The sequence below is a fragment of the Jaculus jaculus genome, chromosome 5 (assembly GCF_020740685.1).
Source record: "Jaculus jaculus isolate mJacJac1 chromosome 5, mJacJac1.mat.Y.cur, whole genome shotgun sequence".
NCBI classification, from domain to species: Eukaryota; Metazoa; Chordata; class Mammalia; order Rodentia; family Dipodidae; genus Jaculus; species Jaculus jaculus.
This window is the reverse complement of record NC_059106.1, coordinates 51,864,975-52,006,334: the sequence shown is the minus strand read 5'-3', so window position 1 is coordinate 52,006,334 and position 141,360 is coordinate 51,864,975. Positions and strand designations below refer to the sequence as shown.

The following is a 141,360-nucleotide window of genomic DNA, read 5'->3' as shown; positions in this document are numbered from 1 at the left end:
AAGTGGTCATGGCAAGTAGGTAGTTAGATCTATGAGTGTGGGGTTCAGGGGTCAGCCAGAGCTGAAGATAGGCATCTGGGTCCTCAATATGTGTGTGGAATTTCAGGACACAAAACAGGGTAGGAGCAGGGACCCCTAGCGGGTTAGTAGCACAAGATGACATGGAGGTTGAGCAGCGTAATTTGGCAGGGGAGAGGATTTTGGCTGATCACTTACTATGCAGCATAAGGCTTAGCGCATAATAGGTGCTTAATAAATGCTTATGGAAAGAACACATGAAGGAATGAAGAAGAAATTGAGGGGATGGAGAGATGGCTCAGAGGTTCAAGGCACTTGCTTGGGAAGCTTGTTGGCCCAGGGTTCAATTCTTCAGCCACTCATGTAAAGCCAGACCCCCCAAAGTGGGGCAAGAATCTAGTGTTCGTTTGCAGTGGCAAAAGACCCTGGTGTACATGCATACACACATGCACGCAAATAAATAAATAATTAAATTAAACAATTAAAGGCTGGAAACATGGCTTAATGGTTAAGGCACTTGTCTATGGAAGCCTAAGGACCCAGGTTCGACTCCTCAGAACCCACATAAGCCAGATGCACAAGGTGGTGCATACATCTGGAGTTTGCAGTGGCTAGAGGCCCTGGAGTACCCATTCCCCCCTCACACTCTCTCTCAAATAAATAAATGAAATATATAAAGAAATAAAAATTTTAAAAAAGAAGAAGAAACTAAGATTAAGTGGTCTATGAGCTGGGGACTGAGGAGGGAAATAAGGTGTCACAGAAGCCACGGTCAGGATTTCAGGAGTGTAGAACTGTCTATCATTTGTGCTGAATGTTACTAACCAAGAAGATATACAAGACAAGGACAGAGAAGTGATGGTGGGGTTTGGCAGTACAGAAGTTGTGGTCTAACAAGAGCAGTGGAACCTTGAAAGATGGGGAGTCGGCAAGGGTGAGGAGGAGGGGTGAGACAGGGGTGGGGCGCAGAAGCAGTATGTGGAGGAGATGGATGACAAGATGTTGGGGCTGGCTTGTACCTTTCCACTTGTCCCAGAGCCAGAGTGTCAGAGCCGGACCGTGACTCCAAGAAGAGGCTGTTGTTTAGGGGGCGGGAGGGGCGGGTTGGAGGGCAGGTGGGTTTCCAGGCAGAAAATAAAAGACAGGAGAAAGGCCAGTTACTTGAGGAGCTCATGAGAGTGGATCAGCAGCCTGGTGGCTTTGGAGTGTGGTCCCACAAGCTTAGGTACTAAAATCACCAAGTTGATCTCGGAGTTATTCATGATTCTGGGAGTCAGGGTTACAATTTAAAGCTAGATGCTTGCAGGAAATCCCAAGACCTGTGAGGTGCAGAGAGAAGGATGAGGAGTTTGAGGTCAACCCCGGTGAGTAGTGTGTTTAAGCCCAGCACGATTCCGGCTCAAAAGCAAAGCAAAACAAACAAATCGACAACGAGAACAAACGACTTGAGACTTCAGGAGAATGAGAATGGCTTACACACGTAACTAAAAGTCAGGGATGGCTGTTCGTTCCAAACGCAAGCCTCGGGCTCACACCCACTCTTGGTGCGCCCCTTCGCTGTGTTAGCTTCCTGGCCCCACAGCCTGTTGACAGGACGGTGGTCCACAGGCCTGGGGCTCCACCCTACTTCCTAAACAAAATGGGTGCAAAAGCCAGACTCGGGGTTGGGGAGAGGGCTCAACAAGCTTCAGCTGCTTGCTTGCAGAGCCTGCAGGACTGGCTTCAGTTCCCCAGGACCAATGTGGCTCATGTACCTGGAGCTTGCTGGCAGCAGCAAGAGGCCTCTGAGCGCCCATACTCGCTCTTTCTCTTATCTCTCTTCACCTGACAAGTAAATAAATATTTTTTTTAGACTGCACTCACCTCCAGATTTGCAACCAGAGTCTCATTGGCTCTGCCTGGAGTTCATATGACATGCCTGAGCCAATCACAGAGATCCAAGGAGGATGGTCTGCTGTGATTGGCCAGGTGTGGGTCACATGGCTGTCCATGCTGATACAAGTCTCTCTACAAGGTGACTTTGCTTTGGAAAAGCGAGGTGTCGGCAGTAAGGGGTGAGGGGCGTGATGTCAGAAAGATAAGCTCAAGGAATCCAAAGACTAATCATAGAGTTGTAGAATATTTAAAGAAAGAAGCACTTCCTCGTAGAAATAGAATGTGAACTCATATGTAGCCATTACAATATTTTTTCCAGTATTCACATTGTACACAAAACAAGAGAGAGGCTGGGGAGGTGGCCTAGCAGTTAAAGACACATCCCACCACATTGATTTTTGTTTGTTTGTCTTTTTCAAGGTAGGGTCTCCCTCTAGTCCAGGCTGACCTGGAATTCACTATGTAGTCTCAGGCTGGCCTCAAACTCACAGAGATCCTCCTACCTTTGTAAGTGCTGGGCTTAAAGGTGTGTGACACCACACTCAGCTTAAAGGCACTTGCTTGCAAAGCCTGCTGGCCCAGGGTTCAATTCTCCAGTGGCCATGCAAAGCCAGATGCACAAAATAGCACATGTGTTTGGGGTTCGTTTGTAGTGGCATGAAGCCCTGGAATGCCCATACTGTCTCTCAAGTAAATAAAAAAAAAATTAAAAATGGGAACAGGTGAAATTAATAGTGTAGCTCATTGAACACATTAGTTCCAAAATATTATCTCAATATGTAACCAATATAAAAAGTATTATTTGGAAAGTATCACGTTCTTGTTCCTATTTAGTCTTTGAAATCTGCATTTTATACTTACAGCACAACTCAGTCCTGTTGCCAAATTTTGCTTAGAAATGCTTGATTTGTGTTCGGATTTCATAAAGTTTCCAAGTAAAAACATTGTGTTCCCACGTGAAAGTTATTCCAAACATATTTAAAAATCCTCCTGTGACCTGGGGCTAAGAGTATCTCGCAGTGGTAGAACATTTGCATGCTATGTGTGAGTCCCTGTGTTTGACCTCCAGCATGTCAAACTATAAAATGAAACTAAAGAAAACAAGTGGCCGGAGACATGGCTCAGTGGATAAAGTGCTGGCTGGCCCACTCTGAGGACCTGAGTTTGGATCCCCACATCCCAGGTAAAAGCTGGAAGCTGTGCTGGGCTTCTGTAATCCCAGTGTGCCTATAGTATAGTATAGTATAGTGAAAAGGGAGGTGGAGATAGGAGAATTTCCCAGAAGCTTGTCAATGGAGCCTGAACAATGAGAGATCCTGCCTCAAATGAGCTGGAAGGCCAGGAGGTTCCCAGTGTTGTCCTCTGACAGCCACACGTGCATTGTGGTGCATGTTCTCTCGCTCTCTGCTCTCTCACACACATGCATACACACAAACATGCACATACACACACATAGTAAATTTAAAAAAAAAATTGAAAGCCAGGCATGGTGGCTCACTCCTTTAATCCCAGCACTTGGTAGGCAGAGGTAGGAGGATCGCTATGAGTTTGAGGCCACCCTGAGACTGCGTGGTGAATTTCAGGTCTGTCTATGCTAGAGTGAGACCCTACCTTGAAAAAATAAAATAAAACTAAACTAAACAATAGTGACTGACTTGTATAATTTTAAAATTTTAACTAAGCCGGGCATGGTGACACACACCTTTAATCCCAGCACTCAAGAGGCAGAGGTAGGAGGATCCTCGTGAGTTCAAGGCCAGCCTGAGACTATGTAGTGAATTCTAGGTCAGCCTGGGCTAGCATGAGACCCTACCTTAAAAAAAAGAGGATTAAAATTTTAACCACTTAATAATGAGTAAGGGAGGGCTGGAGAGATGGCTCAATGGTAAAGCACTTGACTGCAAAGCCTCACAACCTGAGTTCAATTCCCCAGGACCCACATAAAGCCAGATGTACAAAATAGCGCAGGCATTTGGAGCTCACTTGCAATGGCTGGAGGCCCTGGTACACCCATATTCATTCTCTCTCTCGCTTCTCTATCTTCCTCTGCTTGCAAATAAATAAATAAAACATTTTTAAAAAATAAGAAAGGTTTCAGCTGGGCATGATGGCACACACCTTTAATCCTAGCACTCAGGAGGCAGAGTTAGGAGGATCACTATGTGTTCAAGGTAACCCTAAGATGACATAGTGAATTCCAGGTCATCCTGAGCAGAGTGAAACCCTAACTCGAAAAAAGGTCTCAACTTCAGTTTCTCAACCCCACGGACCATATTTGAGGTGAATGTCTCCTGTTTGGTGGCACAGCTGGGATCCAACACGACTTCCCGACCCAGCTGGTGTCAATGTCCAGGGGCGCTGATCTCAGTCAAGCTGGAGCAGGGCAGGCCTGCTGACTCCACTGGCCACTCTTCCCTTCACTGCCTGTCCCACTTCTGGCAGGAAGAATGCCAGCCTGACAACTGGGAAGTAGGAGGAGAGAACGTGTCTCCCACTGTCTTTTTGTTGTTGTTGTTTGTTTGTTTGTTTGTTTTTTATTTGAGAGCAACAGACAGAGAGAGAAAGAGGCAGACAGAGCGAGAGAGAGAATGGGTGCGCCAGGGCCTCCAGCCACTGCAAACGACCTCCAGACGCGTGCGCCCCCTTGTGCATCTGGCTAACGTGGGTCCTGGGGAATTGAGCCTCGAACCGGGGTCCTTAGGCGTCACAGGCAAGCGCTTAACCACTAAGCCATCTCTCCAGCCCTCCCACTGTTTTGAAGCACAGGAACCAGAGCTCCAATCTGCAGGCTTGACCTAACGTGAGAAGAGCTCCTGACTTGTTGAGGCTCGGATTCTTTTGAGAATTTAGACTTAGCATGGCTTTATTTATTTGTTTTTACTTATTAATTTGTTTTATTTTTTGAGGTAGTGTCTTGCTCAAGCCCAGGCTGACCTGGAATTCACTATGTAGTCTCAGCATGGCCTGAACTCTCAGCCATCCTCCTAGTTCAGATCCTAAGTGCTGGGATAAAAGGCACGTGCCACCATACCGGCCTACTTATTTGTTTTTAATTTTTCTTATTTATTTGTATGCGTGCATGTCTTTGTGTGTGACTGCAGTGTATGTGTGTCACAGTGTGCATGTGGAGGTCAGAGGACAACTTTCAGGTCTGTCCTTCCTGGTCCACCTCACTTGAAGCAGGATTTCTCTTGATCTCATGCTACTGTCTTTCTTTTTGTTGCACACACACACACACACACACACACACACACACACGCATGCACACACACACACACACACACACACACAGAGACAGAGAGAGAATGAACATGGGCACACCAGGGCCTCTAGACACTGCAAACAAACTCCAGATGCATGCGCAACTCTGCATCTGGCTTTATGTGGACCCTGGGGAACTAAACCTGGGTCATTAGGCTTGCAGCCAAGTGTCTTAAACTGCCAAGCCATCTCCCCAGTCCATCTACTGGGTTTTTTTTTGTTGTTGTTGTTGTTTGTTTGTTTGTTTTGTTTTTGTGCTCATGAGAGCTTCCAAGAAATTCTCCTGTCTCTGTCTCCCATCTCACTATCAGAGTGAGAGTCCTGGCTTTTTACATAGGATCTGAGGTTTGAACTCAGGTACTCAGTTTTGATCCACTGAGCCATCTCCTCCTCAACCCTGCATTCCTTTATTTTATGTTATTCTTTTTTTTTTTTTTTTTTCGAGGTAGGGTCTCACTGCAGCTCGGCTGACCTGGAATTCACTCTGTAGTCTCAGGGTGGCCTTGAACTCACAGTGATCCTCCTATCTCTGCCTCCTGAGTGATGGGATTAAAGGAGTGCGCCGCCACCCCTGGCTTTATGTCATTCATGTCTGTGGTCTATCTCCACCACCAGGTAATAAATGTCTTTGGAAAATGTCCCTCAGAGGTTTTGGGGAGCATTTATTGAGCCTTACCTCCTCCTCAACTTGGCACCTGGCCTTTGGAACACATCGGTGAAGGCAGCCCAGCTCCTGACCTCCAGGAGCTCACCTCTGCCCAAGTAAACGAAACACACCATCTAGGCCATGCACAGAGCAGAAAGCACCGTGGGAGTGAGCAGATCACGTGCCCGGCTCATGGAAACCACCAGCAGACAGCCTCCCAGGCTCTTAAGAGCTGGATGAGACCTTGGGAAAATTGTAGGGAGCCCACGCCTAGCATTGTTGGGTGTGAAGCCATGGCCTGTGGGTATGGGGGTGTCTGGGTAACTAGCCCAAAAGCTAGGAGGGGTTGTTTGTGCTGTTGATGTTTGGAACTGAGAGGCGCTATTGTTGGGCAAAGTCTCAGCTTGTGGTGTTTAGGATTGGTTCAGGACCGCGGGGGCGGAGACTGGCTGGGCGTTAATACTTAGTTAATATTCCTTATAACAGCACTATTCTTTCTCACACACACAGCCAGCTGTATCATGTAGTTTTCAGAGGCCAGTGCAAAATATAAACAGGGGGCTGAAGACATGGCTCAGTGGGTGAGAGGGCTTGCTGTAAACATGAAGGCCTTAGAGGGCCTGAGACCACCTGAGTTCGATTCCCTAGCACCCATGTAAACAGCTAGACATGGTCATACACCTCTATAACCCTAGTCTTGTGGAGAGCAGAGAATTGCTGGGGCTCATGAAAACTCCAGCTCCACATTGGGAGGAAAGATGTGGGTAAGTTACATGAATGAGTGATAAGGTAAGGACATCCAGTGTTCTCTGATCTCTGGGCGCCTGTAAGAGCATCTGCATATACACGTGCATGCATCACACACACACACACACACACACACACACACACACACACACACACACAAATATAAATACAGCATCCCTTGTTCAAAAGTTCATTTCAAGGTGGTGAATGCAGAATGCGGGCAAGCCCAAGAGACGGATGATTGTGAGTCCTATGGCTTTCCTGGCCACAGGCCCAGGATGTGCGCATGTGTGTGTGCACACAACACGCACACACACATAAAGACATGAGGCCCCTTCTGTCTGCACGGGCCTGTCTTCTCCCATGTGAGGAAGGCGAAATCTGTAACTAGTGCCAAGGGATTTCCAGATTTATCTCAGGTTATCTCTCCACATCCGGATGTGAGTGCTGGCTGCCAGGCCTACTTTGCATACGAAGAAATAAATCTGAGGGGGAGATCTGGAACTCAAACCCACATCATCCCTGAGTGCAAAGCCGGGGCTCAACATTTATACCCCCTTTTCCTAAGAGAAACCACCTTGTTCTTTGGCATTCGCTCTGGGTTCTTCTCCCCAACATTCATTTCCTCTGGAGTTCGTGATTGGGTTGCTCAGTGGCATTTCCAAATGTCTGGCTAGAGCTTTGCATAGGGGCTGGTGGCATCTCCACTGGGGCTCTTGGGCACCCATGTTTGTATTTTCCAAGTTGCCTCAGCAGCTTTTGTGTGCCCCCACCCCATCCTTGTCCTTTATCTCCTCACTGTATAACCCATGCCAGCAGCACAGAGTCTCTTGAGATGCTTGGTCACAAGGAGAGCAGCCAACAGTTTGAAGGGGACATTTTCAGCTATTTCCAGGCCACTGCTCACCTCCCCTCCACCGACCCCTCTGGATGAATCCATTGAATCCTCTTTCCAATGTTGATGGATTTCCTTACCGTTCTACACGTTCCTACTATGCTTTTTTTGTTTTTGGATGTGTGTGGTTATCTGCACATGTGCATGTGCATACAGAGCCCAGAGGAAGAACTCAGAAGTCCTCCTCCACTGCTCTTCTGCTTTATGGCCCTGAAACAAAGTCTCTCACGAAACCTGGAGCTCCGTTTTTGGTTAGACTCACAGAGAGCCACAGTGATCCTCCTGTCTCAGTTCCCCTCAGTGATGGGTTTTAAAGCATGTGTGGCCATGCTCAGGTTTGTGTGTGTGTGTGTGTGTGTGTGTTTGTTTTTTCTTTTTCGGTTTTACGAGGAATGGTCTCATTCTAGTCTAGGTTGACCTAGAGTTCACTATGGAGTCTCAGGGTGGCCTTGAACTCACAGCGATCCTACTACCTCTGCCTCCCGAGTGCTGGGATTAAAGGCGTGCGCCACCACGCCCGGCTTTATGCTCAGTTTTTCATGCAGGTATTGGAGGTTGAACTCGGGTCCTCATATTTGTGCCACGAGCACTCCTACCCACTGAGCAATCTCCCCAGCTCCTCTGTTATCTTTTCTCCTCAGTTCACAGGCTGCCTTTCTTCATTCATGCATCTGTGCAACCATCTATCCACTTATAGATCCATCCACCTATCTCTCCATCCATCCATGCTCACTGGGCATCTAGGATGTACCAGGTGCAGGGTTTGTTACTGGGCATACACATAACAGTTTGGAAACCCCTACTCCTGAGGGCTGCAAGGCTTGGGGAAGACAGATGAGAAACAACACATATCTTTGTTCTGCTAAGTTGTATGTTGTATGAAGGCAAAGAATAGTAAATCAGCTGGGCATGGTGGTGCATGCCTTTAATCCCAGCACTTGGGAGGCAGAGGTAGGAGGATCACTGTGAGTTCAAGGCCACCCTGAGAATACAGAGTGAAGTCTAGGTCAGTCTGAGTTGGAGTGAGACCCTACCTCAAAAAAATAAAATAAAATAATAGGAAATCATAATAAGGGCTGCAGAGATGGCTTAGTGGTTAATGTGCTTGCCTATGAAGTCAACAGATCTAGGTTTGATTCCCCAGCACCCACAAAAGGCAGATACACAAGGTGCTGCATGTGTGCATGTGCCTGGCCTTCATTTGCAGTGGCTAGATGCCCTGGCATGTCCATTCTCTCTCTCTCTCACACACACACATAAATAAATATTAAAAAATAAATCATAACAAGAGGGGAAGACTCATCCTAGACAGCATCTAATCCAAGCCCTGAAGGATGCATGAGGCCAGCATGGGTAGAGGAAGATCTTCAATAAATCGACCACCATGAGAAGCTGGAGTAACTGTGTGTAACTAAGGGGACCCCAGGGTGCCTGGGCTAGGGGTCCAGAGGGAGAGTACAGCAGATGTAGTCTGAGAGGGGATGGGATCTGGTGGCACAGGCTTGTGGCCACAGGTAGAATCCAGGGTGAACTCCCCAGCCCGACAGGAAGCTTGGGAGCCAGAACCTGACAGCTTGTGTCTTGGATTATGCTTCAGGAAAGATCTCTCTGCTGTTGAGTATAGAATGGTCTGAGGGGACAGTAATGGAAGTGGGGCTGGTCACAGGCAGCTTCAGCATTCATGCATTGGATAAGGATAGCAGAGTCTTCCATGGTGGTGATGGAAACATAAAACTGAAGGAGTTAACATTTCTTCTGGAGACGGGACCATCAATGTGATGACATCTATGGTGACCTCACCAGGCCTCCTTGCCAGCCTTCACCTATGTCAGTACTAGGCACTGGACCCAACATTGGCCTCCTGGTGATCTGTGGTGGACAGGGAAGGCTGCTGGGCAAAAAAGCTTCAAAGTTTGATGATATCATGAATTGGCAAGGAATTGGTGAAACAGCTATCTTAAGTACTGTTAGTGGGAAAATCGATAGGCAAATCTTACTTTTGGAGAGTAATTGAAGTTACTTATTTAAATTTAAAATGTGCATGACCTTAGACACATCTTTTAGAATCAATCTCCTTAGAGAAATGAGTGTGTACTTTATACATGTTGCAGTCTGGTTCACATTGCTGGTAGAAATCACCCAACCAAGAGAAGCTTCTGGGGAAAAAGAGGTTTATTTTGGCTTACAGGCTTGAAGGGGAAGCTCCACAATGGCAGGGAAAACAATGGCATGAGCATAGAGTGGACATTACCCCCGGGCCAACATAAGGTGTACAGTAGCAACAGGAGAGTGTGCCAAACACTGGCATGGGGAAACTGGCTATAACACCCATAAGCCCACCCCCAACAATACACTGCCTCCAGGAAGCATTAATTCTCAAATCTCCATCAGCCAGTAACCTAGCATTCAGAACACCTAAGTTTATGGGGGATACCACATTGCGTATGGGTGAGGGATTGTCACCAAACCAGAGTTTGTAGAAACTGTACACTGTAGCCTGAAGTCCCATCAGTGGGCATGGGTGAGATAAACTGTGCTTACTGATTTATTACTTATTTGCATGTTTGCATGAGGGGGCATGCAAGGGCTGCTGCAAACAAACACCCAGATGCTTGCACCATTTTTTTTTTTTTTTTGCAGCCAGCTTTACTGGGTAGCTGAGGAACTAAACTCAGACCAGTAGGCTTTGCAAACAAGTGACTAACTGCTGAGCAATCTCCCCAGCTCCAACCCATGATCCATACATACAGTGGATGCCAGAAGGACTTAACATGATTGTCAACATGAATGGTCCCTCTATGTGTAAAAGGAAGAGTGAGAGTGACTTGCCAATATAGCTCAGATGTTAAGATATGAATTATGTGAGAAATTGACCCTAATGAGTGCTGCATACTGCTAAACACACATGTACAGCCATGCCAAAGGAGGAGGGGGAGGAGAAGGGGAGGAGGAAGAGATGATTAAGAGGACTCGGGGTAAAAATATGTAAGCTCATAACAGTTGTCACCTGTAGCAGTCAGCTTCTTGTTGCTGAGTCAAAACATTGGCCCAATATATCCAAAGGACTCATCTCATTTCCTTAGAAGTACATGCTCAACCATGTTTATAGCTGCTCAATTTATAATAGCTGGGAAATGGAACCAGCCTAGATGTCCCTCAACAGATGAGCGGATAATGAAGATGTGGTACATTTATACAATGGAGTTCTACTCAGTGGTAAAGAAAAATGAAGTTATGAAATTTGCAGAAAAATGGATGGACCTGGAAAGTATTATACTAAGTGAGGTAACCCAGGCCCAGAAAGCCAAGCACCACATGTTCTCTCTCATATGTGGATCCTAGCTACAGATGACTGGGCTTCTGTGTGAGAATGAAAATACTTAGTAGCAGAGGCCAGTAAGTTGAAAAGGAGACATAAAGGGTGGAGAAAGGAAGGGAGGAGGATACTTAATAGGTTGATATTGTATATATGTAATTACAATGATTGTAATGGGGAGGTAATATAATGGAGAATGGAATTTCAAATGGGAAAGTGTGGGGGTGGGGAGGGAGGGAATTACCATGGGATATATTTTATAATCATGGAAAATGTTAATAAAAATTAAAAAAAAAAAAACCACAAAAACAAAAACAAAAAAAAAAACATTGGCCCAGAGGAAGCTCATGGGAGAATAGGAGTTATTTCAGCTTACAGTTTAAAGGGGAAGTTTCATCATAGCAAGAAAATCTTGGCAGACCTGAACAGAAAGCATGGGTCACATCTCCACATTAGCAGAAAGGTAGTAGTCTTGGCACTGGGCTTGGAACTGAGCTACATTACTCCCAAACCACCCCTAGCAACTCATCTCCTCCAGCAAGTTTCCACATCCCAAAGGCCCCACAACTTTCCCAATTTCCCACCAGCTGGGGACCAAGTATTCAAAGAACATGAACCAATGGGATACATTTCATTCAAGCTACCACATCACTCATGGGAGGGGTCAGGCATTGGTAGATGGTGGACTTTTAAGTTTTGTATTAGTACTTTACCACAAAGCTGTCTTTGTCCATTACTTGTATAACTTAAAAACTGGTGGGGTGTGATGGCACATGACTTTAATCCCAGCACTCAAGAGGCAGAGGTAGGAGGATTACTGGGAGTTTGAGGCCAGCCTGGGCTAGAGTGATACCCTACCTCGAAAAAAAGAATTAAAGGGCTGAGGATGTGTCTCAGTGATACAGCTCCTGCCCAGCATGCGTGAGGCTCTGGATTCCATCACTTGCACCATACTCACACAAAAGTTAAAACTAAAACACATACATACATCATATATAATAACTGCATACAACTAACGTATAACATATTCATTGTAACTCCTTTGAAAATACAATTAGCTGGGCGTGGTGGTGCCCAGCTTTAATCCCAACATTTGGGAGGCAGAGGTAGGAGGATGGCCGTGAGTTTGAGACCACTCTGAGATGACATAGTGAATTCCAGAGTGAGACCCTACCTCGAATAAAAGAGAAAGAAAGAAAAGGAAAGGAAAGAAAGAAAATACAATTATGTACAACGAAGGTGGGGAAAACACAATACTACCCCCTAGGATGCAAGAACCTCTTGCTGCTGCAAATGAACAACAGACACTTGTGCCACTTTGTATCCAGCTTTGCATGGGTGCTGGGGAATTGAACCTGGGCCAGTGGGCTTTGCAAGCAAGTGCCTTTGACCACTGAGCCATCTGCCTAGCCCAAGATGACCATTGTTTAAAGTCTTACTACATGTATTTCCAAAATTTTTATGCTTAAGATGCAAAAGTGTGACAATATTAAATGTATTGTGTTGTGACCTGCTTTTGTTACACTTTCTTATGGCTCTCTTTCCATGTCATTAAGTCCTTTTCCAAGCCATGTGTTCTCTTAATGAGTATATTATATTATTTTGCTTGGATTCACTACTAAATTCCTTGAGGTTGACACATAGATTGTATCTGATTTTCCCTTATGACACAACCCTGTAAGTGCATCTTCCCACAACGTCCTGCTCTTTCTGCAGGAATCCACTGGGCTCAAGAGAGTTGGTAGCTGTGGATGCCGCAGGTGCAGTTGACTTGCACAAATGAGAAGCTCTTCACAGAATGAATAGGCAGAACATCCCCACTCCCTCCTTTGCCTTAGGCTTTTCAGGAGAACCTCTATCTATCTACCGAGAGGAACCATTCCCAAGAGCATCCATGGCACCTCCCTCATGGGAGAACCTCAGGGAAAGAGACAAAAATCTGCTAGTGGGTGTGGTGGTGCACACGTCATCTGAGTGCTCCAGGGGGCTGAGCCAGGAGGATTGTGAGTTCAAAGCCAGCCTGAGCAACATAGTCCAGACCAGCCTGGGCAGTTAGTGAGACCCTGTGTCAAAGGAAGAGTTTAGCAGGGCTGGCAGCATGGCTCACTAGAAGACGGCTTCCCAGAATGCTCAAAAGCCTGGGTCCAGCTGGGCATGGTGGTGCACACCTTTAATCCCAGCATTCTGGAGACAGAGGTAGGAAGGTGACTGTGAGTTCGAGGACAGCCTGGGACTACAGAGTGAGTTTCAGGTCAGCCTGGGCTAGAGTGAGACCCTACTTTGAAACAAACAAAGAAAAAAAGAAAAACCCAAAAGCCTGGATCTAGTCCTCATGGGTAGGAAAATAGTCTTCATAGGTCTTTGGAAACATCCCCAGCCCTCCAGATGATGTGAGAAAGAGAGAGAGAGACTATGTGGGTGTGTACATTCTAGAGGACAATCATGGGTGTTGTTCCTCAAAGGCTGTCCACTTCTTTGGGGTGACAGGGTCTCTCAATGTCTTGGAACTCATCAATTAGGCTAGACTGGCTGGCCACTGAGCCTGAACCCCAGGGGTTTTCCTGTCTCTGTTTCCCTAGCACTGGGATTACACAATGCCTGTTGTCTTTAAATTTTTAAATTTTTATTTATTTATGAGAGAAAGAGAGAGAGAGAGAAAGAGAATGGGCACACCAGAGCCTCTAGCTACTGCAAACAAACTCCAGATGCATGCACCATCGTGTGTATCTGGCTTACGTGGCTTCTGGGGAATTGAACCTGGGTCCTTAGGCTTTACAGGCAAGCTCCTTAACCACTAAGCAATCTCTTTAGCCCTTTTATTATTGTTTTTTTTTTTATCAGAGAGAGAGAGAGAGAGAGAGAGAGAGAGAGGGAGAAAGAGAGAAAGAGAGCTTTCTCTTTATAAAAAATTGTGTATTTTGGGCTGGAGAGATGGCTTAGCGGTTAAGCGCTGGCCTGTGAAGCCTAAGGACCCTGGTTCAAGGCTCGGTTCCCCAGGTCCCACGTTAGCCAGATGCACAAGGGGGCGCACGCGTCTGGAGTTCGTTTGCAGTGGCTGGAAGCCCTGACGCGCCCATTCTCTCTCTCTCCCTCTATCTGTCTTTCTCTCTGTGTCTGACGCTCTCAAATAAATAAATAAATAAAAATTTAAAAAAAATGTGTATTTATTTATTGACAACTTCTATAATTATAGACAATAGACCATGGTAATTCCCTCTCCCCTGCAACCCGAATCAGTCTCTCTTTTATTTTGCTGCCATCATCTTTTCCTCCTATTATGATGGTCTTGTGAAGGTAATGACAGGAATTTCCAGGTCATGGATATCCAGGCCATTTTGTGTTTGGAGGAGTGCATTGTAAGCAGTTCTACCCTTCCTTTGGCTCTTACATCTTTTCTGCTACCTCTTCTGCAATGGATCCTGAGCCTTGGAAGAGTTGATAGAGATGTTTCAGCACTGAGCACTCCTCTGTCACTTCTTCTCAGCACCATGGTGCCTTCTGAGTCATCCCAAGGTCACTGGCATCTGAAAAGAGAAGCTCTCTAACCAAAAGTGAGAGTATCATTAATATATGAGTATGAACATTAAGAGAAGTTTAAAGAAGTTTAATAGGAAGTTTGGTGAGCATAATATATGCATTTAGCCAGATACCAGCAGACATTACACCCCTAGAGCTCATGACTTCACCTGTCATAAGTTTTCAGGCATGTATTCCCTCCCATGGAGCGGGCCTCCAGTCCAATAAGAGAACTGTTGGTTTCCCCCATAACAGACATGCCACTATTGCACCCATTGGCTCATTTGGCTTGGCTGCTCAAATTTAAGGCTTGCAGTATCCACTGTTGTTTATTACCACTGATGATTTTTCTCCCTCCCATGGAACTGCATGCATTGTAGCTTTTTCCAGCTTTCTGGCAGCTGGTCTACATGGAGGAGGTTATCAGCTCAGTTCCAGCAAGATTTCTCAGTGGCCTTGAAGACCAAGTATGTGGCGTCTTCAGCAATAGGGTCTTACCATCTATTCCTGGTGAGAAACCAAGGACCTCAGCAATGATCTGTAATGTTTTGGGGACATCAAGGACCAACCTGGCCAACAACTCACTGGAAGGTATCCCATCCCCAGCACTGAAAATTTTCTATTAATAATATATGGCTTCTGGGTGCACCCTTGTCCAAAAAAGTAGGTTTCCAGTGACATATTCATACTCTCTTAGATTTTTATTAAACCCCCCCCACACACACTCACCTTTCTTTTACTCCCAATCACTTCCCCTGAAGGTTTTTGTTGTTTTTTTTATATAAACATGGATTCTGAGGATTGAATTCAGTCCCTCATTTTTATAAGACAAACACAACCAGCCTTTGCTATGAAAAAAAGATGACACCTGTCCAGAAGCAGAAAAAAAATTCTTTCCCCTCAATCTTCCAAATGTTGAGAGTTTTGAGCTTCCTGAAGAGCCTTGGATTGCACACTTCCCTTGAGTGGAACGCCTCTTTTGTGGTCTTGGAAGAGGAGAGAGGATTTGGAAAAGCTGCTGCATTGGACCCTCGTCCCCTTGGAGAGGCCGCCTCCTGCGTGGGAGTCTAACCTTTAGCAGGCTCCTTCAAGTGTCCTGTCTACCCTGATGTGAAATGGCTACCTGCTTGCTATGAAATGGGGATCTAGATGTCTTTTTATTCTTCTTTTTTTCTACCTCAAGAAAAAGAGAAAGGGAGAGAATATGGACATGCCAGGGCCTCTTGCCACTGTAAATGAACTCCAGCACCTGGCTTTACATGGATGCTGGGGAACTGAACCCAGACCAGCAAGATTTGCAAGCAAGTGCCCTTAGCCACTGAGCCATCTCCTCACCTTGAATGTGTCTTTAAAGATATTTTAGAGGGAATTACCATGGGATATTTTTTTATAATCATGGAAAATGTTAATAAAAATTTTAAAAAAGAAAAAAAAGATATTTTATTTATTGTTATTATTATTATTTTTGTTTTTGAGAGGTAGGGTCTCACTCTAGTCTAGGCTGACCTGGAGCTCACTATGTAGTCTCAGGGTGGTCTTGAACTCATGGCGATCCACCTACCTCTGCCGCCCAAGTGCTGGGATTAAAGGCCATCACGCCTGGCTCAAAAATTTTTATTTATTTATTTATTGGAGAGAGAGAGAGGAAAAAAAAAAAAAAAGGACAGGAAGGGTCTCCAGCCACTGCACATGAACTCCAGATGCATGCACCACTTTGTACATCTGGCTTATGTGGGTCCTGGGGAATTGAACCTGGGTCTTTAGGCTTCACAGGCAAACACCTTAACTGCCAAGCCATCTCTCCAGCCCATGAATGTGTCTTTTTAAATAGTACATATATAATATACCATATCATATATAATATCTCACTCTAGCTCAAGCTGTCCTAGAACTCACTCTGTAGTCTCAGGGCGGCCTCAAACTCATAGCAATCTTCCTCTACCTCTGCATTCCCAGTGCTGGGATTAAAGGCATGCACTACCACACCCAGCTCTTTTTTAATAGCATTTTTTAAAAAGATATTTTATTAATTAATTAATTTGAAATTGAGAGAGAGATGTGGCAGATTGAGAGAGAAGGAGAATGGGTGTGCCAGGGCCTCCAGCCACTGCCAATGAACTCCAAACTCATACCCTGTCTTAGGTATCTGGCTCATGTGGGTACTGGAGACTCAAACCTGGGTCCTTACACTTCACAAACAAGTTCCTTAACCACTAATCAATCTCTCCAGCCCTTAAAATGTGCCTAAGTGATAACAGGAATAAATTCATGTACCCGCCATCCAATTTAGGAAAGTTCCTGAAGCTCCCCCGTGCCTCCTCTTCAGCTCTTGTCTCTCCCTTCCACCCAAAGGCAATGGATACCCTGAATTATATACATTTATTGTTCTTTGTTAAAATTTAAAATCTTTTTTGTTTTATTTATTTGAGAGAGAGAAAAAGGCAGATACAGAAATAATGGCACACCAGGGCCTTCAGCCACTGCAAACAAACTCCAGACTCCTGTGCCACCTTGTGCATCTGGCTTATGTGGGTCCTGGGGAGTTGACCATGGGTCCATTGGCTTTGCAGGCAAGTTCCTTAACCTCTAATCCATCTCTCCAGCCCCATTTATTGTTCTTTTGCCCCTTGAAATATTGTTCCCTCACTGATGAATGCAGTCCTGAAAAATGTGATGTCTACTTCTATGTGCCTTTGAACATTCAAGAAATATTGTTACATCCCCATTGTGTCCTCCACAGCCAATGTACTTTCATTGCATGTTATTTTTGGAAGAGTTACCTGTGTGATTCAACATAGCTGTCATTCTTTCCTTTCCTTTCGCTGCCACAGAGAACTGTAAATAAACCATAGGTTATCAGTCCATTCTCCTTGAGTGGACAGAGAATGGCTGCCATCAATATACCATGCTGGCCATGGTGGCTCACACTTTTAACCTTAGCACTTGGGAAGCCAAGGAAGGATGATCATTGTGAGTTCGAGGTCAGCCTGAGACTCCATAGTGAAATTCAGATTAGCCTGGGTTAGAGTGAGATCCTACCTCGAAAAACCAAAAGAGAGAGGAAAAAGATTCATTACACCTTGCTTTTAATCCCAGCAATCAGGAGGCAGAGGTAGGAGGATCACTGTGAGTTCAAGGATAGCCTGAGACTACATAGTGAATTCCAAGTCAGCCAGGACTAGAGTGAGACACTACCTCAAAAAAAAAAAAAAAAAAAAAAAAGGGCTGGAGAGATGGCTTAGTGGTTAAGGTGCTTGCCTGCGAAGCCTAAGGACCCACTTTCTACTTTCCATGTCCCTCCTTAGCCAGATGCACAAAGGTGAGGCAAGTGCAAGGCTGCACATGCCTACTAGGTTGCGCAAGCGTCTGGAATTCGATTTCAATGGCTGAGGCCCTGGCGTGCCAATTCTCTCTCTAAAAAGACAAAAAGATTAAAGATCCATTACATCTCTTGGGCTGGGGATGTGGCTCAGTTAGTAGAGTGCTTACCTAGCATGCATGAGGCCCCGATTCAGTCCCCAGCATCACATAAACCAAGTGTGGTGGTACATGCGTGTCATCCCTGCATTCTGGAGGTGGAGACAAAAGGATCAGGAGTTCTTAGTCAGCCTCAGCTATGTAAGGCCAATCTGGGCTACACAAGACCCTGTCTTACAAAAACAAACAATGACAGCACCACAAATATGCGGCGATGTCTCAGCAGTTAAGAGCACTTATTGCTTAAACACAAGAGCTTCTTGGGCCAGAGACTGCCATGTTCAACTCCCCAGAACCCATGTAAAAAGCTGAGGCTCGGCCACACACCTCTGGAACCCCAGTCCACGGGTGGGGGAGGGTGTGAGGAGAGGTGGAAACCAGAGCATCACTGAGGCTTGCTGACAGACAGAAGCTCCAGGATGAGACCCCCTCTCAAGGAAGTAACCACACGCGTGATCACAGAACGACACCCAACATTCTCCTTCCACCTCCACATGTGCCCACGGAGTGCACACATCTGCAGTCATACATGCACACACACAAACACTCATGCCCCCCCCCCAAAAAAAAGATTCATCACATCTCTTGGCCTGGGAATACAGCGCAGTGGTGGGAACACTTGCCCAGAATGTGAGAAGCCCTAGGTTCAGTCACGACAAAAGGTGTCGGGGGAGGGGAATCCATTGTCCCTGTTATTGTAAGGGTGCCTGAACGAGGTACACAGGAACAGAAGTGCTGAGGGGTACGTGCATCTGAACCTCAGTAGACAATGCTAAGTTGGTTCCAAAGTGGATGTATGCTTTTACACTCCCATGGGGGGCTGTGTAAGCGCTTGTACTGTCCCACAGCCATGAGCACACTTGGTGTTCCCAGATTAACTGTTTCCCCACCTGGTGGGGAATGGCATCTTATGAAGGTTTACAATTGTGTTTTCCTAACTCTGAGGAGGTTTGGGCATCTCTTCGCGTATATTGACTGTGCTTGGTTACTTGTCTGTACAGGGCTTCTTTGAATTCTTTATTGTCTTTCCTTTAAAAAATTTTTTTTTAATGGTATTTATTTATTTGAGAGTGCAAGACAGAGAGAGAATGGGAGCATCAGGGCTGGCAGCCGCTGCAAACAAACTCCAGATGCATGGGTCACCTTGTGCATCTGGCTTATGTGGGTCCTGGGGAATCGAACCTGGATCTTTTGGCTTTGCAGGCAAGTGCTTTAACCACTAGTCATCTCTCCAGCTGTATCTTTCCTTTAAAAAAAAAGACAAAAACATTATGTGTATGATGTTTGTGCCACTGCCCATGGGGGAGGTCTGAAAACAGCCTGGGGTGTTCGGCCTCACTTTCTACCTTCCTTTTGAATATACATTTATTTTTAAAGCTATTTTTATGTTTCTTTATTTATGATAGGCAGAGAGAGAGAAAGAGGCAGCCCCACCTTTTCTTTTATAAACATTATTTATTTATTTGAGAGAGAGGGGCAGATAGAGAGAATGGGCACTCCAGGGCCTTCAGGTGCTGTGAACAAACTCCAGATGCTTGTGCCACCTTGGGCATCTGGCTTACGTAGGTCACAGGAATTGAACCTGGGCCCTTAGGCTTCACAGGCAAGTGCCTTAATTGCTGAGCCATCTCTCCAGCCCCATCCTTCTACCTTCTTTTTGCGACAGGGTCTCTTGTTTTGCCGCTGTGTGCACCTGTCTGGCAGTCCTGTGAATTTCCAGATTCTCCTGACTCTACCCCTCCCCCATTGCCACAGGTGCCTTGGGATCGCAGACGCCTGGGAGTTGAACTCAGGCCGGCAGTAAAGGACTTTAGCCACTGAGCCACCTCCTCGGGCCCCTTCTTGATTCTTTAGCACACTTTCACTCCTAAGTCCTTTATGTTTCATGTGTCATTTCCCCATTGAGTTTGTCTTTTCATGTTCTTCATATGTGTGTTTGTGAACAAAAATACATTTTGTGTGCGTGTATATGTGTGAGTGTGTGTACTCCTATTTGCATATGTGTGGGTGCTCATGTGTGTGCATGTCTGTGGGGGGTCAGAGGCTGATGTCAGGTGTCTTTGCAAATCATTCACCACCTTATTTACGGAGACAGGGTCTCTTACTTGAAGCCAGAGCTCACTCATTCGGCTAGTCTACCTAGCCAGCTGCCCCAAAGATCCTTTATCTCAGCCTACTTTCTGAGTGTTGGGTTGATCGCCCGCCACGCCCAGCAGACATTTGCCTAGGGGCTGGGATCTGAACCCAGGTCCGCCCACTAGCATGGTTAATGCTGTACCAACTGAGCCATCTCCTCAGCACCAGAAGTTTTTTTTAATTAATTAATTTATTTGAGAGCGACAGACAGAGAAAGAAGGAGGAAGATAGGAGAGAGAGAGAATGGGCGCGCCAGGGCCTCCAGCCACTGCAAACGAACTCCAGACATGTGCAACCCCTTGTGCATCTGGCTAATGTGGGTCCTGGGGAATTGAGCCTCGAACTGGGGTCCTTAGGCTTCACAGTTAAGTGCTTAACCTCTAAGCATCTCTCCAGCCCTGTTTTTTGTTTCTGGGTTTTTTTTTTTTTTTTGAGGTAGGGTTTCACTCTAGCTCAGGCTAACCTGGAATTCACTATGTAGTCTCAGGGTGGCCTCAAACTCATGGTGATCCTCCTACCTCTGCCTCCCGAGTGCTGGGATTAAAGGTATGTCACCATGCCCAGCCTGTTTTTTTTTAAACATATATATATATATATATATATATATATATATATATATATATATATATATATATATATATATATTTTTTTTTTTTTTTTTTGAGAGAGAGAGAGAGAGAAAATGGGTAGGCCAGGGTCTCTGGCTACTGCAAATGAACTCCAGAAGCATGTTCCACCTTGTGCATGTGGGTCCTGACGAATCAAACCCAGGTCCTTTGGCTTTGTAGGCAAATGCCTTAACTGCTAAGTCATCTCTTCAGCCCCAAAGTTTTTATTTAATTTTTATTATATTTTATTTTCAGTACCATGGATGGGATATCTTCCAGTGAGTTGATGGCCAGGGAGATCCCTGATTCCCCCAAAACATTATAGGCCATTGCCGAGGCCCTTGGTTTCCCACCAGGAATAGATGGTAAGACCCTATTGCTGAAGACTCCATATACTTGGGCTGCAAGGCCACTGAGAAATCCTGCTGGATCTGAGCTGATAACCTCCTCCATGTAGACCAGCTGACAGAAAGCTGGAAGAAGCCATTCTACATGCAGTTCAATGGGAGAAAGAGATACCACCAGTGAAGATACTCAACAGTGGACACTGCAAGCCTTATAATTGGCCAACCAGGCCAAATGAGCCAAAAGGTGCAATAGTGGCACATCTGTCATGGTGGAAACCAACTGCTCTCTAATTGGACTGGAGGCCCGCTGCATGGGAAGGGAATACATCCCTGATACTGAAAACTTAAAACAGAGGTAGTCATAAGCCCTAGGGGTGTAACGTCTGCTGTTGTCTGGCCAAATGTACATACTATGCTTATCAAACTGTCCAGTAAGCACTTCTGTTAATGTTCACACCATTATATTAATGCTACTTTCACTTTTGGTTGAGAATCTTCTCTTTCAGATGGCAGTGACCTTGGGATGACTCAGAAGGTATCATGGTGATGGAAAGAAATGATCACAGTGCTCAGTATTGCAATACCTGTATCACACCTTCCAAGGCTCAGGGTCTAATGCGGAAGAGGTGGCAGAAAGAATGTAAGAGCCAAAGGAAGGGCAGGGCTCCATACAACATGCTCCTTCCAGACACAAAATGGCCTGGATGTCCATGGCCTCACAGTGCCTGATACTACCTGCATAAGACCATCATAAGAGGAGGAAAAGATCAAGACATCAAAAGTAAAAGAGAAACTGATTGAGATGGGGAGAGGGTATGATGGAGAGTGGAGTTTCAAAGGGGTAAGTGGGGGGAGGGAGGGTATCATCATGGGGTATATTTTATAATCATGGAAGTTGTTAATAAAAAAATTAAAAATTTTTTTAAAGATTTTATTTTCATTTATTTATTTATTTTAGAGAGAGAGAGAATGGGCATGCCAGGGCCTCTGGCCACTGAAAATGAACTCCAGATGCATATGGTGGCATGGTGGCATGTGCATCTGGCTTACGTGGGATCTGGAGAATCAAACCTGGGTCCTTAGGCTTTGCAGGCATGAGCCTTAACCACTAAGCAATCTCTCCAGCCCAAAGTTGTTTATTTTATTTTATTTATTTTATTTTTTTGTTTTTCAAGGTAGGGTTTCACTCTGGCCCAGCCTGACCTGGAATTCACTATGTAGTCTCAGGGTGGCCTCGAACACACAGTGTTCCTCCTACCTCTGCCCCCTGAGTGTTGGGATTAAAGGCGTGTGCCACCATGCCCAGCTTGAAGATTTAATTTTTGATAGTAATGTTGATTGATGTTTTCCTTTGTGGTTTGTGCTTTTCCTGTCTTTTTAAAGAAATCCCTCTCTTAGCCAGGTGTGGTGGTGCATGCCTTTAATCCCAGCACTCGGGAGGCAGAGGTAGGAGGATCGCCACGAGTTCGAGGCCACCCTGAGACTCCATAGTGAATTCCGGGTCAGCCTCCCCCATCCACGCTGCCACCACAAAAAAAATCCCTCTTTCCTGCGATCATAAAAATAGTCTCCTAGACTTTCTTCTGAAAGCTCCACCATGTATATTTATTCATTCCGGTTTTTAATTTCCCTGGAATTGATTTTATAGATGAAGATCCAGTTTCAGTTTTTTTCCATCTGGGTAAGCAACTACCCTAGGTCTATTTATTGAATAGCTCATCTTCTGTGTTGTTTTGCAAACCATGATGTCTACAGATCAGATTCCCATTTTTGCTAGAGCCTGTTTCTGGACTCTAGTCTGGTATAACTCTGAGCTGATCAATGTCTCACTATTTCAATTGCTGATTCTCTAAAACGAGTCTTATTCACCACTTTGGGGTGTGTATTGATACTTGGTCAACCAAGCTCCTCCCCTCCTCCTCCTCATGTTGGGACAGGGTCTCCTGTAGCCCAGGCTGGTCTAAGACTCACTGGGTAGGCAAGGATGCTATTGAACTTCTGATCCCCCTGCGTCCACCTGCCCAGCGGTTGGATTACAAGTGTGTGTCACTACATCTGGTTTCATGGAGTACTGAGGTTCAAACCCGGGACTGTGAATGCTAGGGAGTGCTCTACCAACTGAGCTGTGTCTGATCAATTTTTTCATTTATTTGCAAGGAGAGAAAGAGAGAAGAGAGGCAGACAGAGAGAGAATGGGCGCGCCAGGGCCTCCAGCCACTGCAAACGAACTCCGGATGCGTGTGCCCCTTGTGCATCTGGCTAACGTGGGTCCTGGAGAATCAAACCTGGGTTCTTTGGCTTTGCAGGCAAATGCCTTAACCACTAAGCCCTCTCTGATCATTTTTTTTATCATTTTTTATCATTCTTCTTTAAGAGTGTTTGGCTCTTGCCAGGCATGGTGACGCACGCCTTTAATCCCAGCACTGGGGAGGCAGAGATAGGAGGATTGCTGTGAGTTCAAGGCCACCCTGAGACTACCTAATGAATTCCAGGTCAGCCTGGGCTAGAGTGAGACTCTACCTCAAAAATAAAACAAAACAAAAGAGTATTTGGCTCTTGTTATGGTTTAGATGTTAATTATCTCCCCCCCACAAAAAGACTCATGTGTTGGGGGCTTGGTCCCCACATGGTGGCACTATTTTAAGAGGTTCTTAGAACTTTAGGAAGGGGGACCTAGCTGGTGGATATACGTCACTAGGAATGGGCCCTTGGATTATTGTCCCTGGGCCATTCTCTCCTCCCCCCCTCTCCTTCCTGCTCACAGCAAGGTGAAGAAACTTCTCCTCCATACACTCCTGCCACCACGATGCTCTGCCCAAACCCACAGGACGAATCAACCAGGGACTGAACCCTTTGAAACCATGAACCAAAATTGCCCTTCCTCCTCTAAGGTGTTTATGACAGAGGTTTTGGTCACAGGTAACTAACCCAGCTCTTTTTAGCCCCTTAGTTTTCATTATAACTTATAGAAACAGATCATCATAGGCTGTGGGCATCTTTATGGAACTTAATTTAGAACTGCATATTTCTGGGCATAGTGCACACCTGTAACCCCAGCACTCAGGAGGGAGAAGCAGGAGGATCAGGGGTTCAAGCTCATCTTCAGCTATATAGTGAGTTTAAGGCCAACCTGGGTTACTTTGAATTTAAAACAAAAATAAAGTGGGCATGGTGGTGCATGCCTTTGATCTCAGAATTCAGGAGGCAGAGGTAGGAGGATTGCTATGAGATTGAGGTCACCCGGAGACTACATGGTGAATCTCAGGTCAGCCTGCACTAAAATGAGACTCTACCTCAAAAAGCAAACAAAAAAATCACATCAAATTGAGCAATAAATTAACACTTTTTTATGTGGGTACAGGGGGTTCACTCAGGTGGCTCTGGTGTCCTCAGGCCCACATCTTGAATGGGAAGCACTCTTACCCATTGAGCCATCTCTCTAGTCCCTCACTGATTGAATTTCTTAAAGTGAATATGCCAAGAAAAATGTACCACTCTTGTGACATCTTACTGTGAAAATGATAAGAAAAATGAGCAGTAACCAGAAGCAGATGGAGACTTGGGAAGAAAATACCTTGAGAGCAGGGCGTGGTGGCACAGGACTTTAGACCCAGGCTGAGGTAGGAGGCTCTGAATGGGCTTAGGACCAGCCTGGGGCTACGAATTGAGCTCTGATCAGCTTGGGCTAGACCCTGCCTTGAAAATAAATAAGGGCTGGAGAGATGGCTTAGTGGTTAAGGCATTTGCCTGCGAAGCCAAAGGACCCAAGTTTGATTCCCCAGGACCCACGTTAGCCAGATGCCCAAGGGGGTGCATGCATCTGGAGTACATTTGCAGTTGCTGGAGGCCCTGGTGCACCCATTCACTCTCTCTCTCTCTCTCTCTCTCCCCCTCTCTCTGTCTCTAATAAATAAATAAATAATTTAAAAAATAAAATTATTAGAAAATGGATAGATGGATAGATAAATCCCAACCAACCAAACAAAAAAATACCTTGAGGTGTTTAAGGTCGAAGTGTGCATGGTGATTGGATCTACCTGCATGCATAGGCCACCTGATGGAGTCCCTCCTCACAGAAGGCATGCAGCGCCGGTGGGGTGGGGCAGAGAGTGGCCTTGGGTGAGAGCGGAGTCTGCTCATAGCAATGGGGGCATGGCAGAGTACAGTCACATACAGTGTGGCTGGCCTGGGCCTAGGACTGAGAAGACGGATGGGTGTGGGCATATATTCTGGGTGCTTCTGACACGCGGTGTCCCCAGTGTCCTGCACCAAGAAAATGCTGAGACCATGTCTTCTGAGAGGACTGACTACTGGCTTCTAGAGAGCTGGGTCAGGCCAGTGGGGTGTGACCCAGCAGGCCAATTGTGGAGTCACTGGCCTGTGAGAAGAGACAAGAACAGAAGGCGGGAAGCCAGCCAAAGCTTGAGGTCAGGAGAAAGCAGGCCATGCTCCCACGGGAGAACGAAGAAGAGAAAGTGAGTGAGAGGAGGCCCGAGCAGCTGGAGGACACTGTGGGGTGGTGAGCCCAGTACAGAACTGCATGCTTGGGGACTGTCAGCATCTCTCAGTGTGACCCTGGGCTATGAGCTGAGCCTTTGAGCTGGGGGTCGAGGGAAGGGGGCTGCAAAGCACTTTTCTCAAGGAATTCTTTGAGAATCCTAGTCTGTTTTGTTTGGTTGGTTTTTACTCTGTAGTCTCAAGGTGGCCTCAATCTCACAGCAATCCTCCTACCTCAGCCTCTCAAGTGCTGGGATTGTTTGTTTAGAAGCAGGATCTCACTGTAGCCTAGGATGGCCTTGAATTCATGGTGATCTTCCTCTCACAGTCCCCCAAATACTGGGATTAAAGATGTGAGCCACCCTGCCAGGTTCCTGACCTTCTAAAAACAGATCATGGGTAGTCTTCAGCCTCTGTTTCAAAAAAAAAAAAAAAAAAACAACAGACAGGCCTCAAGGGATGCTCGGGGCGACTGGGGAGAATCTGGATTGATGCCTGTCCAGGGCAGGGGGTCCAGCTGCCTGGGCCCACGGGCTGCGGTGCTGTGGACAAGCTATTCAGTCTCCCTGAGCTTTAGTCACTCAACCTGTAAAAGGGAGGTGACCAAGAAGGATCGTTATACAATTAGCAACAGGCCTAGAATCTTATTTATTTACTTAATTCAGTACTGGCAATTGAGCCCAGGGCTTCCTGTACTCTCTGGGCAAGCATTCTACTACTGTGCCACATTCTCAATTCTCTCTTGGTCTTTCTTTTCCTTCCTTGCATTTTTTTTTTCTTCTTTCCTTTGCATTTGTTCATGTGTGTGTGTAGTATGTGTGCTGTGTTGTGTGTGTCTGTGTGCATGTGTGTGTGATTTACGCATGTGTATCTGCATGTGGCCAGAAGAGAATGGGGCCTTTAGGTTCTTGTAGCCCAGTTTGTAATCCTGACCCTACCACAAGCTGGCTGAATCACTTGAGCTGTCCAGCTTTAGTGTTTTAATCTGTGAAATGGGTGCATGAGCACTTTCCTGTGATGGCAAGGTGGTGGCCATAGGAGTGAGGCCTTCTGAGTGCCGGGATTAAAGACATGAGCCACCACACCTGGCTTCCTCCTCCTTCTTATTTTATTATTGTTGTTATTGTGGTGTTGAGGATCAAACCCATGGCTATAGACGTGCTACACAAATATTCTACCACTGAGCGACAGCCCCAGACTTCGTTATTATTATTGACTCAGAAAACATATAAAGTAAAAAATCAACATAAAATCTACCAATAAAAAATAAAATTAAGAGCCGGGTGTGGTGGCACATGCCTTTAATCCCAGCACTCGGGAGGCAGAGGTAGGAGGATTGCCATGAGTTCAAGACCACCCTGAGACTACATAGTGAATTCCAGGTCAGCCTGGGCCAGGGTGAGACCCTACCTCGAAAAACCAAGAAATTAAATTAAGAGATTTGGGACATTGCTCAGTGGTTAAAGGTGCTTACTTGCAAAGCCTGCTGAGCTGAGTTAGATTCTCCATGTAAATGTGGACACAAGGTGCCCCTGACACTGGGAGGCTGAGCCAGCAGAATCTGAAGGTCATGGGCCAGCTAGACTGGCATTCATTTGCAGCAGCGAGTAACTGTGTCTAAAGAAGGAGGAAGAGGGAGGCCCTTGATGCCCCCAAAACATTAGAGGCCATTGCTGAGGCCCTTGGTTTCCCACTAGGAATAGATGGTAAGACCCTATTGCTGAAGACTCCACATACTTGGGCTGCAAGTTCACTGAGAAACCCTGCTGGAGCTGAGCTGAAAACCTCCTCCATGTAGACCAGCTGACAGAAAGCTGGAAAAAGCCATGCTGCATGCAGTTCAATGGGAGAGAGAGAAATTACCAGTGAAGATACCCAACAGTGGATACTGCAAGCCTTATATTTGGCCAGCCAAGCCAAATGAGCCAACGGGTGCAATAGTAGCATGTCTGTTATGGGGGAAGCCAACCACCCTCTAATTTGACTGGAGGCTCGCTCCATGGGAGGGAATACATCCCTGATACTGAAAACCTACAACAGGGGTAGTCATGAGCCCCAGGGGTATAATGTCTGCTGATGTCTGGCTAAATGTAAATACTATTCTCACCAAACTGCCCAGTAAGCACTTCTCTTAATGTTTATACCCTTATATTAATGCTGCTCTCACTTTTGGTTAAAGAAGCTTTCCTTTTCTCTTAATGTTTATACCCTTATATTAATGCTGCTCTCACTTTTGGTTAGAGAAGCTTCCCTTTTCAGATGGCAGTGACTTTGGGATGACTCAGAAGGCACCATGGTGCTGAGAAGAAGTGACACAAGAGTGCTCAGCACTGAAATATCTCTGCCACACCTTCCAAGGCTTGAGGTCCATTGCAGAAGAGGTGGCAGAAAGAATCTAAGAGCCAAAGGAAGGGTAGGACTCCTTACAATGTGCTCCTCCAGACAGAAAATGGCCTGGATATCCATGACCTCACAGTGCCTGACACTACCTACACAAGACCCTCATAATAGGAGGAAAAGATCAAAATAAAAGGGAGACTGAAAGGGGGAGGGGATGTGATGGAGAGTAAAGTTTCGAATAGGAAAGTGGGGGTACAGAGGGAACTATCATGGGATATTGTCTACAATTATGGAAGTCGTCAATAAAAATAAAAAATAACAAAAGAAGGAGGTCTGGAGAGATGGCTTACCGGTTAAGGCACTTGCCTGCAAAGCCAAAGGACCCAGGTTCGACTCCCAGGACCCATGTAAGCCAGATGCACAAGGGGACACACACATTTGGAGTCCATTTGCAGTGGCTGGAGGCCCTGGCATTCCCATTCTTTCTTCCCTCCCTCTCTCTCTCCCCTGCCTATTGCTGTATCTCTCTTTCTCAAATAAATAAATAAAAAAAAATTTTTTTAAAAACGGAGAAAGCCAGCCGAGATGACACACGCCTTTAATCCCAGCACTTGGGAGGCAGAGGTAGGAGGATCAGTGTGAGTTCAAGGCCACCCTGAGACTACATAGTGAATTCCAGGTCAGCCTGGGCTAGTGTAGTTGTCCTGTGACTTCCACATGGGCTCCATGCCCACATACACACAAAGAAATAATTTAAAAAATTAAAGTAAAAATCATTGGCTGAGGGAGATGCACAGCACAGAGCTGGCTGGAGGCAGTATGGCTGTGCAGTGGGAACGCTCTTCGTTCTGGTGGGTCTGGACCGTTCGGGAAGACCACGCAGGGCTGTAAGCTGGTGGCCACGCTATGTGTCTTGGGCCACCATCGTGCCTAGCTGCTGCGCGAAATTTCCTGAGAGATCAACAGAAATTGGCAAACTTCTGAATTCCTACTTAGAAAAGAAGAGTGAACTGGAGGATCACTCGGTCCACCTGCTTTTAAAAAGTGACCCCCTGCCCATGCCCCTGGCATTTTCCTGTGGCTCTGGCAGTTCTCGATTTTGAATTACGCTTGAGGGCAGAAGGCAGGAAGTGCCTCAAAGGCTGTTAATTAAGGAGAAGTTGAGCCAGGGTGTGACGCCTGTTGTGGACAGATATGCTTTTTCTGGTGTTGCCCTCACCATCACCAAGGAGAATTTTTCCTTGGATTGGTATTAAGCAGCCACACGTGGGCCTTCCCAAACCTGACCTGATTGTGTTCCTTCAGTTACAGTTGGTGGATGCTGCAGCCCGGGGACAGTTTGGTTGTGAGCGCTATGAGAATGGCACGTACCAGGAGCGGGCACTGCAGTGTTTCCGCCAGCTCATGCGAGTCACAGCTTTGAACCGGAAGGTGGTTGATGCTTCCAAAAGCATTGAGGATGTCCACAAAGAAATCCGTGTACCCTCTGAAGACATTATTCATAGCTCTGAGCAGAGGCCACTGGGAGAGCTTTGGAAATAAATCAGGGATCCCACTGCAAATGCCACTCTCCGCAGTCCTTCAAGAGACTTGTAGAAGGGCTCACCTGCTCGTAATGCTCTTTGGATCCTCCAACTTCAGGAGCTCTTTCCTGGCAGCAGAGACCTTCAGGCCTCCACTTATCAAATGGAACCTTGTTGGTGTGGATGCTAAGTAGTGCGGTCTTCCTCTGCCCATTCTGTCATCCTGAAGTCATTAATATGTTCCAGTTTTTTTTTTTCTTATGGAACTTTAATAACTGTGCCATTCCATTAAGGTCATTAGAAATGGCAATTATTTGGGATTCTCTTGAATTTCTTGTAGGAAATAATAAAGTTTACCTAAAAATGTAAAAAAAAAAAATCACTGGCTGACCTTTTGGGACGTTCTTGATTTTCTTATATATATCCATTTGGCAACTCCACAGTCATGAAAGAAACATACTTTAATAAAATGGATCATGGGCTGGAGAGATGGCTCAACAGGTAAGGTACTTACCTGCAAAACCCAGTGACCTGGGTTCAGTTTCCCAGTAGCCTTGTAAAGCCAGATGCACAAAGTGGCACATCCGTCTGGAGTTTGTTTGCAGTGGCAGGATGCCCTGGTTTCTGAGGTGCTGGGATGGAACCCAGGGCCACGTGCCTGCCAGGCAGATGTCTGCCACTAAGCTGCACTCTGAGCCCCGCTCTGTTCTGTCCTGTGCCTTTTTGCCTCCAGGATATTCAGAGGGTCTCTTTGCCCACTAATTCTCTCTCTCTTTCTGCGTGAAAATAAATAAAATACTTATAAAAATGGGTGGTTTTTTAATGAGAGAGAGAGAGAATATTGACATGCCAGGGCCTCCAGCCACTGCAATTGAACTCCAGATGCATTGCCACCTTGTGTCTCTTGTGCTTACAAAGGATCTGGGGAGTCAAACAGGGTCCTTAGCCTTGTAGGCAAGTGTCTTGACCACTAAGCCATCTCTTCAGCTCCTTGCTTAGCTTTCTGAGGTGCTGGTATGGAACCCAGGGCCATGAGCCTGCCAGGCAGATGTCTGCCACCAAGCTGCACCCTGAGCCCCGCTCTGTTCTGTCCTGTGCCTTTTTGCCTCCAGGATATTCAGAGGCTCTCTCTCCACAGCTGCAGTATCGACGGTGATCCTTCTGCATTGCCCGAACGTTACAGCTCACGCATGTGTGCCTAGACTTATTTAGCCAGTCTTCTGTCGCGGTCCACTTCACGGCGCCTCTGATCTGTTTTGAGTCTGGCAGGCAAGTGAGGGCAGGTGTGGATGGAGGCAACCTTTGAGAGGCCATCAGGCAGACGCGGTCACTTCCTGGTGCTGAGTGATTTCCAAGTTGCGCTGAGGGCAACGAGGGAGACGTTCTGCCTGTGGGACCTGGCCGAGCTCACAGCATCTTCCTGGTGTGAACAGGGCCACACACAGGGCTTCCAGCTCACCCTCTGTGTTAGTTCCTTTCTCATTTCCGCGACAAATGCCTTACAAGAGCAACATAAGGAAGGTGGGGTTTGTTTTGGCTCACTCTTTGAGAGTACAGTCCATCGTGATGGGAAAGGCAAGGTGACAGGAATGTGAAACAGCTGGTCACACGGCATCCACAGCGAGGACGCTGAGAAACCATGAATGCTGACGCTCAGCCCCTCTCTCCTTTCCATTCAGTCTGGGACCTCAGCCCATGGAAGGGTGCTGCTGACAGTTAGGGTGGGACTTCCCACTTCAGTCAACCTAATCTAAAACTCCCTGCACAGGGCTGGGGAGCTGGCTCAGTAGTTAAAGACACTTGCTTGCAAGGCCTGCCAGTCTGCATTTGATTCTCCAGGAACCGTGTAAAGCCAGCTGCACAGAGTGGTGCATGTGTCTAGTTTGTTTGCAGCCTTGGTATTTCTCTCTCTGTGTGTCTTAAATAAATAAATTATGCACACACACACACACACACACACACACACACACACACGTATAAAATATTTTTTAAAAAGGACTGGAGAGGTTCAATTCCACAAGGACCCATATAAGCCAGATGCACAAAGTGGCATGGTTCATTTGCAGTGGCTGGAGGCCCTGGTGTGCCCATTCTCTCCTTCTCTCAAATAAATACATAACATATTTAAAAAAAAAACCTCTGCCTGACAAACATGCCAAAAGATTTATCTCCTCAGTGATTCTAAGTCCAATCAAGTTGACAACAGAGATGAGCCATCACTCCCTCTCGTACCTCCTCCAGGAGATGCCCCTGTAGCCCTGTAGCTGGGACCTTTGTTGTAGCAGAAGCAGGAAGGACTAGGAGGCTGCGAGAATGGCGTGGCTCTTTGAGGGTTTTCCCTATTCCCTGAGGCATAACAAAACCATCTGCAGTCCAAAGTCCAGAGAGAACCTAACTGCCTTCTCATGGGGAGCAGCCAGCCTGCGGAGAATGCCGAGAATGCTGGGGGGTGGGAGCTCAGAATGAGGACATCCTGGCTTCCCGCCTTGTGGTCCCAGGACCCCCTAGGATCTCCCTGGCAACAAACCACTCACTGCACTCCTTCAGGGCACTGCCCCCGAGTACTCTGCCCTGATGTTGTGGGGGAATTGCGACGTTCAGGACCTATTTGAAGACTTAGCTCTCTTTTTCTTCAGCCTATTTTATTTTAGATCTTTGCTTTCCAGGGTCTGCAATGATCTCCAACCTACCTTCTCCTAGCCTTGGTTTCTCCAAATGAACATGAGACTTCTTCCTTCAACTTGATTAGGAGAGAACGAGATGACCAATTGGCAGATGCTGAGTGCTCCAAACCCATCGCTGTTAAGACTGATATGAACAGGGCAGGTGGGATAAATGAGATGCTGTGTGTACAATAGAGAGACGTGCTTGGAGCCCACCTCCTCCAGAGTCGCACGGCACCATCTCTTTGGACAGTGACATCCTTGGGCTCCCCTGCCCCCCCCACCCCCGCCCCACCGAGGTAAGGTCTCGCTCTAGCCCAGGCTGACCTGGAATTCACTATGTAGTCTCAGGGTGGCCTTGAACTCTCAGCCATCTTCCTACCTCTGCCTCCCAAATGCTGGGATTAAAGGTGCGCGCCTCTAAGCCCAGCTCCTTGGGCTTTTTATAAAGCTTTCAGACAATGATAACATTGAAGCAGGAGAGGTCGTCGCCCTTCCTGCTGGCTGAGGGCTTTGGAGGGACCTCGTGTGGCAGCCCCCTCTGTTGCCTCCTTCCAAGAACAAGGACACAGCATGGGAGTTGGCACTCAGCCCAACCCTATGCGGCAAGGGCAACATTCTTACTTTACCAATGGGGAAATTGAGGCTGGGAGAGGCCCAGTATGAAGAGCGAACTCGTTAAACACGGCTTCCAACAAATTAGGGCCCAGCAAAGAGTGGGGCTGTGTCCACAGGACAGAACTTCCGGCTATGTTGGGGAGGGTTTGGAAGAACACTGGTGGCTTCTTCCCCTGGGAGTGGCCGGCAGTCAGGTGGAGGTGGGAGCGAGGACAACGGACTGGCAGACACACTGTAGAGATCAGGCTGCGCTGGAGAAGCACCATGTGTGTGCCTTAGGGAGCTAGCCACAGGTTTCCAGAAGAAACACTGTCCTCCTGTCCACTGGGTCTAAATATGAGGGAGGTGAGCAGTCCTGTCTCTGGAGCTGTACCTGAGAGGGCTGAGGGCTGAATGTCATTAAGAATGTCTATGAGCAGGGCTAGAGAGATGGCTTAGCAGTTAAGCACTTGCCTGTGAAGCCTAAGGACCCCGGTTCGAGGCTCGGTTCCCCAGGTCCCACGTTAGCCAGATGCATAAGGGGGCGCACACATCTGGAGTTCGTTTGCAGAGGCTGGAAGCCCTGGCGTGCCCATTCTCTCTCTCTCCCTCTGTCTTTCTCTCTGTGTCTGTTGCTCTCAAATAAATAAATAAAAAATTAAAAAAAAAAAAGAATGTCTATGAGCAAACGAATTCCTGATGCACGTGCCCCCTTGTGCATCTGGCTTAACATGGGTCCTGGGGAATCGAACTGAGGTCTTTTGGCTTTGCAGGCAAACGCCTTAACCACTAAGCTATCCTCCAGCCCAGGAGGGTCTTTGTTTTTGAGCCTAACACTAGTCTGTGATTAGCTCTCAGCTGCTCTAGGTGTGTGGTGGGAGTTTGTGGTGTGCACACGCTCAGGTACCTCAGGCACTTGCTGGTGAGGGCCTCCAACGCCCAAGAGTACTCCGCTAGAGAAAGTCAACATGTGGATGTGGCTACCTGCAGCAGTATCTCCAGCAGCTTCCAAAGCATGCTGGGGTCTGGGCTTGACATCTACCATATACCCTTTCAGCGAGAGAGGCCAAGAGACTGGGATTTTCATGGAAATGTAGTAGCTGCTTCTTTCTCTAGTGAGGCATAGACACAACACTTTTAGAATCATTCTATATCCTGTTTGTGCTAGCGATTACAAAAAAATATACATTACAGTGCTCAGAACTGTGATGTAAAATAGGTGATTTCTGTTGTGTGTAAACTAAACTAAAGAAAGAATAAAGAAGTTTTCTTAAAAAAAAAAAAAAAAGAAGAATGTCTATGAGGAGCCAGGTGTGGTGGCTCACTCCTTTAATCCCAGAATTTGGGAGGCAGAGGTAGGAGGATCACCGTGAGTTCGAGGCCACCCTGAGACTACATAGTGAATTCCAGGTCAGCCTGGGATAGAGTGAGACCCTACCTCAGAAACCCCCCCCCCCCACACACACACAAAAGGCTATGAGGGCTGGAGAGATGGCTTAGTGGTTAAGGCTTGCCTGTGAAGCCTAAGGACCCAGGTTTGATTCCCTGGTATCCATATAAAGCCAGATGCATAAGGTGGCACATGCATCTGTAGTTCATTTGCAGTGAGTGGTTAGAGGCCCTGGCGTACCCATTCTCTCTCCATCTGCCTCTTTCTTCCTCTCTCTCTCTCTCAAATAAATAGATAAGTAAAATATTTAAAAATAAAGAGTGTCTATGGGAACCTATGTCTATGAGGAAGCTGGGTGTGGTAACACACGCCTTTATCCCAGCACTTGGGAGGCAGAGGTGGGAGGATCACTGTGAGTCTGAGGCCAGTCTGAGACTATGAAGTGAATTCGAGATTAGGCACAGCAAGACCCTACCTTGAAAAGCCAAAAGTAAGTAAATAAATAATGTCTATGAGAAAGCATAGCAGTTACCTTCCCGTTGCTGGAACAAAGTACCTATCCAAAGGCAGTTTATTGAAGGAAAGGGTTTATTCTGGTCTACAGTTTCAAGAAGTTTCATCATGGCTGGGGTGGTGGTGGAGTGGTGGTGGTGGGGAAGCATGGCAGAGCAAACAACTGAGCCTCACATCTTGTCACAGCAGCTGGGAGGGAGCAGCAAGAGCGAGTGAGCTAGCTATTGCTGCCAAGCTGAGCTAATAAACTTCAAGGTCCTCCAACAAGTGACACGCCTCCTCCAGCAGGGCCCCTTCTCCCAAAGGTCCTGCCCACTGGGGACTGCGCATGAGGCTTCGTCACAAACACCACAGAAGCCCTGCAGCAGCTTTGCCCTAACAGCCTCAGACTAAGGAACAATCCAGATGTCCACCTGCAGCAGAATGGGCTGAATCCACCTTGACCTGTTCAGATCGTGCAGGCCAACACAACAGAACACCCGTGGCACACAGCACGTGGGAGGATCTTATGTACACGGGGCTGAGCAAAAGAAGCCAAGAACACTGTGCAGGAGAACATGACGTTCTAGAAAGGGCTGGAAAGGAATTCAGGATGAGAATCCACATATCTCCTGGAGTCTAGCCATCAAAAATAAGCACAGGGGAGCTTTCCTGTGTGTGGGAAATGTCTGGTGAGACAGCAGGAGTGCATGTAGGGAAGCTCCTTGAGATGCACACTTAACATTTGTGCATTTACCAAATGTAAGTTCTTCTTCCAGATAGGGTCAAAGCAACAGGGAAGAAGGGCTTTTGAAATATCTGATGTAGAGAAATAAGGGTCAACCAGCCGAGAGGACAAAGGACAGTGCTCTGGAGGAGGGCCAGCATGTGCAAAGATCTAGAGGCATAATGGCATAGTATTGCTTCACACATGGGCTCTGAGTTCATTGGATAGTGTACCCACCTCTGTTTTTCTATTTTCATTATTGTACTATTTAAAAAATATTTTTAAAAGTATATTTTATTTATTTATTTGAGAGAGAAAGAGGTAAAGAGTGAGAGAGACAATGGGTATGCCAGGGCCTCCACCTACTGCAAACAAACTCCAGATGCATGTGTCCCCTTGTGTATCTGGCTTACGCGGGTCTTGGAGAATCGAACCAGGATCCTTTGACTTTGCAGGCAAGCACCTTAACCACTAAGCCATCTCTCCAGCTCCATTATTGTAGTTTTTAATATTTCACTTGTTTGTTTGTTTATTTAAGAGAAAGAGAGAGAAAATGAGTGTGGGCATGTCATGGTCTCTTGCCACCATAAACTAACTCCAAACTCATGCACTGCTTTGTGTATCTGGCTTTTTATGGGTACTAGGGAATCAAACCCAGGCCATCAGGCTTTGTAAGCAAGTGTCTTTAGCCACTGAGCAATCTCTCCGCTTTTTTTTGTTTTGTTTTTTCAAAGTAGGGTCTTGCTCTAACGCAGGCCCACCTGAAATTCATTATGTCATCTCAGGGTGGTCTCGAACATGGCAATCCTCCTACCTCTGCCTCCCCAGTGCTGGGGTTTTTCTCTAGCCCAGACTAACCTGAAATTCACTATGTAGTTGCAGGGTGGCCTCAAACTCACAGCGATCCTCCTACCTCTGCCTCCCGAGTGCTGGGATTTAAGGTGTGCACCACCATGCCCAGCTGTGTTTTTCTATTTTATAAAAAAATATTTTTAGCCCATTGTGATGACACATGCTTTTAATCCCAGCACTCAGGAGGCAGAGGTAGGAGGATTGCTGTGAGTTCAAGGCCAGCCTGGGACTGCAGAATGAGTTCCAGGTCAACCTGGACTGGAGTAAGACTCTACCTCGAAAAAACCAACGTGTGTGTGTGTGTGTGTGTGTGTGTGTACTTGCAAGCAGAGACAGACATACAAATAGACACAGACAGACTAAATGGGCACATCAGGGCCTCAAACCACTGCAAATGAACTCCAGATGTATGTGCCACTTTGTGCATCTGGATTTACTTGGGTACTGGGGAATCTAACTCAGACCAGCAGGCTTTGCAAGCAAGTGTCTATCTGCTGAGCCTTCTCCCCAGCCCCCCCATTTCTGTTTCTCTACCCCTCTTTCTTCTCATTGGAAGTCCTGCAAACATCATGGAGCAGGCTGTCACAAGTCACTTCCGCTCATCCCTCTACCCCTCTTTGAGGTGTCATGGGGGAGGCTTCAGCCAGAGCAGGAGAGGCTTAGGTAGGAGGTCCATTCTGGAGTAAAGCTGCACAGTACTGTGAATTGTGTGTCCCCAGATAAACTCGTGAGCCGCAGTTCCTCCATCTATATGAACTGTCTTTGCTATGCGGAACGTGAGAGCGGGGAAGGGTGAGCGAGGCAGGGGGTCATGGAGTAGGGCTGATGACAAGGCCCTCCAGACCTGTGGCTCCTCCTGGGGTGATCCGTGTGCCCGTCTCCCTTCAGTCTCCCTGGCTACCTATCACGTGGAGCTCATGGCCACCCAGGATGGTGCCTGGCATGGACTAGGGCTGGAAGAAATGCCAGCTCTTGACAACGGGCACATTGCACATGTGGACTTGTTTAGTCTTCACAGCAACCCTAGGAACTTCTAGCATCTCACTTTACAGAAGGGGAAACTGAGGCACTGGGCGGTTGAGTAACTTGCCCAAATGAACATGGCTCATAATGATTGGAGCCTAGCTCTCGATCCTCTGCTCCCAGCAATGCTGCACAGAGCAGAGGGTACTGCCCAGGCCAGCATCCTCAGCTGGGGAGGCCTGGAAACCACCAGCACTTCCTCAGGATTGCTGATCAAGACCAGTCCCATCAGAGCACCCAAAGGGACATTCTGGCGCCCTGACTGGTGAGATCCACACCCTTTTCCAGGAAGGTGAATCCACCCAGAACTATCATGGAGCCAATAAACAGTTGAAGCCAAGTGTAGCCTGAAGGTCCCGGGAGGGATGCAGCTTTGCAACGTGCCACTGAGGTGAGTGAACGGCCCTTTCTGCCAAGGTGGCTTTTTAGTTTTCTTGGCTGCTGTTGTCGTTATTGTTTCTTAGGGGAGGAGCAATGGGACACCTCAAGAACTGGCCTGTGCTACTTAAAGGATTAATGTCCACCTGTAGCCAGGTGAAGACTTGCAGCCACTCCCTCCCCTTGGTGCCTTCATGGTTTACTGCACTCTTTCATTTTACCGCAGGATGGGAATGTTCTAGAACTGCAGCCCGGGGTGGGGGAAGGGAGGAGCTGTTTATTCTTCCTGGCAGCAGGACTGGGCTTAGACTGTAGAGGGGCTGCCGGGCACGCCTGTCGAGTTGCTTCTTTGTGCATTGATGGGCTTTCCCTCGTGCTGTTTGTTTTGTTTTGGTTTTCGAGGTAGGGTCTCCCTCTAGCCCAGGTTGACCTGGAATTTACTATGTAGTCTCAGGGTGGCCTCACAGCAGCAATCCTCATACCAATCTGCCTCCCGAGTGCTGGGATCTTTTTATTTACTTGCAAGCAGAGAAATAGAGAGAAGAGAGACAGAGAGAATGGGTGCGCCAGGGCCTCTGCCAAGAAACTTCAGATGCATGCCTTTTTTTTTTTTTTTCCCATGAGTCTTTTTGTGCATCTGGTTTTACTTGGGCACTGGAGAATCGAACCTGGGTTGTTAGGCCTTGCAGGCAAGTGCCTTAATGGCTGATCCATCTCTCCAGCCCTTCTCTGGTTTTTACAATAGATTTTTATTTATTTGCAAAGAGAGAGTGTGCATGGGCACGCCAGGTTCTCTTGCCACTGCAAACAAACTCCAGATGCATGTGCTACTTTGGGCATCTGGCTTTATGTGGGTACTGGGAAATTGAACCTAGGCTGGCAGGCTTCGCAAGCAAGTGCTTTTAACTGCTTAACAATATATGCAGTCAGGATTTCCCTTGTTGAAGCAAAACCAAAAAAACAGTGATGAGCCACTGACATTGGTAAACAGGACTTTTGGCCTCAGAAATGTCCATCTCTATCTGGAATGGAAGATGAGGCAACTCATCTTAGGTGTTGGCACTAAAAGTCCTACATCAAGGGAAACCCCTCAGTTCCAGGGAAACGGAGGCAGTTGGTCCCCTAGCTGGTGGGCTGTTTGGTTAGTTTCTCTCTTTCTCACTTACGCACACAGAACAAGGCACTCAGCACGGTACTTTACTGGTTGTGGTTGCAAATCTACCTTTTGCACCATCTTGTTTGTGCATATCATGGCTGTAGGGCTCCATGAAAATGCTTCAAGCTCAGGTACCACTTCCATGGCCTCTTTCAGACCCAGCCTCCGCTCAGCCATCTCCCCTGTTCACCCTGTTGTGACTCAGGATGGTCTTGGTGTCTCCAGCATCTCCCCGCCAGCACCCTTCTCAACCTCCAGGGTAGGACAGATGCCCATGAAGGAGTCCAACCCAGGATCACTGAACGTCTGAGTCCCTCAGTACCCAGGACAGGGTTGCTGTCCCCAAAACAGCTTCACACCCCAACTGAAGGGCAACTTGGTAGGACAATGCCTTCCTTTTTAAAATTTTTTTTTGTTTATTTTTTATTTGAGGGTGACAGAGAGGGAGGGAGAGAATGGGCGCACCAGGGCCTCCAGCCACTGCAAACGAACTCATGATGTGTGCGCCCCCTTGTGCATCTGGCTAACTTGGGTCCTGGGGAAGAGAGCCTCAAACCTGGGTACTTAGGCTTCATAGGTAGGTGTTAACCCCTAAGCCATCTCTCCAGCCCTTTTAAATTTTTTGTTTGTTTGTTTGTTTAGACAATGCCTTCTTGAAAGAAGTTGCAGGGAGCCACTCCCTAGGTGTGGCTTCTTAACTATTTCTGTGCCATGGGCCCCTTGGGCATCTGGTGAAACCTAAAGACCCTGCTCCAAATGATTTATTCAAATGTTTATGGCATATTCTGAATGCGTGCAACAAAACAATTTAAGATGCAGACATCTAAGTTTTCAGAAAGCAAATTTGCACCATAGTAACATGTGCTTAATGGTATATTAAATATGAGACTTAGGGCTGGAGATGTGGCTCCGTGGTAGAACACTTGCCTAGCATGTGGGAGGCCTGATGCTGTCTCCAGTACCCACCCCACAAATTACACACACACACACACACACACACACACACACACACACGATTTCAGAGTTCAAAGATGAGTCCATTTCTACAGGGAGCAAGGAGCTAGGGTTGAGGGGAAGAAAATATGGGGCACAAATGCTCTGTGATCAAATCAAAAACAGGGACGGCACCACCCCAGAGCAAGCCTGTGTCTCCTTTGTCAACAATACTAAGACCTTGTTCCTGTAGGACAGGGTACCTGCCCACAAGCTTATTAAATGGCAATGCAAAAAGAAAAATAAAAAATGGCAGGAAGAATCTGAAATGTGCCAGCCATACATCTGCTTGGTGCCTGCATACAGTACCGTGCAAGGCACAGGCATTCAAAGGTGGGGATTGCTGCCCCTCTGAGGTTTGTGGCCAGTACCAAAGGCAGACATGAACTCTGGTTACAGCATGCGTTGAGATGATTGTGGATGCTCAGGTCTCAGTGCCCTTGCTTATAAAACTGGGATAATAGCTAAGTAAGGCTCCTGATATATACTAATGTTTACAAATGAGTTCAGGAGATATTCTGAAACTACAAGAGACAGAAAACTTGAAACTTTGGTTGGTGGGCGTGAAGACATTGAATGAATATCCCTTCCGCAAGGGCTGCTTCCCCATGCTGCCCAAGGTGGTTGGATTGAAAGATGGACCACCCGTAGCTCTGGCCTCAGCTGCATCTCTGTAGCATGTCAGTGGTGAGGCAGCTCAGGCCGTGCATTCTGGGGGACCTTTGTATATTCTTCCCCGGGGGTGGGGGGTGAGTGGGTCTCGCGGCCCTGTGCCTCCTTGGGCAAGCGGTGAGGAGCCTCGATCGGCAGCGTGGGGTACGCAAGGGCGGAAGGGCTGCTTTATCCCATGACAGGCAATCTAGGGCACCCCAGGCCAGAGAGGGGGGGTCCGGTATCCGTGCACCTTCGAATGCCGTGGCTCCCTAAACCTTGTGAGCAGTGGTCACCTGCATCCATAGGAATCTGGGACAAGAGGGGACAGATTAGTGGGGCCCGCTGGGCAGACAAGGTGGAGGAGGGGCTCCCTAAAGGGAAAAGCGACCGTAACCGAGGGTGCCTGCTCCTTTAAGAGGCCAGGCTGGCCCTGCGACTGTCCCCAGTTTAACCGGACCCTGGTGCAGTTCTGCAGACCGCGCTCTAGGGTAGAGAATCCCCAGCCCAGGAAGGAGCAGCCCAGGATGCAGGGGAGGGCGTGACCCAGCCGGTTGCTGGGCGGAGCCAGAGCTGCAGCAGCCAATCCACGGCGCGGAGGCAGCCGACGAGCCCGCCAGTGGGAGGAGCCACAGGCCCGTGGGCGTGGCTCGGCGCTGCGGGTCCTGGGGGCGGGTCCTCGGGCTTCGGGGAACGCCGCAGAGGGAGGAGGAGGGGGCGGGTCCCCGGAGGGGGCGGGGCCAGTGTCTGCAGAGGGCGGGGCCCGCCGCAGAGTGGGCAGTGCCGCCCGAGAGTCCTCTGCGTGCGCCTGCCGCGGCCCTTCCACAGTAGCTCTGACAGCCGGGGCGGAGGGACCCTGGACCCTCGCTGTCCTTGCGCAGCCCTCCGCGGCCTCCACCGCATCCCATCCATCCATCCGTCCGTCCGTCCGTCCGTCCGACCATCCCTTGCTTCCGCGGCCCCCCCCACCCCACATCCGGCCGCAGTCTGGGCCGCTGTCTCTGCGGAGGCCGCATCTGGCGCGCATCTGGAACTGCCTGCTAGCTCGCCGGCCGCTCTGGAGCCCGCGCCCGCCCTGGCCCGGCCGCGCCGGGAGCCCTGCACCGAGCTGGAGCCGCATCTGGAACCGCGGGCCCGGGGCCCTGAGCCTCGCAGCCGGCGCATGGTGAACTCGCTGCTGTTCGGAGAGATGGCCTTGGCCTTCGGCTGCCCGCCGGGTGGTGGAGGCGGGGGCTGCCCGGGCGGTGGCGGTGGTGGTGGCGGCGGGGCCGGGCCGGGACCGTCTCCTGTGACGGCGGCGTTGAGGGACGATCTGGGTTCCAACATCCACCTCCTGAAGGGGCTCAACGTGCGCTTCCGCTGCTTCCTGGCCAAGGTGCACGAGCTGGAGCGGCGCAACCGGCTGCTGGAGAAGCAGCTGGAGCAGCAGCAGAGCGAGCGCGAGAGGCGTCTGCGCTACAAGACCTTCTCCCGAGAGCAGGCCGTGCAGACCGGGCCCGAGCTGCTGCGGCCACCCGGTCCCGGCGGAGGACTGGCCGGCAGCGCGGCGGCCGGCACCAACGCCAACACCATCGCCCTGGGCGGCCTGCCACCCGGCGGGGGCTCGCATCCGCAACACTACGGCCGACTGCCCGGGACCATCTGGAGTTACACGCAGGTACGGCGCACGGGAGGCGGCGGCGTGGAGACCGTGCAGGGCCCCGGCGTGTCGTGGGTCCATCCCGACGGCGTGGGCGTGCAGATCGACACCATCACGCCGGAGATCCGCGCGCTCTACAACGTGCTGGCCAAGGTGAAACGCGAGCGGGACGAGTATAAGCGGAGGTGAGTGCGCCCGCCGCTCCCCTCCCCTCTCCTCCCCCTGCGCCGCACCCACCCGGGAGGGGCGTCGGGGACCGGCAGCCGCGGAATGCGGGGCGCCTGGTGGGGTGGAGGGGGGGGTTCCGGGGAGGGCAGCTGGCCCCGGCAGGTGGGCTGGGAGCTGCTGCCCGTGTGCGCCTGCCGAGCGCCCCACGCGTGCTGAGAAGACTCGGGGATCCAGATCATAGGAGGCGAGCGTGCACTCACCTAGGTGGGGGATACTTGCAGCTTCGTGTGGTCCCCGGGGCCCAGGCATGTTGTTTCCGAGGGACGTGATGACCAGCGGTGTTGTGGTGATCTCATTTCGTCCTTATGACAATGCAGTGAGGCAGCCTTACTCCCATGCTGCACTTGAGGAAACAAGAGGTAGAGGTACCAAGTGACTCGCTTAAGGCAGCTTGGCTAATCTTAGGTGGTGAAAGTCAGGATTTGATCTATTGACTTCACTTCTGACTCGTGTGTCTCCCAGCCTAGGTATTTCCCCAGAGATGTAGGCGACAGACAACCCTTCCTTAAGTGGGTGTGAAGAAAAACTCTTAACCAGTTCACTATCTTCTTATTCCTTGAATTTAATGAGATCACATGTGTGAAAATGGATGGATCTGTCTTTAAGGATCCAGGGCTTGTCGTCTTGCTTTAGCTCTGTAAGGTCCAATTCCTTGGGCTGCACAACCTGAACTGACCACAAGCCTTAAAAAAAATTATTTTAAAGAATCTCTCTCTTCTCCACCTTCCCTGAGCCTCATAGTTTTGAGGTCCCATGAATTCAGCCCAAAAAGCCTCCAAGGAGGTGGTAAACTTGGAGTGGCAAACTGGACATGGGATAGACCCAGATCTCAGGCTCTAGCTGGAGGTGGGGGGTGGGTGGGTGCAGACTGGCCTGCAGGATTGGCCGGTGTGTTCCTTGTGTAGTCTGGATTCCTTGGCTGCAAAACCGACATCCCTTCCTGCCTGCCTGCAGCCTGGCTGGCAATACTGTCTGCTCAGCTTTCTTACACAAGGAGAGGGGTCTGTGTGTTGGCCTTGAGTCTTTGTTGGGGAGGGGCCCCTTGACCCTGGGCTGCTGCCTCAGGCCTGGGCGACCCAGCATTTGGAACCCCAGCTTTGAATAGGTCCGGATCATTTCTTCCATTCCTTATTGTCTGCCCCAGGAGCTGGGTCTGAGTGTAGTCTTCCTTATCTTCTCACTGAGCTAGCTAGCCACCAACTGGGAAGAATTCAGACACTAGCTTCCTTTCCTTGCAGGGGAGATGGTCGGGCCCCCCTGGGCAGCCTGTTGGCTCTTCATCATCTGGGAAAGGGGAGTAGTAAACTCCAGCCACCAGTGCCTTTTTGTGAGGTGTACGTACAGTCCTCAGTGGATGTTATTACTCAGGATAGGCAGATAGGCACTGTCAAGCTAGCAAGAACAGAAAGGCTTCGAGTCACCCATCTCCTATGTAGGACCTGGATTGCTGGGGGGCTGCTTCTTCATGGGGGTACCTTTCTCTCTGTAAGATTTCAGAATAGTCTGGTGGCCCATTATAAAGAGGCCACTATCTGCCCTTGGTGGCCAGCCTTGGCAGGGCGGGACAGAGAAAGAAGCACTTCTCTCTCGATGGTGAAACTCTAGAAGGAGGAGGAATGGGTCGGGCCCTCCTGTCTGCCACCCTTGACCAGGCAGTCACGCCACAGGCTTGCGTTGTGTTTGTTTAATTGTGTGTGTGCTTTTTGGACCTGGCTACTAAGGTGATGGAAAGACCGTGCCCAAGCTCAGAGGGAGATGGGTTGGCATTGAGCAATGAGCTGTTCAGGTTGCACCCAGGGCGTGGGGTGTGATGTCAGCTTCTGGCAGTGTCCTGGAATGAGCCGGTGCTGCTGAGACAGGTGGGGTGTGGGAGTCTCTTCCCGCCTTCCTGTGCATACCTTCCCTTGCTCCATTGTTTTGTGAATTGGAAAGATCCACCTTTCCTAAGTTGATTCAAGGCTCACATTGGCTTTTTCCAAAATGAGTGTGCTTCTCTCCCCGGGCCTCGTTTTTTTATCCCCCCCCCCCCCCGCAGGGTGGTGACTGTGCTCTTTGAAGTCCTAGGCTTCCTTGGTGATGCTTTAGGAAAGCTTAGGGATTCCTTGGATATTTCAAAAAGTTATTTAACATCTGAGGGCTGGAGAGATGGCTAAATGGTTAAGGTGCTTGCCTGCAAATCCAAAGGATCCAGGTTCCATTCCCCAGGTTCCAGTCCCTAGTACTTACATAAAGCCAGATGCACAACGTAGAGCATGCATCTGGAGTTTGTTCGCAGTGGCTGGAAGCCCTGATGTGCCCGTTCTCTCTATATATCTGCCCCTCTCTATTTCTCTCTCAAATAAGTAAATATTTTAAAATATTAAAAAAAATAGATCAATGGGCTAGGAAGATGGCTCAGTCAACTAAAGTGCTTGCCATGCAAGCGTGAGGACCTGAGTTTGAATCCCTAGCATCTGCATAAAGGCCAGACATGAAGTATGCTCTTGTGATTCCTGTACTGGGAAGTCAGAGATAGGAGGACCCTCAAGACTTGCTGGATAGCTAGTTTAGCCACATCCTCGAGCTCTGGGTTCAGTGAAAAACACGTCTCAAAAAATGTGTGGAGGAGCCGGGCGTGGTGGCACACGCCTTTAATCCCAGCACTCGGGGGGCAGAGGTAGGAGGGTTGCTGTGGGATAGAGGCCACCCTGAGACTCCATAGTGAATTCCAGGTCAGCCTGGGCTAGAGTGAGACCAAGATCCTGCCTCGAAAAACCAAAAAAAAAAAAAGAAAAAAAAAGTGTAGAGGGCTGGAGAGATGGCTTAGCAGTTAAGCGCATGCCTGTGAAGCCTAAAGACCCCGGTTCAAGGCTCGATTCCCCAGGATCCACGTTAGCCAGATGCACAAGGCGGCTCATGCATGTGTGCATGTGGAGTTTGTCTGCAGTGACTAGAGGCGCTGGCACACTCATTTTCTCTCTATATATATCTGCCTCTTTCTCTCTCTGTCTCTCAAATAAATAAAAATAAAATAAAATAAAATGTGTGGGGAGCTGGGCATAGTGGCGCATGCCTTTAATCCCAGCATTTGGGAGGCAGAACTGGAAGGATTGCTATGAGTTCAAGGCCAACCTGAGACTACATAGTGAATTCCAGGTCAGCCTAGAGACCCTACTTTGGAAAAACAACAACAATAACAACAACCAAAAATGTGTAGAGAGTGACTGACAAAGATATCTGATGCCAGCCTCTGTCTTTTACACACATGTGCACCTACATGCAGTTGCCTGTACATAACCACATATGTACACATACCATACACACAATACATAATATTTTAATACATGAAAATGTTCTCACTCAAATTTACACTCCTCATTTTAAAAATATTTTTATTAATTTGAGAGAGAGAAAGAGTGAGTACAGGGCTGGAGAGATGGCTTAGCGGTGAAGGCGCTTGCCTGCGAAGCCTAAGGACCCAGATTCAATTCTCCAGGTCCCGTGTAAGCCAGATGCACATGGTGGTGCATAGGTCTGGAGTTTGTTTGCAGAGGCTAGAGGCCCTGGTATGCCCATTCTCCCTCTATCTCTCTCTCTCTGTGTCTCTAGTAAATAAATAAATACAATTTAAAAAATAAAGAGTTAGTATAGGCACAACCAGGGCCTCTTGACATTGCAGACAAACTCCAGATGGATGCACCATTTTGTGTCTGGCTTGCATAGGTACTAGGGAATTGAACACTGGATTGCAAGCTTTGTAAGCAAGCATCTTTAACTGCTGAGCCATCTTCCCAGCCTGCATTTACATTCTTAATGTTGACTGACCGGGATTTCACTAGCATGCTAATTTCTTAATTGTTAGCTTAAAGTTAAAGCCTCTCTCTTCTGGGAAAGTATGCCCTGATTACCAGACAAGCTGGTTTAAAACAGTTCCTGGTCATAGCTACTTGCTTAAGTGTGACAGGATTTTCTTTGTGCTCTGCAGCTAAAACTGGAGATAGAATTAAACCGATGTGCAGTAGCCATCCACAATCCCCTCCATAGAGAGTTTCATTCATTGACTCTAGAATAGATAACTGTTAGGTATTTGAGCCTACAGCACAAATCTAGACATCTGACATTTTTTTTTTAATTTAAAATTTTTTTGTTTGTTTATTTTCTTGAGATAGGGTCTCGCTCTAGCCCAGACTGACCTTGGCCTTGAACTCACAGCAATCCTCTTACCTCTGCCTCCCGAGTGCTGGGATTAAAGGCATGCACCACGATGTCCAGCTATTTTAAATATTTTTATTTTTTTGTGAAGAGAGAGGGAGGGAGGGAGGGAAGGAGGAATGGCATGCCAGGGCCACTTGTTGCTACAAACAAACTCCAGACACATGGACTACTTTGTGCGTCTGGCTTTATGTGTGTGTTGGGGAATCAAACCTGGGCCAACAGGCTTCCGAAACAAGTGCCTTTAACCACTGCCATCTTCCCAGCCCCTAACATTCAGTTTTTATTTGCTGGCATATTAGGGCTTCTCATAAGAATTTTCTTTTTGGAAAGGAGGGCTGGAGAGATGGCCTAGCAGCTAAGGTGCTTGCCAGAGAAGCCTAAGGAGCCAGGTTCCATTCCCCAAGACTCATGTATGTCAGATATACAAGGTGGCGTGTACGTCTGAAGTTTGTTTGCAGCAGCTGAAGACCCTGGTGCACCCATTCTCTCTATAGGTTCTATAGGTATTTATCTGCCTCTTTCTCTTTCTCTCAAATAAGTAAAATACAATAAAATAAAACTTTTAAAATGTTTAAAAAAATAACTGGGCCTCGGAGCTGGGGGGATAGTTCTATGATTAAAGTCATTTGCTGGCCCTGTTCAGTTACCCAGCTACCACATAAAGCTGGACAGTTGTTGGCAATGACAAAAGACCATGGCATGTCTGTACGCATGCACATGCACACATGCATGCACGCACACACATACATACAAATAAATAAATAAATACCCCTCCTCCCAACCATTGGGCCTCATGATCTCAAAGGGTCTTCCCAGGCTTGACAATATGTAAATCTGAGTTCAGGTGAGGGTTGAAGCCACCTGGGTATATTTGCCTACTTTGCAGAATGTTCTGGATGCCAGCCCCGTCACTACCAAAAAAATTTTTAAAAATAAGTAAATTGGAGCTCTCAGCCCACCTCTGGGAGATAAGACCAAGGTATTTGCTGTCTGTTGGCCACTGAGGGCTTTAGGTCTTCCCATGTTCTAGCATGGGAAGGTTCTAGCATGGGACCCCATCAGTGAACAGCAGAAGGGATCTAGCCAGGGAAAGGGATGCTCAGAGGTTTCCTGGGGTCCACCTGGGGGACCTTGAGGGCCCCTGCTTAGTTCCCCAAAGAGCAGCCTGGTATGCATAGCTCAGTACTCTTCAAACTCAAGGCTTTTGGTGTTCCAATTTTATGGTATGTTTTCTTCCCTTGTAATACATCTGAACTGTCCCTTGTGTGAAATATTTCCTAAGGGGCTGGAGAGATGGCTCAGCAGTTAAGGTGTTTGATTGCAAAGCCTGACAGCCCAGGTTCAATTCCCCATTACCCACATAAAGCCAGATACACAAGGTGGCACATGAATCTAGAGTTTGTTTGCAGTGGCTAGAGACCGTGGCATGCCCATTCTTTCTCTTCTCTCCCTCTCTTTTTCTCTCAAATAAATAGATAAAAAGGTTGAAGAGATAGTTTAGCTGTTAAGGCGTTTGCCAGCAAAGCCAAAGGCTCCCAGTTCGATTCTCTAGGACCTACGTAAGCCAGATGCATAAGAGGGGCCCATGCATCTGGAGTTCATTTGCAGTGGCTGGAGGCCCTGGTATGCACGTTCTGTCTCTCTCCCGCTTTGTCTCTCAAATAAATAAATAAATAAATATTTTATAAAAAATAAAAAAAGAAAGAAAAGAAAGAAAGAACAAAGAAAGGACAGAAATAATTCCTGAGCCTGATTGAGGCATGGTTGGTATATCTGAAAAGCTACAAGTATATCAGTGATTTCTTTTCTTTTCTTTCTTTCTTTCTTTTTTTTTTTTTTTTTTTTTTTTTTTTTTTTTTGAGGTAGGGTCTCACTCTAGCCCAGGCTGACCTAGAAGTCACTATGTAGTCTCAGGGTGGTGGCCTTGAACTCACAGTGATTCTCCTACCTCTGCCTCCCGAGTGCTGGGATTAAAAGCGTATGCCACCATGTCCAGCTATATCAGTGATATTTTAGAAAATTCGGAGTTGTGCAGCTACCTTTGGGATTTGGTTTTAGAACACTTGCCACCCCGCCCCCCTGCAAAGAGCTCTTCTGTCCATTTCGAGATAGTTGCCCTCCACACCTCAGTCAGGTAATTACCTACCTGCCGTGTCTTTGCCAATTTGGCCTTTCTGGACATCTCACAGAAATGGGATCGTGTAATACGTAGTCTTCCATGTCTGGCTGGTTTCACTTAGACATTGTTTTAGAGGCTTATCATGTTGTAGCATGCATTCGTAGAATGTTCCTTTTTACTGCCGAATTACATCCACTGGGTGGATAGACCACGCACCACTTATTCACTCACAAATTCACTGTATCCCAAACTTCAAAAGTCAAGCCAGGCATGGTGGAGCACACCTTTAATCCCAGCAGCACTCGGTGTTAGGAGGATTGCCATGGGTTTCAGGTCAGCCTGGACTACAGAGTGGCTCCCAGGTCAGCCTGAGCTAGTGTGAGACCCTGCTTCAAAGACAAGCTAAACAGGGCGGAGAGATGGTTTAGCGGTTAAGCCCTTGCCTGTGAAGCCTAAGGACCCGGTTTGAGGCTCGACTCCCCAGGACCCACGTTAGCCAGATGCACAAGGGGGCGCACGCGTCTGGAGTTCGTTTGCAGTGGCTGGATGCCCTGGCGCACCTGTCCTCTCTCCCTCTCTCTATCTGCCTCTTTCTGTCCCTGTCAAATAAATAAAAATAACAACAACAACAACAAACTAAACAAAATGAAGTCACCTGCATGCCACCGACCCTGTTTGCTGTCCATCAGTGGTACGCACACATCTGTCCAAGCCAGAGCCTCTGGGCTGGGCCCCCGCCCCGTGCCACTCACTGCACTCTGGTTTCTCCTGAACCCAGCCCGCTCTCTTACCACATGAGAAATGTGGTCACCGAGACTGTACAGAGGGCAAGGTTGTCAAGCGTTGACTTGGAAACCAAAACAAACACTCCTTCCTGTCACCACCCAGTGACACCAAGATCTCCTGTTTTAAGCTTGCAGGTTGGGGGTTTTTCCCTAGGAGAGTCCTGCCGAAGTTATCCCCCACTTTAAATATGTGAGGAGCTCTGTGAACTGGCACCCAGGAGACTAACTCAGGGCTCCAGCAGCACTGACTCTAGATGCGATGTGACCACCGTCCAGTTGCTGCCCTCTTTGGTCCTCAAACCCTCCACTTTGAGACCTTGAGATGAGGAGCTTGCTGTATTCATCCGGTCTGTGAGTCTCGGGGGCCATACCTCATGGCCGATCCTCCTGAGGTGACAACATGTTCATTGTGCCTTCTCTGTTCTGGGCATCCCGTCCCTCTCCTGTGTGATTTGGATGAGGAGGGTCCAAGGCTTGTGATGTGGGAAGCACTGCCCAGCCTATGAGCAGGCTGAGCTGTTTTGAGGGTTTCCTCACTTGTCATCGGTTGGAGAAGGAAGCCGGATCTCTGAGGTTGTCAAGAAAAAGTTCCATTTAGCTTTATGGTGGAGGAAGGTGTCGGGCTGATGGAAGAAGTGGCCAATGCTGACTGGTGGAGCTGGCCTGACTGCCCACAGGGCAGGGTGATGTTTAGGGTGCTCTGGTGCCCCTGGTGTGAAGCCTTATAATGCTGCAGGCCCAGTGTGATTAGGGGCTAGCTTTGTGTGTCCTGCGGAGCCCAGGCACCCCTGCCTGGGTTGGTTCCTGTGCCTTGGGTGAATGGAGGGCCATTGGAGGACCTCTGTGGGGATTTGTCCTCATAGTTCTCAAGTGGTGGACAGTTTAAAGCCCTAGACTGCCTAGCAGGGCACCTTGACGTGATTCTAGAGACAGTGGGAGGCTGAATCCCTGGGATTTGGCCTATGCCGCCCCCACTCCCCTTTCTGACCAGCCTGTGAAAGATTCAATTCGAAAACAGGGTTCTGCACTTAGGAAAGAAAAGAAATTGCTGATTCAGCCATGTGCCTTCATCCTATAGGTGAGGAAACTGAGGCTCATAGGAGCTGCCGAACACAGCCGGGCTGGGCAGCCCTTCACCCACTATCCAGAGTTCTTACCCACCCTCTGATATCACTTGCTTCCACCCAGGGCTGCACAGAGGTCTTCCACCTCTTCATGTGGCTGTTTTCAGCATTTTTTTTTAAAGCCCCTTCCTAAGATGGGAGGGACTTTTGTCACAGCTATTTCTGACTGTGAGCAGGAAGGGGCTGGGCTGTCAGACAGAATGGAGAGCTCCAAAAAGGAATGGTGGACAGGCCAGCTGGAGTGTCCCTGTATTTCCCATCTTGCCCCAGGAGAGGCCCCTCAGCAGGTGGGTGCTGGCCCCTGAATTCCTGAACTGCCTCAGAAGGTTGATCCAGGGCCGCACTCTCTGCAACTAGGGCAGGCCCTTTAATTATTTCTGAAGTGCCCACTCGTGAGAGTTCTTTTTCAAAAATTATTATTTTTTTATTTGAGAGAGAGAGAGGGAGAGGAGAGAAGAGAATAGGTGTGCCAGGGCCTCTGTCCACTGAAAACAAACTCCTGATGCATGTACTTGTATATCTGGCCTTACATGGGTATTGGGGAATAGAACTTAGGTCTTTAGGCTTTGCAGGCAAGTGCCTTAACTGTTGAGCCATCTCTCCAGCCCATTATGGGCGCTATTGATTCCGATTTCCCAGCCAGGCAGCCTGGGATGACGGAAAAGGGGTTCAAGTCCTGGCTCTGCCATTCTTTGTGACTGTGAGCAAGTCACTTTACCTCTCTACTCTAACTCCCTGTATAGAAGGGATACCTTCTATACAGGACTGAGAAGGATAAATGAGTTCTTGTGTTAAGGCCCCTGGAGGCTTGAGACTCCTGTGAAGTCATCCGCTTTAGCCCACAAAGTCAGTTCACTTAATTTATGAGGTCTTCTTTGCACAGCCCTGGGCTGCCCAACACATCCATTTCAGGACACACCGCCTCTCCGTGTCCCGTGGAAGGCGCCAGAGCTGGTGCTGGGGGTGGAGGGGAGCCTGACGCCTCTTTGTCCTACAGTCTCCAGAGGGCATTCTGTTGGGCCACTCTGAGCAGTGATTTGTGCCTCCGGAAATCTCGCCTCCCCCAGCCCTTTGTCTTAACTTTTAAAGGAGCCCCCCGCCCCCAGTCCATCATCTAGGTCCTTGGTTCACTGGAGAACGGGGTTACTGAGTCTCTCGGCTGAGCTGGCGTCTCTCTGGGGACAGATTTGGGAAGGATTCTAAGCCTCAAGCTAAGGGAGGGAGTGGGAGGAAGGTCCCAGAAAAGAAAAGGAAATAGGAGACAGCTGACTCGGAAGATTCCCTCCTGCCCAGAGGAATGCAGGCGCGGCCTTTGCCTCGGCCCACTGGCCCGCCAGATGCACGCCTTGACCCTCCCCCCCCACGCACATGTGCACACGTGCACGCACGCACACACACACACACACACACACACATCTAGACTCTCTTCCAGTCTGTGTCCTATCCTGTCTTTCTCGGTTTAAAGGACGTGCATGTGCCCTTTGCTGCAATCAGATGCCTAACTTCCCGCAGCATTGATCCAGACCCTGCTGGCTATGAGGTCCTGGAGCCTTGGACTTGGCAGTTCAGGCTTTTCATGGCATCAGGAGGTGAGGACGGTCTGGTATTCTGTGTCTTCTCAGCGTCATGGTGGCAGGACTGCGAGAGGGCAGGCAGCCATCCCCTGTGTCCCTGTGCTCAAGACTTAGGGGTGTGAGTCTCTTCCCTGGCACTCTGCCATGGTGTCCCCGAGAGCCCTCCTGCACCGCAGCCCCCACGCTCGGAATCCTAACTGCTTAGAAAGTGCCCGCACTAGCTGGGCTGTGTGGAAGCGGCTCCCGTCTTTCTTCTTGCGCTCACAGACCCCGGGCAGGCCGGTCAGAGTCCACGCTGAGTAAATATTTGTGCAGTATGGACAGACTGCATGCTTCTAGACACCCCAGACACAAGGGGTCAGGTGAGGCAGACTCGAGGCATCCAGGGTGTGCAGAGAGGGAAGGGTCTACCCTTGGAGACAGCAGAGCTGCCTTTAGCCCCAACACTGCAGCTCAGCAAGTTCGAATGAACATCCCGTGCCTGGTGTCAGATGCCCAGGGCCAGCACGGGAGTGAAAAGCCATGTGAAACGGGGCATGGTGGCACACACCTTTAATCCCAGCACTCAGGAGGCAGAGGTAGGAGGATCACCGTGACTTTGAGGCCACCCTGAGACTACATAGTTAATTCCAGGTCAGCCTGGGCCAGAGTGAAACCCTACCTCGCAAAACAAAAAGCAAAAAACAAACAAACAAAAATCCATGTGACTCTGGGCTAGGCTAAGTGCCTCTCCTAGCCTGTCTCCTCATCTGTAAAATGGGAATGCTGCCGTGTGTGGTGGCTTGTGCCTGTCATGTAGCACTTGGGAGGTAGGAGGATCTCAGTGAATTTGAGGCCAGCCTGGGATACACAGGGAGGTTAAGGCTAGCTTGGACTACATAGTAAGTTCCAGACCAGCCAGGGATCACAGTGTGAGAAACTCTGTCTCAAAACAAAAACAAAAACAGGGCTGGAGAGATGGCTTAGCAGTTAAAACACTTGCTTGTAAAGCCTAAGGACCCAGGTTCAATTCCCCAGTACTCACGTAAGACAGCTGGACATGGTGGAGCACGTGTCTGAAGTTCATTTGTAGTGGCTGGAGGCCCTAGTGTGCATATTCTCTCTATCTGCCTCTCTCTCTGTCTCTCAAATAAATTATGTTTTTAAGTAAAAAAAAACAAATCGGGGGCTGTGGACATGGCTCAGTGGGTAAAGCGCTTTAAGCGTAAAGACCTGAGGTTGGCTCTGAGAACCTGTGTCGAGTGCCATGCGTAGTGGCATGGGCTGGCAATCCCAGCTCTGGGGAAGCAGACAGGGAACTCTTAATCAGGGCTTGGTGAGAGACCTTGTCTTAATAAGTAAGGTGAATGGGACTGGGGAGATGGCCCAGCAGTTAAAGGCATTTGCTTCTAAAGGCACTTGTCTCCAAAGCCTGCTGATCCAGCTTCAGCTCCTCAGACACCCAAGCCTGATGCAAAAGTGCCACAAGTGTTTGCAGTGGCAAGTGACCCTGATATGCACACATACATGCACTCCCATGTGCAAATAAAAATAAAAATATATAAGGTGGAGAGGAATAAAGGGAGATACCTGAAGTCTACCGCTGAATTCCACACACATGCGTGTACCCTCTGCCCATGCAGGGCACGGGCTTTTGCCTCCTGGGAAGGATGTGGTTTCTCATCTAGCTCCTGGCACAGGAGAGGGGAGCTCTCACCCAGCAAGTGACTCTGGTCCTCTGGAGGTCGGTGGCATGGCCGAGTCCCCTAGATGATGGCGTGGGGCTGCTAGAGCTCTTTGGAGCCCAGTTCTTGCCCAGACTTACCACAGGGTGGTAGGGATTTTGCTCTGCTCACCAGAGAACGGGGACCATGGGGAGGTAGGTTTACCCAGTGCCTGTGAATTGCGTGTTCTCTCTTTGGCTTTACTGGAGGGTCTGGGTTCTGCGAGGGTTATCTCATCTCTCATATCTCAACTTATCACTCTACCAATACCCGGGAACCTGAGGCAGGAGGATTGCTGTGAGTTTGAGGCAAGCCTGGGCTTTGTAGTGAGTTCAAAGCCAGTCTCGGGTATGTGGTGAAACCTTGTCTCAAAAAGTGAAAAAAAAAAAAAAAAAAAAAAAAACCAGAAAAAAAAGTCAGTGTGGTGGGGTACTCTCAGGAGGCAGAGGTAGGGGATCCCTGTGAGTTCAAGCCCAGCCTGGGATTACAGAATGAGTTCCAGGTCAGTTTGGGCTAGAGTGAGACTCTACCTCAGGGAGAAAACAAAACAAAACAAAGCAAACCCAATTATCCCAATTATGTAGGGGTTAGATCTCCTACTGAATTCCACTTCCCAAATTTTAGATAAAAACCCATTGAGGGGCCGAGGCGATGGCTCAGTGGTTAAAAGTGCTTGCATGCAAAAACTAGTTGGCCCAGGTTCAATTCCCCAGTACCTACGTGAGGCCAGATGCACAAAGTGGCATATCCATCTGGAGTTCGCAGACAAGAGTCTCTCTGCTCATAAATAAATAAATAACATTTAGAAAGAACTCCATTGATATGATGCAGCGAGAAGACGCTGAGGACATGGGATTTGAGATGAACCATACTGACAGCCACCGTGACAGGGCACTGGTGACTTTTTGAAGTGATAATCATCAGAGCGACCCCAAGAGGTAGCAGTTGGCTATGTTTTGGCTACAAGGCAGGGTTTCGGAGAGGTAGAGAAATCCGTTGTAGGTCTCCCCAGAGACCCCAAGCTCCTCCTCTGCTGTGGCCTCACCCCATGCTACCTGGAAGCTGGCCCAGGATGACCCAGGGTGAGGAGGCAGCCAGGAACGGGGTCTCCCAGTGCCCTGTCACAATATTGCCAAGGCGGGTGGCAGATCAGGAGGTGGAGGCTGCTCCGGGAAGACTTCCTGCTGTCAACCTTGCAGTAATTATTTCTTGAGAAGCAAATGAATCATGGGCAGAGGCAGGCAGCTGAGGCTCATGAGCTACTGGCCGTCCGGCCGGCCCCGGCTCTTCGGAAAGGATCCTAGCGGGGGAGGAAGGTGGCTCCTGGCGGCCGCGCTGTTTGTGAGCGAGATGCTTGCCCCGTGCTCCCACTGCATGTGTGTGTGTGTGCGTGTGTGCATGCACTGAGTGCGGGATGTGCCCAGCCACCTGACACTTCCTTCGTGGTCTGATGTCAGCCTGGGGGCAACAGTGAGGGATGCAAATAGCTGTGTCCCCTGCCCTCCTGAGTACCCTGTGAAGCCAGGCTGTAGGGCGTGGTTTGAATGAAAGTCCCCCATAGGTGTGTTTTAAGTACTTGGTCCTCCTCCACTGGTGGCAGTTTGGGAGGAGGAGTCTTGCTGGAGGAGGTGTATCGTGGCAGAGCTTGAAGTTTATTAGTCCAGCCTTACTGGGTATGTACTAGCAAACTTTCTTTTTTAAAAAGATATTTTATTTTTATTTATTTGAGAGAGACACAGTCAGACAAAGGGAGAGAGAGAAAGAGAGAGAGTGCATCAGGGCCTTCAGCCATTGCAGATGAACTCCAGACGCATGTGCCATCTTGTGCATCTGATTTACGTGGGTCCTGGAGAATCAAACCTGGGTCCTTTAGCTTTGCAACCAAGTGCCTTAACCGCTAAGCCATCTCTCCAGACTGACTAGCAAGCTTTCTGAGACTACTTCCTTTCTCCCCTCTGCTGTGACAAGATGTGACTCAGTTGTCTTCTCTGCCATGCTCCCTCCCCACCCCCCAAAAAAAAAACCCTGATGAAACTTCAGCCTGAAATAAACCCTTTCTTCACACAAGATGCTTCTGGTCAGGTGTTTTATCCCTGCAACGAGAAGGTACTTGCTATTCTGTGTGTCCCAGGCTTTCAGTGAATGCCAGAGTTCTATGGTCATCATGACAGTGGCTGGGTACCCACCACGTGCCTGGCCCCATGTAGGGCACCAGGAAGAAGCAGGCAGCCTCTGCCTCTGGGGCTTGGAGTCTGGGAACACAGACCAATATATCATGCTGTGTGACAGTGTCATGTGACAGTGCCACGTGACCAGTGCTTGTGCGTAAGAGCCCAAGAAATGTTTCTTAATTTCCTAAATAGTCTTTGCTGTACTCCATTCAGGGTAGTTTATATGTGTCTAATTCGTGGAGCTTAACCCTGCGAGTTGGGTGATATTCTCCGCTCATTTTTGAGGTGCTGAAACCGGGCTGCAGAGTCATTGGAGGAATAGGATGAGACACAGCTCCGAAGTGGCTGGTCGAGATTGGACCCAGAGACCCAGCCTCTGGCTCTCCAACCTTTTTGTTTTGTTTTCTTTTCAAGGTAGAGTCTCTCTGTAGCCCAGGCCGCCCTAGAACTCACTCTGTAGTCCCAGTCTGGCCTCAAACTCACAGCGATCCTCTTACCTCCACCTCCCAAGTGCTGGAATTAAAGGAATTTGACACCATACCCAACCTGCTCCAACCTTTATCCTTCGCTGTGCTCCGAGTGGGACGCCCACTGCTCCCAGCTCTTCTCTGCTGCCCGTTCTGTAAAGGAGTGTGAGCAGTCCAACCTCATGACGATTGACTGCAGTGCTGTCTTGGAATGTGCTTTATAAATCTGCAAAAGCGTGTCTGCGTTGCCAGAGCACCAGACCCTGCCACCTACATGGCTGTTCCCTCTAGCCTTCCATGCAACCCGTGCTACTCAAAGCTCCATGGAGTGCTTGTCCTCCTCTTGCCTTTGCAGCCATGTCTCCCCCGGACCCTGAGACCAGCAGACATAGGCTGTTGCACAGGAAGCTGATAATGAGGTGGCCTGGAGCAGAGCGTGTGTGCAGAACTCACCCTGGGGAGAGAGTGAACCACAGGGTGTTCGTGTCACACGCTTACTGGCTACGAGACCTTGGGAGAGTCCTTTGCCTCTGTTTTTCCAAGGTACTGCATGGACCACGTGAGAAGCAATGAGATGATAGCGCCCAGGCTCTGGCTGTGGCTTCTGGAGGAGAAGCAGGGTGGACACAAAATGGCCTTCAGGCTTTGTCCCCCACGTGGCTTTGCTGCACTGGGGTATCTCAGAGCTGCCCAAGGTGCGTGCTCAGCGCCCCTCACTGTGTGGGTGCGTGCTCCAACTTTGGCATGTGTAGGTTCACATGGCCCCTGCCCTGCCCACCCGCTGCTGCTGCCTGGTGGGGAGAGACCCCTGCTGTGGACACGATGTCTTTCGCCTTCTTCATGGGCCATTTTTATTACTCAGGTTATTTAAAACAGCCCTTGGAGTGCTATCAACTGTTGGCTGTCTTGGGAGAAGGAAGAGCCGCTGGTCTGAGCGGACATTGGGAAATTCCTTGGCATTCAGGCTCCTCTCTCGGCAGGGTCAGCACATTTCCCAGGGCCTCTTGGGGACCCTCCCTCCTTCTGCCCTGGCCCACTGTGATAATGGGCAGAAGAGCATCCTTCCAGGATTGGAGCCAGCAGAAGCTTTGCAAACTCAGGAGCAGGGATAGTCCTACAGCTCTGGCTAGGACATTGGTGACACCCTAGGGTGTCCCAAACCCTGGGATTCCCCCAAGAGCATCCTGAGCTACTGGAGGGCCAGTCAAGGAAGGCTTCCTGGAGGAGGCATCCCTTGGTTACATTTTGAAGGTCCATTGTGAGTAGCATTGGAGGAGGAAGGGGACTCCAGGTGAGGAGAACAGTGTGTGCATGGACCTAGAAGGGAGAGTACTTTTGGGGACACAGGTGCTGCTGTGCCTTGTCCAGGCATGAGTGTGGACCTGGCCAGCACCTGTCCTGGTGCGTGCTGTCTTCTTCAAGTCCCTTCTCCCCCTTCTTCCTACCTAGTAGTCTTCTGGGCCTCCATGTCTATTTTTTTTTTTTTTTTTTTTTGGTTGGTCGAGTTAGGGTCTCACTCTAGTTCAAACTGACCTGGAATTCACTCTGTAGTCTCAGGGTGGCCTCAAACTCATGGTGATCCTCCTACCTTTGCCTCCCAAGTGCTGAGATTAAAGGTGTGCGCCACCATGCCCGGCTTCCTTTTCTGTTCTCATCTCTCACCTACTCTTCCTGATTCTTCTCTCTCTCTGCCTCTTTCCCCCTTTGAGGTGAGGTCTCTCTCTAGCCCAGGTTGGTCTCTAACTCATGGTGATCCTCCTAGCTCAGCTTCCTGAGTGCTGGAATTACAGGAGTGAGCCTTTCTTGTTCTGGTCTTTCCTCTGTTTCATTTTTTGGTTTTTCAAGGTAGGGTCTCACTCTAGTCTAGGCTGACCTGGAATTCACTTTGTATTCTCAGGGTGGCCTTGAACTCACGGCAGTCCTCCTACCTCTGCCTCCCGAGTGCTGGGAGTAAAGGCGTGCGCCACCACGGCCGGCAGTGGTCTTCCCTCTTTATGGCTGGCTCATCCATCCGCAGCCGAAGCTAGCGAGGGGCTCTGACTGCTGGGGCCTTGAGAGCGTAAGTGCACTCATGCGCACGCCTAGAACCTTTGTTTACACTCTGGGCCCTCGAGGTCATGACCTACCCCTCACTCCCAGGCCCCTGAGCAGTGGGCTGGGGTCGTCACGTCAAGGAGGGGGGAGCAGAAGAGGCTGGCTGCCAGATTTTGGAGGTCGCTACTGGCCTTTGGGGAGCTCTGGCCTAAGACTTGGGAGCAGGCACAGGTGGAGAGTGGGGCCTGGACTGCTCACCTCACTCTGTGGCCTGACAGTCTGCATCGCTCCCTCACCCTGTGGCCTTGCGGGCTTGGGCACTCTCCAAGGTCATTTCCCCCATCTCCTGCTTCCAGCAAGGCCATCAAAGCTAGAGGCTGGTGTGTGTGTGTGTGTGTGTGTGTGTGTGTGTGTGTGTGTGCGCGCGCGCGCATGCATGTGTGATGTACGTGTGCATGTGTGCATGTATATGTGTTACGTGTACACGTATGTGCGCTGTGCGTTTATGTGTATGCATATGTGTATATGTGTGTATGTGTCCATGCATGTGTATGTCTGCATGTGCATGTGTGTATGTATATGTGCATGTGTGTGTGTATATGTATGCATGTGTTTCCGTGTGTGCATGTATGAGTGTATGCATGTGTGCGCACGTGTGTGCGTGTGTAAAGAAGCCTCACCAGAGGCATTCCTTGGCAACTGTGTGGGAAGCAGTCCTCAGGGCCTGCTTCCACCCTCACCAGACATCACGTGCCTGATGCAGGAGACAGGGCTCCCTGTCTATAAAGCAGACACCCAAGGTCACCCATGGGGTTCATGTGCTATGACCAAGGACACAACCCAGTTCCAGCCTGGCTTTGGGGTCTTGAGATAGTGACTGCCTCACCATTCTGATCTGCTGGCCATATGCTTGGTGGCATCATTTCTCTGTGACTCAGTTTCCCCTGGAATGGAGTGAGGTGGACAGCCCAGCGGGGCTATAGACTGGGCTGCGACGACTGGGCCTCTGTCCTTTGCTCTGGGCAGACCCCAGAGCTGTCGCCTGGAACATTGAGTGAACCACGGTCCCCACAGGTACCACTTTTCCAGAGCCTCTGCCCAGAGCTGTGTCTGACAGGCAGCACTTTTGGGGTACATGCCTTTGCATGCAATGTTTCACTGTTGCACAGCAGTGGGTTTATACATGCCCCTAAGGGACAAACCAACATTGAAAGTGCCAGGGCTTACCTGGCTGCAGCGCCTGAGGGCTGAGCTCAGCAGGCTGACTGGCATTCACCTGGTGCCAAGTTCAAGGACCTCCAACTTGCAGATTATTCCTTCCTAAGCCTTAAGGAATAGTTAAATTTGGGGGAGGATGGTCTTAAAAAGAGATTGCTCTGTTCTCCCCCCCCCCCCACCCCAGAGCTGGGCTTTTGTGTGAGTCCTGGGCCTGGGCTACAGGGATTCACATATCTGTGTCATCGGCCTTGGTTTTCCTGTCTGTAAACTGGAGATGATGCCCTTAGCCATAGTGTGTGCCCCATGCTGAGAATGGTCCTGGCCCTTAGCTGTAAGTGTCCTGTCTTTGGTCCTCCCATCCCCCACACAGTGAGAATAGCCTACTTCCTCCTCCTTCTTGAAGCCAGTGGCCTTTTGTGTCCTGACGCTTCCTCTCCTCAATGCAGCCACCTCCTCCTGGTCAGCAAGGAGGTTCACACCTCCGCTCCTCCCGCAGACTGTTAGTGCTGGGTGACTGGGAGGCCATGGCTGGCTGGCATTCTGCTTCCAGGCCTCCCTGCGGATCCCTGAATGTCAAGGCCTCTTTTCTGTGTGGCTGTGGACGCAGCCTTGGGGTCCTGCTCCTGTCCCGGGGCCCCCCTGTGAGCCAGGGGAGGGTCCTCATTGTCAGGACTGCTCAGCTTACTCTGCCAGGCTGAGACATGGGCTCACGGCCCTGGACCTCTTCCCAGGGCCAATAGCAGCAGTTGAAAGATAGGAATTCCCACCTTCCTTCTAGGCTTCTAGGGAGCAGGCAGGTGGCCTCCTAGGACCTCACGGATGGTTCCTTCAGGCCTTGGCAGAGGGGTGACATTGAAGGCTGGTTTGGTGTTGTTTTCTGGGTTGACGTCAGGGTGGTGGTTTAGGGTTTCCTCTGGGACAAAGCCTGCTTTGTGTGTTCTGCAGGGCCTGAGCCCGGGTTCCCATTCCAGGTGGGTGCCAGGTGGAAGGGAGGCAGGGCTGGGCAGATAAGCCCCGAGAGGCCCTCAGCTCCCTGCCTTAGTGGGAGACAGGACCTGCTCGCCCTGTCCCTCCAGCTCATGGCTTCCCAGAGGCAGCCATGTGCCTGTTCGGCACTCTTGGCAGTGTGGATACAACCTCTCCACCATCACTGTGCTCCAGGGGGTTGGCTGGTGTTTTGCCCATTGTACAGATGGGAAAACTGAGTTCTGGAAGTGGAACGATTGGGTACTGGCCATAGCCAGACAGAAGTAGAAGCTGGCACGTGGGCTTGGCTCCCTGGCTTTAAGGACCAACACCCCCCACCAAGCTGCAGCTCTGCTTCATCTTGGAGAAGCTTTGGGCCTGGGGCTGTAGCTAAGTTGGTAGAATGCTTGACTGGCATGTACAAAGCCCTGGCTTTGATGCCAGCACTGCACAGACAGGGCATGCCTGAAATGCTGGCATTCTGGGGGGGTCACAGCAGGAAGATCAGAAGTTCAAGGCCATCCTCAGGTATATAGCAAGTTCTAGGCCAGTCAGGACAATGTTACCCCTTAGCAAACAAACAAATGAACAAACAGTGGAGGAAGTCGGGGGAAAGGATATAGCGGGCAGATCTCGTGGCTTTGGGGAAGGCGCAGCCCTGACTCCCTTCTCAGGGTTCCGAGTTGAGTCACAGTCTTGCAGTACGTGTTTGTCTGTACATGTAGGTATATGTACATGTGTGTACATGTTAGAGAAGAGGGATGGATGCTGGAGAGTCTGTAGTCATTGGAAAGTGATTTCAGGGAGGTTTTGCAGGCAGGGAGTACCTAGGAACTTCTGTTCTCCTTCTTTTTCTTTTTCTTCTTCTTTTCATTTATTTTTTGAGGTGGGTCTCTCTCTAGCCCAGGCTGACCTGGAATTCACTATGTATTCTCTGGGTGGCCTCAAACTCACAGCGATCTTCCTACCTCTGCCTCCCAAGTGCTGGGATTAAAGGCGTGTACCACCATGCCCAGACATCTGTTCTTCTTTTTCAGGATCACCCCCACTGGGCCAGCCATCCATCTGTCCACCCACCCATACATCCATCTACCCCTCCATCAATTCACTTACCTACCATCCATTCCTTCATCCATCCACACACCCATTCATCCACCCTTTTCTGGGGTCCTTGTGCTCAGACCCCACGCTTGAACTTTGGGGAGACAACCTGAGGATTAGGATCTTGCGGGTTCTTACGGAGCTTTACAAATGACTTTCAGATCATAGCAAGATGAAGCCTTGGGTTTGTTTAGTCCCCCCGCACTTTTCTCCCCCAAAGAGCGGTTAGTGGCTTGTCTGAGTTACCCAGCAAGTTGAGGGCACAGCCACATTTAAGTCAGCCCTGTATTCTTCAAATTCTCAGCTGTGCCCGCTGGTGGCTGCCACCACTGGCTGCCAAACGTCTAAAGCTGCCCTCCTCGCTCTACTCTTTTTTAAAAAACTATTTTTATTTTATTTCTTTATTTGAGAGAAAGAGGCAGAGACAGGAAGAGAGAGAGAGAGGGAGGGAGAAAGAGACAGAGAGAGAGAGAGAATGGGCACTCCAGGGCATCAAGCCACTGCAAACAAACTCCAGACATATGTGCCACCTTGTAAATCTGGCTTACATGGGTCCTGGGGAATTGAACCTGGATCCTTTGGCTTTGCAGGCAAACACCTCAGCTGCTAATCCATCTCTCCAGCTGCGCGCCACTCTTTAGACATGTGACTGAGTTTATCTGGCCTCTGCTCTGAGACACATCCAGAGACTCCAGCAGGCTGCCCTGGGCTGGAGACCAGCTTAGTCTTGCCACCCTAAGAGCCACACTTAGCCACCTGGAAATCATGCTGGCTGACCCCCTGAGGGCTGACTGTCCTCACTTGGTTGCTGTCACTAGAGGGTCTCGCGAGGTCATGTGACTCTTCCCATCTTGGGCTCTTGGGTTCGTGCTGCTTGGGGCCTGCTCCTCAGTTCAGCCTTCTTTTTTTTAACTGGGAAGTTGGGCTGGAGAGATGGCTTAGCAGTTAAGCACTTGCCTGTGAAGGCTAAGGACCTTGGTTCGAGGCTCGATTCTCCAGGACCCTTGTTAGCCAGATGCACAAGGTGACGCATGCATCTGGAGTTCGTTTGCAGTGGCTGGAGGCCCTGGCATGCTCATTCTCTCTCTTTTTCTGCCTGTTTATCTCTCTGTAACTCTCAGGTAAATAAATAAAAATAAACAATTTTTTTTTTTTTTGGATTTTCGAGGTAGGGTCTCACTCTAGCTCATGCTGACCTGGAATTCACTATGGAGTCTCAGGGTGGCCTCGAACTCATGGCAATCCTCCTACCTCTGCCTCCCGAGTGCTGGGATTAAAGGCGTGCACCACCACGCCTGGCTTTTAAACAAATTTTTTTAAAATTTTTATTTTTTATTTATTTATTTGAGAGCGACAGACACAGAGAGATAGACAGATAGAGGGAGAGAGAGAGAATGGGTGTGCCAGGGCTTCCAGCCTCTGCAAACGAACTCCAGATGCGTGCGCCTCCTTGTGCATCTGGCTAATGTGGGACCTGAGGAACTGAGCCTCGAACCGGGGTCCTTAGGCTTCATAGGCAAACGCTTAACCGCTAAGCCATCTCTCCAGCCCACAAATTTTTTTTTAATTGGGAGGTTCTTCTTAGGCCCTAGCCATCATCCTACATGCTTCATTTCCCCTTGGTTTTCCACAGAGCACGGGGAGGGGTCCTGTGAACGAGCATCACTGCCTGGAGTCCTCAGGCTGTGTAACACCCACTCCGGCTAGGACTCTCTTTCCTCCTAAACCTTTCCTGTGCCCTCCTAGGGCTTCGTCTTGACTGAGACACAAGCTGGGACATGTTTTGTAGGATGTGCCTGGTCACTCAGAATCCCACCAGGTCCTGGGGCAGAGGCACCTTCCTTCCCCTGAACTCATACAGCCTCCAAACAGGAAGAGGCATGGCACTCAGGCCCAGGCCTTCTTTCCTGGTGGGGAAATTGAGGCCGAGAGAAGCTGAGCTACATGGCCACAGCACCTCAGCCAGCCTGGCCGAGTTGAGTGCCTGCCTTTGCCAGCCATGGGCCATTTTCCTCTGTTTGGGTGGAGCCTGGGTTTGCCAGCTTGAGAGCGGTGACTGGGGTCCCCATCCCTGACAGGAATCCCAGAAGCAAAGCAGCCAATGTCTAGCAGTTCCATGGGGGCTCCGGTCAGTGTACTCCTCTGTGGCCCCTGGGTTGGCAGATCCCTGGCACTTTAGAAATGTCCTTCAAGAAGCCAGGCGTGGTGACGCACGTCTTTAGTCCCAGCACTTGGAAGGCAGAGGTAGGAGGATCGCCATGAGTTTGAGGCCACCCTGAGACTACATAGTGACTTCCAGGTCAGCCTGGACTAGAATGAGACCCTACCTCGAAAAACCAATAAATAAAAATTAAAAACCAGAAAAGAAAAGAAACGTCATCCAAGATATGCCATGGGCGCCTTTTCTGTCTGCCTAGCATCCCAAAGCTCCGTCCTATACCCCCCCCACCAGGGAATCCTCTCACCTCCAGAGGATGAATCCAGGAGGCCTGAGTGGGCACAGGGGTAGTGGGTAGCCAGGGGACCCTCTCTGTAGTTGGGGCAGGAAGGGGTTAAGCAGTTCTGCCTGCCAGGGCTGGGCTCCCAGCTGGTGTCCTGGCCCCTCAGGCCAGCCAGGCCATCTGGCCCAACAGATGCTACACTGTGTCCCATCTGTCCCAAGGCAAAGTCACCAGAAGGAGACCTGCCTGCTGCCTTTGTGGGCCTTTGGGGCGGGTGTGGTCCCTGTTGTCTGTCCCTGCAAGTCCAGGCCACTTGGGATGGGCCCATCTCAGGTAGGCTGGCCTCTGCCGCTCTCCCTGTTGCCCCGGGTAGCTGTGCATGGTGATCCCATGGTGAGGGAGTCTGAGCTACCTGCGAAGATGGGCTCAGATCGGGAGGCAGAGGTGGGAGGATCACTGTGACTTCGAGGCTACCCTGAGACTTTATAGTGACTTCCAGGTCCAGGCTAGAGTGAGACCCTACCTTGAAAAGCAAAACCAAAAACCAAAAACAACAACAACAACAACAACAACAAAAACCAACAACGATGGGCTCAGAGAGGGGCAGGGACAAGGCCCAGGCTTGCACAGCGAGGTCGCGCAGGCAGGGTGGGTCTCACACCAGGGCCAGGCTTGTAGCTCTGCCCTGTGGCTCCAGCTCATAAGCTTGTCTACTCAGCAAGCACTAGTTGAAGGCCTACTGGGTGTTGGGCAGTTGGAAGCTGAGGGTAACAGTACCCCAGTGCCAGTGTGGAGAGGGACCTGTGAGGAGAAAGCCTCAAAGGCAGGAAGGGCACATTGCTATGACAGCCCTCCACGCTGCCGGAGACTGGGCCTGATCATCAGGAGGAGCAAGCACTAGAGAATTGTTGCTTGCTGTCTCGTCACATTTTCACAATCCACTGTCATTACACATGAGGCAACTGAGGTTCAGAAAAGTAAAGTCACTTGTACCAGATTACCAGCTGAGGAGTGACTTGAGTTGGGCCACCATTTTAAAAGTCTGTCAGATGTCAAAGTATTTGGCGATAGAGGCAGGGGACAGGTCCTCATGACCTCGCCCCTGTCCCCAGGCTGGCTTCTTGACATTCCTCTGACTTGGAGCCTCTCCTCGTGGGGTTCTATAGTCCAGGCTTAGATGTGAGGCTGAAGAAACAGATCTCGGGGGGCAGGGAACGCCTACTGATGGAGACGAGGAGCCACTGGTGGTGGCCTCTGGTGTAGTGGGGTTGGTGGCCCGCTGCCTTGCCCTGGGGAGCACATAGGGGACTTTTTGTGCTGTGATGGGAGCCACACACAGGGACCATGTTGGCCTGGCGGTCCAGGGAGGGGCCCTCTGTACTTAAGAGTTTTGGAGGGCTGGAGAGATGGCTTAGCAGTTAAGGCGTTTGCCTGTGAAGCCTAAGGACCCAGGTTCAATTCCACAGGACCCATGTAAGCCAGATGCACAAGGTGGCGCGTGTGTCTGGAGTTCATTTGCAGTGGCTAGAGCCCTGCTATGCCTGTTCTTCTCCCACCCTGCCAACAAATAAATAAATAAAAATAAAAATAGTTTTGGATGTAAAGCAATTGGGTGTTGGTTTTCGTCCCAGGGAGACCGAGACACACACCTTCCTTCTACTTTGTGGCCACCTGGCCCAGAGCAAAAATCCAGGCTCTGCAATCCAAGAGACTCAGGTTCAAATCCAGCGTCTGTCTCATCATAAGGCAAGCAGAGGAAGAGGTTTTCTGGTCATGAACTTGGTTTACAGAGCCTGACAGAATCCTAAGTTTGGCTCTACTACTTCCAAGCTCTGTGACCTTGGGTAGAAATTCCACTTCCCAGGCCTCAACTTCCTTACAATTAGGTTAGGCACAATAGTAACTCCTACTAGCTCAGCCAAATGCAGATGAGGATATTTGGGGCTCCCCAAGGATGCTCCCCTATTTACAGATGAGAAGCCTGAGGCGTGGGCAAGTGGCCTGGCTCGGGGCTACAGAGCCTTGCTGTACACTAGTGTGTTAAGTGACCCAACTCCTGTCTGGTGGGCTCCACTTGGCTGTGGACCCCTCCTCCATCCAGGTTGTAGATGATGATGAAAAAAGACCCTGGTGACATGGCTGTGTGGGGGGAGGTCACCTTAGCTGTCCGGCTCAGTGCTCACCTGCCGTAGCTCTGCCACTTGGAATAAACAATGCAGAGACCCCAAGGTGCACATTAACTTTCCAAAATAGCCCTGGGAGTTACTGTTTTTCTCAAGACTGGTAAACACATCTCTGGGTGGGGCCCACACCCTGCTGGGCACAAGCCACCCCCTGCCCCGGGGGGCCTCCTCTTTCTGGGTCTGGGTGACCAGAGATGTGATACTCAGATTTGGGTGACAATAGGAGAGGGAAGACCTCTTAATTGGTGGGGAGTTGGGGGAGGGAACTTGACCAGACCCAGGCAACAAGACTAGAGATGTGGCTTCAATCTTCCCAGGCCCTGGTAGGTCCCTGTTTTGAGGTGAAAGGAGAGACTGGGGTAGGACGTCTGTAGAAACTCAGTCTGGGGGAGGCCACGCTCAGGGCCATAAGGAGTCAGAGCCTTAATTAAATTTCCAGGGAGGGCTCTGGAAGCAGCACTTGATGGGTGTTTTAAAAAAGTTATTTGCATGTCTGTATGTTTGTGTGTTTGGTATGTCAGGGTCTCTTGCCTTTGCAAATGAATGCCCATGGCTTTATGTGGGTACCTGAAGAATTGAACTCACTCAGGGTGGCAGGTTTTGCAAACAAGTGCCTTTAACCATTTACCCAGCTCCTTGATGGTTGTTTTTCATTCAGTGAACATTTTTTTTTGTGGTGCCTGCGTGTGTATATCAGGCTCTGTGCCGGGCACTGGAGTTGCAGCCATGCCCCCATGATGGGTCTGATCCTGCAAAAGCTGCATGAAGTGGGAGAGACTCGCTGATACTAGGAAACCTCTATACCTAGTGACCCAGAGCTGTGTTCACAAAAGGGTGGGGGGGCTTGATTCTGAGTTAGGGGCAATAAAGCGTTCCTGGAGAAGGAGGATGTGTAAGTTGTGTCCTGAAGTTGGCACTGGATAAGGGGGAGAGAGAAATGACAAAGAGGATGAAGGGCAGAGACCTCTTCGTAGGCAAAGGCTGGGACACGGGAGGGGGTGCTGGAAGGGTGCTGTCTTTTCATCCTGTCTCCCTGCCCTGCCCCCACCAGCCTGTGGCCATTTGCTTTAGGGCGAATCACCCAGAGCCCATAGCTCCCTCATCCTGCCTCTGCTATCCACAAGGAAGGGTGGTATTCATAGAAAGGCAGTGTTTTCACTCCTGGGGAAACTGAGGCATAGAACAGTGTCACCACAGGAGCTGAGGTGAGGACTGGGATCCTACATTTCCTTTGTTGCCCGGGCTGCTGAGAGCCAGTGGTGAGCGCAGCCCCAAGGGCCAGAGACTGCTACAGAGGACCAGCAGGCAGCCTTGTCACACCCAGCGCTGTGGAGGGCCACAGAGGCCTCTTTGGAGGCTGCCCTTGATGCAGCTGCCCACTGTGAGGCTGACCAGGCCAGCAGCCGGTGTGAACGCACCAGTCAGCACGGGGCACGGGAGTACGGGCATGCCTGTGGACTCGTCTTTTTTTTTTCTTTTTCTTTTTGGTTTTTCAAGGTAGGGTCTCTCTATATCCCAGGCTGACCTGGAATTCACTACGTAGTTTCAGGGTGGCCTTGAACTCACGTTGATCCTTCTACCTCTGCCTCCTGAGTGCTGGGATTAAAGGTGTGCGCCACCACGCCCGGCTGACTGTGTGGACCCTTAAATCTATGGCACCATACCTGCTGGCCAGTTCACCTGCCCGACAAGATGCAGTCATGTGTTATTAAGTGGGAACAACACTGTCGACCTGCTACATGTGGTGTGATCCTATTTCCACTTAATGTTTTGAGACCGTCTTGCTCTGTAGCCAGGCTGTCCTCAAACTCAAATCCCCTGCCTCAGCCTCCAGAGTGCCGGAATTACAGGCAGACACTGCTATGCCTGGCTGTTTCCACTCTTGGAAAATATTAGGGGAAAAAAAAAACACCTCATGGGACAAAGTGGGAAGACAGCCAGTGTTAACAGTCTCCCTTTTAGGAAGGAGGACTTGAGTGGGTGTTAAATTTTTTATTTTTGGTTTGGCTCACTAGTTTATTTTTTCTGTATCTTGTAATCATTGTGAAACACTCTTGCAGTTTAAAACAAGGGGAAAATGAGCAGGTGTTTTTGTTTTCAAAAAAATTGAAATGGTTTTGAGATATACATATACATATACATATACATATATATATATATTTGCATAAATGTACATGACATCATTTAAAATTAAAAAGATACAGAGGGAGAGTGTCAGTCTGTTGCTAAAACAAGACTTTCAGGACTGGGTAGCTTATTTGAAAAAGAGTTTTGCTTGGTCATAGTTTTGGAGACGGAAAGTCCAAATAACATCGTGCTGGCTCTGGGGAGGCCCCTGCGATTGTGCTATATCATGGTGGAGGAAGTGTTCACATGGGGAGACAGGAAACCAGAGAGCAGGGAGGACCAGGCTCTACCTTCTAGAACAGTTGTGTGTGTGTGTCCAGGCGCACATGCAATGCAGCCATATCCTGGGACACTAGGATGGACCCGAGGCATATGGTGGATGTAGCAGTGACCTCATTGCTAGGACAGAACACCTGACCAAAAGCAGCTTATGATTTCTAGCCTACAGTTTTGCTTTTAAATATTTTCTTTCTTTATTTGCAAGGAGAGAGAGAGATTGAGAATAAATAAGAATGGGCACTCCAGGGCCTCCAGCCTCTGCAAACAAACTCCAGAGGCATGTGCCACTTTTTGCATCTGGCTTTACATGGGTACGAGGAATCAAACCAGAGTTGTTAGGGTCTGCAGTCAAGTGCCTTAACCACTTAGCCATCTCTCCAGCCCCACAGTTTTTTAAAATATACTTTTATTTATTTATTTATTTATTTATTTATTTATTTATTTATTTATTTATTTGCAAGCAGAGACAGACACAGTATGGGTACACCAGGCCCTCTTGCCACTGCAGACAAACTCCAGATACTGGTGCCACTTTGTGTATTTAGCTTTACATGGGTACAAGGGAATCAAACCCAGGATGGCAGGCTTTGCAAGCAAGCATCTTTAACCCTTGCACCATCTCCCAGCCCTGTCTTTACAGTTTCAAGGGGAAGTTTCATTATGGCGGGGAAAGCATAGCAGAAGTAGGCAGCTGGGGTCACATCTCCACATCAGCAGAGAGGAAGTAGGGAGTGTGAGCTGAGTGGCAAGTGCAGCTGGGCTGTAACACCCTAAGACTTGTCCCCAGTGACACACTTCCTCCAGCAAGGCTCCACCACCTAGGAATTGTGAGGCTTAATCACTGACATGCGAATCCATGGGGACATTTTGCATGCAAACCACCACAGTGGGGAAGGCACAGAGGGCTCTCTGGAGGAGGCGATGGTGGAGTCCCACATCTGGAAGAAGCTGGAGATGGTTCTCCAGAAACTTTATGGTGGCCCACAGTTTAGGATGCGGATTCCTTGTTGTGGGGCTCTAGGGTTCCTTTCCTTCTCAGAATGGGGACAGCATGCACTTGGGTGTGGCTTCTGGTTAGAGGTGCTTTAAAGAGTGTGCCGAGCAGCACTCCTCTCTGGAGTTCAGGATTCGGAGCGTCCCAGAGCTGTTACTTCTCTCAGGATGTTTTCACTGATGGGCACCAGGTGTCCCTGATGCTGGGAACCTGGGCAAGCATGGATATTGGAGAATGGGGCATTGGATCATAAAACAATCAAGACAGGGCTGGAGAGATGGCTTAGTGATTAAAGCACTTGCCCGCGACGCCTAAGGATCCATTCCATGTTTAACTCTCCAGGTCCCGTGTAATCCAGACACATGCACGTACGGCTGGACGTGTGCACAAGGTGGCGCGTATGTCTGGAGTTCAATTACAGTGGCTGGAGGCCCTGGTGCACCAATTCTCCCTTACATACACACACTTGTATAAAAAAGCCAGTCTTTTGGGCTTGCCTCAAAAAAAAAAAAAAAATCAAATCAAAACCTCAGCTTGACAGCAGAGCAGGCAGGTGTCCCATGCCCCTTTGGGCCCCACTTCTCCCACAAGGCCAGCAGCTGGCCCCGGGGTTGGTGCTCTAAAGTGTCATGTGTCTGTTGGGTAGTACTGGACCCCAACCAGATTCTGCTGCGTTAGTCTTACCTGCTGCCACAGTGGCCTGTGTTGGGACTCACCTCTGGGGCTGGGCAGAGCTCACAAATCCTTGGAGGGCACCAGATGTATGTATGTGTGTGTGAAGGACAGAGGCACATGTTTGCTGGCAAGGCATCAATGGGATTAGTGTCATGTTCTCTTTTGCCTTCCTGTGTGCTGCTGGTCCCCAGAAAGGTGAGTGGCACCTCACCCTCTGTTGTTCCCATCACCAACATCATGATGCAGCCTGGGGGCTCTGGGGTCACACAGCCTGGGTGCTGGGTGCTCTGTCACTTACAGTGCTCCTGGAGCACGTTCCTCATGCCTGAGTGGCTGTCACTGGAGGTCATGAGGATAAGGTTGAGGACCGTGGCTGCATCATGGCCCAGAAGGTTCTAGTCTACGCGCCTTTCAGGTACTTTTACTGCGGAATAGTTTCACACAGCAGTGAGGTCCAGAGAGGGTGGGTAACCCACTGGTGGTCCCAGAGCTGGAGCTGGGATTGGATCCCAGGACCCTCAGGCTCTAGGGCTCCTGTTCCTCTCACCACCACACACACTGGTTTGACTTCAAGGACTGACGTCCCGGCTGGCTTCTGGGACTTTGCTGCTCATCAGGTTAACTTGTCTTGGTGGCTGGTGGAGTGTGTTTGTCCAGGGACCATGAAAAATTGGTCTTTGGTTCGTCCCCATGGCCCCTGAGGAGTCACCCAGTTTGTCCTCATGATGAACGGGAAAGCATTCCAGAGGGGGTGGAGGGATTTGTCCAGGATCACAGAGCTAGCAGCAGAGCCCAGCCAGATGCGGGGCGTCCTTCATGCACATTGCGGGCTGTGTTGGGGCTTGAAGAGGCGCAGGTGGGGCAGCTAGTGTTGTCATGCTCTTCCTGAGCCCAGCTCAAGACCTGGTGGTGCCCCATAGGCAGCCCAGAGACCACTAGCTGCCTGGCAGAGACTGCCTCAGTCCCTGGGAAATGGGCAGGGCCCACAATTTTTGGCTCTGTAATGCCTGAGTAGCTTGTGGCAAGTGGCTGCGGCTCTCTTTGTGGAATGAGCTGATGACATTCAAGTGAGTCAGTGCATGTTGCCACCTCGTCCCCTGCTCACCAGCCAGGAGCCAGGGGGTTGCTACTGAAGACAGGTCACTGAGCCTGGCACTACCCAGGTCAAGACTGCCCTTCGCCTCTGCTGGGCTGGGTTCCAGGGCAGGACCATGTCTAGAGTTCTGCCAATAGCATTGCAGACGTCATATCCACAGAGATTATTTATCTGTTGTGGTTTTGTTTTGAGACAGGGTCACATGTAGTCCAAGCTGGTCTCAAACTCATTATAGAACTGGGGATGGCCTTGAACCCCTGAACCTCCTGCCTCTGCCCCTGGAATGCGCCACCATGGCTTTTCTGGTGCTGGGTATTGAGCCAGGCTTCATGCATGCTAGGCAGTCTACCCCAGTTATACCCCAGCCCCAGAAGGATTCTTTTTGTTTATTTATTTTTTTAGAAATGATTTTTTTTCTTGATTTTTATTTGTTTGTTTGAGAGTGACAGACAGAGAAAGAGGCAGAGAGAGAGAGAGAGACTAAGAATGGGCATGCTAGGGCCTCCAGCCACTGCAAATGAACACCAGATGCATACATCATCTTGTGCATCTGGCTAACGAGTGTCCTGGGGAATCGAGCCTCCAACTGGGGTCCTTAGGCTTCACAGGCAAGTGCTTAACTGCTAAGCCATCTCTCCAGCCCTCTTTTTTCTATTTTATTTAATTAGTTTACTCTTTTGCTAATTGAATAATTTTGTATTAATATTAGTTATTTACTTGAGAGTGAAAGAGAGAGAGAGAGAATGGGCACACCAGGGCCTGTTTCTACTATGAACAAACTTCAGATGCATGCACCACTTTGTGCATTTGGCCTTCTGTGAGTGTTGGGGTATTGAACCTTGGCCACCTAGCTTTGCAAGTAAGTGCCTTTAACTGCAAAGCCATCTCCCCAAGCCTCTTTTTGCTTTTGTGTGTGTGTAGAGTATAGTATGGTGTGGTGTGTTATGTGTGCACATGTGTGTGGATGTGTGTGGAGGCCAGCACAGGACATTGACTCTTACTGCTCACCTGGTGCTTCCTTGAGCTGGAGTCTCTCCATTGACCTGAGCTGCCATTGGTCAGCGAGCCCCAGCGAACCTCCTGTCTTCTTCACCCCCTCCACCACGGACAGATGTGTGTGGCTATGCCTGGCTTTTTACATGGGTTCTGCAGAGTTGAACTTGGTAGTCTGTGGTCCACAGACCTTCATGATTAAGCAGCAGTCACTCGTAACCACTGAGCCATCTCCCCAACTCCCAGAAGGATTCTTTTCTTTCAGATGTAAGAAAACAAACTTTAAAAAATATTTAATTAATATATTTATTTGAGAGAGAGAGAGAGAGAGAGAGAGGCAGGCAGGTAGAATGGGCATGCCAGGGCCTGCACCCACTGCAAACAAATTCATACACATGTGCAACCTTGTGCATCTGGCTTACGTGGGAACTGGGGGATTGAACATGGGTCCTTAGGCTTTGCAGGCAAGAGCTTTAACTGCTAATCCATCTCTTCAGCCTCTCCCCACCCCAAAGGATTTTTTTTTTGAAGGTAGGGTCTCTCTCTAGCCCAGGCTGACCTGTAGTTCACTACGGAGTCTCAGGGTGGCCTCGAACTCATAGCGATCCTCCTACCTCTGCCTCCCGAGTGCTGAGATTAAAGGCGTGTGCCACTACCCCGGCCCCCCAAAGGATTTTTGATAATGCTATTACAGATGGGGACACTGAGGCTCAGAGTTGAGAAGGGGCTTGCCCAGGTCATACAGTGAAATAGCAACATGGTCAGGACTTGAGACTGGGTCTGTGCACTTCCCTGTGGCCCGAGACCCCTTCCCTCCTGCCTGCCTTCTTCCCTCAGGACCCTTGTAGAACCTCACTTGCCAGAGGACACTGCTGTAGGTCTGGAGCTGGCCCATGTGTGTGGCTGGCAATGTACCGGGTGAGGGCTGGGCTGGGCACGGAGGCTCTTTCGCCCCAGCCCCAGCCCCGGCCTGTTGTGCAGGCCATTACTGCCCGCCTATAATGGGATCAGCTACCCTGGGTTAAGTGTTCACATTAAATTAATACCTCCTCCGTGGAGACAATCAGTTGGCATTTAATTTGTGTTTCCTTCTGAGAGCAGTGGAGCAGTGCTGGGCAGCTGTAGTGGGCATGTCTGGGGACCAGGACTCCATGGGGATGTGCAAGTGGGTTGGCACATGGAGTGTCAGGGCGGGCACAAGTGATGGAAGCATTGGGGGGAGGGGCTCCCCCTGGCAGGTAGCTTGAGTTTCCTGGCTGAGAAGAAATGCCCATAATACCTAGGAGGAGGAGGAGCCAGGAGGCCTGGAGGAAAGAGGCCCCTCCTGTGTTTTGGGCCCAGCATTTAGCTACCAGGGAACGGACTTGTGGTTGGTGGCACTGGGTTCAGACACCCTCTCCCAGCAACCCCCACACCCTTTCCCATTTCTGTATTCTGCCACGACTGCGGACCGCGTACGGTGTGCAAGGGGTACTGTGGAATAGAACGTGGACTTAGTCCTGGTTTGTGAGTGTCCTGGAAGGGCGCAGGAAAGCCGCGGGAGCCGTGGGTCTTCCTAGCAGAGCCCAGCCTGGGTTGCCAGCCTGAGGGTCCCCGACGTTCCCCGGTTGGCCTCTTTTGCAGCCCTTGCCTAGCACAAGTGGGCACCCAACTGGGCCTCTGTTCCACTGCCCTGAGGACAGGATAGTGTCCCCTGGCCACTTTTACCTGGCCCTGCCATGGTGTGGTGACACAAGCTTCCCATGGCCAGGGTGGGGCAAAGAAGGCATGGGCCGACCCACGGGGAAGTTGCCACCACCCCCGGGGCCAGGCCCATGTTTGGCCCAGAATGAAGTTTTCCACTGACTGCTCTGTCCCAGCCTCACCTGAGCTGGTTTCCCATCACCTGAGTGAGTCGGCCTAGGTGTGCCTGCCGCCCATGCATGGCTCCCGTCCAGCTGTAGGTGGTGATGCTTGGCCACTGCCAGGAGAGAGACTGGGGGCTTCCACCCTTTTTATCTTCTTTTTTTGTTGTTGTTGTTGTTTTTATTTATTTATTTGAGAGCGACAGACAGAGAGGAAGAGGCAGAGAGAGAGAGAAAATGGGCGCGCCAGGGCCTCCAGCCATTGCAAACGAACTCCAGACGCCTGCGCCCCCTTGTGCATCTGGCTAACGTGGGTCCTGGGGAATCAAGCCTCAAACCAGGGTCCTTAGGCTTCACAGGCAAGCACTTAACCCCTAAGCCATCTCTCCAGCCCTACCCTTCTCATCTTCATGCAGAGTGAATCTCAGCCACCTTCAGAAGGAAAGGGGTGCTTTCCGCCTCACTGGTGGAAACCCAAGCCCAGAGGGTCCCCACATCCAGGAGTTCAAAAGGCAGGAGTTGAAATGTACCTATTGCCCAGGAATTGCAGGACTCTGTCCCTACGGCCCCCAGGCTGTCCCCTGAACTCTAGTGATCTTCGCACTGCTCCGGCTCATGAGCCTCTTTCTTTGACAGCACAGGAAGTGAGAAAACCCCTGTGAGTCAGCCCCTCTGAAGCCACTTCTGGGCTCCTTCCTGGCCTGTGTGTCATTTTGAGCAGATGGGGGAGGGGGAGCCACTGGCCTTGGTTCAGGCTGTGGAACTGGACTGGACTGGCCTGGCCTTGGAGATACCTCCCCTCCCCCGTGGGGCCAGCAAGACTTCTCGCTCGTCACATGGCCGCAGCCCTGGCTCCTCTGGAATGCCAAGAGACCACATCTGGCTGGGGCAGGCTGCCACCTCCTCCTCCAGGCCACTAGTCTCCCGCGTGTGCCTCTTCTGCTAAGATGGTGGCGGAGCGCAGCTCTCAGCATCCCCGTTACACTTGGAGTCATTTCCTGTCAGTGCACTGATTGTCCTGGCGTCCCTGCCTTCCCTCCTGGTCCTGGGGGGTTATGGACAGTGGAAAGGAAGGTTTCTCTTTCTCCTGCCGGCTTCCTGCCCTGGCTGCCCCATCCCTGTCTCTTTTGAGAGGCGCTCTAGAGCCAAGTACACACTGGGAGAGCCTGACTATGCTGGGTGGGAACTTGGCTGTGGAGCTTCCAAGCTGAGAAGCAAAAAGAAGATGCGGCAGGAAGGGGACTAGGGAATTAGCAGGGGCCGCGGTGGGTCCATTCGTCCCATCTCATTCCACTCATCCATCCATCCACCCACCCTCCACCCATCCTTACCAAGTCCCATACCTTACCAAGTGCCTTGTGGGTTTTAGGTACAAAAAGCACAGCATGGGGTGATAACCAGTTCTCTGACCGCTGGAAGGGCTGTCCCCCAGCTTTAGATCTGGCTTCTCCTGTGCACCCTTTTCCCCCTAGGTCCAGGGCTCTTACCTCTCGATCCCTCCTTGCCCCATCAAGCCAAGGCCCATGATTCCTGAGAACAGGCACACTGCGTGATGTAGGCTTCGACGTGGTAAAGTGGGTAAAAACGGAGGTAGCCTCCCCAAGAGGCCCTTTCTGTCCCTGGCTTCATGAGGCTGGCTCCTTTAGGGGAGAGCCATAAGCCATGGTGGGTAGGCTCCCTGGGAAGACCTATCCTGGGATGTGGGCCCAGCTGCCTGTCTGTGGAGTTCCAGGAGGGAAAACAAAGTGGAGACTGAATTGAATGAGGCTGGAGAGGAAGTGACATTTGGGACAGCTGGAAGAAGGCATAGGATTTCAGAGGCTGAGAAGGAGGGAGGGAGGCTGGGTGGGTTCCCTCATCTATGACATGGAGAGCCCTTGAGGGGCTAAGTGCTGTCTTCTATGTCCATGAACGGACTCCTGACAAGGGGCGCCAGAGGCAGTCAATGAGTGAATGTTGCTCCCCTTGAGTCCCTCCCCCCACAGTTGGAAAGATTACTGGGTCACCCTCCTGCCCTGGAGGTTCTCATGAAGGTGACTCCCCCAACCCTCTCTAAGCTGAGTCACAGCCACCCTCTCAGCCCTGGATTCGGCCACCACAGCGGTGGTGACAGTGGGAGAGCCCTTGGCTCTGCTGTGGGGCTGAGGGTCGGCGGGGAAGCCCAAGGCTTCCAGGAAAGCAGAGCCTACAGACCCTTAGCCCAAGTGTGCGCCCCTTCCTGGTGGCAAAGTGTCCTGCACCTTCCTGCTGATCTGTTCTTGTGTGAGCAGAGCCAGCCTCCTTCCGTGGGCAGGCCCTGGGCAGTGGCAGGATGGTGAGGCAGTGCTGAGGTCTCAGTGGACGGTTTTGGTGACCAGTTTTTGATGAAGCTGGGTGTTTCCTCACCCTGGGCTAGATCGCGGTGAACAGGAGGCATCTAGGGGAAGATGCATTGCCCGCTGGCCCTTCACCCCAGCAGCCCGGTGACTGAAGGGCAGAGCTTTTTTGCACTGTCAACACTACCGCAGGCTGAGCCAGGTTTTCCTGCCACCCCCCCTGGGAGGGACATCTGTGCGGGCTGTGGGCACGGTCTGTGTGGCCAGCTGCCGTCTACATGCGGGGTCTGTATTCCGTCTCCTGGGGGTAGCTGCCCACCCAGCCTGACTGTGGAGATAAAAGGCCCGTGAAATCATGTGTGCAAAACGATCTCTATACAGTCTGGGGCTCACGGTGGGTGTGGATGCCGGTAGCAGGAAGAGAAGGCCGGGAGTTGGATCGCGTGGCCGCACAAGAATGCTGCCTGCCCCATGCAGACCTGCCGCGTCCTGGTCTCCGTGGGGACAAGATCACCAGGTGATTCCTTCACAAGGTCTAGCTTGATACCCGCTGCAATGGGGCTTGTGCTAGGTTTCAGTTCTGGCTCCATGCTACTAGCTGTGTGACCTTATACAAGTTACCTCACTTCTCTGAATGCCTGCTACGTCATCTGCAAAGTGATTGGGGATAAAAGTTCTTTATCTGAGGTGATGAGCAATTCACATGAAAGTAGATGTGTGGACAAGGGCTGGAGACCCAGATGATGTTTGCCAACAAATGGTTTCTGTTACTGTCTGGAGATTCAAAGACATTGGTTTCAGTCACTCTGGGTTGATTTGGGGTAAATCACTTTTCCTCTGGGACCCCCCCTCCCCCGGGCTGTGCAATGGTTTTGTTGACATATCCTGTCCCCTGCCCCCAAACACACACATCTGCCTCTGCACTAGATAGTTCTCAGAAAATATATTTAAAAAAAAAAAGATCAGGGGAGTGGGAAGTGTTTGCTACATCCCAGAGGCCATTTGGGGACCAGGCTGTGTCATTCTCCCTCCTTCAAAGCTCTGCTTGGCTTTTCCTGCTGTTGGCATGAGTCAGGGCTGACCCCAGAAGCCAGGCTGCAGCCCATGCCGCACCTTGAGCAGACCATCCCTTGCACCCACTCTGCCCTTCCCCCTGTGAGCAGTGGAGCCAGGAGAGAAGATTCCGCCTGGGGCCTATGTTCTCTGAACCTGTTACTTCTCTTGAGGGAAGTCCTGGCTGTCCTGGGCTGCTGGGGAGGGAGGGGGCAGTGAAGGTGATCTAATTACTTCTCCCCACAAGGCACTCCTATCCTCCAGGATTGTCCTGCCCTTCTCAGTAAGAGGTGACCTGGGGTGGACTCTTCACCCTGACCCTGACGTACTGGTGACATTGGTAAATGACTTGGGCTGTCTGGGTCTCCAGTTTCCCTTTGTATAACTAGGAGGTCTCCAGTGAGAATGTCCCACTTGGGTTTGGCTGTGAGATTCCCTCCTAGCTCCCTGGGGCTTGCTCTGTGTCTACTAGACTCTGTAGGGCCAGACACTGGTGTCCACAGCACATTTGAGGCCTGTGGACAGCTAACGTCAGGTTGGTAGAGACGGAAGTGAATGGGGAGGGTGTGTGTCCCCCAGGAGCCTGTCAGGGCCGTCTAGTGTGGGAGAGAGGAAGACTTTTCCTGTGTGTGCAAACAGTATCCGTTTTCTCTTGTTTCCAAAAGCCCATGACGTAACCGGCCCCTCATCTCGTCCTCCCCTCAGGCCTATTTTTAGCCAGCCGGCAGCAGCATCCTAAGAGACTTGCAGACCTCTTAGCTCTGCAGCCTTGTAGGGAGGGTGGCAAGGCTGAGGAAAGACAGAAGCCCGTCTGTCTGTCCCAGGGTGGGGGAGGGCAGGGATCTGTGCCCAGCTCTTCCAGGCTGGGAGAGGACTCTGGGCAGCAGTGACTTTGGCCTTGGATTCAAGGCTGAGAACGGAGGCTGCTGGGCTGAGCCCGACTCCCCGTGCCCTCACCCTCGCCTTGGGCTCCGTTTTCCACCTTGCTTTGCTTCCCTGCTAGGACATGGGGATAGTGGCAGGACCCACTCCGTGGGCCGTCAGACGTCTGAATTGTCACACAGCGAGGAGCCTGCCGCAGAGGAAGTCTCAGTAGAGGGGAGCTGATGGTGTTACCTTTGCTCTTGTCCTAGTCAGCGTGGGGTTGGGGGGAGCTGCTCCTCCCTGTCCTGTGGTTCATGCTGGGGTGCACTGGGAATCCTGTCACGCTTACACCCCTCTCTCCTTTCCTGTTCAGCTTCAGCCGGCATGAGTGAACGAACTTGCAGAGGCTCCCGGGCATGGGGCCTGGCATATGAGGAGTGAAAATGAAGCAAGGACTGTTTGTTACACTGTTTTCAGGATATAAGACAGACCTGGGTTTGAAATCTGGCTCCTCCCCCCCCCCCACCCAGGGACTAGCTGTGTCTCTTTGGGCAAGCCATGTACAGCCTCGGAGTTGAGTCTCCGTATCTGTACGGTGGAATAGCAACACAATACACAGCGATCTCTGCGGTGCGTAGGGCCCAGGCTCACAGCCCGTAGCACGCACAGTGAGCTCGCTTATGAAGTGCGGCCCCGAGGCCCAGCTTTGCCGCCGAATCTGTGGCAGCAACGCAGGGAGTGATGGCGTCAGCACAGCGCTTCGCAGTTTGCTGGGGGGGGGGGGGTTGTCCTCTCCCATCCAGGTCCCACAGTGAGCCGCACACTCATGCCCGGAGGGCGCCACTTGCCACACCGGGCCATATCGTTTGCTGTCTCCTTGTGCACCCACCCTCAGGATGGAAGCTTTTGGGGGCAGACAGGATTCTCTTGAGCACTTTCCCTACCCAGAGTGGGTGCTGAGTGGGCAACTGGAAGATTGGCACAAGGAGGCTCTCTGACCCCTTGTCTTTTTTTTTGGATTTCGCAGGTGGGAGGAGGAGCTGGCCAAACGCATGAACCTTCAGACCATGGTGGACACGCTGCAGGAGGTAAGAGACCTCACAGGTCCCCAGCAGGGGAGGCTCCCAGGATGGTTGTGGGGCCGAGGCTTTGCAGGAGAAAGCTGGGAAGAGCCCCTCACACAGCCCCTCTCTCTGGCCTCTGCCTCGCTGCCATGGTCTAACACCGTGGGACGGAAGGGCCCAGGCACGGGGCTTGGGCAGCCTGGGTCTTGCTGGGAAACCTGGGGGCAGTCACGTCCCTCTCTGGCCTCTGCTTTGCTGCCCACATCTTGGGTTAGGTGGTCTCCAGGTTTCTCTGGCCTTCTACTTACAAGTCGCCCACGTTGGGGCTGAGGCTTTGGAAAGAGCTGTGGGGTATGGCGCCCATCAGCTCCCAGCCTGAGCAGGCTCCGGGGTTGACGGTTCCCGTGCTCTGCTTGTCCGCTCTGCCTTTGGTGAGCTTGCGCAGTCCACATCATCACCTGGTGACCTCTGTTTGCCCCTCGATCTCATGGGACAAGAGTAACAATCCCCGTAAGCAAGTAATGAAAAATTCTTTTAAGTGAATCTTACCACTGAATGTGGCTTGTGCCAGTAATCCTAGCCCTCAGGAGGTGAAGGTGGGAGAATCAGGAATTGAAGGCTAGCCAGGCCTGCATACATAGTGAGTTTGAGGCCAGCCTGGGCTGCGTGGTACTCTGCCTGTCAAATTATATTGTTATTTCTTTAAAAAATATATATATTGGGCTGGAGATGTAGCCTTGTGATTAGCACTTTGTTTAGCACTTATGAACTTCGGTGTTCATTCTCCAGTAGCACAAAAAAGCAAAAAGTAAAAATTACCCTTTGACATTTACAGTGTTTTTCTTCTAAGAAAGTTCAAGACATGGAAGTAGTTATCCGTGTGTAGAAGGGGGAACCATCTGGATGTGTTCGTATATAGCTGTCATCCTGGCATTTGGGAGGCTGGGGAAAGAGGATTTCAAGTTCAATGCCAGCCTGGGCCATAGAGTGAGACCCTGTCCCTCGAAAATAAATAATAGATACACAAATAAATGGAAAGATATAGGTGTTCTTCTTTCCTTTGTAACATAGTAGTTTTTCTTTATAGATCTGACACATTCCTGATGAGGTATTGGAAACATTCATGGAAGCATACAAAAAATTTATCAAAATTGCCTCAATTTCACCACTCTGGTTATTGATGTGCAATTTTCTAGTCTTTTCTTTTGGAGGGTAGGGTCTTGCTCCAGCTCAGGTTAACCTGGAATTCACTATGTAGTCTCAGGCCAGCCTCATACAGTGATCTTCTGACCTCTGCTTCCCAAGTGCTGGGATGAAAGGTGTATACCACCACACCCAACCTCCCAGTCTTTTCTGTGAGTACATTAAGTGCATGCACTTGGCACTGCCATTTTCAAAACCAGAGCAGGTCAGACACTGGCAATTCCACACGACCTCATATTTTAAAGTGCTGGGTCCCTTCTTGCCTTGACATCAGCCACTGATTTTTCTGTGTCATAAGAAGTGTTGGGAGCAGCTGCGGATGTGGCTCAGTTAGTAGAGTGCTTGCCTAATATGCACAGAGCCCTGGGTTCTATCTCCAGTGCCATATACACTCCCAACACTCTGGAGGCGGAGGCAGCAGGAGGATCAAGAGCTCAAGTTCTTTTGCCACATAGCAAGTTCAAGGCCAGTCTAAGATACTTGAGACCTTCAAAAATATATATATTGGGAGAAATCAGTACGGCTTGCCAGGAAGGCAGGCTGGGCTGAGGTCCGGTCATCCCTTCCCTTCCACGCGGGTGCTCATCTTGTGGGACATTGGGTACCTAGGGCTCTGGACTCGTGCTGTTGAGGCGCTGGCCCCTCTAAAGCCTGTTCATCTCTGTCCTCAGGCAGCGCAGGAAGCCGAGGCCATTCAGGAGGAGATGAACGAGAAGATAGAAAGGCTCAAGGCTGAGCTGGTGGTGTTCAAGGGGCTCATGAGTGATGTAAGTGCCACTGCCGCCCCAGGCGCCATGACTTGCCCACACCCATCACGCAACATGCTTCATTCACACCGAGGCTCAAGCTCAGCTTGTAGTTAAGAGTCCTGGCTGGCTGGTTTGGCCTGAGGATGAGGGGTGCATCCGGGGACCAGGCATCTCCCTGCCCTCCCCACATCGCTTCCCTCCTCCATTTGAGTAGAGATGCATTAATCTGCTGCTTAACCCATCGCCCTCCCTGGGCTCCTGATGACTGTGTGTGTTGCTTGACTTTCTCCAACTCACCATGCCTCGGCCCCAGTGTCTGGCATGGAACGACTTGTGTGGTCTGGGCTGTGCCAACCTCAAAGGCTCCAGGCCTAAGGCCCCAGCAGGGTGGCTGTGTTAAGTTGGGAATGGCTGGTGTGTATGCCCTCTTGTCCCTCTGGGGACCCTCTAAGTGCCCAACCATGGGAGGGGGCAGCTGTTGGAAGCACAGGGCTCCTTGACGCCGAGACCTGGGTTTCTTGCCACCTTCAAGCGATAGGCATTCTGCAGGGAGAGCCTGCAAGAAAGGAGAAGGGACTGGAATGTGGTGACACAACCTGGATCAGCACCTGGCTCTCAGGGACACATGGCTGAGTGTGGTTGGGAAGAGCTGTGGGGGCCAGGTAGACACCACCTGATTTCTCCTCACTTGGGTGCAGGACACCCACCCCCCTTCCTAGGTGATCCCTGCTGCCAGCCACGGCAGGAACCTAGAAGAGAGATGCCAAGGCAGGCATACCACGGGAACAGTGCACTGAGGGTGGGAGAAGCAGGTTTCTCTCTCTTTCTTTCTTTCTCATTAAACATAGCACTGACCATGCTAGGCAAATGTTCTACCGCCATACTCAGCCCTGAACGGCATCTTTCTTTACCTTTTCTCTAACGAAATCAAACTCTGATGCCGTATCCTACTGTAAGCAAGTCCTGTGACCCCGAGGGGACCAGCAAACACAGTCTCACATTGTCTTCCCTGAGGTCCTCATGTCCCTTTCCACACCAAGCACTGATCGGCCCCCCTCCCTGAGAAAAGGCTCAAGGCCTAACTGTAGGAGCCCTCCCCCACCCCTAAGGGGGTCTCTCCACTTCTCTGCCAGGCCCCCACATGCTTGCTCCGCCCCTCGCTCACGTAACCCCTGCTGTCCTCCCTGCAGCCCATGACAGACCTGGACACAAAGATCCAAGAAAAGGCCATGAAGGTGGACATGGACATCTGCCGTCGAATCGATATCACGGCCAAGCTGTGCGATGTCGCACAGCAGAGGAACTCGGAAGACGTGTCCAAGATCTTCCAGGTGAACAGGGCCGTCCCCAGAGCAGCCAGCCCTGGCCTCCACCACACCCTGCTGGCCCTCCCCTCCAGAGCGGCTTCCTCCCCTCCCTGAGTGGTAGTCCCCTGACCAACCCTCTGGCCTCCCCAGGAAAACATAGACTCAGGGACTTGAGATTACAGGCTTTTTCCCATGGCTGAGGTCACCGAGATACAGGATGTGATGTGATATACTAAGGAAGGACGAGGCAGATCCTGGCTAGGACACAGGTCTCCTGACTCTCCAGGACTTGTCCTGTGGCCCATGATGTGCCCACCGCCTCCCTTGTCTATCCTCTGAGACTGGACATTGTCCCTGTGATGGGCAATGGTGGACAACGGTGGGCGGGGGGGGGGGTTGGGAGCGGATGTGGCTTGAGCATTAGCAGCTGAGCCTCAGCATTCAAAAGGGACGCTGCTGGTCTTTGCCTAGTTCTCTCCAAAATGATCTCCCACGCAAGGGTAGGTGTGGTGTGCGCCTCCCCCCCCCCAGAGACTGGCAACAGTGAGCGGTCCTGGAAAGGGCCTGGGGGCAACATGTCATTCTCCGAAGGCTGCTTCCTCAGTTCCAGGTTGTGGTTTGCCTTGTGCTTGACCAGGGCAGTGTGGTGTGTTGCTTTCTGTGTGTGACTCTGGACACAGCCGGGCGACGCCAGGGCCTCCCGGGACCCCTTGCATCATCCCATACTTTCTTGCCGGCCCCGGCTGGACTGACCTTCCCCAGAGGAGCCAGGCAGCCCTCACTTGCTTGGGTCTTTTCTGCTTGGAGCAGAAGCTCGGCGAGCCATCTGTGCCTTTGCATGCGAGAGCAAGTTCCTGGGAAACACGCGAGTGTTTCAGCCTTTGTTGGGGCTTCTCCATCTCTCTAGCTAGCTTTGAGACTTCCTGGGTGACTGTGGCCTGGTGTGGCTTACTCGACTCCAAATCACAAGGCTGCTTTTCTGAAGAAGGGGGCGTGCAGAGCTGACCCAAACACCAGGCCTCCCGGGGCAGTGCTGGTCCGAGTGTCTGTGTTCTCCACTCCGCATGCCTCCCGCCTCATGCTTCCCGCTAATGCTGCCTGCTTCTTAGAGGCCCTGTACATCTCCCGCCGTGGCTGACCCCAAGCCACACTCCATCTACCCCCTTGGGATACTGGTTCCCTTCCTAACCTATCCCTCCCCACCCTAGCCCTAGCAGAGCCTCCCTCCCCCAATTACCTCGATTTCTTCCTTTCTGGTTCAGGTGGTCTCCAAGAAGAAAGAGCGTAAGGTGACTTCGGATGATGACATCTCTGAACAGGACGGGGAAGCGAATCGGTTCTCGGATGAAGAGGTCGGCTCCATGAATATCACAGACGAGATGAAACGCATGTTTAACCAGCTGTGAGTAGCTTGGATCTCCTGGGGTGAGGTACCGGTGGCCTGGGTTGAGAGGGGCCCCCGATGTGTTCTGAAGGAGTATGGATTCATGTTAAGCAGGGCAGTTTGGGTAGCTTCATGTTTTCAGCCTCTCTTGGATACCTGGTGTGTGCTAACTTTGAACATTTATGCTCTGTTTACCAGGCTTATTTTTATTTGTGTGTGTGTGTGTCCACAAGTGCACGTGTGTGTGGGGTGAGGTGGGGTGAGAGGTACCAGGGCTTCTTGCTGCTACAAATGAATGACTGGCTTTACGTGGCTTTTTGGGGATTTGAACCTCAGCTGGCAAGCTATGCAAGCAAGCACCTTTAACTGCTGAGCCATCTCCCCCCTCCCTCCCCTTCAAGTGTCTTTATTTATGTCAGTCAGGATTTTTGGTGTCACCTGCTACTTTTCTCTAGAAAGCATCCTCCCAAAGAAGGGCTGGGTTGCTTCAGCTGGGAAGGACCTTTCTCTCTTGCCCATGAGATGAAGGGGTTGGGCTGGCCCTGTCCCTTCCCTTCAAGTATAGAAAGGTCTGTTTGATGACCTCAAGGAATCCAGCAAGGGCCAGTTGTATGACATCATTTTGTGGGCTGTTCTCCATCAGGCCTTAGACTGGCTCACTCCCCCAATTTTTCTTGGTGAGTTGAGTCACGCACGGCTCATGGGTAGGGTAGGGCCTTGGTATTCACTGAATGACCTCTGCTCAAGGTGCTTGGCTGACTCCAGACCTTCGCCAAGTAGGTGGTTATCAGTATCCTATTATAGATAAAGGAAATGGAGGTTTTGAGAGGGAAGTGACTTGGCCAGGATGCTTAGCAGCACATGGTACAGCTGAGGCTCAGACCCAGGCCTGCCTCTCACTAGCACCCACCACAAGATGCTGCCCAGTGTCAGGGTCTGGCTTGGGCATACAGGTAGTGCCTAGAGCCAGCTGCTGCCAGCCCTTGGGAGTGGGGTGCATATGCCGCCTGTGAAGGCTCAGTAACATCACCTTGGTACCTAAACTGCCATTTCAGGATGCTCATGAATGCCACCATTCAGGCTTCACCTCCCCCACCCTGCAGAGAGCTGATGTACCACAACCCACTGGGCATAGTTGGCCCCAGGGCCAGGGTGGCATGTGGCCTTGGCCTGTTTAATGCTGTGCTCTGGGCCCTGATCTACCTTAATGGGATTCTTGTAGTTCCCTAAGGTGGTCCAGGCAGAGGGGGAGCACTGGGTAGGTCAAGGGCAGGGCTAGGCTTCCATCTCTGGGATCTCTCTTTCCCTGGGTGACGGCCTGCCCTCTCTGTAGAACTCAGCTTTCCCCCATCTGGGACAGCTCAGAGATCATACCACCAGCCCTTCGAGGTATAGCTGAAGAAACCAGCTCCGAGGGGCGGGCTGGAGCTAGGACAGAGCAGGGTCACCAGCCATCTTCTTGATTGAAAGAGATATTTCTCCCCCAGCTACTATCTGTCTCTATCCTGGTTTCTTTTTCTTTAAATATTTTATTTATTCATTTGGCAAAGAGGGGGAGAAAGAGAGAGAGAGATTGAGGGGGGGGGGGAAGAATGGGTATGCCAGGGCCTCCAGCCACTGCAAACGGACTTCAGATGCATGCACCCCTTATGCATCTGGCTAACGTGGGTCCTGGGGAATCGAACCTGGGTCCTTTGGCTTTGCAGGCAAATGCCTTAACCACTAAGCTGTCCCTCCAGCCCCCTGGTTTCTTTTTGGCTAAGCTAAGCTGACTTTGAGGAAGATGGCCAGGGTGGAGGCAAGATGTTCTCTCCTGCTTCTCCCCTTCAAACAGAACTGAGAAAGGGCTACACTTTGGATATTTGCTGTTGAGAGTGTCAAGAACACTCCTAGGCTCTCTTGGTTCATCTTTCAGCATGACTCTCCCCTCCTCCTAGATATCATGATCTCATCTTGTACTGACATATTAACAGGAAGAGCTAATTTTTTTTTCCCCAATTATATAAGCCAGGTATGGTGGTACAAGCCTTTAATCCCAGCACTCAGGAGGCAGAGGTAGGAGGACCACTGTGAGTTCAAGGCCAGCCTGAGACTACATAGTGAATTCCAGGTCAGGCTGGGCTAGAGTGAGACCCTACCTCAAAACAACAACAACAACAAAAAAAACAAAAACAAAACAAAACAAAACAAAACAAAACAAAAAAACAAAGAAGGGCTGGTGTGGTGGCTCACGCCTTTAATCCCAGCCCTCGGGAGGCAGAAGTAGGAGGATCACTGTGAGTTTGAGGCCACCCTGAGACTACATAGTGACTTCCAGGTCAGTCTGGGCTAGAGCAAGACCCTATCTCCAAAAGCCAAAAAAAAAAAAATTATTTATTTGGGGTGTGTGTATGTATGTGTGTGTGTGAGAGAGAGATTGCTGATTGCACTGAGAGGTCAGAGGACAACTTTGGGGTAGGTTCTTAACTTTCACCTCAAATTTGAGACAGGCAGGACTTCTCATTGTTCAGGGAAATCCTCCTGTCTGTGCCTCCCTTCTTGCAGTAGGACCAGGATCACAGAAGCCTATCACAGCTTCTGGCTTTTTTGTTGTTTTGTCTCAACTCTAGCCCAGGCTGACCAGAAATTCACTTTGCAGCCCCAGGCTGGCCTCAAACTCATGGAAATCCTCCTACCTCAGCCTCTTGAGTGCTGGGATTAAAGGTGTGCACTACCACGCCTGGCTTGATGTTGAAGCTTTTACCTAAGACCTTTATTTATTTGTTTTTAAAGTGAATCTTTTTAAAATATATTTTTATTTATTTGCAAGCAGAGAGGGAGTCTGAGAGAAGAGAGACAGACAGATAGAATGGGCACGCTAGGGCCTCCAGCCGCTGCAAAGTAATTCCAGGCGCATGCTCCACTTTGTGCATCTGGCTTTACATGGGTGCTGGGGAATCAAACTCAGGTCATTAAGCTTTGCAGGCGAGTGCCTTAACCACTGAATCATCTCTCCAGCTCCTCGCTTTTAAAATTTATTTTTATTTTATTTTGTTAAAATTATTTATTTATTTATTTGAGAGCGACAGACACAGAGAGAAAGACAGATAGAGGGAGAGAGAGAGAATGGGCGCGCCAGGGCTTCCAGCCTCTGCAAACGAACTCCAGACGCGTGCGCCCCCTTGTGCATCTGGCTAACGTGGGACCTGGGGAACCGAGCCTCGAACCGCCGGGTCCTTAGGCTTCACAGGCAAGCGCTTAACCACTAAGCCATCTCTCCAGCCCTTAAAATTTATTTTTAATTAAATTTATTTATTAGAGACAGAGAATGGGTACACCAGGGCCTCTAGCCACTGTAAACGAACTCCAGATGCATGTGCCACTTTGTGCATCTGGTACCGGAGAATTGAATCTGAGTCCTTAGGCTTCCCAGGCAAGCACCTTAACTGTTGAGCCATCTCTCCAGCCCTTGATTTTTTTTTTTTTTTTTAAGTGGAGTCTGGTCATCAGAGTTGCACAGCAAGTGCTTTATCCACAGTCATCCCAGCCCCTCCCCCCACCCCCGCCCAGAAAGGCTTTTGAAAAGAACCATGGAAGCCAGGCATGGTGGCACATGCCTTTAATCCCAGCACTAGCGAGGCAAAGGTAGGAGGATCACTGTGAGTTCGAGGCCAGCCTGAGACTGTATAGCAAATTCCAGGTCAGCCTGGGCTAGCTACGGGGTGTGGGGGGTCCGGGAAACAAAACTATGGAGTAGGTCCAGGTTTTCTGAATGTTGTCCTAGGAACTCCTGAGCTTAAGTCAGGGTTGGATACCCCAGAGACCCCAAGTTACCCTCATGTGGCTGGCTGATTTCTCAGAAGACTTCATTGTCACAAAGTCCTCAGCGAATTGTTAAAGCTGGTCATAAATGAAGTGATCTACAGAGGGACCACCCATCCAGAGAACTGAGTGGAGGCTCCTCGGGCAAAGGCTTCTTCCTGAGTGTAGGAAGAGCTCTAAGTCAGGCAGAAGGTGATGCTGGCCAAGTGAGGGTGTTGACAGGTCTGTGGGATTTATCATCTAATTAGATTTTTCTTGCTATTAAAAAAAAAAGCTTATAGATGCCAGGTGTGGTGGCACATGCCTTTAATCCCAGCTCTCAGGAGGTAGAGGTGGGAGAATTGTTGTGAGTTTGAGGCCACCCTGAGACTACATAGTGAATTCCAGGTCAGCTTAGGATCGAGCAAGACCCTACCTCAGAAAACCAAAAAAGAAAAAAAAAATCTTATAAACCAGGCATGGTGGCGCTGCCTTTAGTCCCAGCCCTTAGGAAGCTGAGGTAGAAGGATTGCTGTGAGTTCGAGGCCAGCTTAGAACTACATAGTGAATTCCAGTTCAGGCTGGGCTACAGCGAGACCCTACCTTGAAAGAAAAAACAACCTTGAGTTCACCTTATTACTCTTTCCCCACCATCCTGCAGGGGGGCAATGACCCACTCTAAGTGGCTGTGCCTGGGACTGCCCCCACCCCCTATCTCTAGGAGCTCTGGGGCCAGACCAAGTCAGAGGCTTCCAGCCATTTCCAGGGAAGCCTTTGAATGGCCTGCCCTGTCAGAGCTGTTTTGTTTTGATCCAAATCAGTTGCTTGGGCTTCAGACCAAGGGCAGAAAAGGAATTTTAGCTGCTCTCCGAAGCCGGCCCCAGGGTGGGGGTGGGGCCCTTCCCATTTCTACTCTTGCCATCTTCCTATCTGTTCTGGCTTCTTGTTCCTGGCCGGGCTTTCCTTCAAATCCCAGACGCTAGTTAGGAAGTGACGTGAGGAGTGCGCTATGTGATGTGATGAAGGGTGGACCCCAGGGGCTCTATAGGCGCCTCCCCTCTCCAGTGCCCTGGCTACCAGCTCTGGTCCACGACTTGCTGGAGCCACCTATAGGTTCCTGCAGGAACTGCCATTGGGCAAGTGAACTAACCCGGCTTAACTGCAGGGGCCACTCCAGGCAGCTTTAAAATTTTTTATTTATTGACGACTTCCATACTTATAGACAATAAACCATGATAATTTCCCCTCCCCCACTTTCCCCTTCAGAAATCCGCTCTTAACCATATCCCTTCCCTCTCTCCATTAGCCTCTCTTTTATTTTGATGCCATCATCTTTTCCTCCTATTATGAGGTTTGTGAAGGTGTTGCTAGGCACTGCGAGGTCGTGGATATCGAGGCTGGTTTCTGTCTGATCTATTGCATCGTAAGCAGTCCTACATTCTTTCCACTATCTCTTCCGCAATGGACCCTGAGCCTTGGAGGATGTGATAGAGATGTTTCTGTGCTGAGCACTCCTCTGTCACTTCTCAGCACTCTGATGCCTTTTGGGTCACCCCGGAGGACATCATCGAGGCAGCTTTTTTATCAGATATTCTGGGCCCCTGCCCAGTGGTCTTCAATCCAGTCCGTTGTTGGATGATAGAAAACAGTTCCCTAGAAGATCCAGGAAGGAGATGAGGGGGAGGACAGGGAATGGGGTGAGCCCTGGGGTGGTCTGCAGATGATGTGTACGTACACTTAGGAGAGAGGAGGAGGAGGAGGGTCTCAAGGTCATCTTAGGAGCACTGAGGGCCAGGGCTGAGGAGGTAGCTCGGGGATAAAGTGCTTGCCCTGCAAGCGTGAATAGCCTGGTGTGGTGGTACTCGGGAAGCTAGATGCAGGAGGATCGCTGGGAGTTGGAGGCCAACCTGGGACCACAGAGTGAGTTCCAAATCAGCCTGAGCTAGAGTAAGACCCTACCTCAGAACTCCCACCCCAACCCCCCCAAAAAAGCAAAAAACAAAAACAAACAAAACACAACTGATGCGTGGTGTCCTGGCACTGGAGAGGCAGAGACAAGGGATCCCCGCGATTCACTAGCTCAAGGTTCAGTCTAAAAATATTAAACAAATACATAAGATGGAGAATGGTTGAGGAGACACTTGATGTTGACCTCTGCCACCGTATGCAAGCACACACATGCCTACAGGTATACAAACATGCATATACACATATGTGTGGGGAAAAAGAGAGAGATGGGCTACACAAGACTCTCAAAAAATCTAAACATGTTTAAAAAGTTAAAAAACCAGAACCCTAAACTCCACTCAGCCTTTCTAGTCACCCAGTGTATATATCAGATTGACTGTTGTTAGGGTCTGCCACAGTTGGGGTAATTGGAAACTTTGGAAACCCTTTAGTCCTGAGCAAAGCCAGAGTGGGTTACTCTCTTTCCAATTTTAGTCAACAGGGAAGGCTCTAAATTCTCTCAGACTTTGAGTTAAAATCCAGTTTCTAGCAGGTGTCGGTCTAGAAAGCCACTTGGCCTCCCTGTGCCTCAGTTCGCTCACCTGTAAAATGGGTTTAATGACCTGCTTCCCTTCCAGGGTTGTTTTGAAGAGGCTTGAATTGTATTTCACAAGTGCAGAGGAGTGGGGGGGGGCTTGCTGTATTTTGGTGGGGGGAGGAGAAAGTTTCAACCCCAGTACCCACTGCTCACTAGCTATTCTTTCCCTCCATTCTGTAAAATGTGAGGGATGTGATAGAAATTGCCTTACTCAAAGCAGGGCCTCAAGGGAGGCCTGCTAAGTGGGTGAAGAGAGGGCTGGGACGTAGCCCAGCAGCAGAGCGCATGACACGCTGGGTTCCGTCCTCCTTCCTGCAAACCACACAGACAAGTCACAGGCTTCAGTGTGAGAGGAAAATGCTTTTAATCTCCATCAATTAGAGACCATATACATATGTAATTATATATTTTAAATTATTTATTTATTAGGGAGAGAGAGAGAATGGGCGTGCCAGGACCTCTAGCATATGAACTCCAGATGCATGCACTACCTTGTGCGTCTGGCTTTATGTGGATACTGGGCACTCAAACCTGGGTCCTTAGGCTTCACAGGCAAGTGCCTTAAGCACTAAGCCATCTCTCCAGCCCAGCTTCTGCATTTTAAGAGTTAAGCTCTTGCTGGACAAGACCGAATACCCTTTAGCTATCACCCCTATTTTTTATGAGCTGTGTTTTGTAGGTGTCACTCACTGGAGAAGGTACCCCTTTCTGTGTCTTGTTGGGCCCTGAGAGCCTGGCATCTGCTCAGTCATGCCCTGTGATGTCGCCCTATAGGAGGGAGACCTTTGATTTTGATGACGACTGTGACAGCCTGACGTGGGAAGAGAACGAAGATACGTTACTGCTCTGGGAGGATTTCACTAACTGCAACCCGACCATCGACCTACAGGGCGAGGTGAGCCCAGGCCTGGCTCTGCTGGGCACCTAGGGCACCTCTTTCCCATGATCCTTCATTCCTATTTTTCCTTTGCAGTCCCAGTCACCCTCCCAGCTAAATTGTCCCCTTGTTTTGTTTCCCCAGCAAGAGGAAAACTTGGGCAACTTGATCCATGAAACTGAATCCTTCTTCAAGACGAGAGACAAGGAGTACCAGGAAACCATAGGCCAGATTGAGGTAAGGATTTAGTACAGGGAGCCTCTCGGGGGGTCCACACACAGTTGAGGGTCCTGGTGACCAAGTGTCCACAGGAGTGCAGGAGTGCAGGATGGGGCAAGCACAGGGCCAGAAGCCGAGAGCCTGTGGAGTCCCTGCATGGCCTTCAGGACACATCCTTCTTAGGGCCTTAGCCTCCCACTCTGTAAAGTTGGGGCGGCACAGAGGGGCTGAGGCAGGAGGATCACAAGTTGGAAGCCAGCCTGGGTTATGCAGTGAGTTTCAGTTCAGCCTTGGCTACACAGCTCGTCTCTGTATGTCTCAAACAAAACAAAACAAAGCCAAACAATGTCATTTGAGAAAGTGGCCTTCGAAGAACTAGAGCTGAATTCGAGTGATGCTGGATGATCCTAGGCACTGGGTAAACTGCATACAGCTGCACCCTCCCAGTGTCTTTTCCTCCTCTCAGGGGACCAAGGCACCCAAGCCACAGAGAAGGAGATGAGCTCCAAAGAGGCCAGCAGCTAGCCCAGCCAGGAAGTAGTGTTCTGCCCAGTTCTCTGTGGTCCCGGGAGCCTGTGTGCTCTGCTGTGCTGCCAAGGGCGGTTAGTGCTATTCTTGTGCTGGAGAAGAAGGCTGATGCCCTCTCTGGTGGCGGAGAAAGTGTCACTGTATGGGAGCAGGCTCAGGGGCGTGGAAGAGACTGGAGGAGTTTCCTACTCCAGTCCACAGAGAGGAGCCCAGATACACCAGGCAGGGGGAGTTACCTACAAAGGATAGGGCTTGGCAGGACAGGCTGACCAGAAGCATTTCTAGATGCTAGTGAGCGGTCAGTGTGCAGAGAATACAGGGAGAGCAAGGTTGGCATCCACAAGGCAGGGTCCAGAGGGCATAGTGTCCAGGGGTGGCCTGGATGGAGCCATAGAGGCGAGGAGGGAGGTTGCTGGAGGCGCAGCCCCGAGGATGACTTGCCTCCTGTCTGTTCACTTTTGGCTCATCCCAGCTGGAGCTGGCCACAGCCAAGAGTGACATGAACCGGCACCTGCATGAGTACATGGAGATGTGCAGCATGAAGCGAGGCCTGGATGTACAGATGGAGACCTGTCGTCGGCTCATCAAAGGCTCCGCGGACAGGTACCACCTATCTGTGCCACCCTCTCTCCAGGACTTCCATAGTGGAGGCTTAGAGGGAGTTTCTGAGGCTGTACCTTGAATATTTGCTATTTTATATCTTCCCAGCCACTAGTCTATCTATCTAGCCATCCACCCACCCACCCAAGCCCCCAGTAGATGTGAGCACACCTACTGTGCACTAAGTGACTTGGGGAGCTGATCTCATAGATCTCCTAAGATCACCCTGTATCATGTGGGTCACTACCCTCCTGCCCACAGTTCCTCGGACAGCTGTCAGAGGCCCCCAGGGTCTCTGTGTGCCAAGGTTTAGGGATTCATTCCATGATGGAAAGCCAGAGTCTGCCCTTGGGAAGTGTCTCCCCATGATCTGCTGAGATGGAGGGTGGAAAGAGGTTGGCAGGGCACTCCCCTGCTGTTGCTGATTAAGTCTTCTTGCCCACCTTCCAACTCAGGACCACCTGGGTCTGTCTGTCAGGCATGACATGCAAAGACAGACCTCCCCATTTCAGGACACTCAGCCTTGTAGGAGAATAGACACACAGCTATTAGAAAGTGGTGATGCGTGGAGAATGCTTGGCGCTAAGCTCAGCTACCCATCCATTGTGATTCTTTCCTTCAACATCTGCATTGGTGTACAAGGGGGGAAGCAGCTCTGTGAGAAGCTGTGGGGAATGGGAGAGGCTTGGCTTAACCTGTCCCGTCTTTGGCTCATGGCCTCCCAGAACTCACTGTTAATAGGCGAGCACTCCTTCTTGCCAAAGCCTGCTGAGCTGTCCTGTGTCAGAGCCAAGACTGCAATGCGAGGCAAGGCTGTTATCTCCAAGCCACGTAACTTACTTGGGAGTTACTAAACACCTATGTTCTCGGAGCTGGAATGGATGATTGTAAAAGAATCAGGCTTGAGCTGGAGAGATGGCTGAGCAGTTAAGGTGCTTGCATGCAAAGCCAAAGGACCCAGATTCAATTCCCCAGGACCCACATAAAGCCAGATGCACATAGTGACATATATGTGTCTGGAGTTTGTTTGCAGAGGCTAGAGGCCCTGGCCACCCATTCTCTATCTGCTTTTTCTGTCTTTCAAATAAATAACTAAAAATAAAATATTTTATATATATAAAAAAGCCAGCACTTGGGAGGCAGATAGGAGGCTCACCATGAGTTCGAGGCTACCCTGAGACTACATAGTGAATTCCAGGTCAGCCTGAGCTAGAGTGAAACCCTACCTTTAAAAAAAACAAAAAACAAACAGGCTTGAACGATGGCCTCTGATCCCAAGGGTTTCCCAAAGGCGCTCCAGAGCCACAGTCAGCTTATGAGTTTAAAGAAGCCCAAGAAAGGGATCTCGGCAGGACCCCCCCCCCCCAGGGGAGATGGGGTTGGTTTGTTTGATTTTCTTGCTCTAGGCAGGTGCTCTACCTCCACAGCCTCTGAGAGTAGGCAGGCTGTTCAGCATTCCTGCCCCTGGGCCCTCAGCGAGCCCCCCAGGCTGTTTTCTGAAAGTCCCCATTCTCCCATGACTTGCAGGAATTCACCGTCCCCAAGCTCCGTCGCCAGCAGTGACTCGGGAAGTACAGATGAGATCCAGGACGACTTGGAGCGGGAGGCAGATGTGGAGCCCATGGTCAGCTGATGACGGAGGCCCCGGTGCACCTAGTGGTCTTGGTGATGGGGCTCACCTCCTCTCTCCTGAGAGCCAGGAGGGCTCTCTTCCTCACTACACAGACTTCGTCTGCCCTCCCTTCTCTGGAGGCCCCACGGGACCGCTGCTTCCTTCCTACACCACCCACCACCAACCAGTGCCCCTTCTGTACCCACCCACCCACCCACGGAATGGTGCTGTCAATTTCTATGTTCTCCACATCACAAACGCAGACTTCTGTGCGACGATACAGTGTCACTGTGCCTTCTCCCTTCAGCTGAGCCACTTTGAGCTCCAAAGAATTATTCCTAGCAGGTGTTTTTATGCAAAACTCAAGGTGAGGGCGGGGCCGGGGCTTGGCGTCACTTGGTTTCCTCCCTCCCACCTGCTCCTGTGATTGGCTATGAGCTTTGCCCTCCCTTCCAGCCCTGAAAGGCCTTGGAGTGATTTGCTTCCTCCGGGGGTGGGGGGGGGGGAGCTCTTTACCTCCCAGTGAAAGAGAGGAAGAAGGCAGGGAGGGAAGACCAACTTTTATTTTCTCTTTTGGATCTAGTGGCAATGTAGTGGGACAAGGCACTGTGTGGGGGGGAGTTGGAGCCTCACTGTGTTTAAACTACTATGCAAAAAAAAAAAAAAAAAAAAAAAGAAAAGAAAACAAAAAAATTCAAAGCTGCTTGCCTTATATCATGGAAGGTGGGCCCTCTCCCCAGGCTCCTGGGAGCTGCGAGGGAAGCCAAGGATAGGGAGGGCCCAACCCTCGCAGCCTCCAAGGGGGAGTTTTGGCTGGGGAGGGTTCTGGTCAGGGCTGGTGGTGAGGCCTGTGAGGGCCCACCTGACTGGGACCTTTGTGGGATGGGGTGGGAGGGAGTCTTTTATTGTCCTGATAACTTGATGTTCTCCCCGCCTCTCTGCAGCCAGCCACACGGGGTTCTACAGCTGTAATTTCTCTGTGAGAAAGGAAGAAGGGGCCACACTGGGTACCCGCTCCGTCCATGGTGGCGCTCCGTGATGGCCAGTCTACTGCCCTCTGGCTTCTCCACTGTCCCACTGATTGGAAAGGGGAGAAGAGAGAGGCTGTTGTTGGCTGGAGGAGGTTGGGGTAGGAGACCTATTGAGGACCATCCTTGTCCTCAGATTTGAGGTTCTCCACATCCGCCTGTCCAGCCAGTTGGGGAGTCAGTCTGACCCAGAGTTTCCCCAAGGCTCCAGTGAGCCTGAGTTGAGGGACCCTGACAGACTACCCGCCAAACCTCAGCTGACAACTCACCCAGCAAGCAGGTTTTTTTTTTTTTTTTAATTTTTCTATTTTGGGGACCCAATCTAGTGGGTGTTATTTTTGTTGGCCCAGGAAGGAGCACCTTCTGGAGGTCAAATTAGCAAAATGCACCCCGGGGACCAGAACCTGTGACCCTGAGGCGTGTGTGTTAGAGGGCCAGGGACTCTGGGATGGAGTGCATGGTGGGGGCTCCCCGATTGTCCTCAGCAGGTGCCCTCAAAATTAAGGGCTCTCTCCCTGCAAATTGTTACAGTTGTTTTGCATCTTTAACCTGGTGTTTATATTATTATAATGATATTTGTATGTACGAGAGAGTGGGAATGTGTGTGTTGGTGACTTTGTGATATAATTTATCGGAATTTGGTGGCCTTCCTCATGTTTTAATTCTTTTTTTTTTTCTTTGTTTTGTTTTCTACTGCTGGGGGATGTCCCCTGGTGCAGCCTGGCCGCAAAGACTCTTATGATCATCTCTTGTTAGCTGAATAGTCCCTTTTGGCAGGTACTTGGAGGGACAGTGGCTTGGGAAGACAGACAGTCCTTCCTCCACCCCCTTTCTCACCAACCCTTGTTTTAAAGGTCACAGGGTTCATACATGCTTGGTTATTATTATTATTATATTGTTGTTGTTATTGTTCTGGTTTTTTTTTTTTAATTTTAACCAAAGGGTATCAGAGCCAGTTGGGCTTGGACCCCAGCTGCTGATGTGATTTTCCGTTTCCACGAGGGCAGAAAGATGGCTGTTTTATGGATCTCCTCAGCCCAGGCTGCGGGAGGCATCCGCCCAGTGGTGGAGTTGAGGAAGACAGGCAGGCTGAGCAGAAGTTAGCCCTGGGTCGTTCCTCAAGGTGGTGGGGGGTGACAGATGTATCTTTAAGAATTAAGACAGTAGGCAACAGTAGTGACTGTTTGGGGGTGGCAAAGGTCACCATGGCATGTGGTGTCCTGTGGTGGTGTTTTTGCGTTCTCCACTGTATGTGCAGGTCATTTGTCTAGGGTGTATGAGAAAGGTAGGCTCCAGAGTGTTCCTTCCCACTGGCTTTCAATAGCTGCTTTCCTCAGTGGGGAGAGAGGCTTTGGAGGACTAGCAAGGAAGAGCAAGGATGTGGCGGGCATACTCCCAGGGCTGGCTCCTGGGTCTCTTACCTGTCCACCTCTCACTCCACCAAGTCCTTTTTTTTTGTTTTAAGTTTGTTGCCAGTGGGCCCTGTTTGTCCTCTCACCGTGAGCCCACAGCTTGCCAAGAAAGACCCCCCCACCCCGCTGCCCACTGGGGCGGCACCTGCGCAGTTGGGACGAACTGGTCCATCCTTGTAAAGCTGTAAATACTTACTTTTTGGGGTTTTCTATTTTCTGAGCCCAGTGTCATATTGACACTGGTATTTTAAGCTTGTTCTCAGACGGGCTGCCCCTGGTCACGCTCCTAGTTTGGGGGGCTTATACGCATAGGACTGGGGAGAAGCAAGGAAGGTAGCACCCTTTCAGCTCCCTCTCCCTGGCTGATTGTGAAACACACACACACACACACACACACACACACACACACACACACGCACCACAGAGAGAGAGAGAGAGAGAGAGAGAGAGAGGGACTCCAAAGGGGAAAAATGTTAGGAAAGCAAACATTTTACTTCCTCATGGCATGTATGTCATGAATGCTGTGGATGGATTATCCGCTGTCTGGGGGTAGAGTTCAGATGACCTGTGGAGGGTCAAACCACTTAATCTTAGGGTGGGTAGAGAAGGGACGGGCTAGAGGATATGATAATGGTGTAAGTTAAGCTCAATGTAATCTATTTATAAAGCCAGAGACTCATCTATTTTTATGAAAGGAAAGGTGTTTTTTTTTTTTTTTAATGTAGGGTAGGCAGTGGTGGCAGCCCAGTGTTTTTCTCTGGACAAGACAGCCTGCGCGTTGCCACACGGTGTATTGTAATCGGAACCCTCCGCCCTGCCTCTCTTCTGCCTTAGTGGATGTCCACGCATGGCTGGGGCAGGAGCTGCTTCAGTAGAGTCGAGGTGCCGCTTCACCTGTACCCCCCCCCCCCTTGCTCACGCCTCAGCTCCCTGCAAGTCTTGGAAGGGGGCATTGTTGTGGGCAGGTGGGTTGCAGGGAATTCAGAACTGAGGTGGGGGGAATCCGGAGTGCTGGCTGGAGGGCAATTTGTACTGCCTGAGGGTAGGCTCTGATCAGTTAGTTCCCCAAGTTCCCCTCAGGCAGGACTTACTTCCCACTCAGGGACAGGGTAGAGAAGCAAAGAAGCGTGGGTGGTGACAGGGCTGTGGGTCTGGAGAGCACAGGACCTCTCTGGGGTCTGCCGAGGTGTGCTTGAGGCTGTCAGGCAGCTGAGGCAGGAGCAGAACGGCTGTAAGATGCTCAGCCCTGGCTGGGTCGACTCCAAGCCCAGGAGTGGGCTGCTGCCCTTGTGCTCTGGATGAAGGACTTCAGATCTGGCCCACCCCACAAAGACACCCTAAGCTTGGTTCTTAAAAGGTACTCGCCTGGGGTGGGGAGCTGGTGGGGGGTCTAGGGGGTGAGTCACATGAGCTCTCTGGGAGGGATTTCCATGAGTGGAAGATTGGCAGGCTTGAGTTGGGCTGTGTATTGGTCTTGGAACAATCCCTCTACCATTCCTCTTTTCTCCCAAGCTCTCAAATGAGGCAAAGTCCCACTATGACTCCTTCGTGGACATTTTAACATCTACCTGGTCTTTAGTCCTGCCCTACCCCACGGTTGCTGTGTGTCTGTCAGCTGGGGCTAACATCACAGGGAGGGGTTTGTACTCATGGAAAGACTACTGATTCTACCGGAAAGCCAACCTGTTTACTGTACTGTTGTAAATATTGTGCCCTTTATATCCTGTATATTGGCCTCTTTTAAATAAAGTAAAATGTCTTAGAACTTGTGGTGTACGCTTTTACTTGTCAGGAGACACACATTCTCTCCCCCCGCCCCCCCCACACACACATGGGAAGGGGAGAAAGAGAGAAAGTATGTGGGTACACCAGAGACTCTTGCCACTGTAAATGAACTCCAGATGCATGCGCCACTTTGTGCATCTAGCTGTGCTTGGGAATTGAACCTGGCGAGTGGGCTTTGCAAGCAAGTGCCTTCAACTGCTAAGCCATCTCCCCAGCCCCTTATTGTGAGTGTGCGCGTATGCGTGTGTGCGCGCGTGTGCAGATGTGCTCACAGGCACATGGAGGCCAGGGGAGAACCTCGTGTCCTTTCTCTTTTGATAATCCGTATCATTCTTTGAGACAGAATCTATCTCTCTGTGAACATGGAGCTGTGGTTTTCACACACTCCAGTGATTCTCTGGTCTCTGCTTCCCACAGGACTGGGGTTCCAGAAGTGCATGGTCACATCGAGCTGTTTATCTGGGCTGGAGCTCATGCCTGTGGCAAATACTCCTACCCAGTGAACCATCTCCCCGACCCCATATTTTTAAGTGATGTCATTGTGGGAGGGGCAAGAGGCTCAAGGCCACATCAAAAGAAAGTTACTGATCAATCAATGAATACAGGAGAATCTCACACTACTTGTTAGTGTGCATCTCACAATAAGATCAGTCAGGAATGTTGTGGCCACCTTCTCATTACTGGGCGAAGCACGTAACCAAAAGCAGCAGTTGGGAAAAAAAGAGAGAAGCCGGGCATGGTGGCGCATGTCTTTAATCCCAGCATTCGGGAATCTGAGGTAGGAGGATCCTGTGAGCTCAAGGCCACCCTGAGACTCCATAGTGAATTCTGGGTCAGCCTGGACTAGAGTGAAACCCTACCATGGGGAAGGGGGAAGCATCTGATGTGGCTGGGGGGCTGGAGCTATGGCTTAGCTGTTCAGGCACTTGCCTTTGAAACCTAACGACCTAGTTTCAACTCTCTAGAACCCACATAAACCAGATACACATGGTGGCACATGCGTCTGGAGTTTATATGCAGTGCCTAGAGGCCCTGATGCACTCATCTCTCCCTCTCTCTAGTAAATAAAAATAAGATAACTAGCAGCGATATTGGGGCTGGAGAGATGCCTTAGCAGTTAAGGCACTTGCCTGTGAAGCCAAAGGACCTATGTTTGACTCTCCAGATCACATAAAAGCCAGATGCACAAAGGTGAGGCAAGCTCAAGGTCGCACATGCCCACTAGGCGGCACAAGTGTCTGGAGTTCGATTGCAGTGGCTGATGCCCTGTGTGCCAATTCTCTCTCTCTGTCTCTAAAACAAACAAAAAAAATTTAAATATACCTTTTTTCTTTCTTTCTTTCTTTACTTGTTTTAGCTTTTTAAATTTTATTTATTTATTTGCCATGAGAGAGAGTGAGAGAGAGAGAATGGGTACACCAGGGCCTCCAGCCACTGCAAACGAACTCCAGATACATGTGCCCCTTGTGCATCTGGCTTATGTGGGTCCTGGGGAATCAAACCTGGGTCCTTTGACTTTACAAACAAACGCCTTAACCACTAAGTCATTTCTCCAGTCCCTAAAATAAATTTTTGTTTGTTTGTTTTTTGAGGTAGGGTCTTACTCTAGCTCAGGCTGACCTGGAATTCACAATGTAGTCTCAGGGTAGCCTCGAACTCATGGCAATCCTCCTACCTCTGCCTCCCGAGTGCTGGGATTAAAGGCATGCGCCACCACGCCCGGCTAATAAAAATTTTTTTAAAGCAGCTGATGGGGAGGAAAGGGTTTATTTTGGCTGACAGTCTTAGGGGAAGTGTCATCATGGCAGAAGGATGGTAGAGCAGAGGCCGCATCTCACCTTGCTACAGCAGCTGGCAGGAAGCAGCAAGAGAGTGAGCTGAGCTCTGGATGTAAGTAATTTAAATTGTGGGTTTGGATCTGAGCAAATAAACCTCAAGGTCTGCTCGGAGCAACATACCTCCTCCCAGCAAGGCTCCTTTTCCCAAACTGTCTGGGGTCCGAGTAGGAGGCTCAAATACAAAGGTATAAGGGATGTTTTGTATTCAAGCTACCACACCTGGCATATCTTATAGAAGGGGAGAGGGTCAGAGATCACAAATTAACAGGCATGGCACGGGCTGCAGTTGAAATCCTGTCAACCACAAAGCCCTGCATTTTTCCGGCCTAGCCACAGTGCCCACAAGAAGCTACCTCTAAGGCTATTGATTTGCTACTGTCCACTTAAGAGGGGAGTTACAGTTAGGGTGACTGGACCCCTGAAGGTATAAAAAGGGCAGGAAAGTTTGCACTTGCTACAAATCAAGATGATCTGATTTATCTCTCTTGCCTAGTTCCCTAGACCTGTTTTTCCACAAAAAGCCAGGACCCCTCCTGGGAGGGAGGTCTTTCATAATATTTGAACATTGTGGTTGGTCAAGTTCAGCCCCTGGAACTTGGTACCAGGGCTAACCTCTTCCTGAGACAGCCCCTAACCCTAACCAACCAGCTGTTCCTCTGGTTCACCTGAGCTGGAAGACAGCCTACTGCTAAAAGGCTAAAAGTACCTTTGCAAGGGGAGGGTGGGCTCTTTGTCCACCTGGGAACTTCCAGCTATGGGTGAGATTTTCCCTTGTCTGGGCCTGGGCTGGCTTGTCCCAGGTCCAGCTGGGAGGGACTCAGCCTGGCCTCTGGCCCTGGCCCAGCCGGGAGGCCCCCTAGCTTTTCCTCTCTGCATGGGCTCCTTTATCCACTCCAGCTCCCCACTTGGCAGTAGCTTCTTAAGCCTTTTCTCTTTTCTTTCTATGCTTTTTTTCTAGGTCCTCTACATGGGATCTCTAGCCATGTGGGTACCTTTCCTTGGCTCTGTAATTCCCTCAATAAACAAAATAATAATTATCCTTTCATTCTTTTTAATTCAATTCTTCAATTAAAATTAGAAATGAAGGCTGGAGAGATGGCTTAGTGGTTAAGGTGTTTGCCTGCAAAGTCAAAGGACCTCAGTTCGATTCCCCACAACCCACATAAGCCAGATGCACAAAGTGGTGCATACATCTGGTGTTCGTTTGCAGTGGGTGGAGGCCCTGGAGTGCCCATTCTCCCTCTCTGTCTCTGCCTCTCTCTCTTTCAAATAAACAAAAGTCAAATACTAAAAAAAAAAAAAATGAACCTTGGGTTTAGGGTTCAAGGGCTTTTCTGGACCCTTAGCACCCCCTTGTTACACACTGTTCTAGTCTCTTTTTCTTTCTTTCTTTCTTCTTTTGGTTTTTCAAGATAGGGTCTCATGCTAGCTCTGGCTGATCTGGATATCAGTATGTAATCTCAGGGTGGCCTTGAACTCATGGTGATCCTACCTCTGCCTTGCCATTAAAGGCATGCACCATCACACCAGCCTGGCTAGTTTCTTGTGAGTGGTGACATTCAAGGTGACATTGCTACAGTGTGAGCTGGAATCTTCTCCAAGAATTAAGAGCTAATGCTACTTTTGCCATCTCAAAGACATGGATTTAGATAGTGACCCTTTTGCTACCCGACACTATGCTCATATTTCCCTAAATGTCTTCAATGGTATGACTTAGAAGAAAAGGAGTGGCCCCAGTTGACTGGGACACTGGAGGTGGTATCATTGCTCCTGTTGTACAGAAGAGGGAACTGAGTCCCAGGGAGGCAACGTGGTATCAAGGTACTAGAGCTGGTGTGAAAGAAGTGCTGTCTGGACTGGGAAAATGGCTTAGTGGTTACGGCATTTGCCTGCAAAGCCTAAGGACCCGAGTTTGAATCCCCAGGACCCACATAAGCCAGATGCACAAGGGGGCACATGTGTCTTGAGTTTGTATGCAGTGGCTAGAGGCGTGCCCATTCTCTCCTTCTCTCTATGTGTCTCTTTCTCATAAATAAAATATTAAAAATTATTTTAAAAAAAGAAGTGCTGTCTATGCTGGAGAAATATAAACACACTATTAAGCCAGCAAAGAAACAACAGTACGTTTTAGGAAGAGTGGGTCACTGTGGGTTTCATCATAAGAGACGATTTAAGAAACAGAAAAAGAAAAAGAAAGGGTGGAAAACAGTAATCCGGACCCAAACGGCAATGGTACCATAAAATTCTACTTCCTAAAAGACAGACCAAATGACTGAACCTTCACTAGTCCCTTACAGGAAACACCTGAACCACAAGACACTGGAGAGGGTATTAAAAGAAAAAAAAAAAAAAAAAAGAAACAGAGCTTGGGGTTGGGGAGATGGCTCTGTGGTTAGTCACTTGCTTGCAAAGATCTGCCAATACAAGTTCGATTCTCCAGTACCCACGAGGTAAAGCCAGACCCACAAAGTTGCTCATGCCTCTGAAGTTCATTTGCAGTGGCAAGAGGTTCTGATGTGCACTTCCATTCTCTCACTCTCAAACAAGTATATGAAACTTTTTAAAAAGTAGAGCTTTAAAATAACTTTGGGAATTTATTTAAAAAAAAAAACTCATGCAGAAAATTGGAGTGGGGTAGGGGTACATTTAGTTTTATTGGGCTACAGACTTTGTTTTTTTATTTTCCGATGCAAGGTCTCACTCTAACCCAGGCTGAACTGTAATTCACTCTATAGTTCCAGGCCAGCCTCTAACTCAAAGCGATCCCCTCCTACCTTTGTCTCCCAAGTGCTGGAGTGTGCCACCACGTCCTGCGCATTTTTTTTCTCTCTCTCTCTCCCTCTCTCTCTCTCCCTCTTTCTCTCTCTCTCCCTCTCTCTCTTTTTTTTTTTTCCAGGTAGGGTCTCGCCCTAGCCCAGGCTGACCTGGAATTCACTATGTAGTCTCAGGGTGGCCTCGAACTCACGGTAATCTTCCTACCTCTGTCTCCCAAGTGCTGGGATTAAGGCGTGTGTGCCACCACGCCCCGCGCATTTTATCTCTTTATCGATCGCAATCTAGTAGGAAGCAGGCCCTGACAGCGGGCTGGTCTCCTGCCAGGCCTAGCGGTGGAGGGCGGCTGGGTCCTGGCCAGAAAACTGCAGGCAGGATCCATCCAGGGCTGCATCCAGGGTTGGGGCCGGCAGCCGGTCCTGCAGTGTGGAACTGTAAAGCAAGCGGCAAGTGGCCAGCTTCCCACCAGCAAAGGGCTGCGAAACCCCCACCCCACCCCCCTCCACTGAACCTGTTGCCTCCACCAGTTTGCCTGGGGTCCTTCCTCCCCTCCTCAGCACGTGCTCAGTACCCGCTCTCTCATTGGCTTCTGCAACCCTCTCTTGAAAGCTGCAACATGCCTGCCCTGATGATTGGTCCAGGCGCTTCCATGCTTGTCTCTGATTGGACAGTGAGGCTCACGCCCTCTCCCCCTTGGGTCATACCATAAGGAGAGGAGGAGAGGGGAGGAATATATTTCAACCCTTCTCTTCGGTCCCTTGTCCCACGTTATACATAATTGTATATTTTATGACAATTGAAAATGATGGCTTTTAACGGGATGTGTATCCCTGCGGAGAGTCCCAGAGATGGAAGGACGGCCGGGGCGATGCGCCCCCTCCTGCCGCGGTGGTGCGCTCTGGGCGGGGCGGGCCGGCCGGGCAGCCCTGGAGAGCTGTCGCGGTTTCCATCCGCCCTGCGCTAGCCGAGATGCTCCTCCCGCCGCCGCCTGCGCTAACCCGCGTCCTGCTGGCCCGAGCCTGGAGGGCGTCTGGGTGAGTGACCGCTCTGCTTCCAGAGTCCCGAGAGTGGACGGAGCTCCTCGCCGGACTCCTTTTCTCCCGGGAGGCCCCCAGATCGCTGCAGTCCCGTCTCTCCTCGTGGGTTTGTGTCGTCTAGCGTCCCGCTCCCATGCAGGTTATCCTCCCGCAGTCCTCTCCACCCCTGTCCCACGCCACCTCCCTAGTTCCTCATTTTCCTTCTATCATGCTGGATACTCGAAATTGTGCCTCTTTGCACACACGCTTCTTTCTTCCTTCCCCACCCTAGGGCTCGCGTTCTGGACTCCCCGCTGAGATCCCCGAGGCCTTTGCTCCACCCGCTCCACCCGCCGGGTTTTTTGGCTCTGCCCCGCTCCCTTTTAAATTCAGAGTTGGGCCCTACCTACGGGTTGGTGGTACCCCAATTACATTCCTAACGTGTTTTGTGCTCGGCACTGAGCTATATCTTATTGAGGGAATTGCATGAATTCATACATGTAAAGTGCCTGTTACTGTCATGAGCACTTTCTGCTACTTTATTTTTTTTGTTTATTTTTATTTATTTATTTCTTTGAGAGTGACTGAAAGAGAAGGAGGGAGGGGGAGAGAGAGAGAGAGAGCATGGGCGCACCAGGGCTTCCAGCCACTGCAAACGAACTCCAGACGCGTGCGCCCCCTTGTGCATCTGGCTAACGTGGGTCCTGGGGAATTGAGTCTCAAACTGGGGTCCTTAGGCTTCACAGGCAAGCGCTTAACCCCACTAAGCCATCTTTCTAGCCCTTAAATTTTTTTTTGAAGATTTTATTTTTATTTATTTATGAGAGATAGAGAGAGTGAGAATGGGCATGTCAGGGCCTCTAGCCACTGAAAACAAACTCCAGATGCATGCGCCACCATGTGCATCTGGCTTACGTTGGACCTGCAGAATTGAACCTGGGTCCGTAGGCTTCGCAGGCAAGTGCTAACCGATAAGCAATCTCCCCAGCCCACTTTCTTTTTTTAAAATTTTTTGTTTATTTTTATTTATTTACTTATTTGAGAACAACAGAGAAAGAGGGAGAGGGGGAGAGAGAGAGAGATAGATGGATAGAGAGAGAGAGAGAGAGAGAATAGGCGCGCCAGGGCCTCTAGCCCCTGCAAACAATCTCCACATGCATACGCCCCCTTGTGCATCTGGCTAATTTGGGTTGTGGGGAATCTTGCCTGGAACCAGGTTCTTAGGCTTCTCAGGCAAGCGCTTAACCGCTAAGCCATCTCTCCAGCCCTCTGCAGCCCACTTTCTGTCACTTTAATTCAAAAACTTCTCGTTACTATGAGGCATAGACAAAAGTTCTTCCAAGCAGTAAAGAGGGAGCCGGTTAATCCCAGCATTTGGGAGGCTGAGGTGGGAGGATCTCTGTTGATCATGAGACAGAATTCCAGCTCAGCCTGGCCTAGAGCAAGACCCTACCTTGAAAAAACGAAAAACAACAAAAATGGAGCAGTAGCAGGACAGATGTCCCTACCCCATGCCTCAGATGTGGGCTTTTTGGACCTTAGTGCCCCAACAATAGATTTTTAAATTTTATTAGTATTTTTAGAACTTATTTGTGTGTGTGTGTGTGTGTGTGTATTCATATGAATGTGCCAGGGTCTCTTGCCACTGCTAATGAATGAATGCCTACCTGGCTTTACATGGATGGCTGGGGAATTGAACCTGGGCTGGCAGGCTTTGCAAGCAAGCACCTTTAACCACTGAGCCATCTACCCAGCCACAACAATAGACACACACACATACACCTCTACCTATTTGTTGTTGTTTGGTTTTGCTAAGGTAGGGTCTCACTCTAGCTCAGGCTGACCTGGAACTCACTCTATTTCCAGGCTGGCCTCAAACTCGCAATGAGCCTTTCTACCTCTGCCTCCCTAGTGCTTGGATTAAAGGTGTGAGTCCTGGGCTTGGTGGGGGGGCAGACTGGACTGAAGTACTGCCTTAGGGGCAGGGGGGGGGTCTATGGTCTGGTGCGGCTGTTTTGATCTAGACTGTACCCTTTCCCTCCTGCTCTAGTTTTGTTTGCTGACTCCTTGGCCTGTGACCTGCAGCGTCTCCCAGGCTGAGCTGTGACCCTTTTGAGTTAATCAGTGTCCCTCTCCCTTCCCCCATAGGTTGACATAGGCAAGTTTCTCTGTGTCCTGATGGGGAGGGGATAGGGAAGGACACAAAGAGGGAATGAGAGAATGAGATAAAGGGGCTTCTCTTCCAAACTGCGATGGGGGCCACACTTGCTTGCCCCTCACTGGCAGGCCTCTTCTTGCACTGACCCCACCCATTGCAGATCCTGATGGAAGCTCCAGGTAGGCCGGGCTTGCTCACAGACTGCATGGTAGTGTGCTCTTTGCCTGCGTGTGCAGGTGTGTGTGTACCAAGCACACAGCTGGTGAGGGAACCTAGGGAGTTTGCGGTGACTGGAGCTTCGGGAAAGAAGTTTTTATGCTAGTGGAGGAGAAAGATGTAGACATAACACCCTCTGGTAGCTGGTCGAAAGCAACCCATGCTATAAAAGAAACGTCCATGGCAAAAATAACTAGCGCAGCATTCAAGTACCGTGGGCCCCGCACTCCTGGGAAGGGCTGTCATGTCTCCATTCTGCAGTTGGGGAGCTATCTGCCAGCCTGGGCTAGATATGCGGTCTCAAAAAGCCAGGGTAGGAATGGGCATGGTGGCACATGGCTTTAATCCCTATACTCAGGAGGCAAAGGATTACTGTGAGTTTGAGGCCAGCCTGGGATTAGGGTGAGACCCTACCTCAAAACAAAAAACAAAAAACCAGGGCTGGGGAGATGGCTCAATGAATAAGTGTTTGCCTTGCAAGCATCATTAATACTTGAGTTTGGATCCCCAGAAGCCGAGTGAAATGCCAGATGTAGTGGTGCACACTTGCATTCTGGTGCTGGGGAGGTGGAGACAGGAGGACACCTTGGTCTAGCTGCTGGCTGGTCTAGCTGATTCCGTGAGCTCCAGGTCCAGTGAGAGACCCTGTCTCTAAAGAATGAGGTGAGGAGCAACTAGGAAGACACCCAAAATTGATCTTTGGCCTCCACATGGATACACATAAGTGCATGTGCACTTCTACAGCGCACACACATGTATGCATGTACACATGTAAAAAAAAAATCAGGACTAGAGGGATGGCATAGTGGTAAAGGTGCCTGTCTGCAAAGCCTAAGGACCCAGGTTTGATTGCCCATGCCCATGTAAGCCAGATGTACATGGAGGCGCATGCATCTGGACTTTCTGTGCAGTGGCTAAAGGCCCTGGCATGCCTATTCTCTCTCTCTCTCTCTCATAAATAAATGAATAATAAAATATTTAAAAAAATCACCTGGGAGGCAGAGGTAGGAGGATCTCTGTGAGTTCAAGGCCACCCTGAGACTGCCGAGTGAATTCCAGGTCAGCCTGGGCTAGAGGGAGACCCTAATTCAAAAAAAAAAAAAAAAAAAAAAAAAAGAAAGAAAGAAAGAAAAGAAAATCTCTGTGGAAGTAGCCACTGTCACCATTTTGATGCAGATTATAACTTCTATATGTGCTTCAAAAACATAAAATGGGGGCGGGAGAGAGGGCTCAGCAGTTAAGGCGCTTTCCTGCAAAGCCTGGGTTCCAATCCCCAGTGCTCACGTGAAGCCAGATACACAAAGTGGCACATGCATATGGAGTTTGTTTGCAGTGGCTGGAGGCCCTGGTGTGTCCATTCTCTGTCTCTCTCATAATTGAATTAATAAAGTTTTTAAAAAACATGAAAATGGACTGATTCTGAAATGAAGATTGTGGCAGCTCATGTACTTACTGTGTTTCTGGATTCACTTCAGTTCTCTGGTTTAATGCCAGTTGGGATTTTCATGGCAGAAATGTCATGAAACACGAGTTATTTCTCACTGCAGTTTTAAAAACTAAAGCATAGGGCTGGAGAGATGGCGTAGCGGTTAAGCGCTTGCCTGTGAAGCCTAAGAACCCCGGTTCGAGGCTCGGTTCCCCAGGTCCCACGTTAGCCAGATGCACAAGGGGGTGCACGCGTCTGGAGTTTGTTTGCAGAGGCTGGAAGCCCTGGTGCGCCCATTCTCTCTCTCTCCCTCTATCTGCCTTTCTCTCTGTGTCTGTCGCTCTCAAATAAATAAATAAAAATTAAAAAAAAAAAAAACTAAAGCATAGTTAGGTATCAGCGAGTGGAAAGGCATCCACAAAGATAGTCTCCAGCACAAACCCTCCCCAGAATCATGCAGGAAACCGCCAGCTTCATTGCATACACCCATTGTGTCAGTTGGGGTCATTTTTAGAAGACCATTTGAGGCTTCACAGAATTTCCAAACACTTGAGTTATGCTGATTCTTTTCAGCATGTTTAGAAAACGTGTGAGTGAATCTTCCCTGAGATATTTTTGATATATTTTGATATATATATTTGTGTGTGTGTGTATGTTGAGGTTGGTTCTTGCTCTAGCCCAAGCTGACCTGAAATTTACTATGTAGTCTCAGGGTGACCTCAAATTCAAGGCAATCCTACCTCTGCTTCCTGAGTGCTGGGATTAAAGGCGTGCACCACCACGCCCAGCTAAAATATTTTATTTTTTAAAAGACTTTTATTTATTTATTTATTTGAGAGTGACAGAGAGAGAAAGAGGCAGATAGAGAGTGAGAGAGAGAATGGGCGTGCCAGGGCTTCCAGCCACTGCAAATGAACTCCAGACGCGTGCGTCCCCTTGTGCATCTGGCTAATGTGGGTCCTGGGGAATCCAGCCTCGAACTGGGGTCCTTAGGCTTCACAGGCAAGCACTTAACCACTACACCATCTCTCCAGCCCTTTTTTTTTTTTTTAAAGATTTTTATTTATATATTTGAGAGTGACAGACAGAGAGAAAGAGGCAGATAGAGAGAGAGAGAGAGAGAGAATGGGCATGCCAGGGCCTCCAGGCACTGCAAACAAACTCCAGACGCATGCGCCCCCTTGTGCATCTGGCTAACATGAGTCCTGGGGAATTGAGCCTCGAACTGCAGTCCTTAGGTTTCACAGGCAAGCGCTTAACCGCTAAGCCATCTCTCCAGCCCAAATATTTGATTTTCTGTAGAGGAAAAAAATTCACGTGATGAGTCGTGGTCAAGATACAGGTACACTGAAGATAGTGTGTAAAATTCTCTTCAGGCAGTGTGTATAGACTGCTTATAAAACATGAATTTCATCTTTACACGTGGTTACGTATGTGCAGATATTTTAAAATCTGAAAAGACCTGAAATCGAAAAGACTTATGGTTCCAAGCATTGCAGTAAGGAAACTCAATCTGGACCTTTTGTAGCTTGCTTTCCCTTAGACCTGACGCCCCCATACTTTATGTCCCCCAGGACCCAGAGCTGTTGCTGCTAAGCTGCTAAGCTCTTGGCAAGCATTAATGACTGAGTGAATATATCAGCATTGCATGCTCACCCCAGGTTTTTTTTGGGGGGGGGGGTTAAGGTAGGGTCTCTAGTCTAGACTGACCTGGTATTCATTCTGTAGTATCAATGTGGCCTCAAACTCACAGTGATCCTCATACTTCTCCCTCCCAAGTGCTGGGATTAAAGGTATTTTTCTTTTAGTTTTTTGTTTTATTTATTTATTTTGAGGTATGGTCCCACTAGCCCAGGCTGACCTGGAATTCACTGTGTAGTCTCAGGCTGGCTTTGAACTCCTAGTGATCCTCCTACCTCTGCCTCCTGAGTGCTAGAATTAAAGGCGTGCGCCACCACGTCTGGCTTATCCAGTTTGAGGCGATGAGACCTCTACACACATGTGCCCTTTGAGGACAGCCTGGGGATGGTGGCTGGTGATAATGGCTCTCAGTTACTTTTTTTCCCCTGAGGCAATCTCATGTAGCCCAGGTTACTCTTCAGTCCTCTTTTTATTTTTTAAATATTTATTTATTTAAGAGAGAGAGGCATGCCAAGCCTCTAGCCATTGCAAATGAACTCTAGACAAATGCACCACCTTGTGCATCTGGCCTATGTGGGTACTGGGGAATTGAACCTGGGTCCTTAAGGCTTTGCAGGCAAGCACCTTAACCACTAAGCCATTGCTCAGGCTCTTCTTTTTATATTTTGAGACAGAATCTTGCTAGTTTTCCAGGCTGGACTTGATCTCGTAATCCTCTTGCCTCAACCTCACAGTAGCTAGGATTACTGGCTGGTACCACCAGACAGTTTGTTTGGGGGATCACATGAGCTTGTGGATGTGGAGTGCATTATGGGACACCCACTGACTCCCAGGAAACTCAGTAAGGGCTCTTGCTGTGGGAAGACACCTGCCCTTCCTGGGACTGCCTGAACCTCAAATCTTTCTTTTCCAGACAGTTGATGTCATAGAGTGAAAAAGAGCCCTGGGCCTAGCTGCAGTGCAATTACAGCTGACCTTGGGAAAGCCACTGTCCAGGTGTGGAGGCATTTCCCCCTAGGTGGGAGATGGGAGGTTCTGGCTATTTTGTGTGGCCAGGGCGATGGACTTGTCTGATCTCTCAGGCTGGCCCTGGGTCATGGAAATGTCCCAGGTGCTTTGACCACAGTACCTCCTGAGTGTGTGGCAGATGGAGTTCCAGTCTTACTCCATCATAGATGAGCTATGACTGCGAATCTCAGAAGAATAATGTGGTCTCTCTTGACCTCAGTTTGCTTATCTTTTTAAATTTTAATTTAATTTTTATTTATTTATTTATTAGAGGGTGGGGAGAATGGGTACACCAGGGCTTCTACCGACTGCAGACAAACTGTAGACACATGCACCAGCCACCATGTGCATCTGGTTTATGTGGATTCTGAATCAAACCTGGATCCTTTGGCTCTGCCAGCATGCGCCAGAACCACTAAGCCATCTCGCCAGCCCCCAGTATGCTTATCTTTTTAAATTGTTTTTCTTTTTAAAAATTTATTATTTATTTATTTATTAGCGATAGAGAGCTAGCCACTGCATAGGAACTCCATATGCATATGTCATGTACATGTGACTGACATGGGTTCTGGGGAGTTGAATCTACATCTTTAGGCTTCACAGACAAGTGCCTTAATTGCTAAGCTATCTCTCTAGCTCCTTTTTCCTTTTTAATTTTCTTTTGTTCATTTTTATTTATTTATTTGAGAGCAACAGACACTGAGAGAGAGAGATAGAGAGAGAGAGAGAGAGAGAGAGAGAGAGAGAGGGAGAGAATGGGCGCTCCAGGGCCACTGCACACGAACTCCAGACGCCTGCACCCCCTTGTGCATCTGGCTAACGTGGGTCCTGGGGAATCGAGCCTCGAACCAGGGTCCTTAGGCTTCACAGTCAAGCGCTTAACCGCTAAGCCACCTCTCCAGCCCCCTTTTTTTCTTAATTTCATTTATTATTTATGAGAGAGAGAGAAGTTTGCTTATCTTTAAGCTGAGGTCAGTCAGTTGCTCCCTCAAGCATTTGGAAAGTGCATTCATTGAGGTGGTCCTTGCACCTCACTTGGCTCAGTGCTGGGCACCGGAAGAGCTCAGCTGATCGTCGGTAGCCATGTGGAGTGGCTTATCCAGGCCTTGCCCCGCCCCGGGCCCTGTACTTTCTCTGGTGCCTCCACAGTCCCCCTAATTGCAGCAATTAGGAGGATTTGCCTTATCAGGCCCTCGATAACAGTGACCAGAGGGTAGGCTGAAGGAAGCAAAGCTAGTTTTCTTTCTATCTCTTCTCCGTCACCTGACATCCAGTGGCAGGTGTTTGCAGAAGAGCATGGAGGCCTGGGAGTCCAGTCCGGGGCTCTGGTGTGGGTTTGGACACTTAATGGTAATTGCTGCTCTCCGAACTTCCTCGCTGGTGCTGCTTACTTACCACGGGCTGAGCAACATGTTAGGTGCAGAGTAGATGCAGGCTGTCTGTGAGAACTTGCTGCATGGCATGTGCACGGTTGCCCAGAGATCCTTCATGAGCCCAGTGCCAGGCTTCCAGATGAAGCGATAGGAGCCCCGTTTGGGCTGTTTGGCCAGCCTGTGAGGGGCTTCACATGTGGGTGGGGAGCCTGGGTTGCCATAGTCAATGTGGTGATGTTGAATGAGCCTGAGGTCTCCAAGGATGTAGAATTTTGTTTTAAGAGAACCGGGAAGCCCCTGAATGGTTTTGGGCTGAGTATACCCAGTTCACATGATCAAGTTAGGGGCTGGGAATATGGTTCAGTGGTTAAAGGTGCTGGCTTACAAAGTCTTCTAGTTTAGGGTTGATTCTCCTGTGCCCACCTAAAGCCACATGTAAAAAGGCAAGTACTTTAACCACCAAGTCATCTCTCCAGCCCTCTCTCCTTTAAAAAAAAATAATTATAATTATATATATATATATATATATATGTATGTATATATATATATATATATATATATATATATATATATATATATATAATTTATTTATTTGCAAGCAGACACAGAGTGAGCAAGCGAGAGCAAGCAAGTATCAGGGCCTCTTGCTATAGCAAACAAACTCCAGATGTCACTTTATGCATCTGGCTTTATATGGGTACTGGGGAGTTGAACCCAGGGACCACCAGGCTTTATAAGCAAGTGCCTTTAACCACTGAGCCATCTCTCCAGACCCAGCTCTGTCCTTTTTGTGTATTTTTTTTTTTTTTCAAGGTAGGTCTCACTCTAGCCCAGGTTGACCTGGAATTCACTATGGAGTCTCAGGGTGGCCTTGAACTCATGGCGATCCTCCTACCTCTACCTCCCAAGTGCTGGGATTAAAGGCGTGCGCCACCACGCCTGGCTTGTTCTTTTTTAAAAAAAACTTATTTGCAAGGGGAGAGAAAGAAAGAAGAGACGTGCCAGAGCTTCCTGCCACTGCAAATCGACTCCAGATGCATGTGCCACCTTGTGCATCTGCCTTTATGTGGGTCCTGGGGAATCGAACCTGGGTCCTTTGGTTTTGCAAGCAAGTGTCTTAACTACTGAGCTATTTATCTCCCTAGCCCAGCTCTGTCCTTTTAATCCAGTCCAGGCCCCTGGCTCATGGAATGGTACTACCCTAAATTAAGGTGGGTCTAGTCCCTCAGTTGACCTAATCAAAATAATTCCTCACAGGCAAGCCCAGAGGCTAACATACTTAAGGTGATCTCTTATAGGTGCTTGTAGGTCCTGTCAAGTTGGCAATATAAACCATCCCACTGCTTGAATGAATGAATGAAGAGTACTGCCCTGCATAGAAGGCCCTTGGAGATCCTCTTGTGCGTCTTGGGAGAATGATTCACCTCTGTCTTCATCTAAGGCAGTGGGAGGGTGCTTGCTCATGTTAAATCAAAGTGGACCCTGAGCCAAACAGACAAGAGTCTGCTGGGGGCGCCCTGGGTTATTTCTGGCACTCATTGACTCGGGCTCAACTTGATCTTTGAACGAGTCTTTTCAGGGCCTGGAGACTTTCCAGCTCCAGAGAGTCTCAAGGGCCTGAGGTCGCAGTGAGCCACACACACAAGGTGGAGGGATGTAGGATTTTTCTGTTTCTGGCACTGTTTGCGGGGAGCCGGGGCAAGGAGGGCCGGAGCGGGTGGAGAACTGTGCCGACTTTTCCCCACTAGTAGTAGAGTGGCTGGACCCACCCCGGCGTGACCTTGGGGGCCTCTGGAAACCCCTTTGCCTTTGTAAGCCTGGCCAGACCAGCAGGTGAGGTAAAACTGGCGCAGCTCATTCCCTGCTCAGCTTGAGGTGACCTCCTGTCCCAATCTTCAGCTGAGGAGGGGATAAGAGCATTGGCTCCAGGGGCTGGGGGGATGGCTCAGGGGGTCAAGTGCTTGTTGCACAGGCATGAGGACCAGAGTTTGATCCCCAGCAGCTATGTAAAAAGCCAGATGTGGTGTTACGGGCCTATAACCCCTGTCTGGGGAGGTGGAGATAGGAGGATCACTAAGGCTATATAGGTAAGATCTAGGTTCAGTGAAAAACTGTTTCAAAAAAAAAAATTGTGTGTAGATGTGGGTGGTGATTGAGGAAAATGCTTGACTTCATCCTCTGGCCTCCTCATACATGTGCGCTCACACACATATCATACGCGTGCGCACACGTACACACACACACAAGTATTGGCTCTGATCTGTGTGCTTCCAGAGAGGTGGTGGTCCAGGGTGTGAGGCCCAGAACCCTGCTGGCCTCGGCCCCCATCCAGGGAAGGAACCTTTAGACCTTCTTGTCTGTGAGTGGCCGCCTCTCTCCCTGAACTTCCCAGGACAATGGGGAAGGGGCAGGGTGGATTCCAAAGTTTTGCACTTCTGGCTGTCAAAGTCCCCGTGGTAACCAGGAGCTAGGACCTCACCATTTTGCATCGGAGCTAGTGACTTGCTCAGGGTCACACAGCTGGTGGGAAGAGCTGGGTCTGAACCATCCTCTGTTCCAGGCCCAGGCCCTATGCTTGGCTATTCGCGGGTGGTGCCGAGGAGGACGGAGCCTAGCAATGTGATTGGCTTCTTGGGGTGTCATGGTGGGGAAAGGGGGAGAATCCCTATACACACACACTCAGTGCTCATCTTACTTCCCCCTTCCTGCTTTCTCTCTTCTTTGTCTTCTAACCCAGCTGCTTTCTCACATCTGCTCCCTGCCCTTCCCTCTGCCTGGAAAGCACTTCCCAGCCAGTTGGCTTCTTGGGTGGGGTCAGAAGTCACCTGGAGAAGGAGCGATGTCCTCCGGGTCAGTGCTGTTTTTAGGTGGCCTGCTACCTTGGTTCCCTTCTCTTCCTGGAGGTCAGCTGCTGGTCACTCATTGCCCTGGAGTCTGACCATCAGAGGCAGTTGGCACTGTACAGGTTCCCCCTCCTGCTTCGTGTCCCCTCTGCAAGCACCCTCAGGCTGGGCTTTGGGGCCTCCGTGCTGTTCTTCCCCGGGGAGGATGGGAGGGAAGCAGTCCCAAATCCCTCAGCCCAGCCACTCCGTCCTGTTGGGCACAAGCAAACAGAGGAGCAGTAGCTGAAAGAGGCACGCAAGCCTTTCTTTTTTTCAACTCAAAATATTTAAATTTATCTAAATGTAAAGCTTAAGCATTAAGTACCTCAACTGTCAGACCAATACTTACTGCTGTAATACAAGAGACTGTATGAATTCCAAAAATTAGTTGAAAATATAGTTAAGAGGATTTTGGATTCAAAGTCATCAGAGTACCAATTTAAAAATAACTTTCATGAACACATTTTCTAAAGGCCATAGTAGAACTTGTCACGTCAAAAAAAAAGGTCCAATGGCAAGACTTCTGTTGAGACCAAACAGGTCACATAAAGTCAACAAAATAGCTTAGAAATAAAGCCAATATGACTAAATGCAGTAACAGATCACATGAAGTACTTCATGTACAATACAAACCTAGTTTAATAAATAAAGGAACACAGGTGACTGTACTCTGGGAGAACACTCAGTTCCTGATGGCCTGTTTACAGCCTTCTCTGAGACTCCACGGCCACTTCCACCCGGGCAAGTCTAATGGTACGGCCATGAAGTTTGTAGCCATCTTGCTTTACAATTGCCACAGTGCCAGGCTGCACCTCAACACCTGCTGGCACATGACAGATGAGCTCATGCTCATGTGGGTCGTATTTATCACCAATGGGTGCCATCTTCTCCAGGCCATGCTTGGCAAACACACTTTTCAGCTTTGCTTCCAAAAGTGACAGCCCATGGCAGACTTTCTCCAGAGTGAGCTTCTGGTCCTCAGGCTCTGCTCCTTCAGAAAAACACGCAGTTGTCTTCTCCAAAATGTCTGCCACTTCCACCAAGTCCTTGCAGAAGTTCTGGATTCCTGCCATCCACCGGGGCCCCGGAGGCCAGGAGACGCGGCACCGGCCGCCCACAGCGACCGCGTGGCCATGTCCCAGCCCGAAGTGGTCAGGCGCCGCGCACATGCACTAGCTCAAAGTCAAGCCTTTTTTTTAAAACAAAAATTCTCCTTTTTATTTTTGGAAGGGTCTCACTCTGGTCCAGGCTGATCTGGAATTAACTATGTAGTCTCAGGGTGGCCTCAAACTCATGGTGATCCTCCTATCTCTGCCTCCTGAGTGCTGGGATTAAAGGGGTACACCACCACGACCACCTTAATTCTTTTTTGTTTTTTTTTTTTTAAATATTTATTTGAGAGCAACAAAGAGGCAGACAGAGAGAGAGAGAGAAAGAGAGAGAGAGAGAGAGGGAGGGAGAGGGAGAGAGAGAGAAAATGGACACACCAGGGCCTCCAGCCATTGCAGATGAACTCCAGATGTGTGTGCCTCCTTCTGCAACTGGCTAATGTGGGTCCTGGGGAATCAAGCCTTGAACTGGGGTCCTTGGCTTCGTAGGCAAGCTCTTAACTGCTAAGCCATCTCTCCAGCCCCAGCACACAAGTCTTTTAATTCTGCCTCAGCACAGACCAGGCCTCTGGCACCCACAGAGTAATAGGGCTCTCTGGCTAAGTGGTGGGGGGAGGGAGGCTGCAGCTTTTGTGTTCAGCCATAGTGTTCCCCACTTTCCGACAGTAGCCAGCCCCAAGGCATGCCCTGGCTTTCTGGACTGTCCTCGGATAACCAGGCCACAGCCCCAACTCTGTGACAGGTTTTCTCGGTAGCATTTGAGTGTCTCCAGTCTAGGTCTTGAGCTGTTGGTTTTCCTTATGAGACTCAGAGGATCTCGTTTCTGTTGTCAGGAATGACTGGTGGCGCCTGTCCCGGGGACGATGCCTTGTGGGCTGTCATTGTCCTCATTTAGAGAGGAGACTAAGGCCTGAGGGGACATCTCATAGCTAGGAAGTGACAGAGCTTGGCCTTCAGCTCTGGGATGACTGACCCCAGAGTCCCAGCTCTGACCCCTCCCATCTTTACTCCCAAGCATGGGAGGAGGTGACCGTCACTCACTAATCAGTGAAGGTCATAGGGACTCAGGCAAGTTACTCATGAAACTCAGTACCTTGAATTTGGACACTGTGGCATGAGCAGACGGTGGACATCACCGCCTGGCCAACATCGGGTAGACAACAGCAACAGGAGAGTGTGCCAAACACTGGCAAGGGGAAGCTGGCTATAACACCCATAAGCTAGGGACATAGCGTTCAAAACACGTGTGTTTATGGGGTGACACCTGAATCAAACCATCAGAGATACCAAACCCGCCAGTCAGCCCTCCCTGTCACTGTGACTGGTACCTAGGTCGGTCCTCCAAGTTCACAGCCCACATTTGATGTCCTGGCTCACCTGAGTGCCAAGGGTGTCTCAGCTGGCCCACATTCTGAGAAACTCAGCTCTCTATGGGTCTTGTGGAACCGGGGACTGCTGGGGTAAAGCTCGCAGTGCGGTAGAGAGAGGGTCTCGGCATAGGCCGCACAAATGTTAGAAAGTCATGTGTGACTGGGGGATAGCTATGGAAACAGGCTCCGAGCAGGAAGTCTCATGCCCAAAGACACACTGGCGGGGGTGCGATATCTAGATCGTCAACCCATCTGTGTTCTCAGGCCCTGGACCTGCTTTGGAATTCAGGCCTCTAGGCCAGTCCAGAAACCTGTGGGGAGATAGAGGGGCTGGCATGGTGGCCGCTGACCTGGCTTCCTCTGTCCCCATCCTTGTACCCAGGCTTCGGTGGAAGCACGCCTCTGCCTTGAAGGTTGCCAATGAGCCCGTCTTAGCATTTACGCAGGGCAGTCCTGAGCGAGAAGCGCTGCAAAAGGTAATGTGGGGAATCCCCACAGGGTGTAGGGCGCGGGCCAGGGACAGCCCCCAGCAGTCCCCAGGTACTGCTTCCTGCCCGAGGCTGCTGTCTACCCTGCTTCTGCCCTGGGAGACAGTTGGGCACCTGGGTGGTTAAGGGGCTCTGGAGGTAGTTGAAGTTGGAGTGTAGCAGGTGACAGATGAGCCCTTTGTCACTTCTCTGGACAACACTGGCCACCCCTTCCTGTAATGACGATCTGTAACACAGTCCTGTTGCCTCTACAGGAGCACCGGGCCTAGCCTGTCCCCTCTTACTGTGTCCCCATCAGATAGCTGTGTGACGACTCCGTTTCAGGGTTCTAGAAGGAAGGAAAAAGGATAACAGGTCTCTCCCCATGCTCTTGTTCCTCTCCCCAGGCCCTAAAGGACCTGAAGGGCCAGACGGAAGCCATCCCATGTGTGGTAGGGGACGAAGAGGTGTGGACATCAGATGTGCAGTACCAGCTGTCGGTAGGTCCAGTCGAGGTGGGGCTCAGGCTCTCCCCGACTCAGGTGTCTTCTTAGCAGCCCATAAGCCCAGAGCCACGGTCTCTACCTGTGAGGGTCATTGTCCCTTCTCAGATTTTGAACTTTAAAACTTGTGGAAGCAAGAGGCACTGTGCCCAAGCCCACTCCTATGTCATCCCCAGCAAGGCAGACCAGGAATGCTGTGTATGTCACCTCCCAGTATCCCTGGTGGCTTCCCCCAGGGGAGTCTGGAAGCCAGGGGCAGAGAACTGGGCCTTACGTTCATCTGTCTGGAAGCCAGCACCTGCCCCGGGAGGATTAAGACTCAGATGTTCTAATTTGGGAGGGGAGCAAACAGTTGGCTCTTCTGCAGATGGGTCCACCCAGGCGAAACCCTGGGCATGCTGTGGGCCAGACCAGAAGAAGAAGAGAGGGCCTTCTAGGCGAGGAAAGTTGGAGGAGAGAAGTGATGCAAGGTCCAAGGCCAGCAGGTGGTAGAGCTGGCTCCAGCAAGTCTCACCAACCATGAAGGCCATGCCTTCCCTGAGGGGCACGTGGTCTGTGGTGCTGGCTTTGTTCCTAGTTTATGACCCTCTTCTCTTGTTTCAGCCCTTTAACCATGGACACAAGGTGGCCAAGTTCTGCTATGCAGACAAGGTGGGTCTCGGGTGGCCTTGGGCTGGTTTGCTACCTGCCCCTGCTCTGCCTTGCCAGCTGCTAGTATGGGAGCAACCTAGGCTCTGTCTCTGGCCATGGGAGTGAATGGGGCACCTGGCGCTAAAAGAATCTTTGGATGGAGTCAGTAACAAGGCCAGGCACGCACAGGTTAACTCGAGCCAAACCCAAGCTGCCTCTGTCAGGGCTGGGGCAGCCCCAGACATGCACACTGTGATGGGCAGACCTGGATTTGGGGAGGAGGGTGGATTCTATAAGGCTGAGTCAGGATGGTTGGAGACATAGATGGGATTGACATCAGGGAGGGCCTGGGAGAGGGGCGAGATGGCTGGTAGCGGGTATTGGTGTCATGCAATGAGAACGTTCGGCATCTGGGACACCTGTAGTGGGTGTGTATCTCAGGCTGCTGGTCTGATCTCCAGGTTGGAACCTCAGGATGGTGGGTTCAGGGCCCAAGGCCCTAAGAACTCTGCAAGGCCTTGCTTAGACCATGGAAGAAGGTGGGGCAGGGATAGCAGCTGAGGACGTCAGGTCAATTCCTAGGTATACTCTGGCCAACTCAGCAGGGGCTCTCTGGTCTTAGGCTGATCTAGCAGTATAGGCTGAGAGTAGAGAGTGGCCAGCCAGTGATGGGTGGCCATCTGCAGCTGTGGGAGCAGAGCTGGGGGTGTGGGGGTGGGCCTTCCCTTTGTGGACAGTGGCCTTCCAGTCCTCCTCCTTGCCCCTTTCCCTGGAACCCTTCCTGCTATGGGATTCAACCCTGACATTTGTCTCTCTCCCTCAGGCCCTGCTCAACAAAGCCATCGAGGCCTCCTTGGCTGCCAGGAAAGAATGGGACCTGAAGCCTGTGGCGGACAGAGCCCAGATCTTCCTGAAAGCAGCAGATATGCTCAGTGGTCCACGCAGGGCCGAGGTCCTTGCCAAGACCATGGTGGGACAGGTGAGGTGGACGAGCCCAGAGGTGGTGGGGTGGGGGCAGTCATGCTCTGATCCCATCGCCAGACATCAGCCAAGGGGCTACTGAATGCCAAGTGCAGTTGAAGAGCCGCAAGTGTCCCGGAACAGGCACTCAAGTCAGCACACAGGACAGGTGGTGCTGACCCTGTATGTCTCACCACAATCCTGTCTCCTCCCTTCATCCCTGGCCTTCTCTTTGTCATGCTTTGTCAGGACTGGCTCTTGCCCTGTGCCTCTGCCTCAGCCAAACCTCTGCAGCCCTCAGAGGGGCTTTATACCCACTAGGTCTCTCCTGGCTCAGGGACCACCAGGATCTTTGCATCACTGAGCGAGTCCCTGGTCTTCTCTCAGTACCCAGGGCCCTTCTATCCACCCATCACTCTGCCCTTCCCTGACATGCCATCCTGCCCACAGCGGTGTGTCTTAGCAGGGGGCACCCTTTGCCTCTGCCCAGTGTCTCTTGTCTATTATGGACTCTTATCTGGTGAGGCTTTGTCCTATCTTTCCCCACGAGGCTTTCCTAAAGGGCTGTTCTCAGTTCCAACTCACATCCTCCTGTAGGGTACTATGTGCCATGTATTTAATGCTCATGGAAACAATGTCTCTTTATTGTTTTTGTAAAGATTTTGATATTTATTTATTTATTTGAGAGAGAATAACAGGCAGGGAGAGAGAGAGAGAGTAGGTGTTCCAGGGCCTCCAGCCACTGCAAATGAACTCTAGATGCGTGCGTCCCCTTGTGCATCTGGCTTACATGAGTCCTGGGGAATTGAGCCTGGATCCCTTGGCTTTGCAGGCAAGCACCTGAACTGCTAAGCCATCTCTCCAGCCCAAGATTTGGATAATTTTTATACATATATGTAATGTATTTTGATCATATCTCCCCATGATGTTCTCCTGTCCTCTCACTCCTGCTGGGCCTCCGTTTCCAAACTAGTCCCGCTTCTACTTTTTTGTTTGTTTGTTTTGGTTTGTTTTGAGGTAGAGGCTGACCTGGAATTCCCTATGTAGTCTCAGGGTGGCCTTGAACTCATGGCGATCCTCCTACCTCTGACTCCTACCACCACTACGCCTGGCCCGCCTCTACTTTGATGTCTGTTTTGTGTGTGTGATCCACTGAGTTTAAACTAAGGGTTGCCTGCATGAGCCCGGGTGGGGGTTATTTACCAAAGCATGAACAACTTACCAGTGGCCCCACCTCTGAAGAAAAGATCTTCCTCACCCAGCAACCATTAACTGCCAGTAGCTCCTCTGGAAGGAGTAGGGCCTCATGAGGGTCCCCCCCCCCCCCCGCATGGTGGAAGGTTGAGGGCCACAGTTCTTGAGCACCACAGCCACGTCATGTGGAATACAGTGTTTCACCCGCTCCTCCCTCCCCTCTGGTGCTTAGATTCTTTTTTTTTTTTTTTTTTTTTTTTGAGGTAGGGTCTCACTCTAGCCCAGGCTGACCTGGAATTCACTATGGAGTCTCAGGGTGGCCTTGAACTCAAGGCAATCCTCCTACCTCTGCCTCCCTAGTGCTGGGATTAAAGGCATGTGCCACCACACCCGGCTGGTGCTTAGATTCTTTTTCCTCGTCTACCATGGGAACCATGTCTTGATTCAGTTCATCTTTCTTCAGGTCTTGCATAAATAACTTACTTATTATTTTTTAAAATTTCTTTTCTGATTTATTTTTATTTATTTATTTGAGACAGAGAAAGAGAGAATGGATGTGCCAGGGCCTCTAGCCAGTGCAAACTAACTCCAGATGCATGCGCCACCATGTGCATCTGGCTCACATGGGACCTGGAGAATCAAACCTAGGTCCTTAGGCTTCGCAGGCCAGTGCCTTAACTGCTAAGCCATCTCTCCAGCTCGACTTATTTATTTATTTAATTTTTTTTTGGTTTATTTTTACTTATTTATTTGAGAGCGGCAGGCAGAGAACGAAAGGCAGAGAGAGGAGAGAGAGAGAATGGGCACATCAGGGCCTCCAGCCACTGCAAATGAACTTCAGATGCCTGTGCCACCATGTGCATCTGGCTTACATGGGTCCTGGGGAATGGAGCCTAGAACCGCGGTCCTTAGGCTTCACAGGCACGCGCTTAACCACTAAGCCATCTCTCCAGCCCTTGACTTATTTACTTAACATATGCATGTGTGTGTGTGTGTGCGCGCGCACACACACACACACACACACACACACACACACATACATGGGGGTGGAGCAGGCAGAGAGAGAGTGGGTGCACCAGGGCCTTTATCTATCCATTGTAGATGAACTCCAGATTCATGTGCCACTGTGTGCATCTGGCTTACATAGGTGTGGGGGAATAGAACCTGGATCCTTAGGCTTCATAGGCAAGTGCATTACCCACTAAGCCGTGTCTCCAGACCTGGCGTAATGTCTTTAACTTGTCATAGGAAACACATGGATTTTGAGTGAGCCGTTACTAGCAGTGCACTTGTTGGTAAAGGAGCTCAGTTTACGGGCCCCAGTTCACAAAAGCCAAAACCCAGGCTGCCTCTCTCACCCGCTCACCTGTCTCACTTGTGGGAGTGCGCCCTCTGCTGCATAGAGGCAGAATGGCAGCTCCCCACCCTCTAAGGGTGAGCAGCGATGATGGTCACATTGGAGTCCGTATCTTTTTTCTTTTAATTTTAATTTTTTAAAAATTTACAGCTTCCGGGCTGGAGAGATGGCTTAGTGGTTAAGCGCTTGCCTGTGAAGCCTAAGGACCCTGGTTCGAGGCTCGGTTCCCCAGGTCCCACGTTAGCCAGATGCACAAGGGGGCGCACGCATCTGGAGTTCGTTTGCAGAGGCTGGAAGCCCTGGCGCGCCCATTCTCTCTCTCTCCCTCTATCTGTCTTTCTCTCTGTGTCTGTTGCTCTCAAATAAATAAATAAATAAAAATTATATAAAAAAAATTTACAGCTTCCATAATTGTAAACAACATCCCATAGTAATTCCCTCCCTCCCCCTCTCCCCCTTTGGAACTCTACTCCATCACGTCCCCTCCCCATGTCAATCAGTCTCTTTTATTTTGATGTCATGATCTTTTCCTCCTATTATGAAGGTCTTGTGTAGGTAGTGTCAGGCACTGTGAGGTCACGGATATCCAGGCCATTTTGTGTCTGGAGGAGCATGTTATAAGGAGTCATATCTTTCCTATGGCTCTTACTTCTTTTTTTCCTTTTAAATCTTTATTTAACAGAGAAAGAGGGAGGGAGGGGGAGAGAGAGAGAGAGTGAATATGAATGGCAATACCAGGACTTCCAGCCACTACAAATGAACGCCAGTCTCTTGTGTGGGGTCCATTTATTTGACTTGCAACTCAGGGTTCCTGGGATAGCACACAGCACATCTTAGCCACCTGGGCTCCATGTCCCTAATGGTGAGCGAGGGAGGGACAGGAGTGCCGTTCTTGCTGCCCACAGGCCTTTCTGCCATGGCTGTCCCTCACTGTGAGGAAGAACGACTGAAAGTTGAAGGATATCTCAGTCATACTTCTGGTTCTTGCTCATGCTAACTAGGGAGACCATGTGCTTATCCCAGGAAGGAGCCGTCTGCATCCAGCAGGTTTCCCTGCCAGTCTCCTTCTCTTTTTATTTTTTTTTTTTTATTTTTTTAAATTATTTATTTATTTATTCATTTGAGAGTGACAGACACAGAGAGAAAGACAGATAGACGGAGAGAGAGAGAGAGAATGGGCGCGCCAGGGCTTCCAGCCTCTGCAAACGAACTCCAGACACGTGCGCCCCCTTGTGCATCTGGCTAACGTGGGACCTGGGGAACCGAGCCTCGAACCGGGGTCCTTAGGCTTCACAGGCAAGCGCTTAACCGCTAAGCCATCTCTCCAGCCCCGGTCTCCTTTTCTTATGGATGTGTCCCTGTAGAAGGTTCTGGTCCCATGTTTGGCCTGAGGATCATGGCGACAGGGCTAGCCTCATGTGCCTCATTCCAGCCCATCAGTGTTGCCGTGAGCTTCCTGGCTCCACAGATGGTAGAAAATGCTACTACTGGTCCCGACTTAGCCCAGAGTGTGTTAGACCATCTGAGCGGGGAGGTTCCAGTGTTTGAGAATCTGATCTCTCCTTCCCCAGTCCGCAGCCAGCCCGCTGGTGGTCTCTGGTCACTGCTGGGGTGCTGGCTGTAGCCCCCCTGATGAGCTCGGGTCGCCCTTCCCCACAGGGCAAGACGGTTATCCAAGCGGAGATTGATGCCGCCGCCGAGCTCATCGACTTCTTCCGGTTCAATGCCAAGTTTGCCGTGGAGCTGGAGGGGGAGCAGCCCATCAGTGTGCCCCCCAGCACCAACAGTGTGATCTACCGAGGACTGGAGGTACTCTGGAGCAGGTGGGTGGGCCACGAGAGCTGCGGGGAGCCCCAGCTTGTCCTCACTACCTCCCTCTCACCTAGGGCTTCGTCGCTGCCATCTCGCCCTTTAACTTCACTGCAATCGGAGGTAACCTGGCAGGAGCACCGGCCTTGATGGTGAGGACTGGGATATAGCAAGTAGCTAATTGTGCCCCAGGACCCTGCAGACATAGGCCACCCTGCCCTCGGGTGTGGGAGAAGTGCGGGTGGCGGCAGCTAGGGCTGTGGATGAGCACCGGGTCCAGAGTCCATCTTTGTCCCCCTGTGGGAGACATGGGTGGGCCGCGAACTCAGAGGCATGGTCTCTTCTGCCCAAGCGAGAGCAGTAGGGGAGACCCACGTCACTGCTTGGTCAGAATACCAGGCGGGTATAACCAAGAGAAAGCCCCAGGCCTGTTGCTGCTGGCAGTGACCTGAAATGGCCGTGTACAGTTGCCGTTAACACTGCCGTGATGACCTCATAATTCTTGAGGTGCCGAGAGGGCAGCTGCCCTTTGTGTCTTTGTATTTGCCAGGTGGCACTGGAGATGCAGCAACAATTAATCTGTCAATGCTGTGTGTCCCGTGTGCACTGGGGCAGGTGGGAATTTGGGCCTAGTATGACTCGGGACCAGTGCTCCGAAAGTCACAGGTGCCGCCGCATTGTTGAGTAATGACCGGCCCCTGTGAGCTCCCAGGTGGGGGGTGGGCATGGCGCAGGCTGTGCCTCAGATCACTGCCTGGAGCGGAGAAAGGCTGGCATCACTGTGGGTGGCAGTGGGATGCTCATGCTGTGGCCCCCATGGGCCCACACAGAGACGACCATGTGCTTCTGTGCAGATGGGCACACGTGGCACCTGTGATGCTGCACGTGCCCTGTGGCCTAGGACACGTGCCCAGAGCCCGTGAGCTCTTGCTCGGCTTTGCCCAGGGAGTTCCCTGAAACACTGGAAACAGTCCTGCCTGGGGTGAGGGCAGGACCAGTCAGCCAGGGCCGACTAACAGGGAGAGGGAGCCGAGGCCAGAGCGGAGGGTATGGCGGGGGTCTAGGCACCTAGTGCAGGTGCTGGGAGGTCTGGTGGGGGACATTCTGCATTGTGGGGGTCCAGCGGTCCCCGCTGAGGGCCAGTCACGCTATAGGGTGGGGTCACGGCATGAGTGGAGCTGGTGGCCCCCAGTCTTGTGAGTCTTCCTCCTCCCTGGCAGGGCAATGTGGTTTTGTGGAAGCCCAGTGATACCGCCATGTTGGCCAGCTATGCCGTCTACCGCATCCTTCGGGAGGCTGGCCTGCCCCCCAACATCATTCAGTTTGTGCCAGCTGATGGACCCACATTCGGCGACACTGTCACCGGCTCAGAGCATCTCTGTGGCATCAACTTTACAGGCAGTGTACCGTAAGTCCCCCGGGGATGAGGCTGTACTAGTTCCTTGTCTTATTGCTGGGACGAATTCCTGACCAAAGGAACTTAGGAAGGAAGGGTTTATTTCAGTTCACAGTCCCGGCCGACATAGCCCATCCTGGCCGGTGAGGCACGGTGGCAGGAGCAGGAAGCAGTTGGTCACATTTTGTTCCTCCTGCTCATGGAATGGCACCGCCCACTTTTAGGGTAGGTCTTCCCACTGTAATTCCTGTAAGCTAAAAGGTTCGTCATGAACATGCCCCAAGATGTGTTTCTATGGCGATTCTAAATCCCGACAAGTTGACAACTGAAATTAACCTTCCCAGGGGCAAAGGAAGTTTTCAAGGAAGCAGCCTTATCCCCTGCCACCTGCCCATGGCTCTGGCTGGAACCTTGAGGACACGCGCTGACTTTAATCTACTTCCTTGCCACGTGGCCATAGGCGAGCCACTGTGCCTCGGAACCTCGTTTCTTCACCTGATATTTGCAGGGATGGAACAAGGGAAGAGCCGTGCTAGGCTGCTGTCTTGACACCAGCCTTGCTGTCAAGGGAAAGGGGGAGTCGAGGTGGAACTGGCGGAGGTGACGTCCAGGGTGGAAGGTTGGCCAGGCAGGAGGGAGGAGGGGAAGTGAACTCTGGAGATGGAAAAAGGCCGAGGGGGAGCTGGAGGCTAAAAGCCCGTAATGGGTTCTGGGATGTGCAGGTCCCCTTGCTGAAGGCTTGAGTTTGGGGGAGTGGGATAAGAGGGTGCGGGAGGCCTGGCGCAGGTGAGAGAAGGACCCCGACAGCATCACCCGCTCGCTGACTGACCCCTGCAGTGCAGGACTGGGTGCTGCTGCTGTGGTGGCAGCCGCTGGTGACACAGAGGCCAAGGTCCTTGGCACCAGCCTCCGACCCTCCGCTTGGACTTAGTCCAGTGACAGACTCTTAACCCGCCTGGCCTGCAGAAGTGTCTAGATTACATTCTGAAGGCGGTGGGAGCCACAGCTGGTCCTAGGCAGCAGGGAAGAGTAGGAGAGGAGCTCTGTCATAGACCTGGCTTTCACATGCCAGCTGTGGAAATTAAACTTGGCCCACGGCTCTGTTTCCTTTGATTCGTAACAGCCATGGTCCAGCCTTGCCTCCCTGGGACAGTTCCATCTCAAAATGGAAATGTTGGCTTCTCTTGAAAGCCTCCACACTCAGGTCACCCTTTGCTACCCACGATGCCGAGCTGTACCTTCCCCAGGCCTTGGGTCTGTGTTCCCGGCTTGCCCATCGCTGTCCCTGTAGCTCTGCCCGTTAGTGCTCCATCCTACGAAATGGCTGCTCTGTGGAGCAGTCGGCTGTTTATTGCCAGAGGCAGGAGACTGGTCAGGAGGCTGGGTGGGTATCGGGATGGCGGCTCCAAGCTTGGGGGCACTGTGGCGGGTGCAGTGTCCAGTGCCTGCCCACAGGGCTGAGGCCTAGGTCCAGGAGGCCAGCAGGAGCATCCGGCCTGGCCTGGAAGGGGCCTGGTTCTCCAGGTGCACCCCCTGTAGGGTCCTCTGTGCCCAGGCTTGGTGGACGATGAACTACATGTAAGCCCTAATGTGGAGGTGCCCTCCTGGCATCCTCCTGGGAGGAGGTAACTGGCACAGCTTGATGTCCTGTTCTGTCGCTTGGAGATCCTACCCTGTGACTCCTGCAGTGGATTCTCTGCACCTTCCCTGCCCTGAGTCACTTGGTGATGATGGCAGCATTAGATAGAACTGCTGAGCAGACCGTTTCCCCACAGGCCCTGCTCTGCCAGCCATGGCCCCTCAGGTCCCCGTTAGTGAGGGGAGCGGGTCTGGCCTGTCTGCCATCATCTTGTACCTGTGGTATGCCTGGCCTGACCCGAAGCTTGTGACCCACATTGCAGCTAATCCCAGACCAGCCCCAAGTGCATGGCTCATTCTCCAGGTCCTGGGTGAGGCGCAGACTTTGAGGCTCACAGAGGTTATGACAGGATGGGGACCAGCTCCTCCCGCCTTAGCTTGACCTTCCATCTGTCTGCTTCTTGTCTCTCATCCCATCAGCCACCCTCCCCACCGCCCAGTTCCCCCGCCACCGTGATGACCCCCGCCTGCCACCTCCTAGCGTCCTTTCCCTGCCTTGTCAGCCCGTTTCCTGACTCTGTCCTCTGGTTCCAGCACCTTCAAACACCTGTGGAAGCAAGTGGCCCAGAACCTGGACCATTACCGTACCTTCCCGCGCCTGGCCGGGGGTAAGCCAGCTCTCTCTTCCCCTCCCTTGGGCCGTGGTGAGAGAGGAGGAAGTGCGGTGGGGTGACTTAAGACCAGCCCCTCTTCCTGGGCCATGGAGCTGATGATTAGAGCCTTCTACATCTGCCTCAGAGCCACATGTGGTCCCTGAGTCCTTGGGGAGGGTGTGGCTGTTCTGTTCTTGGGAATCTGTCTTCTTTCCATATTGCCCCGACTTGGAGCCTTAGCCTTATGACTTGTCCTCAGTTTTCTCACCTTTAAAATGGGAAGAATAATCGAGGTGTTTGAGACAGGAGGGAGACAGTGTAGTGTTTCCTCTGGTGCCTGGCAGCTGGCATGTGCTTTTAGCCACTGTTAGATGTTGATGCAGGGCAGGGAAACTGCGGCTGGAGGGTGTGGTGACCTCCCTGGAGCTCCTTCCTAAGGAAGTATGGAGGGCTCCCCGTCCCTCCCTGGGAGGCTTCGGGAAGCTCCACCTACCTCTGCAGATGGGTGGGAGCTTAGATTTCTGTCCCCCTCCCACCCCTGACTGGGTGGGGAGTTGGGAGTCCGGGACCTCCGATGACGTTCTCTGCTGGGGAGTGGAACAGGGTTGCCCCGAAAATATTGTCTGCTGTGCTTGGCGTTGGTCATAGGATCGCGGATGCATATGGGTGATATTTTGGGCTGCAGCACAGCCGGTCACGTTCCCACTCTTGTGTCCCTAGAGTGTGGCGGGAAGAATTTCCACTTCGTGCACTGCTCGGCAGACGTGGACAGTGTGGTGAGCGGCACTCTGCGCTCAGCCTTCGAGTACGGTGGCCAGAAGTGCTCGGCCTGCTCGCGCCTCTACGTGCCCCGCTCGCTGTGGCCGCAGATCAAAGGGCGCCTGCTGGAGGAGCATGGCAGGATCAAAGTGGGCGATGTGAGTGGCGTGCTGAGCCCAGCGGGTGGCTGATGGGATTGAGTCACCGGTTTCCCTGGCTCTCTGAGCACGGATTGCCTCCCGGGGCGCTGTGCAGTGGGGTGGGCTTGCGGGAGGGGTTCCCTTTGTCTCCAGCCTATAGCTCTGCACAGAGACTCACCTCTTCTGGCTCTTCCCTCCCTTGCCTGCAGCCCACAGAGGACTTCAGGACCTTCTTCTCCGCTGTGATCGATGCCAAGGTACCAGGCTGCAGAGCTTGGGGAATGGGGCCCAGGCCTGGGGCAGGGAGAAGTGCAGGGTGCTGGGACTTGCGGGCAAGCCAGCTCTACTCCCTTGAACAGGGTATCTTGGGGCACCACACATAGATAGGCCTCCCCAGTCGCCTTAGAAAGGACAAAATTGATCATGACTGTGGATAGCTGCTTCCTGCACATCCTGGAGCTAGGCTCAGCAAGCGTGTGCTTACCTATGCCTACATGTACGTGTGTGCATGTGTGCCTGTGAGCATGGTCTTGGAGCCATCACGTATCTGGACACGTATCCCCATGGCCGTATTTTCTCTCTCTCTCTCTCACACACACACACACACAGGCTTAGCTATCTGTGTGCTTAAATGTGAAGACGCTCAGCTATGTATATACCGGCATATATTTATCTCAGTGCATCTATGTGTAAGTACACCTGTGGTTCTAATACACACGTGCATGTGTGTGCACACACACCATAACTCAGCCAGGTCCTGCTGTGGCTCTCGCTGTTACTCCACCCCACCCCTGTTCCAGAACCCTCATCCTCTGGGCAGAGGTGTTTGGGGTGCCTGTTTGGGGGCTTCCATCTCCCGACACCCTCTTCCTTGTCTTCCGCAGTCCTTTGCCCGCATCAAGAAGTGGCTGGAGCATGCGCGCTCCTCTCCCAGCCTCACCATCCTGGCCGGGGGCAAGTGTGACGACTCTGTGGGCTACTTTGTGGAGCCCTGCATCTTGGAAAGCAAGGATCCCCGGGAGCCCATCATGAAGGAGGTGACTGGGATGGGCACCTCCCCCGTGTGGCCTCCACACTGCTGCTTCCCAAGATAGCCTCACCTCGCAGGGGTGCCTCACGGCCCAGGCAAGCAGAGCTGGGGTCTCGAGCTCAGGCCCATCTGGAGGCGAGGTCTTTGTGGCTGTTGGGTGTGGCTGCGGCCTGTCTCTCCTACTGCCACAACCACCGCAGCCACTGTGGGCCAGTCACAGTTGGGGCTGCCTGAGGGGATGTGGTGGTGCAGGGCTCTGGAGAGCCTGGCCCTTTGGTGGCAGAGGGCCTGTGAGGAGGTAGCTGAGCTGTGTTGTGAGGCTACCCAGCCAGCTTATGGTGGAACCCCCCCTGCTCCTCAGGGCCGGGCCCCTTTGTTCCAGATCTTCTGCTGAATGGGAGTGTGGCGTGGGTGGTAGGAAGCCAAGCGCACACAGTCCGGAGGTAGCTTGGAGGGAGTAGCCCCCATCCCTGCCCACATCTGTGCTGTGAACTGAGGCCAGGGATGGGGAAGTGGAGACCAGACGCGGAGACTGCAAGAGCCTGACTCGGGCCCCTCCCGTTCCCTAGGAGATCTTCGGGCCTGTGCTGACAGTCTATGTCTACCCGGATGACAAGTACCGGGAGACGCTGCAGCTGGTCGACGGCACCACCAGCTACGCCCTCACGGGGGCAGTGTTCGCCCAGGATAAGTGAGTGGCCGCAACCCCGGGAGGAAGCAGTGCTGGTTTACTATCCCGTGCGTGCCCAGCTCCTGGACACGGTTCCGACCAATACCGCCCTCGCTGTCCCTCGGTCCCGATGGACAGGCATGTGGCCCTGCAGCACTGGCTGAGTCTCTACAGACCAGGCCTTGGGGAGCTGGTGGCTGGCTTCCCTAGACCTGTTGGGCCCCACTGTGCAAGGCCGCCACCCGGCCCGTGATGGAGAGCAGCAGCGAGGCTGGGTGGAGGTTTGCTGCAGGAGTGCACAGGCAGGTCTAGCCTGGGTCCTGCCACACTCACGCTGAGGTTTTGTACTTTCCTCTCCCCTTGACCTTGAAGCCACACACACCTGCCTCTGAGAGTGCGGAGTTGTGGTTGGAACCTGGAGGAAGACTGGGCTCGCGGAAGAATGGCTGCCTACTCAGTCCTAGCCTGACTCTCCATCCTCCTGCCCAGCCTTCCCCAATTGCCTCCGTGAAGCAGGCAGGTTGATCCCCTGTTCTGGGAGGAGGCAAGGCTTAGAGACCGAGTAGCCTCCTCCCCTGGGGCTCCTTGCCAGGAGCCAGCTTGTGTCATCTGTCTCCCTTCACGGGCCGGTGCTTAGCTGGAAACCAGCCTGGGCTGGATAGGGAGATCAGAGGCCAGACCTGGGGCTGGAGGGTCCTCTGACCCCTGTCCTGCCTCCTAGGGATGTTGTCCAAGAAGCCACGAAGATGCTGAGGAACGCTGCTGGCAATTTCTATGTCAACGACAAGTCCACTGGCTCAGTGGTGGGCCAGCAGCCCTTCGGTGGGGCCCGGGCCTCTGGTGAGTGGGTCCCTTCTTAGAGGGGAGGGGCCACATGTGAATATGTTCAGTTCCAACTTTCAGTGCCCCTCTGCTCACTGCACGGGAGGTGGGGGGGTCCCTGTCCATCCATGTGGCACTTTCCCACCTCTAACCGCCCATGCTGGCACCCATTTGCCCCTCCCACGCCTGCCCTGCTCCCAGAGTATTCTGTCATTTCCAAGTAAAAGAGACCTGTTTTCCCCTGCAGGAACCAATGACAAGCCAGGGGGCCCCCACTACATCTTACGCTGGACATCACCTCAGGTCATCAAAGAGACCCACCAGCCCCTGGGAGACTGGCGCTATGCTTACATGCAATGAGCCCCACCCAGCACCCGTCCGTGGATCCAGATGGCCGGCCTTACTGCAGTGCTCCTGCCTTGCCCTCTCCCCACCTGTCCCTTCTGGGTCCTCTAAGACAAATTGACCTTGTCTTGTTCACTGGTCTATATCCTGGACCTCTGATATCCTCAGTGCCATGTGTCCAATTTGGCTTGAGGTTATGTTGGGGAGGAAACCCCATGTGCTGTGTACCACCTTGGTGCCTGGCAGGTTCTCCACCTGCCCACTTCAACCTCCCCATCCTTGGGCAGGTGCTTCGGTGACCTGGGGAATGGAGAGAGGAGGCATCGCTGGTGCCCAGCAGCCTCACCAAGGTCTCTTGGCCTCGGCTCCAGCTCTTTCAAGTGTCCAGTGAAGTGTGACTCCAGGTGCCTGCTGATAGTGCCAGCCGGCCTTGTACTCTGGTCTTGGCTAGATCCACCCGTCCCCAGCCAAGCACCTTAGACCCACGTGCCTTCTTCCAGGGTGCCTCTGTTTCCTTGGGGCCCTCGGCCTTCCTGGCTGCCTGCTGGATGTGGCCAGTGGTAGTGGTTCCGTACAGGCTGTGATTCTGGAAAACCTTGAGCGGGCCTTGTGCTGTTGCGCTGTCCCTCAGAGACACCCCTCCCAGAGCCTGTCTCAGCGCCGGGGATCCACTGCAGGGGCTCGTTCTGCCCAGGCAGGTGTTACTGCCCCTGCAGGTGTTACTGCCCCCTGGTGCTGGTCCCTGACACCAAGCGTTGGGTGCCCCTCCAGCCTGGACTGAGGATGTGGCCTGTCGAATCGGATTCCATCTCCCGCATCCAAGAAGCTCTGTGTGGCCTGGCCCAGTTTTCACTGGATTCGGCCAGTGGCAAATTTTTGCTTGGGTTCTGGGTGGTGAAGACTTGCTAAGTTAGGGCCTTTGATGACGGTTTTTAGGGGTCTGAGAGAGTTCCCTTCAAGGTCAGCTGCATGGGACCCCCACAGAGCTAACATGGCCATCATATCCTGTTTGTCACCATGGCCTATACTTGAGCAGGTGCCAGTACCACCTAAATCAGGTATGGGCTCTACTTCCTTCCATACTCCGTGTTGTCTTTTTTTTTTTTTTTTTTTTTTGAGGGTGGAAGGGTTGCAGCTGAGGGTATGGGCTGCAGGAATTCCTGGCTGGTTCTGCACTGTGAAAGGGCAGTAGGTTCAACCCATGGCTGCCCAATAAAATGCCTGCTGCCTATCAAAGCAGTCGTCTTTGTGGAGGGCTTGTGGGGGCTGGGTGGCTCTTTTGCTTTGGGTGCGTGTGTGTGACACAGCGCACACGCGGAGGTCAGAGGACAACTCTGGGAGTCAGCCTTTACCTGGCCCCTTGTTTGAGGCAGGATCTCACTTTTTTTTTTTTTTAAAGTATTTTTATTTATTTATTTTTATTTGAGAGCGACAGACACAGAGAGAAGGACAGATAGAGGGAGAGAGAGAGAATGGGCGCGCCAGGGCTTCCAGCCTCTGCAAACGAACTCCAGACGCGTGCACCCCCTTGTGCATCTGGCTAACGTGGGACCTGGGGAACCGAGCCTCGAACCGGGGTCCTTAGGCTTCACAGGCAAGCGCTTAATCGCTAAGCCATCTCTCCAGCCCAGGATCTCACGTTTTTTTGTTGTTCTCCGTTAGCTGGCTTGTGAACCTCTAGGAGATTCTCTGTCTGCCTCCCTTCTGGCTGCAGGCGCGTTGGGATTACACGTATCCACCAAAGCACCCGGCCTTTACGTGTTTTCCGGGGATCCAAACTCATTACTCACAGGTTCATGCATGGCAGATCCTTTATCTTCTGAGCCATGTCCCAAGCCCTGCATGGCTTTTCTGCCCAAGCCTCATGTCCCTGCATGCGTGTCGTTGAGTGGCCAGCGCAACATCTCAGCGGCCTGCGGCGGATGCTGACACTGGGGAGTGTCTGCTGGGGATGACAGGAACCCCGGCTCACTGCCTCCCAGCCGCTGACCACCAACAATGACGCAGATTCTCTCGCTTTCATCTATAAGATGGTAATTTTCTCATTGGTACACATGGGTTTCTCAGAGAATCAGGTAGTTACTTTGTGTGTGTTTAGGAGAGCACGAGGCTCATGATCAGAAATGTCACCATTTACCTATAGTACCCCTCCCCCCACTACGTCCTTCAATGGTTATGTTACTGTACTTTATTTTATTTTTTGGTTGTTTTGAGGTAGGGTCTCACTTTAGCCCAGGTTGACCTGGAATTCACTATGTAGTCTCAGGGTGCCCTTGAGCTCATGCGAGCCTCCTACTTCTGCCTCCCGAGTGCTGGGATTAACGGTGTGCGCCACCACGCCTGGTTCAATGGTTAATTTTATATATCAATTTGGATCTGCTCAACCATGATGGCAGTTGTGTGTAGGCATTTTTTTTAGATGCAAGGAACATTTGAGTCAGTGGACTTTTTGTTGTTGTTTGAGGAAGGGTCTCCCCATGGTAGCCCAAGCTGGTCTTGAGCTCTCAGCCCTCCCTCTTCAACCTGCTTAGTGCTGGGATTCCAAGTGAGGGGCGATGCATGCATGCAGACTTTAAACAGTAAAGCAAGACGGGTTAGGGAGATGACTGGTTAAAAGTGCTTGCTTTAGAAAGGAAATTATGGCTTATTGTAAATATGGAAGCTGTCAATAAATAAATAAAAAATAAAGCTGGGCATGGTGGCACATGCCTTTAATCCCAGCACTCAGGAGGCAGAGGTAGGAGGATCAACATGAGTTCGAGACCACTCTGAAACAATGTGGTGAATTGCAGATCAGCCTGGACTGGAGTGACACTCTACTCAAATAACCAAGAAATAAAGAAAGAAAAGAAAAGAAAAGTGCTTGCTTTGTAAGCTGCTGACTGAAGTTCAGATCCTCAACAGTCATGTAAGGTTGCACACACATGTGGCGCAGACGTCGGTAAACCCAATGTGCCTTCAGCAACAGAAGGTGAAGGCAAGAGAACCCCGAAGCTTGTGAGTCTGCGGGATTCTCCGGCAGCTAGGGCTGTGGGAGAGGCACTGAAGAGAAACCACACTTGAGTTGGGAGACTTGTCGAAGCGGGATCTCACTTTATTGTAACAGGCAGGTGTTTATATAGCGTTGAGAATGAGGGCGGGGATCTCAGGATGGGGTGAGGTGTAAGGGCCAATAGCATACCGCGACTTTTGAAATGATTGGTTCTTAGCGCGTGCATGGGAATGATTCTAAGCATGCGCGCGCGGGGACTCTTAACTTCCTGTGGAAGTAGCAGGCCAGAGGCAATTTGGCGCCCTGCTGAGTCATAGCTGGCCAGAGACCGGTTGCCAAATTTTAGCTAGGCTCAGGAAGTTGCATTAGGCCTCGCGTCGGGGCCTCTCAAGGCCCAACAGTCAAGAGAACCCTGAAGCTTGTGAGGCTGGCGACAAGAGATGCTGCCGCCCACACTGTAGAAGAGGACCAAACCCTGAGGCTGTCCTCTGACTTCTACCTGAGTGCTGTGGTACACGCACACCCATGTATACACACATCGTCAGACATGTGATCTACACATGCACAAGCACCCCATGGACACACTCATGTCATATATGTGACCACCACGCATGTGCTGTGCGGCACGGGCACACCCATGTACACACGTCATCATACACACATAAGGCTGACTTCCTTTTTTGTTTTTGTTTTTGTTTTTGGTGCTTCAAGGTAGGGTCTCAGTCTAGCCCAGGCTGACCTGGAATTTACTATGTGGTCTCAGGGTGGCCTTGAACTCATGGCGATCCTCCTCTGCCTCCCGAGTGCTGGGATTAGAGGTGTGTGCCAGCATGCCCGCGGCCTTTTTTTTTTTTTTTTTTTTTTTGGAGAGAGAATGGGCGGGCTAGGGCCGGCCTTTCAGCCAGGGCGAATGAACTCCAGACGCATGTGCTCTCTTGTGGGCATGTGTGGCATTGCAGGCTTGCATCACTGTTGGGTCTGGCTAGACGTGGGGTCTGGAGGACTCAAACAGGAGTTCTTAGGCTTTGCAGGCAAGCGTCTTAACTGCTAAGCCATCTCTCAAGCCCGACTTCACATTTTCATGCTGTAAGTGGGCCTTCTCCAGTCAGCTGAAATCCTAAATAGGACAATGAATGAAGGAATTCTGGCAGTAGATTGCCCCTGGACAGGATCTGCTGCTTCTCCTGGCTCTCTAGCCTTTCCCTCTCCTCTTTGCATCCGTTGTCTGCTTCCTTGCAGAACCAGCTTGCCTGTATGCAAGGACTTTACATGCTTCCTCGCTGTCAGTCCCCTGAACCAGTGTAGCCATGTTCCCGTTGCACAGATGAGGAGACTCAGCGGAAAGGTCAGAACACAATCCAGGAGTGGGGTCCTGCAGGACTGGAAGCCTGGCTCTGTTCCTATGGTGCCCTTCCATACCAGTGCTGTGCCCTTGAAGAGAGGAGCTGCTGGCCAGTTGGCTTGAGCCCACAGCTGGTGACTTCTAGAGAGGAAAGTGAGATGTGACAGCAGATTCCTCAGCCACAGCAGCAGCTCCTGTCCAGAGGCCCATCCGTCAGGGTGGCCGACATGGGAGTTCACAGGTTGGGGAGAGCCATGGCTGAGTCCCTTCCTGGCTTCCTCGTAGCTGCGGCTAATCTGTGCAAGGAGCCTGAGCATGGCTGTGCCGGGAAACCGGGGGTCGGTGGCAGTGGCCTGGTGATGAAGGGCAGCCCCCAGAGTGCCCTGATCGTGTTTCACAGAAGAGACACTTACAGTTGAGGACCAGGTGGGCTCTGCTCACCGTGTGATGGGGTGCGTGCGTCATGGGGGTGTACTGTGTGTGATGCATCTTGTAGTCACTTTCTCGTTGCTGGGACAAAGCACCCGACCAAGAGCAGCTGGCGGGAGGAAGTGATTATTTGACTTAAGAGTCTTGAGGGGAAGCTCCACGCTGGCAGGGGAAAGCATGGCATGAGCAGAGGCTGGGCATCACCTCTGCCATAGCAGGTGGAAAACAGCGGCAGGAGAGTGTGATGAATTCTGGCAAGGGGGAGCTGGGCTGTGACAACCCTAACCCTGCCTCCAACAACATGTATGGAGGCAAGAGGTTCATGTCAGGTCTCCCACCTTTTTCCTCTCCACTTGCTGAGACAGTCTCTCTCACTTGAACCCACAGCTCGCCGATTCATCTTGTCCAGCTAGCCAGCTGGCCCTGGAGAATCCCGTTTCTCTCTCCTCAGCACTGGGGTTGCATTTGGGCCACTGTGCCTCCCCACGTGTCTGTGGGTGCTGGAGGTCTGAGCTCTGGCCCTTACGCTTGCATAGCAAGTGCTTTATCTGGTGAGCCATCTCCCCAGTCCCTTTGTCGGTGTTTTTGGATGACTGGTGTCACTTGCTCAGGGTCACACAGTATTTGCTCAGTGTTGAGGATTGAACCCTGTACCTTACACATGCTAGGCAACTGCTGCAAACTGAGCCACACCTCCCCCAGCCCTCTCAGAGACACTACCAGGCCATTATTTGGTTTCTGTATCAGGTCTAATGGAAGTCAGGGGCACGACCAACCCAAGGCCATGTAGTTGGTAGAAAACTGGATTTGAACCCAGGTTCAGGTGTTTATAGACCTGGCTACCTCGTTCAGATCCCTGGCTTCTGAGCACCTCTGACACTGTCATTTTATTACCTCCCCCAACTGGCACCTTAACTAGGGTGGAGGTGACTCTTGCTCTCTTGTTCCTTCAGACGTGGGGCCCTGTGCCTGCTTCCTGCTTGCCTACACGAGGCCCTCTTGTCCCCGTGTCCGTGGTTACCCACAGAGCCCCTTCATTTCCCTGCTGTGGCTAGGGGCCCAGCCACAGCCTCGGGCCTGAACATGAGCCATTTGACTGCGGCCGGACGTCCCTGCCACCACCGACCCACAGGCCGTCAGTGGAGCATACACTCTTAAGGAAATGAGGGGCACCTGCGCTGGCTCCCTGCCACCAAGCAACCCGGAGCCTCGGTGAAGTGGGGACAGAGGAAGCAGTCGGGACAAACCCACCTTCGCCATCCTGCCCTGTCTTCTTTTCCTCAGTGTATCCTCCAGCCTAGTTGATGATGTGTTTGTGTGTGGCATTGAGGCCAGGCTGTCCCACCCAGAGTCCGGGTTGTGTGCCAGGAGGGACTCAGAGGGCTTTAGAAAACCTAACCTCAGCCGGGCATGGTGGCACATGCCTTTAATCCCAGCACTTTAGAGGTAGGAGGATCGCCATGAGTTTGAGGCCACCTGAGAATACAGAGTGAATTCCAGGTTAGCCTGGGCTAGAATGAGACCTTACCTCGAAAAACCAAAAATCAAAGAAAAGAAAAAAAAGCCTAACCTCATAACAGATTGTCGTAGTGACCTCCTTGCTGGGATAAAGCACTTGATCAAAAGTAGCTGATGGGAGCAAAATAAAATTAAAAAAAAAATTGTGGCTTATAGTCTGTCAGGGAAGCTTCACGATGGCAGGGGAAAGCATGGCATGAGCAGAGGCTGGGCATCACCTCTGCCAGGGCAGGTGGAAAATAGCTGCAAGAGAGAGAACTCTGGCAAGGGGAAGCTGGCTATAACATCCTTATGCCCACCCACCCCCAACATATCTCCTCCTACAAGTCTCCACCTCCCAAATTGCCATCAGTTGGGGACCAAGCATTCAGAGCACATGACTTTATGGGGGGCATCTGATTGAAACCAACAGCCAGGTCCTATGAAGTATGTCCTGGTTCTCTCGTTGTTCAGAAAGGACGCTGTGGTAGCACAATAGGGTAATCACAGAGGAAGAGATGGCTCAGCAGCAAAAGGCACTTGCTTGCAAGCTTGGTGACCAGAGTTCAGTTCCCCAGCACCCGGGACAAGCAAGCTACAGTAAGTAGTGCTTGTGTCTGTGATCTCACTGGGCCTACCGCCAAGGGAGGCGGAGCCAGGAGAACCCGGAAGCACAGCCTCAGCAAAACAGTGAGATTCTGTCTCAGGCAGAAAGAGGACTGGCGCCCTGACATTGTCTGATGACCTCTGCGCATGTGCTGTGGCACCCACCTGTACACACACACACACACACACACACACACACACACACACACACACACACGTATAGATGATAGGGCTGGAGAGATGGCACAGCAGTTAAGTGTATTTCTTGTCCTGAGGGAGGCTGAAACTGCCTGAGTTTGAATCTCCAGATCCTTGGTAAATAACTGGGCGTGGCCATGCATGCCTGTAGCCCCAGCCCTGTAAAGGGGCAAATAGACCAGGGGATTGCTCAGGCTCCCGAAAACCAGCAATTGATGCCAGCAAGAGACTCCAGCTCAAAATGAGAATGGGCAGAAGACCTGTGGGGCGGGTACACCTGCCACAAGCCAGCATTGGGTGCTGCAAGGGCCCGTATATGTACATAACCTCACACACCATACCACACACATCACACCACACACACATGCACACACACGAAGAAATAAAAATATTTAAAAAAAAATCAAAGTAATTTATAGTAGGAAATGACAGGCCTGGGCCTTAGGTTCCAACTGTGACTGCCAAGTCGGTGGTCATACCCACTGAAGAGACAAAAACAAAACCAGGCCAGCTTCTGATGGAGTGCTCCCGCTGACCACGCACTGTGACTTCCTGCGCCACTCCCAGCCCTGGCCTCAGGCTGGGCACTTCTCAGAGCTGAGGACCAAACACACAACAGTAAGAATGCCAGGGCTGGTGGCCGGCAGAGCCGGGGGAGCTCAGCAGGAATCTCCATCTCGGGGGTGGGCCTGGAAGGGACAGGAACCCTCCTGATCACCTGTGTAACAGGCCCCACGCTTTGGCCAGCGGGCATGGAGCTTCGAGATCTGTGAGGGAAGCTGCGCTAGTCCACCGCTTTTCCCAAGTGAGAAACCGAGGCTCCGGGAGGCAGAAGGAACCCAGTCCAGTTTGGTGAGAAGGTGGAGTGGTACCCTAACCCTGCGGAGGCCTTCTGTCTGTTTTCCCTGCTTGTGTGATACATGTTTGATGTGTCTCTGAAGCTCCTGTCAGGCAGTCTGGCTCTCAGCCGGACCCTGGATCCCGAAGCTGGGCACATCCTGGTTAATTTAGATTCTCTCACCTCTCCCAGACTTTGCAGGAGGATTCCAGCCCCGCTCCAGCTCCCAGCATTCTTCCATCCACTTTTTTTTTCCTTTGGTTTTTCGAGGTAGGGTCTCACTCTAGCCCAGGCTGACCTGGCATTCACCGTGTAGTCTCAGGGTGGCCTCGAACTCACAGTGATCCTCCTACCTCTGCCTCCTAAGTGCTGGGATTAAAGGCGTGCGCCTCCACGCCTGGCTGTATCCACTCTTCACAGATGACGCCAGCAAAGCTCTTCCTTCTTTTGGACGTCCTCCCCCTGCGCTCCACACACAGTGGCTTATGTCAGCCCAGAGAGGGCCAGGGACAGGCCCGAGAGGACTCAGCAAATCCCAGGTCTTCCTGCAGTGCCTGGAGGCTTCCCTGCACCCCAACTGTTCTCACGTGCTGCCGTATCTGATGCCCACGCGACCCCACGAGACTGGAGTTGCCTGTATTTCAGTGGAGAGGAAGCAGAGGCTCTGATAGGTCAAGTTATCTGCTTGTGGTCACCCAGCAAAGAGCTGATAGAAATCCAAGAGTCGAGCTGGGCGTGGTGGCACACGCCTTTAATCCCAGCACTGGGGAGGCGGAGGTAGGAGGATCACTGTGAATTCAAGGCCACCCTGACACTACATAGTGAATTCTAGGTCAGCCTGGGCTAGAGTGAGACCCTACCTCCAAAAAAAAATCAAGAGTCCTGAGCCTCAGGGTTCCTCCAATGGAATAGCCACAGACCTCAGCGGGACACAGTCGCAGTGCAAGGCTGGGAACAGGTGCTGGTGACAACGGAGCTGAGAGGGTCCCTACTTCTCACAGCAGGCAAGTCCCCCAGTGTGCTGAGCAGGGTTAGGGTCTTGGAAGAGGAGGGGTTCGGAGGGGCCAGGAAGGAGCAAGGGCTTGGTGGGGTGGAGCCTTGGGATTTGAGATACCCGCTGCTTGTACTTGAAGCCTTATTCCACCAGCGCACGGACTCTCGGTGATGGGCAAGACAGTCGTCAGGTTGGGTACCACATGGAGGGTCCCTGCAGCTCCTGTGCGTCCTCATGGTGCCAGGCCCTGGGCAGGATGAAACAGCATTCTGGGAACGCTGGTCCTGCTTCTAGTGAATGCTTCTCTCCAGCTCCTCGGGCCTTCTTGAGGAGGCAGTCTTCTGTCTTGCCCACGCCCCTGCCCCTTGTCACAGAGTCAGAGGAGCTCTCCCAGAGCTGCTGGATCATGGGGCGACGGACGGCAGCTTTGATGGGGTGCGAGGCCACGCCTGCCATGGCCATTGCCCCACTCTTACTGCTGCGACCACTTTATGCGGCACGGTGGTTTTGTCACCTGCTGTGGAGCCCGACTGTGCAGTTTGGATGCCAGCTTCGGGTAGCTGTGTAGCCCAGAGTGAGTTTCTGAATGTCTCAGGGCCTCACTTTTCTCATCTGTGAAGTGGGTTTGTAATAGTCTCAGATTCCCAGGAGCTTAGAAAGAGATGATTTCGACTAAGCGTGGTGGCTCATGCCTTTAATCTCAGCACTCAGGAGGTAGAGGTAGGAGGATCACTGTGAGTTCAAGGCCAGCCTGAGACTACATATAGTGAATTCCAGGTCAGCTTGAGCTAGAGTGAGACCCTACTCAACAACGCCGCCCCCCCCCCCCAGAGAAAAGAAAAGAAAAGAAAAGAAAAGAAAAGAAAAGAAAAGAGATGATTTCTCTTACTGAAAGTGGCTATTGATTTCTGAACAATCTCTGGCCAGGGACCATACAG

The 141,360-nt window shown here is 50.8% G+C and overlaps 2 protein-coding genes and 1 pseudogene across 2 annotated transcripts; all 3 read left to right on the top strand.

The window, feature by feature from the left end:
* The first annotated feature begins 25,287 nt into the window (after positions 1-25,287).
* Positions 25,288-29,221, top strand: LOC101609466 (annotated as a pseudogene).
* Positions 29,222-41,286: 12,065 nt separating this feature from the next.
* On the top strand, positions 41,287-94,660 carry Iffo2 (intermediate filament family orphan 2). Its single transcript, XM_004657586.2, has 9 exons — positions 41,287-41,948; positions 79,339-79,399; positions 81,250-81,345; positions 82,518-82,658; positions 83,897-84,036; positions 91,118-91,238; positions 91,365-91,457; positions 92,440-92,570; positions 94,095-94,660. Exons 1-9 carry the CDS (start codon positions 41,287-41,289, stop codon positions 94,198-94,200), a joined length of 1,551 nt encoding a protein of 516 aa, XP_004657643.1. The 3' UTR covers positions 94,201-94,660.
* A 9,275-nt stretch (positions 94,661-103,935) lies between these two features.
* Aldh4a1 (aldehyde dehydrogenase 4 family member A1) lies at positions 103,936-132,762 on the top strand. The gene is made up of 15 exons (XM_004657351.2): positions 103,936-104,048; positions 117,596-117,689; positions 118,088-118,180; positions 118,787-118,834; positions 119,637-119,792; positions 123,984-124,133; positions 124,211-124,285; positions 125,354-125,541; positions 127,702-127,775; positions 128,481-128,677; positions 128,869-128,916; positions 129,544-129,696; positions 130,259-130,380; positions 131,081-131,199; positions 131,429-132,762. The coding sequence occupies exons 1-15, from the start codon at positions 103,984-103,986 to the stop codon at positions 131,539-131,541; spliced, it is 1,695 nt and encodes a 564-aa protein (XP_004657408.2). The 5' UTR covers positions 103,936-103,983; the 3' UTR covers positions 131,542-132,762.
* The last annotated feature ends 8,598 nt before the right edge of the window (positions 132,763-141,360 follow it).

What these genes read in the sequence shown, in the direction of transcription:
- Iffo2 (XM_004657586.2), top strand. Translation starts at nt 41,287, where the DNA reads ATGGTGAACTCGCTGCTGTTCGGAGAGATGGCCTTGGCCTTCGGCTGC. An exon ending in ACGTGTCCAAGATCTTCCAG is followed by an intron (nt 82,659 to 83,896) that starts GTGAACAGGGCC and finishes TTTCTGGTTCAG; the next exon opens with GTGGTCTCCAAGAAGAAAGA. An exon ending in CCATCGACCTACAGGGCGAG is followed by an intron (nt 91,239 to 91,364) that starts GTGAGCCCAGGC and finishes TTGTTTCCCCAG; the next exon opens with CAAGAGGAAAACTTGGGCAA.
- Aldh4a1 (XM_004657351.2), top strand. Translation starts at nt 103,984, where the DNA reads ATGCTCCTCCCGCCGCCGCCTGCGCTAACCCGCGTCCTGCTGGCCCGA. An exon ending in CTTCCCGCGCCTGGCCGGGG is followed by an intron (nt 127,776 to 128,480) that starts GTAAGCCAGCTC and finishes TTGTGTCCCTAG; the next exon opens with AGTGTGGCGGGAAGAATTTC. An exon ending in CGGTGGGGCCCGGGCCTCTG is followed by an intron (nt 131,200 to 131,428) that starts GTGAGTGGGTCC and finishes TTTCCCCTGCAG; the next exon opens with GAACCAATGACAAGCCAGGG.